Here is a 106934-nt window from a genome sequence, read left to right on the forward strand (position 1 = left end):
TTGAAGATAACTTCAGAATTAATTTACAAATATTGTATCAAAGTAAAATATTTTAAACTCTATTGCATTATTAAGCTCTATTAGCTTGGCGAAAATGTTAATCTAATATAATGAATTATTCCTTTCTAACCAACAATTTCGTGAAAAATATTAGTCTTGGTATGTGTATTGGTACCGGACTCACTGGTGATTGGTGAATTTTAGAAGTAGATGTTCACACGAGCTCCTCACGCCTGGAATTTAATGGGGTGATCAACCGAGGCGGAGAGAAAGAGTGGGGACAGAGCCGAGCAGTACCGATAAATCCCGAAAATTCCTGACAAACTCTGTACATGCGGCTGATAGCGACCTCAGTTCGGAACGGTTCTGATTTCTATTATCTTACGAATTAATGAGTCGTTTTATATCCGAATTAATGAGTCGTTTTATATCCGAACATATCTGCAAAACATAGAAATTATATCGAATTAATTATATTAATATAGAACTTTCTTTATAACTCCAAAGACACTTTACACGAACATATCTGCAAAATATAGAAATTATATCGAATTAATTATATTAATATTGAACTTTCTTTATAACTCCAAAGACACTTTACAAAATGTGTGAAATGGTGCACAACGAATAAAATGTCATAATCTTTTTGTGCTATTGGAATATATTCAAATTAATAGGGCAAAAGCAACATAATATTATAATGTGGAGTCCTTAATTGGTAGTAAATAAATTAATAATTACACTACAAAATCTGTAATAAGAGTTATGTAATAGCTGTAATAAACTAAGGGTATTAAAAAAGATTAAAAAAGAAACTTGTGTGTGTGTGTGTGTGTGTGTGTGTGTGTGTGTGTGTGTGTGTGTGTGTGTGTGTGTGTGTGTGTGTGTGTGTGTGTGTGTGTGTAGTACACACACCACACCACTGCTACTGTCCGATGAGACGTTCTGAAAATTATTGATTGTTAGTTCTGAGCTATTTATAATTTTGGAGGGAAGACCAGTCCAATTTGGGATGAAACGGAAGTGGCTGGATAGTTGATAAGTCAAGCCAGCGTTTCTACGCCAGGTGCAGGGTTGCAGTGTTGGTTGACTCATATCTCCTTTCTGTGGCATGTCCTTTGATATCTTATCGTATTTTCTTTTGAGAACTTTAGTATTTGAAACACTTTGTTAAGTATTCATATTTTAGTAACCTCAAATTATTACGATCAAATTTTAACTTATAGCAATAGCAATATATTTCTCTGTCTGTTTTATAGCTACGCCACTGAATGTAACGAGGTTATTTTGTTACATTAGACTTCCTTACGTCTTTTTGGGTCTTTCGATACTCCGTTGTATTGGTTTATTTGTATGTAGACAAGAGTAATTGCCTGCCATTAATTACGTTGTAAAATCAAGGTTTAATGAAATAAATTTAATTGCGCTGAGTCCTGCAGCATTCAGCTTTAAAAATGTTATATATATATATATATATATATATATATATATATATTATATATATATGTATATATATGTTGTTGTACCAAATTACTGAAATGTGTTTAGTTCAGAGTAGAAGCTAAAAACACAGTGGTACATTTTAAGAGGCTTGTCACATTGATTGCCTGCAATAATTAAATTGTGCTGCATCCTGCAACATCCAGCTTTGAAAATGTAATTTAAATATATGTATGTTGTACTAAACTACGGAAAGGGGTTTGAAAATACAGTGATACATTTTAATAGGTTTGCCAGGTGCTGAACTAAATTAAATTCAGATGAGTACAGAGCGAGAACGCGCGGACTGCCTATTCCACTATTCTAATACACGGGCTATCTGTAGTTGGCAGGAGGGACCCCCTCCATCCCCACTCTTTCTCTCCGCCTCGGTTGATCACCCCATTAAATTCCAGGCGTGAGGAGCTCGTGATGTTCACTTCCATATTGTGTCGTCTGCTACTATGCTTATGAATAATAATAAGTGTATGTAGTAGTGTCAAGTGTGTCTGCTTAACGCATTTGAGGTGATTTGTTCAGAATTTTGAATTGCCATAACTTTTAGCCTAAATATTGAGTTAAATGACTGCTAAATTAAATTCATCAATTTTTTACAGGTATATGTACTTTTGTTATAGTAAAGTATGTTGTGTTGTAATATGTTGAACTATGTAGGGTTGTTAACCTATAGATAAAAAAACTTAAAAGATAACAAATCTTAATAATATTAAAATAATAGTATGGGACAGATGTTCCATTGTGTTGACTTTAACGTTAGAACTGGCAATTGTATCACTCTATACTGTTGGTTCTATTTCAATATCAATGCAAATGCTTTTTTTATAACTATCCCATTTCATAATATTGTCAGTTCAAGAGTAAAAAATTATGTCAATTTATTCACAAATATTTGGAAAATATTACAATAACATTAATCTATTGTTAATTTCCATGTAAATAATTTGGCTTAACAAAATTAAAAAAAAATTATTTTTGTAAGTATTCTGTTGGTCAACTCCTTAGCAATAAGTTTGATATAAAAACTGTAAATGTATAACTTATTCTAATTTTTGTGCTAACTTAATTCCAAAAATATATAGGTATCCTAACTTTTACCTCAAAACTTATTTGTTACATGGCTTAGCTGCAGTATAATAAGCGGCCACCAACACAATCGGATTATGATTATTGAATGATTTGAATCATCGATATTCATGACTATCCAAACAACTGAAAGCAAATTGTTAAAATACTAAAAACAAAATGTCGGACCAAATAACGTAATAGATATTTCAAATAAAATACGGTTTTGCTTGTTTTCAATCTTAGAAATGAACATATAAATATTAATATAATTTACAAATTAAAATATAATGTATAATTACAACAAAATAATAACATTTAATTAACTTATGTGTTTTCAAGGATAAACGTGACTGCTTGTGAAACGAAGAAGACACACATCAATGTTCTTGCCGCCATTAATCAATAATAAAACACTTGATTTTAATTTTATATGTATTTCCAAACATGATTTTACTTTGAATTAATTTTGAGCGAACTGAATTAAGTTTTGTGCTTTTAAAATCGTATTATGGTAAAGCTGTATTTTTATACATAAAATAAATTTGTTTGTTTGAGATTGATGTTTGAGCGGCGTAGTACTTACGATTAGCCAATTTGAAATGGCATTTCTGCAGGTACTGATGCTGTCAAAAGTATATTCATTAATAATTAAAAGTCATTGGTTGTTTGATTTCAACTAAAATAATAGACAATTTTTCATTATGTTCATAATACCAAATTTAGAATGTTCAAAAAAAAAGTCTTCTCAAGATCGTTTTTAAATACATCTTTTTGTTCTTACTTTTCTTTTTATTTTCATTTCTTCAATACAAACTGGACAATTCGGATTTAAAGGAGCAAGGTATTATCTTGTAACCATTTAAAACATTGCTCAGTGTTTATAAAACTATTTTGAGCAAATATCTGCATATTCATCGCCATTGTGCATATCGTCACTAGCCTTCTCCTACATACACGAAATAATAACAACAGCTGGTAATGACGTCACTAGTCTAAATAAAGAAAGCTGGCAATGATTATTTATGAATATCTATAGGTCAAATGTTGTATTCGATAGTATCGATGTTGAAAATCGATAATCATGATCCGATTGTGTTGGTGGCCGCTTATTATACTGTAGCCCATGACTTTGTTTGAAAAAGTGCATGCAGTTACTGTTTTTATGAAAATGGGTTGATTTATAAAGAAATTGTATGTTTCATGAGTAAACATAATCTTATGACTGCATTATAATTATAAAAGTATGACAGTTAAAACAAAAATAAAATGAAGTACTAAATTTGAATCCTTTCTTATTTACATATGTATAATAGCCTTTACAAAGTTTCAACTTTCACTCAGAGTCACTGAATTCCATCCTGCATTTGCGGCCTCCCTCTCAAACTGGTTTGGCGTAGTGTTTGAGCAGATGGTAGGACTTAGGATGAACTCCACAATTACATCCAGGGCAAAAGAAATTGGTTTTCTTTTTTCAGTTTTTACCCTGACATACGGCTCACAACCGATAATTTGTGTTTAGGAGTTTTGCGAGTTCATTAGCAGGGCCAAGGACATCACCAGGTAGAAGAACATCTTCTCTGTCTCACTCTCACAATTGTAAGAGAACACTTACTAGGAAATCACACCTGCTACATGTCCTGTCAGAATAAACTTAAAGATAGTCATCACTAGAAATAGGATGATCCAAAACAAGATCTCTGAGATCACATGATTGGTCTAAAGATTTCATCCATAATGAACAACTAAAACTATAACTTAATAAAACTAAACCAAAGTAATAGCAACACTAAAACACTGTAAAATACATTATTCCACAAATACTACTGGATTCTTAACTCCATATACAAAACCCGGCACTTGTTTACAGTTTCACAACAATAACATGGCTGACGTGTATTACTTTCACATTCCAGCTGTCTGATTAGAACCATGTTCAATATTGTATGATAATCGAAGTAAGAACAATAAATCGATACTGTAGTCTTGCTCTGCCAGAATATATCAATTAAAAATCATTTATATGACCTTAAATGCCTAAAATGTAAATAACTATACATGTCTACTTAGGCGACGAATATTCGTCATTGCTAAATCAGTGGGACTATTGAGAACAAAAATTCTTTTCATGCCAGCTGTAGGGTTAATAAGTAGCCTACACTCGTTATTCGGTTGTTTTTATCTAATGTTTTGATTGTTTTTATAAAATGAAGATTAGATATCACAATTTATTAAAATTAACGATCTAGAGGGCACTATTTTTGGAAGAGCTTTTCATACTGGGGACCTAAAAAACAACTACATTATTTGAAAAACAGACTTCATTTGACTTATAGTAAAAATTATATGTTATTATGATGATCAACAATAAACCACAAGAACTAACTAATTTTTGGAGCATTTGTAAATGACAATGAATATAAAAAAATCTGCAAGATAAATTGATGAAACTTCTTGTCGAACGGTTAAGAGAAGTTGAGGAGTTACAAAGAGATTAAAAATTTTAATGTATTTTTTTTATCATCAATAAATTATAATGCTTGTTGCTTACGATTATTATACAGAATGTTCAGTAAAGGTTTCCCAATACTTTGGGATTTTGGTCTACACATAAAAATGAGCAAAAAAGTTCATATGAAGGTATGTCCTAAAACCTTTAGTTTTCCGTCTATCTATCAGTATGTTTTTTATAGGAAAATAATATCTTTTGAACCAGTTAAGATAAAGTTATGAAACTTAAGAATTGTATTAACCTCTGGTAGACCTTTTTGAAAATAAAATATTAACAAAATCCTTTAACCAGTTTCAACTCTCAACTGGGACATGTTCGGTGCTCTCGGATTGTGCAACCGTATCTTTAAAATGGCCACGTTCGCTTATGCATTGATGGATTTCGTTTGAAAAAGTACGATTGGAATTGTCATTAAATTTCAAAATAGATGCTATATTGTAAAATTTGTATAAACTATTTAAAACAGCTGATGCCTACCAAAAGGCAAAATCTTAGTTGCTCCTGGCTTGTGCAAGCAGCCCACTTATAAAGGGATCATGCTCACTTATGCGTTGACGAATTTCTTTGAAAAAGGTATCATTGAAATTGGTATAAAAATGATTAAATAGTTGATATCCTATGCAGTTTTTATAACTATCCCGGTTTTTTTATTATTTAATTTTAACAATTTTAAACAGATGCCATTTTGAAACGAGTAAAAGAATTTTGTTAATATTTTATTTTTAAAAAGGTCTACAAAAGGTTAATACGACTCTCAAGTTTCATAACTTTACCTTAACTGGTTCAAAAGATATAATAACAATTTATTTTATAAATATTATTTTATTAATATTTTATAAAAAACCCATGCAGACAGATAGACGGGAAACTAAAGGATTTAGAACAAACTTTCATATGAACTTATTTGCTTACTATTATGTGTAGAACAAAATCCTAAAGTATTAGAACACTTTTACTGAACACTCTGTATAATATTGAAGTAGAATATATATTGAATCATTCGATAATAACAATAAACTAACGAGTGTAGGCCGCTTATTAAAGTCTCCACGTTCATTTTATAGCTTATGCTTTTCCCTAAAAAATCATAAACGAATAATAGTTATAACTTGTATTTGGTTGACTTAGAATTTCATTGTGACTGTAATAAGCAGGACAATGGGATGTAGATGAGGCAGTAATTGATAAATATTATGAACCTTTTCCCTGCAAGTGGCGGTCATTTAATTTAGTAGTGTCAGTATGTTTTTTAATACATTAAGTATCAACATGACGATATATATATGTATATATATATATATATATATATATAAAATATATATATATATATATATATAATTTCAATAAACATTGAATCACAAAAAGTACTTGCTCCGCCGGGACTCGAACCCGGATCTCTGACTTGCCGGGAGAATGTGCTATCATTATGGTTATTTAAACATATATGTGACAGATACGGCCAAATACAAAATAATTTAATCGTAAAAAGTAAGGGCTCTGTGATGTAATGGTAGCAAATCCATCGAGTAAGTGAGAAATCCGGGTTCGAATCCCAGCGGAGCAAATACTTTTTGTGATTTGATGTTTATTGAAATTGAATTCAGCTATTGCCACTTATACAAATTTAAGTTATATATGTATATGTAAAACCGGGTGAGTTTTTTAAAGTGATCCAATAGCTGACTTTTTAATTACATGACTTAACACCACACTTTAAATTTGGAACTTGCTCAATTTTCACTCAGGAATACACTTTCAAATTTTTTGAAGATGGCCGCCATTTTCCACTATGGTGGCCAACTTTAAAATCTTTTATGGAACACCCTGTATTTTATGTTGTTTTTAGATTCTACTCTAAAAAATAAAACATTTTTGCAATTGAGAGTTTTTCAATATCTCTAATGGTTCAGAAGCTACATGGACTAGAAGTTTTCATCATCAGTTGCATGAATTCTTAAAGCACGTTTAATCAATGTTAGTTTTATGTGTTGTTAGTTTTATTATGTGTGTAGTTTGTATGTGTTTTGATATTAGACATATTTTACGTTGAACATTAATCATTTTGCTTTGATATTCATTTAACTTTCGACTAAATATTTGGTAAAAAAAGATTTCAGAAGCAGCGACTTAGATAGATCGCAGTTAAACAAACACATTTAAAGAATACATATTTTATTGAACACATTTTAAAATTATCTAAAAAATTATTATTGTAATAGCAATACCAAAACAAAGGACCAGTTCTAATAGCTTAGTAACTTTACAAGTTCAAATCAAATGTTCGAAGTGCCGCCCTTCTGTCTCAATACACTTTCTGAGTCGTTGCTCATGCACTCTTTGTACCCTGATTAAAACGTCTTCACCAATTGAGCTGCACTTGTTGCATATCCTTTCACGCATGTCTTCGGGAGTTGTAGGGGGCTTGCGGTACACCTTATCCTTTATGGCTCCCCACAGAAAAAATCCAAAGGAGAAAGGTCAGGTAATCAAGGAGGCCATGCTACCGGCCCACCTCTACCTATCCATTGCTCTTGAAATCTCTCATTCACCGCATTTCGGGCAGTTTGAGCGTAGGGGCGTCATCTTGCTGATACCACATGGTATTCAGGGTTTGAATAGGAATATTATCCAATAGGACAGGGAGAGTTTCTCTGATAAATTCAGCATACTGCGGACCGTTGAGGTTTCCATAAAAAAAGTGGGGACCAATAATCTTACTGCCTAGAATGCCACACCACACGTTAAGCGACCATCGCCTCTGATCTGCGGTGTGCATCCAGTGAGCATTAGTAACAGACCAATAGTGCATGTTGTGCATGTTTACCTCACCTGTACTCACAAATTTAATGTCGCTTCATCTGAGAAGAGAACCATTCCTAAAAACATGGGATTATTTTCAACTTCCAGTAGCAACCAACTGCACAATTGCAACCTACGGAGAAAGTCTGCATCCAATAACTCTTGATGTAAACTCATTTTAAAAGAAATTTGTGTTGATTTAATATGTTTACAATTGAAGTTTGACTTACTCCTAATCCATTACTTATTTCACGAGTTGAAATATGTGGACAGTCATACACTGATGCTAAAACATCAATTTCAGCTCCTTCTTTTGTAACTCGCTTTGCACGATGACGCTTTCGAGGAGCCAAAGACCCTGTAGATCGGGCTTGTTTTTCAAGATGAGCAAACGCACTACATGATGGATGTGGTCTATCAGGATACCTTGCAGCATACAAATTTGCAGCATCACGTTTGTTCTTGTGACACTCACCAAATATTAACAACATATCCACCTTTTCATCGAATGCCATAACTTTCAAGAATCAGGTTTGAATTTGATTAGAAATTGACAGCTGTGGATAGTCACAGAATGCAACAATTAGATTTGTAAACAATGTTGCCAACCCAAATACAGTATGGAACTAAAATACTCAGAGTCATATTTGTCAAAATATTACTTAATAATTAATCCACGTAGCTCCTCAACCATTAGAGATATTGAAAAACTCTCAATTGCAAAAATGTTTTATTTTTTAGAGTAGAATCTAAAAACAACATAAAATACAGGGTGTTCCATAAAAGATTTTAAAGTTGGCCACCATATAGGAAAATGGCACCCATCTTCAAAAATTTGAAAGTGTAATCCTGAGTAAAACTTAAAATTGAGCAAGTTCCAAATTTAAAGTGTGGTGTTAAGTCGTGTAATTAAAAAGTTAGCTATTGAATCACTTTAAATAAACTCACCCAGTATATAAATACACACACACACAAAAACATCTGGCAGCTTGTAACACAAATAACGTCATGTACATTACAATAGAAATGTTTTTATTTTCTTTGAAATAGTTTGGAGTGATATTGTTATTCTCAATATATTAAAAATAGGGAAATTATTAACTGTAATTCTTTAATTCTGAGAAAGAAAATATGATGCAGGAAATAAATATATTCTTATACAATTATATTAATAAAACCGTTGTATTAATTATAATATTAAATCAATTATACTCGCAACCGTTTCGTTGTTGTAACATTAGTATGTTCATTTTATATGCAATAAAAAATTTGTTTTTTATTTTCTAACCAGATGAAATTTACACAAAGTGGCCATCTCATATTACAATGTTCTCACAATTTTAATTCACAAGCATGATTTCCCAAAAAGTTTTCATATGATAAAAAAACTCAAATCAAATTCTGTATTACATATTTCAAATGAAAATATTGTATTGTGTTTGATTATGAAAAAGTGTTATACAACATCATATATATGTGATGTTATATATTGCTTTTTCAGAATGAAACATACAATACAATATTTTCATTTGAAATATGTAATACAAAAATTTGATTCGAGTTTATGAGTGTGTATATATATAAATAAAGTCAACCTAACACTTTCGTCATTTATGGCTTTTTGGGAAATCATACAATGTCAAATGAACATCTTCAACATTTTTACAATGAAGATTTTTTATAATGCCTGTGAAAGAGAACACAAGAAGCTTCTGAACTTTTTCCAACAAATTGAGATGGGGAGTGTTCTCGAAAAAACCTCAGGTTAGGATTTCCAGTAATTCCTTCGTTGGAGATCATGAGCTTCTGGATGTGAGAGAAGTGATAAATATTACTTTTTTGTTTTATTGCAAAACTAACAACTTTATCATTTCTAACTCTTATTTCTATTTGTTAGAACTAATACATTGTTAGTCACTTGAACAACTATACACCTATGTCAGGTAATACTAAACAGTGTGCGTTAAAGCTATGGATACACTCTGTTTAGTTTTTGATGGATAACGATAGAGGGATGGAAGTTATGAAACCTTTCTAGGAAGTAGAAGTGAACATTTAGTCACTGTTACAACTTTGCCCATTCTCCAAAATGGGGGGGAGGGAGCGCTCAAAATTTTGAAATGTAAAGACCCATTTCAAAAGTCTTGATAAAAGAAGAACAGTGGAAACTAGAGCTTTCTATCTCAACCCAGTACAAAGTGGCAGCTCATTGAAATTAATTAAAAATTAATTGAGGCAAAACATGGACATCCACATTCAGAAGTTAAATAACTTCAATAGACAACCACTTTCCTTACAAACTCAAACCTGTTCTATAGCTATTACCTGCTGCAGGGCAGGCCTCCCTTATCTTATCAGTTTTGAGGAAGCCCAGTATTATATTCAGTTTCTGGTTGGAATTAACGAAAGACTTTTTGTGTTTATATGATACTTTACCTTGAAATGGAGTGTTTAAGTGAACAAGAGTGTATTACGATCCTGATGATGCAAGGCTACGGAGAGCGATTAGATCTTACGATGAAGTAAGAAATTTATTTAATGATTTTGATTTAATCAAAACTCTGTATCTAAATCAGGAGATAAAAAAAACAATCCAATGTTTCCAGGAAATAGGCAGTGTTAAAAACTGCCCTTGCTGTCTCAGATGAAGCAACTTTCATGTTTGATGGTAATGTTAACAAGCACAATGTTCATTATTGGGCTGATATTAACCCTCATTGGATGAGAGAGCAAAATTCGTAGCACCCTGTAAAATTAAACGTTTAGCTTGGCATTGTGAGAGTTCAGTTTGTTGGGCCCTTTTTTATTGATGGAAACCTTAATGTCGAGGTATACCAGGAAATTTTACAAAATCGGTTTATCCAGCTATTCAAGTAGCAACCAACACCTGTAATGAAGCACCAGTAAGATGGAGCACCTCACACAATGACCTGCATGTCCACGAGTATTTAAACAGTATTTTTCCAAATCACTGAGTAGGCAGAAGATGAAGTATCGAGTGGCCACCAGATCACCAGATCTATCTCCACTTGGCTACTTCATGTGGGATTACATTTAAAAAAGTGTCTATAAAAAAAACCTTAGGGACAGAATAGTAATGAAAATTTAAAAAAAATCCCGCATGAATCAATACAGCGTGATGTTTTAAGTTTCTACAACAGGCTTGGACATTGTCAAACTAGTTTGTACATATACTGATATGAAAAACACAGGTTAGTAAGTTTTAGTTGTTTTATTGCTTAACGTAATTGTAATTACTAGTGCTACTGAAACGTTACATTTAAAAATTTTAAACTGACCTGCAAAAAGCCCATTTTGTGGAAATGATTTGCTTTTGTTTCCTAGAGGGTGTCCTGAGTTTTATTTTTCTATCTTTGTCCATTAAAGGTTGAGCAGGATTCATCCATGCTTTTAACTTAATTAACATTTCAATGAGCTACCATTTTACACAGGGTTGAGATAGAAAGCTCTAGTTTCCACTGTTCTTTTATCAAGACCTTTCAAATGGGGTGTCACTTAATAGCTCTTTACATTTAAAAATCTTGAGACACCTCCCCAAAATCCCATTTTGGAGAAATGGGCAGATTTTTAACAGTGACAAAAAGTTCACTTCTATTTCCTATAAAGGTGTCCTGAGTTCCATCCCTCCACCTTTATCCATCAAAAACTAAACAGAGTTTTTATTAATCCATACTTTTCACTCACACTGTATGTAAGGTGTGTATGAAACAAGTTCTAAACACGGATGATGGTACGTGGTATAATTATGATTACCTACACTGGTTCCATACGTATGTGTTGGAGTTACAAAATTGGAAAACTTCTAGTATGCCAATAAAAATAAAAAAACGGCATTGTCTGCAAGTTGATTGTCTCACTATGTGGATCCTCAGCAAAATTGATGAACTAGTCAATAAGTCTCTAAAAAGATTGATGAGTTTGACCCGGCTTGTGCCGGGTCAAGGCTTTCTGAAAGCTGAAAAGGATATTTAACTTCTATAATCCAACAAAGAAGATCTAGAAACCTTTCTTGTGGAATCCAACAAGGAGAGCAGGCATGTCTGAGTTTAGATCCTTACTAGAAGGCACACAATAATAACATAACCAATAAACTTCTATTTCTAATTGGCTTGGATATACCAGTGATGAACTTATGTTTTTTCACCTTGAAAAAGAAGACGATGTAAAAACAACACCACTGTTAGTTTGCTTGCCAAAAGAAGGTGATGCTATCTCAGTATTCAAGAATTTTAAAACTGAAAATGCCAATGAAGATTAAAAAAAAGCATATCTTGTTACATGATTGCATCCCTTGTGAGAGAGAGCATTTAAATCGGTTTCAAGGTACACTCAGGCGGCGTAAAGAAACGGATGAGCACAATCTAACCATATGACCTAGGAGTTCCACGAATTGGTATATCTGATAAACAACAGCAATATTGACTGTCCTTCAAATGAAATTGCAACACTCCTCACAACCTATTTTAGTCCACAGTCTCAGTAAGTGTGACATGCAAGCTGTATATAATAAACTCTAACAAACAAACTTGGACATAATCTCTTTGCCAGTGGACATTAATGAAAAGTTCGACTGGTTTATCACTCTCGTGGACAGTATAATTTAGGAATGCAGCCCAGTTATGCGATTTGGAAAAAGTGCATTCCCTAAATGGTTTTAAAAAGAGTTGATAAATCTTACTATCGAAAAGAACATTGAACACAAGAAATACAAACTCACATTTTGTATGGTTCACTACCATCGGTTTTCCCAGCTAAGATCTATTTGTAAATCTTTATCCAGAGAATGTTATAGAAACTACCTTTTAAATGCTGAGGAAGCCATTGAAACCAATCTACGAGTTTTTTGGATCTTTGCCTGATCCAAAAAGTCTCAAGTGACTCAGAAATATGCAATCTCTTTGCAACGCACCTTGGTTGTTGTTTCTCAGATTCATTTAATGCTCCAACCTTTAACTATTACGGAACTGATCCTTGCCAAACTCTAGTTTTTATAATTGTTTACTATATATTAATATTCTGTTTATTGTTATATTTAGAAACATTCTGGTTTTTAATTGCATAATTTGTGTATTGTAAATTGCCGTTGATGACAAATAAAAACAAAGTAGTGTTCACTCAATGACAATCCTTTCTGAATTCATGGATATTAAGGAATATTTATGGTAAGGATTTCTAATAATGCCTTTGGCGGTGATCACAAGCTTCTGGACAGGGTACAGCTAACAATATTTTCCTGAATCTCAATCAAGCATTTTAATGCCTTAAATACAAATTAATATTGTTAAACACTAGTTTTACAGACATCCAGGACCATGACTTGACTGATTTCGAGAAAGAAATAAAGCTTTTACTTAAATTCAAGCTAGTTTTTACTTAGATGCAAAATTTTAAAAATCGAAGTTCATATAAATTTAAGTTGAGTTCCTAAAGGTTTTGTATTAGGACCAGGAAATTTTATTGTTATTCTCCAGGATTATCTGATAAATGTTTGCTTTCAAGTTGTGTATTTGGATAGTAGTTGAGTAACTTAGAGTAATTTTCAGGCTTTTATATATTAACATTTATATAACATTTTTATTGAAGATTCATCTGACTTACTACTGCTATAGGTCATTAATTAAATCATGTCATATCAAACATTGCTTTTTGGGTTTATGCATAAAATATATATTAATCGGTTGTATACAATAATCTAAACCTTTTCTTGTATTAAAAATACTAATAGTAAACATATTTTGGCAGAACAATGGCACTGCACAGGATGCTCAAAACTAATTGTGTTGTGCATTTAAAATGTTGCAATAACAGTTCCGCCAACAGTAATTCAGAAAAGGCACAGAAAATGATATTATTTTGGGAAAATGAGATGGTTCACAAGACTAACTTGCAGTATGATGTGTTGAGTGAAGAAGAAAAAATTATTCACAATATGCATGACGAAGCAGTAAGAAAAGGACATTTCACCTATAATGATCCCATAACAAATGAGAGGATTTTGACAAGACTACGACACTATCTGCGGGGGAAATGTTGCGGTAACGCTTGCCGACATGTAAGTAAATACGCCTGTCTGTCATTTAGTTATTTAAGATACGTTTGTTGATATTGCATAAGGAGGTCGAAGCAACTCCTGAAACAGAATATTGACGTATAGGATCCGCACTCAATTGTGAAGGTGTATATGTAAAATGCTTTTGGTAATTTATTTCCCACGTGTAACCCATTGCTGTTGTTTATAAAAGGAACCATAATCAAGATCAACATATTGGTTTTATAGCTTAGTTTACAACTATTATTATCACTGTACTGTGTTATCATATTTTGTAAAGCTATATGTATATATTTTGGATGGAATGTGCATTGTATAACATCATTGGAGAAGTCCACGTAGAATGAATATTATTTTCATATGTCAAGTTATCATATTTGGTGCAGGGCTGCAGTTAGCATAAGGCGCACTATGGACCTGAGAGACATTTGCACCCCTACCAACTCAATGGCTACAGGCATTTTGACATATGCATTTGTAACATAAAAAAGCTTCAAGATTTCTGCTGAAGAATCCTGTGTACACTATTAAAGAATTCTTGGAGTCTATGGACAATACAGCTCCTTGATTTTACTAATTGGAATTTAACAAATTACTGTTAAAAAATAGTTTTTCCTTTCGCAAACTTGATAATTGGGTGTCAGTGGAGTATCCCTTAATTAGTTTGCTTGTTATTCAAATAAAATGGAGCAGTGTATGCAAGTAACCCACAACAATTGCAAAAAGTATTTCAGATTTTATTGAGGTCAGAGCAGGTATCTCCAGGGTTGATTTTGGGACCATTACCTTGTATCATATGTCATTAAAACTTGGAAATCATATTGAGGATCCTCTTCTTCAGTACGCTGACGATACTAGTGTTGTTTTGAACTCATTTTGTCTTCCAGGAATTGTAGGAAGTACCTTGAACTAAATCCATTGATAGTTTTTAACCAAATCAATTATCTCAAAATTTTGATAAAACTAAGATTTTAAAATGATTGTGATGCATAAGGTTTTATGAAGTATTTAACTATAATGGTGTTTCTCTTGAATTTTCAGATAACTGATCTGCAATATATTATAATTGATTCTGACCTAAGATGGTATTCACAAATCAATCATGTTTATATTAGGCTTGTTAGAGCACTCTATATTTCAGTTTTTTACACTATTAAACATTTAAATAATTGTTTATTTTGGACACATTTATCCTGATTTCAGCTATGGTGGCACATTATGGGAGACGGCCTCTGAATCCTCTTTGGAAGAGTTTTTGTAGTTCAGAAAAGGGCACATAGAATAAGCCCTCGGACGAAAAGAAAGTTATAGAGGATATTTCCAAGGAGAAGGAGTTTTGATTTTGATCTTGAGGTCTCTAATTGTGAAATCTATAGGTAGAGTACGATAAGCGGACCCGGTTTTTTATATCGAAGAATGTAATCATTGATACCTAATATTCACATCTCAAATCCTAGACTATCAATCGATATAAAGTATCTATAGTTCTCATTAACAATCATATGTTTTAAATTAAAATGTGAATCTAATATTTACAGTGATCAAACAAATTATTATAACCAAAATTAGGAAAACTGAAGACGACCATATTTGCTCCTCTCACAGTTACAAGTTGTTTCTTTCCCACAAATTTCACAAAATGGGTTTTTCAGTATGAATCCCACATGTTGAAGTCACAAAAACTTGTCTTATCATCTTTCAAAACAATGTCGTGTAGTTTTCTAAAATTGGCTGCCATTTTTAATAATCAAATGTTACTTATGTAAAATTGAAATATTACATTAAGAGTATTATTTGAAAGTGTTTACAGCTATTGATATAGATTATTTAATTAATCGTTAAAAATAATTAATCAGTATCGATTAATTATATCGATGGTTATGATTAAGTAATATCATTTGCCAATATCAATATAAAAAACCGGGTCCGCTTATCGTACTGTACCCAAATCTATTTCTGTTTTGGTTTTAAATCATCAAAATCCTTTTCCTCAAATTTCCCACTGCCATAATAAAAGAAATAAACCCAGTTGCATAATTCCTAAACATACATTATAGCTATTCCAAAAGTCATTACTACTATATTTATCAAAAGTTATTACTTTCACTTCATAAAACACTGCTGTCCATAAAATCGGTCATAGTTTTAAATTTGAATGGTGTTTTATGAAATAAATTTATTCTTTATCACTATGTCATTATTGTAATATGCCAATGAATAATAACTGTATTATATTCTTTACATGATACAGATACATGACACTTGCATTATGGATGAGGTTTAGAAAAGTTTCCACACCTTTATAAATATTTTTGGTAAACAAGTGTTGTGTGTCTTGTCCTGTAAACACAACCATCAACACACTGTTTATTTATTTAACTTCTAAGGGTAAAACAAAAAATTACAGATAATAATTACAGCAACATAACATAATTAACAATATAACAGTGTCCATGCAGCAGATTTAATGTAGTGGGAATTCAATAAAGTAGAAGAAGAAAAACTATCAAACAAAAACTCAAAAATAGTTACTCTATTATGTAATAACAATAAAGTAAAAAGAGAGAATAACAAGTTATAAATCTTACATTACAAAAAAAAGAACATAACTCAACAATCATAATAAATAAATGAAGACATGAACAAAACTTAACAATGACAAGCACTTTGAACCAGAAGCACGAAGAATAGCAGCGTAGCCCTTTAAAGGCACCACCATAGAAAACTTCACTTGCATAATAGAAAATGATAATCTGGAAAAGTGTGGGTCTTTAAAGGCAACTAGCAAAAACTTTGGACACCACATGATCACTACTGAGCTTCTTGAAAACTCAGAAGACGCCTCTTAAACGAGGATCTGTTGTAGCTCAGTAGGTCAATGTCATCAGGAACAGGCATTTCAGTGATTTTGGATCCTGAGCACGGGGCTGTCCATCATGTAGTTCAAGGAAACCACCACCCTGGCAGAGTCTCGGAATCTAGTGCCAGATGGAAGCTTGAAGTTTACTCTGTCGTAAAGTGTAAAATTACCAAGTTTTGTATATTACAAAATCATGGTTCAGGTTTATCTGACTAACTGCATTCTTTTATTTATAATTTAAGGTGTACCTTCAAATATAATCTCTTGCTTGAGCTCCAAAAATCCTTAAAACCTATTAATTGCATTCTGGGGCCATTTATAACAATCAATCAATCAATTCATTTTTTTTTTTTTTATTGCCAAAAAACATAACATGCATAGGCATTTGTCAAGAAAATTATAATATCCCAACTTAAAGTATACACTACTGACAGATCAAACACAACAAGACCAAATCAATATAACAGGAGTGATCTACAATTTATTATCCTCAACGTATTCCCGGACACTGTAATATTCTCTCGAAATAAGAAATTTTTTCAGACGATTTTGAAATTTTTGTTATGCCACTGAGTATGATATCTCCATATATATATTTAAATGAAGGACAATATAGGAATTTAAGTTGTATTATTTGTTTATTATTGACGGTGAAAGATGATAGGCTTTTCGACATTTGTCATCATTACATATTACAAAATGTATAACACTAAGTTTCGAGAATTGAAATCTACCCTCTCTTCTTCAGGTTAAACATTTAATATAAACTATGTACTTAAAATCTAAAACATACAGCAATGTTTTTGTCTCTTAATTTTTAGCGGGAGTCTATTGCCGCACATTGTAGGTTTTTAAGTACGTATTTATGTATTAAGTTTTTTTCACCTGAAAAAGAGGGTAGATTTCACTAAAAATGTAATGTTATATGTTTTGTGATATTAATGATGGGAGATGTCTGAAATCCTATTATCCTAAATTGCATATTTCTCACCAGGTTGTGCTTACTAACAGTAGACAAATAGTGTTAATAGTATAACGATTTGTTACCATTTTATTAATAAAATACATTATTTTTACAGTGTGTATACGACCATGAAAATGTAATTGATGAATACAAGTTACGAGTACGAACATTCAACACGTCATTTTGGACATATCCTCCTGTAGAGAAGGATGTTGAGTTTGATGACTCCTGTTACTTTGATGGAACCAATCTGAAAGTTCAAACGAACAGACGTTCCGCAAGCACAACTTTTGAATTTAGTGCAAGATAAGTTTAACTTTTAATTGTAGCATGTAAATTTTTGTAAATATAGGTTACAGAAAATCACTGTGTTTTTATTATTGAATAAACTGTGTTTTGGAAAAGTCTTAAGATACAACCATGTTTATCTGGACGTCATTTATCTGGATCATCATGTTATCTAGATTGGTCTTACAGAGTGGAGAGTGTCCCTTTTTATAAGCAACATTGTTTGGTGTATTTTACGAGTAATTTGTTTTTCTATTAACATGTTTGGCATTCAATGAAAACAAAACAGTGCAGATGACCTTCACCACCAGACGCAAGAACACAACCATATCACTAGCTGGACTACTTACACAAAACAGCACAAAATACTTATTTGGCACCATAATTGACTCAAAGCTCTCCTGGAAACCTCACGTAGACCAACTCTGCAAGAAGCTGTGCTCAGGCCTCTATGTCATCCGCAGAATCAAGCAAGTATGCAGCCCGGACTCAGCCAGAGTTGCCTACTTTGCCCTTTTCGAGTCCCACCTAAGCTACGGCATTGCAACATGGGGAGGAGCATCAAGAAACAACCTAGAAAGGGTGCTTCTAAAGCAGAAAAGAGCAATTAGATGGCTAGCAGATCTTAACTATCGGGACAGTTGCATAGAACCTTTTAAAGAGCTGAAAATTCTAACAGCAGTTTCACTTTACATCAGGGAAACAATTATGCACACCTTCTCAACAACGCAGCCGAGACATAGAGATCTTCACCAGTATAACACCAGACATGCAGCAAACTTCTCACTTCCCCAACACCACCTGAGTCTGTCGGAACAAAAACCCACCTACAAAGGTGCCCTCTTTTTCAATAACCTGCCAGAGCACCTAAGGAGGGAACACCCAAAGCGCCTCAAGAAACAGCTGACAGCTTGGCTTCTGGATCGACCGTTCTACTCGGAGGGAGAATTCCTGAATACCTCATTCAACATATAAATTGATACACTGAACCTTATCTAATATTGGCGCATGGCTGTTCTCTATGAATATGTCAAATAAAGAGTTATCTATTGTCTATTGTCAAAATAATACGTACAATATAACAACAAATTCACAATGTTGTTCTGTAATAGGCCTACGAGGTTTGATCATTCTAAATATAAAAGATGTACATGATTATCATCAGACTGACAACAACATTGGTGCAATGACTGACTTAGAAATTTTACCAGCAGCTTGTTCCTTAATAGTAACAATGGATAGTGGACACAATTCTGACAATGAAGAACCAGAATGTATCATGGACTCAATTTGATACTATGGTCCAGATAGACCAGCTGGTGGTTTATTTTAAGCGACAGTCTGACACTTCGTCTTTGAAAGTGATGTGATGAAACGTCTGCGTGTTATATTGTACTACTTGGAAGCAGAGGAAGTTAAATAAAAGCATCTGATCAAAACGTTTTTAGAAAACAATACTCTTCATTTCATTTCTATTTTATTTGTTATTTTATATATTTCTCTTTAGTTTAAATCTGTAAAGCGAAATAATAAATTGGCTGTACAGTAACTCCTTTACTTTTATATTTTGAACAAAAGATTTCTTACAACTGTAATCTATCATGTTTTTACTTTATTACCAATTTATCCAGATCATTTCTGGACACAATTGATAGGGATAAAGGAGGTTAAAATGTATTAATTCAAGGTCACAAAAAATTAATTTGAACAAATTTAAAATATTACTTTATTTTTGGCTGAATTGAAGTCTCAACCTGTTCACTCGAATTATATGGGATCGTTCTCCTTTAGGACCATTTAATTCTTAGTTAAAATGCCATATTTCACTTGTTTAGTCTAAAAATTTAATTTATTTCTTTAATGTAGGGAAAGAAGGGGATTGGTAGGTGTTACAGTACATCAAACATTTTAACTTTTAACACTTAAAGTGCTAAAAGTCAATGAGACCGGCTTCAACTTTCAGTGTAAAAATGTCCATGAGCTGATTTAATCAGCTGTTAAATTCAGAAAGTGGATGATTTTAAATACATTGTCAACCTTCGATGGTAACAACACAGAAGATACTAAAAATACAGCTAATGATAGCTGCAGCAGACAGTAGCTACTGAAGCTTGATAAAGCTACTCAAAAGTAACCACTAGAATGTATAAAGTAATGATCCAGCTTATTCTACTGTATAGGTCAGATTTGTGGACTCTTACAATTCAGAAATCTCAGAGAAAGTAAATTATTTTCAAAAACAAAATATGAAGAAGAAATCAGTCCTAGCCAAAAGGAACATGAATGGAGAATTAGAAAAACAGGAACTAAGAGACTTGTACCAGGAACCAGATGTGGTTACTCATATTAGAAGTGGAAGATTAAGATGGCTGGGCCATGTTAATAGAAGGGAGGAGGTATCAGTTATTCGAAAAGTGTGGGAAGGAAGACCAGAGAGAACAAGACCAAGAGATAGACCGAGAATGAGATGGAGAGATCAAACAAGAGCAAACCTGAGGAAGATGAGAAAAGATCTTGGAATAAGTTGAGATAGAGGTGCAATTTCGGTGAGGCCAAATCCCAACTGGGTTTCGAGTGACCACAGGAGTGCATTTACTAATATACCTAAAATAAAATAAATAAGTGGTTTGAAGAGGTCTCTCAGAATGGAATAGAAACAACTTACCTTAATGATACTTCTTCATTTTTCAGTATATAGTCTCTCTGTACATTAAAATACACATGGACTATAGATAAACTGCTTGCAAAGAAACCTGCGCAGAAAAAAATATAATTTCTAAAATTTAAATGTAAACAAATGTTTCCGCCTCTTTGGTGAACTTCAGCTAAAAGTGTCAACAGATGTTTAGTGTCAGTGTTAAGTTTTTAAAACACATCCCATTGGTGTCCAAGACTTGAAAAACAGGATCACTGCTGAGTGCAGATGCTTGACCAGGGAAACTTTTACAAAGGTTAGGCAAGAATTTGAAAATAGTTTTTTTTTTGCTTGAACAACAATGGCTACCAATTTAAACATTTGATTTGAAGTTTACAAAAGGTTTACAACAGTATTCAGTCAGTAATATTGTTGTTGTTAGCAGTAGTACAGTAGTTTGTAGACTAATAATTGTTGTGTAAGAAATTACATTATTGGCTGCTGATACCAAACGGCTTGGCCAATTTCAATTTTTTTACCAAAATACAGCATTTTTTATGAGCTTCAATTTGAGGTGTCACAAGGTATTAGTCACCATTTAAAAATTTTGGCTTTGGGTACGGGGAGTATGCGGGTGAGCATCCCCATTTTGAAAATATTTTTTTTGTTCTCCCAATTAGTACTATACACTTCCGTTCAAAATTTTGATACTTGGGCTATAAGTCTTTTAACTCTTCCCACGCGGAATTTATCTTTCAATTTTGACTCATAACGCGTAATTAACTTTAAAATTTTATTTTACATTTTACTAACTCTAATTTTTTTTTAGTTAGTGGTGGCTATTAGGAATAAAAAATAATACAGTATCACAAAATAATCAGACCCCTAAATTTTTTAACAAATTTTACAAAAAATTGAAAAAACAACCTCTTTACTTGAATTTCCAAAAATATTTTCAGTAAGGTAAAATTAATATTTTTTACAAAAAACTAATGCTAAATAAATAATGCTAAATACAACAGGAACACGAACAGTAAATAAGGAAATATGGCAAAACAGCGTTAAACACTAAAATATGCTGTGCCGGGATATATCCGTTTACCGCGTAATGGTTCGCCGCAGACTGAGGCTAAATCACGCCACGAGGGACAAAGCCACGCCCTCCTACCACTGCGACACGCGAATGAGGTTCAAACTGTAACATCTGCTTTTCGGAACAAGTATTCAACACTCCCTTGAACTCTAGCGGATTCCACGGCAAATACAATTTATTAAATAACAGAAAATAGACTTTGAAGGATATATGCGTTTACCACGTTTCGGTCAAAATCAGGCCTAACGGATATATCCGTTTGCCGCGTGGGAAGGGTTAATACAAGTTTGAAGTTTTCAAATGAACACCCTGTATAAACAACCAGTCATAGGACACAGTGTACAAGATGTGCTATCAGCTGATCAGCAGCGAAACAGACACAAAATTTTAAAAAATCAGGTTAGCCACAGTATGAAAACTAAATTATTTATTTGATTCTGGCATTTAAACACTTAGTAAGAGACATACTGATGATACCCAGTGGAAATACAGTGAATTACATGAACAGTGTAATGTCAAATTCTGACCACTTAAACAAATGTGACTTGGCGTTCGGTTCCAGCCGAGCACCACATAACCAGTGTGTGTGTCTACCTCAATGGGTTAATATCTTTCCAGTTCGAAGAAATTTTAAATTGTACAATTAATTGTTTTAAAACAAAACTAATACTCTTTATATTTAAACTACAGAGAGTAAATTTAGTACATCTCTTTTACATAAAAACTGGAAATATGTGTTTATAATTATTTTCCTATTTGAGTTAAATAAACTGATTATTAATTAACCATCTGCCACTAATTTAATAACCTCAAGAGGAATTAAAAAAGAAACAATTGTAATGAAAAATACTTTATTAGTAAATCCTATGTACTATGCTTGGTGAACTATACAAGTCGCCTCCTGGCTTATCTCACTTCTTAATTAACTCAAGTAATTGATCGCTTGCTACAGCAATAGGAGTATGTGTATATTACAAATGTTGAATGAAACATAAATGATGGAAATATTTGGATAAGAAAATAATATCAAACATAAAATGAAACAAAAGTACACTGTTTAGATAACTTATCATTGGTAAGAAGTAAACATGAGACAAATTAAATATCATCACTTCCATACACTGACAGATTATCTCGGTAGTAATTGAAGAAACAAGGATGGCCTGAAAAAGTTCTCTTGCAGTTTAGATATTCATCATACTAGTGAGTTTAAAAAATTCACTATAACTATTTGCATCAATCGTACAATTTCTACAGTTTATAAAAACTTATCACTATAAGAATTTAATCTTCTAATAAAGATATTTTATATCCTTAAATTGTACAGTAGCCATTTCATAAATACTGTTTCTTACACTATAAAGCTATTAATATTCCATTTGTGTGTAAGCTATTTAGTTTCTATCAGGTCCAGTCTCACTCAGAATTCACTTTTTACACACTCACTAGGTAACTCTGTACAGAAGCGATAAATAAGTGCAATGTTACACTCAATCTTTCCTGGGTATCAGGTGGTAGAGCCGTTTCTCAAAGTCAGGTATGGAGCATGGTGCCCCACAGAGGGGGTCCTTGCCATCCACACCCTTGGGGAACGCTATCACATCTCTGATAGACTCTGCTCCTACCATTATCGATAGTAGACGATCCATACCTGCACAACCACACAACTTTCATCAGTAATAACAATTGTTAATAATATATCAGAACATAACTAATTCGATTATGAATTATGAATGAAACGATAACAAGAGGCTTTAGTGATTCCACAGTTTAAATTTTAACAAAAACAACTACTACTTAATAGTAAAAAATATTTTGAAATGTACACAAAACAAGCAGTTCAACTTACCAAGAGCAATTCCTCCGTGGGGAGGAGCTCCTGAAGCCAAGGCCTCCAGGAGGTGTTCCAATGAGTTAATAGGAAGTTTCAGGATATCGTTGAGCACTCTGAACTGTACCTCTGGATTATGAATACGAATGGACCCACCCCCCACTTCAAATCCGTTCAGAACCAAGTCAAAGTGCAGACCCCTCACCTGAAATGGAACAAAAATGTTATATTTAATCAATATATATTCTTAAAATGACAATTAACATGTATGTGTTGCTCTTTATAGCAATAACAACCTTGAGAGGGTTTGTGTTCAGTAAGTGAACGTCCTGTGGGTGTGCTGAGGTAAAAGGATGATGAGCAGATTCCAAGCTGCCGTCCTCTCCCTCCAGGAACAAGGGAAAGTCAACAATCCAAGCAAAGTGAAAGTTTGATGTTGGATTCGAGAACACGTCTTGCCTCAGTTTTCCCATCAATGGCAACTAGAACAATAAATAAACAATGATTTTATAAATAACAAAGGATGTATATAATATAATATATATGTGTATATATATATATAACAAAACACATATATCTATAATATGATATATCTATATCTCAATCTTATCCCATGCAAGACTCTTGTATGACTTGTATTGGTGCATGCATCCACACCATCCAAATCCGATCCAAAACTTAACTCTGAATTCTCAGAACTGACACTATAGTAGAATTAAGTTAAGAATTCTCAAAATTGTTGGATTGCAGACAGGTTTAGGCTATAAATAGGGTGAGAAGGAGTTATATTACATTTTCAAACTAATAGAATGAAGGAAATAATGCAATCTGGTTTTTTTATTTCTCAATAATAAAATAGCCTCACTGACTTTCGTGAAATCCTCGTAGTGTGCCTCTGAAAACATGAACATGAACACAACACATCAAACATCTCTATCTTATCTCTATCTCTTAGACTGACACAGCCAATGTCACAACTAACATCAATGTCTTGTAGTTGACACCACGTCGAATTGCTTACACAATCTATTTCGGTCTTGCTGGGAGAGCAATCTCCGCTTAACAGATGTTTAACAGTAGTTTTAGCTCTGCAAAATGAGGCTGAAATATTTCAAAGAAGATAATTGTGTAAGCAATGTTTCGGCACATTGTAAACTGGAAGACAATGATGTTAGTTAATAAATCTCTATGTTAAATCAATTTTTCCTAATAGTTAACATCTTTAATGAATGTAGAGGGTCCACCGATGAAAATGAAAGATTTCAGAAATAATTTTATTGTTAAGGAATTTTTTATTTAACAATTTTAAATACATAAATAGGTAACTCGAGATTAGCCTTTAGATTTAAATTGTCACAAAAATTATTTTTTGAATACTACATCCGGCAGATGTCCTCCATTGACATTTATGCATTCTTGGACTTGAACTTGAAAGTTTTGCACGACACCTCGCAGCATATTGATAGGTATTGTTGCAATCTCATCAAGAATCTGTTGTTAGAGCACTGGGATTGTTTCAGGAGGATCAGTTGCACACACTTTAGTTCCCCAAAAAAGAAGTCGCAGACAGTTAAGTCGAGAGACCAAGAGGATCTATTGATATCCCCGTTTTGAGAAATTATACGCCCTGGGAACAAAGCATTTACAGCATTTATTGAAATTCTTGCAGTGTGGCTTGTTGCCCAGTCCTGTTAGAAAAGTGTGTTTTCATTCACTGGAAAGTGGTCTAGTTGGGGTGTGAAGGTCTGGATAACTGCAACGTATCACTAAGAATTTACGTTTCAGCGTGATCCTAAAAAAATATGGGCCGATGATTAACAAAACCGGAGAGGTGGAAATGTGCCTCATCAATCACTCATCCACAAGTTGTGACTTGATTGTAAATTTCTTCCAACCTGGCTAGCATAACCTCGAAAATCAGATACGCTGTTTTTAATCACCCGGATTAAGAGATTGAATAACCTGTATTTCGTAAAGGTGATATAGAAGATATTGATGGAGAATGCTTCTCACCGATGTGTCACTTAATCGAAGACGTGTTGCATGTTAAATGGCCGATAGATGAGGACTTCTCAACATTGCTTGTCAAACATGTTCAATATTTTCAGGAGTTGTAACTGTTTTGACACTACCACCTCTTTTATTAGACATTGATCCACTTTGCTCGAGGTTTACCCACATCTTAATCGCATTATCTGAGAGAACAGGTTGGCTGCGCGGTATTTTGAAATGCTGTTGAAAGTCACACGTTTGCACTAAATTATTGCCATTTTAAACAATAAAATTGTTGATTCTGATTTGTCACATTATCTTGTTTCGGTAAGTTAGGAAAACGGTTTGGTTATATTTAACTGTCACTAATTAGAAGCAGTGCCTGGTAGCCTAGGTTGACGCAACTAGGGAAACTCATTGTATTATAATATTAGTATTAATGGAACCAGAACACTACCAAAACAGTTTATACTTTAAATAAGTTTATGTACTTACAACTTCAGTGTCTTTGCCAATACCAACAACAACTGTGCAAGGCATTGAGAGGTCCAGCAGGTCTTTCAGCTGGTCAACATTCACAAATGTCAGAGAAGCTTCCATCGCTTGTCTCCAGTTGTTAGCTCCACACTTCACCATGAATAACTTTGCTTTACTCTTTGACTTCAGCAGTTCTTCGCACTCTTTGAATGATGAGTTAAGCTTACTTACCTAAAACATGATAACCGCACTTGTCTGAAAATCGTCATATGGCATAAGGATGAACCCGATATATAATTCATTGTGAAATTAATTTTGCTAAACAAAACTTTCTTGAAGCGCTTGTGGTAGTGGAGAGAACAACAGAACAGCTGGAAAGCACAAAATACCATTCTAACACAAACACATAACACTCTCTCTCTCTCGCATTTGTAAGCTTTCAATTCAAATTACTAAATTGCTATGACATAGGTATTACATTACACATTGTATAGAGTGTAGAAAATAAAAGTATAAGAAAAATTTAAAATACTGTAGTTCATTTATTACAAAAATTGTCTCCTTTTAATTTTTTCACCCCATCATCTGCATACTTGCCGCCCCCTATACACTTGCATGGTATGCATCCCTGGCCCTGTGAGTAGAACTGTTTAGGGCTTCACACTGTTATTATGTGACAAAAATGAAGACAACCACCAGTCAATTCTTAAAATGTTATAATGGTTATCAACACTGTCACAAAAACTTTATGGAAGTGACAATGTTTTTGTATTATATAGCCAAGTCAAATACGATTGTGATTCCAAACTGAACCTAATTTAAAATTAAAACATTGATTGTGGCAGATAAACCCTGTAGTACCACACAGGCTGCCCTAGAATTGGTAGTTGCAGTGAAGGTGCTAAAGTAATATATTGCAAGTCTAGTATAATAAATAACAATAATAACTGGAAAACTGCGATACTTGGAATATAGTTTAATAACATCATTATAAAAAATAGTCCCATTAGCCACAATTTTAAATGAAACAATCACTTACTATAATTGAAATGGACAAAAATGTCTAAGTACTACGCTCTGCAGTACATCATACTTTACATTTTTTTCTGAATTCTTATTGTTTATTTAAACAAGTCATTGCCTAATTTTCAAATATGATAGAAATATTTACAAGGCATTATATTTACGTCACAAAATTGTAATCCATAAAATATTAAATGAGATACAATAATGTTTCTTTCCTAAATAAGATAATAAAAGCAAAATTATATTTTCAAAAAATATGTTTTTTATAATGTTTTAGAAACACAAGAATCGTAGATTTGTTTTTCCTCGGATCAAGACCCTAGTTTTAAAACCTGACTCAACAAATTAGACTTTCAAAATAAAACCTATTGTATTTGTAAGAATTAAGAAGTTTCACTAGTTGGAATTATGTTTTGGATTATTGGGTTATTATTATCCAAAATACAACAGCGTTGTAAATTAAATTGGCACGAGGAAGTAGTACGTCAGGCCATGTGTCACATAACAGGCTCCACTGATGTTCAGTGCAAAATTTGAAGTCTATAGCTCGTTTCATTGTTGACAGATAAAACAACAAAAAAACAAATGTAAAAAAAAGTTTTATATTCCATGGCAAACAAAAAAAAATTGTGTCATCCTACTGAGTGGTTAACTTCAATGGCATCCAGCCAAATCCCATGGTTGTACATGCAACATCAAAGAAGTCATTCTTGTTTATATAAAAATGAAGCTTCATAAAAATGTTGTCTATAAATTAAATCTTCCTCTAGATATCTTGTTACATGATACGTTAAAATTTTTATTTATAAAATTGGGTCCCATAAAATTGTTGTTGTTCCATAAAATGTTGTACAGTACGTATTGGGATAGTTAGGGTGAATTTGTTAAAAAATGTTAAAATGTCTTATTTGTACATTGTAACTATTGTACAGAGTTTGTTTACAAACTGATTGAAACTACAATTTTCTTGTTGCCATCATAATGTTATCGATAAGACCAATGTAAAAATATTCACTAATGCTCAGCCAAATCCCATTGTGTGACATGCACTATCCAACTTAGTGTTCCTCATATAGAAATGAAGCTTCATGGATTATTTTAAGTCTATATATCATTTCTTTTTTGAGATATCGTGCGGACAGACAGACAAATGAAATTTTTCTAGCTGCTCCAGTGATAGGCTTCGCTACAGCTCAGCCAATAATATTAAGAAATTGAAATAAAAATGTTATAATTACAATTATTCATACAGTTTGTAATAAATATTGATTTAAGTAAAATAAATTGGCAAACTGTATCATAGCTTTACTACGAATTATTTGGACATTATATTATAGAAACAAAAGCATGTCCCTGATGGTGCATAATGCATTTTCCTATCGTAAAAAAAAAAAAAAAAAATAGAAACTAGATTATTGTTTAAACCATTTTTATAACATAAACAACAGAAATGATACAAACTATAGAATATTCTTATTGTTAAATGAATGGTAAATTTACTAATCCAATCTTGGGTATACAGATGATTTAAACTACATTAAGTGGTTACTACAAATGGTTGATTAACCCTTTGAATGCCACAAGGCAAAAAATTTAGTACAAAAGAAATGCACTAGCAACTATATTGAAAGTCATATGCGAAAAATGCCAGGGAATAATAAGAAGTATTACCGGGCTTCCGGAAAAAGAATATATTTTTTTTTATTTTTTATACTATTTTTATGAAACAGGTATCAAAATGTTTGTAAAAAACTGTATTACAATAAAATGTTACAAAACAAATGAAACAACATAAAATAATATTAGTTTTGGCATGTCAAAACCAAAAAATGTATAAAGCAATTTTTATTTTTTAGTTTTTATTTTTTTTGACAAATTAAAAAGAAACAATTTTACTATGGGAAGAATTTTTTAAATATTCTTTATAACATTGTTAATGTGAAAAAAATAATGGTTAACTTTTTTATATAATTACTATAGTTACATAACAATGCTTGAAATTATGTACATAATGAAAAAATCATTTTTCAGTACCGGTAACACAACACTAAAACAAAAATAATTAATGCATTACTTACATTTATCCTTTGGTTCTAAAGTATATCTAATATATGGTCTTCATATTTTCCCAAAAAATACACACACACACACACACACAGGCGCGAGCGCGCACACGCACGCACGCACGGGAGATATCAATTTAACAAAATCATTTTAGAGATCCTAACCTCAAAAACGATGTAAACACAACCATGTGACCGAACGTATTATTTTAGATATTACGCATACTATACGTAGCGAGTTGTTTACGCGCCAACGATGTTACGCGTCCGGTTGATCACCGCCAGCTGTTGTTGCTTCTATTATTCTGTGTTTTTTTTTATCTTCACTAATATAAAGTACTATGTGAACTATTATATATCTATTGCAGGATAGTTAACAAATAAAACAATATTGGTTGTGAAAAGAATTCATGAAAAATAAAGCGTTAAAAATTACGATAACAGACGGCGACGACGGATCGTCGCCTGGCACTTTTCGCACAGTAAGTCGGCGACGATAGATCGTCGCCGTGGCACTTTTCGCAAGGGTTTTTGGCGACGATGTATCGTCGCCGTGGCACGCAAAGGGTTTAAACAAAAGAAAAATTGTTATACAGTGCACCATAGCTTAAAATGTCTTCTAAACTATAATTTTTCTGATAGTGGAACTGGTTAAGCTAAGCTTTTGGAGCCACAGTTCAGCTTACTATTCAACAACAAAGCCACAACAAGTATTTTACGTAGAATATTTTATGTACAAATTCACAATATTATGAACATTTAATCCACTTTTATCACATTAATCATTTAAAATGTGATAAAACATTACTAAAAACTCAAAAAGTTTAACTTTAAACTATTACTGATGGTTAAGCAAATTTGATTTAAATAGGTGAATCACAAAAAACTATTAAATTTTTAGTATAATTTAAACTATGAACTAAAGAATGTTGCTACTAACCATCAACTTCTCAATACAATAATTAAAGTCTTTCATACCAATTAATTGCGACCTATTGTGTCCATTTGTCAAGGTTTCAACTGAAACAGTTCGGATTACTTTCCTTTCACTTCTCTGTAAGTTCATATCAGCTAAAAATGAATCAATTGTCTAAATTACTTACATTATCATTTGAGCCAATGACCAATGCTTTAGCGGTGAAATTTCCAACGTCCTGTGGGTTTTGTGGAAGTGGCATCTTCTTGTCGCCACTTATCAGTCCATTAATGTCAGTTAGCTAAAACAATTGTAAATTGATGATCAGGTCACATGTTCCGTGTCAGCTGTGCAATGAATGATGAGAATAATTGTAACATATGGGAGAGAGAGGGCGCTAAGGTTTACTTCTGAGAAGGGGTTATTTGCAGCAGCTTTCAGATGGGTTAGGGTCAAAGCCCCTGGTGTTTCCATTACAGGAGTGTTTTTTACAGTACATAAGCCAGTTGAACACAGATTCTTTTAAATTGTTTATTCATTATTCTAGGAGGTTTGCCAATTTTTCATTCTTCTAAGTATACTAACTTTAGTACGTTTATTACAATTTAAAGAAAGAAAATCTGAATGAGTATGTAGTGATAAATTACTATAAGAAAGCCCAGTAATTGAAACAATCCAAATCCATCCCCCTAGTAATATTTGGTTGTACAAAACAATTAGGAAGAAGTTTAAAAAGATAATCAGCCGGCTTAATAGAATAATTTGACAGACCCGGTTGAGGTTATTCACTGTCATAGAGTGCAACTGGTTATAAATCACAATGAAAATAAATGCACTTCTTGCCTACTCTGTGTTCCGGTCGGTAGTATAACACCGGGATTGAAATCAACACATTTAACATCCTGGTCTGCAGATTGAATGCATAGCTCAGACTTAAATACAAAACTAAATCGTTATCACATCAAAATTAGCATTATTACTATCATTTCATTTCTATAATTTTCACTTTTCTATGTATCAAGTTCTAATTTGTAAACAAAACCAACATTAGCTGTCATTAACAAACAAAACTGGGGTAGCAGAACAAAACATACTCATCTGAACTCATTCTACCAGATGTTTTTATACTACTGTGAAAATAACAAGACAGCAAACATAACTGAGAGCATTCAAATGCATTTTAGCTCAAATTGAAAGAAATACGACTTTTAGTGCTAAACGTAGAACTAAGGATGCAGCTTTTTGCCTCTTTCGACCTGTCCACCGAACATAAGGACATACACTGCGACTTACACCTGCAATGGGTTAAAAGCTGTGAGAATTGCTGCTTTTATCCATCCAACAAATCAGTATGAAGTATTAAAGAAATAGTAAAAATAATTATTGGGTAACCAGAAATATTGACTGGTTGGTTCATCACAATTATCACCATACCGCATGCCACTCCAAATAGCCCATCACCTCTGGAGACTTATAAATGTTCATTTGTATTGAAACAGTGAAATCATCAGACCTAAAGTAAGGCTCCGTCTTAGCTGGACGACAAGAGCCACACGACCGACAAGGGTGACTGACGCTGCTGTCGGTGACAAAATGTGTGTCCGCACTGGGCATTGCGACAAGGCGACACAGCACTCACGCACGGTTATTAGAAAGCTTGTTTATATAAACATTTCCTGTAGATTTATATATTTTTTTCCTTAAGTAATCACGTTAGAATCGAGTATGGTTTTGTTCAAAATCGGTCATCGTTATTCCATCCCTTTTTAATAGATCTACTTTAGGTAAGTAAAACAAATTGTACAACATATAACATTGTTTGTAAGCATGGGTTTGAAATTTACATTTCAAAATATAGCCAATGTTATTCAAAAAAGTTGGTTATTGTTAATTTTTAATTGGTTTCAGCAAACATAAATTTTCTTTAGCAGCGTTAAGGCACTTAAAAGTGCTATAATTTATAGTGAACATTAGAGTAAACAATGTGTTGTATTATTTTTAGGCTATAACAATCTTAGTTTTATTTACATCATACATTAAAGGGAAAAGATTTGTATTTTAAGATTAGAAACCAGTTAGTGTTTGGTAGCGCTTGTAGTGCGGACCCACAATAGCGATGGTCACTCTTGCTGCTCAGTTAGGATACTCACATTTCTTACTACGTGTTGGTATCTGTCGCGCTTGTCGGTTGCGTCGCTCTTGTCATCCAGCTAGGACCAATGTATTCTGTTGATGGTCAAAATCAAGCAATTTTTTACAATGTTTCAAAGTTATTTAATAAAAACAGTTTTAGAATTTAAAAAATCAAATAATGAGAAAGTCAATGGTTCTAATAAAAAAATCTAAAGCATTGGTACCTTTTTACTCGCTCGAATACGACAAATTAAAAATAAAATAGTTTTAGTGTGAATCTTTTGAATTCCATTATATTAGTCACTGACCATTATTCTATTGTGTTGAAGCATGTTCTGTTCACTGTCACATAATTATAGTTATTATAAAAATATACGTTGAGAACAAATATAAGTAGTATGAGATTTGCATAAATTAGGTATTAAATGAGAGCCTCTCATAATCGATAGAAAAGCCATAATCAAAAACCAACAGCTAGCTGAACAGTATCAAAATCTCTAATCTGAGGTATATAAAGACAAAAGCCATAGCTCCATAATCCTCAATGTATTGGAATATGGTCCAAGCTTTATGAACTCAAACATGGACGTTATTGACAACCATAAATGGACAATGTAGTTTCATTGCATTGGTGTGGCAGAGAAAATTGTTAGGGTAACTGTGCATTGCCTCTTCTTTATTGTCGCTCTTCAACCATTAAGAGTTTAACCTAACAAGAATTTGTCCTATTAAACTGATGAACACCAAAACCACATTTACAATAATTTTAACTTCTACAAACCACATTTTTTTCTCAAGTGACTGACATGCCACCCACCTTCTTGTCGAAGCTTAGGTCAGGTTTGTCTGAACCATAGGAGTGCATGGCATCATGGTACGTGAGCACAGGGAACGGAGTGTGCAAGGTCTTCAGCTCCTCAGGCCAACTTGCCTTCAGCAACTCTTCTACCAGAGAAAGAATGCTATCTCTGTCCGTGAATGACAACTCTATATCCATCTGAGAACACAACAAATATAACTTCACAACATATGGTCAGAACATCTTTATTCACAGCCTATATAGTTTATATACCAGTTTACAGACCAGTTAATGTGTCAAAGTGGTCTGAATGTGTGTCACGTACTAACTGGTAACCAACAAGAGATGACCTGGCAATACCAGCTATTGGTATTCCCATGACTTCCTAATGCGCTTTGGTCAGACAAAACAAAACTTAGTAAATGCTATATATTAATAATGGTTGTTGATGTTTATTGATTCTTGTAACAACCTGTTTTATGATTTTGTGTTGTAAGTTCTCAAAATAACTAGTGAGTGAAAGTTGTATCTGCCTTAAAATAACTTTAAATTTAATTTAACTGTAGGGATTTTATAAAACAATTAAAACATTAATTCGCCACCAAATTTGAGAGTAAATTTAGAGATCTTTAGTTTGCACCATTCTTTTCCTCACATCTTTAAAATGGGGTTTTACTTGCTAGGGGTTCATATTAAAAAATTTTGACTATTCCCAAATACCCCATTTTGGGGGAGGGAGTCAAAACTGTTCATACTTAAAAAAAATCCTCAGTTGGTCATATGAAAATTCTCCTTTCTAAGTAAATCAATCCATATCTCCATTCATAAGAAAGTTAATGGGGGGGGGGGAGAGACTTTTAAGACACCCAGTATATCTTATGGTATGATATCTATTGGTATTGGTATATGGGAAAACATCTAAGGAAAATTTAGATAATATTCTTAAAGTTCAAAAATAGGATTGAGTTTTATCTTTAAACTTAATGTATGAGATTCAGTAAAACAGCATTTTAAAGAATTGAATAATTTAACATTTTATACTTGGTTCATGTTTGACTGTTATTTATTAAGGTGTCACGGATATAACAAAAAGAACATAATACATTCATATAACACTAAAGGAAAAGGAAATTTCACTACAAAAAATATAATTTGGAATTGAAAAAAACATGTTGGAAGTAAGTTCTTTCAAAAGTTACCAAGTAGACTGAAAAATAAAAATAATTTCTAAAGGGATTTTGGTGAGTGGGCATAAACAATTGTATTTAATTTCTGGGCAATTACTGTTCATATAAATAATTAATTGCATCACAATAAATCCAATCAATTACATCATTCAGTGCTTAGATATTCCATTCTAATTTATATAAAATGTTACAATTGTGCAGTAACCAAACCATATAATCTGGAGGTTCGGCTAAGTGGCGATGTACTATATAGTGCCTGAAGGCTAAAACCTATGCTAGAAAAATTGAAGTTGGTTGACACAAGCAATCCTCAACACTTTCTGGATGAATCAAAGGCACTGCACGGCTGGCGTACTACATCTAATTTCACTGATGTATGATATTAGTTCGGTGGGTTCTACTGGTTCTGCATTGTGCTGCTACCTCTAGGGAATAGTTACAGCCCCATTTTTTGCAGTACATTTTCTGGTTTGTTGATGAGCAACAAAAAGTCCAACTGAGTGAACTGTCTGCCGATATAAAACAAACTTGTTGAGCCACTTGTCGGGTTCTTCGTACTTTTATTGTTGTTTTCGTCATAATACAAGTTTGTTTTAGTTTTTAATCTATTGTAAATATGAGGGTAAAGTGCAATGAAATAATGTTATCAGTTTTAGGCCTCATTTTCACGTGAAAATACGTAACTCTCAATACTTTACATTGAGTTACTAGGTTATAGTGATGAAACAATGTGTGAATTATTTATTTAGTACTATTTATTTTTCTAATGGCTACAAGTACAAGTGGATTACAAATTAATAACATTAGTAATATACTAGATGACGATTTAACATCCAGTGATGAAAACATTGATTTGCCTCCTCCAACTGATCTTTGCCTAGATATCCCTAACAATAGCAATTTAAATAAATTTGACTTTTTACAGTTCATTGGAGTAGAAATAATATTACAAAACAAAAGAAATAAGTTAAGATACAAATATGCAATAAAACAAATATAACTTGATTCACAAACAGCTTTAAAATATACATTAAACTTGGAATTTTGATTTAAAACAACAGAAAATTTTGTCCTGAAAACAAAAATGTATAATGTTGAACAGTTTATATTAATAATTGTTGTATATATTATTACTGAAAAGCGTACATTTAAAATCTTTTCCTACTTGCGGTACTTGATATAACAATGCAATGTTCTTACTTTTTATATTGTACTAAATATAGTAGCAATACAACATTTACAATAGCCTAATTGTAGCAACTTTTGCTGTGAACACAGAAATGTGCATAGGTGTAAGTTTTTTTAGGAATTCATAATATACACATATATACAGTATATAGTATATATATATATATATATATATATATATATATATATATATATATATATATATATATATAGGAAAGTCAAAATAGTAAATATCTTTTATGAAAAAAATAAACAATATTTACATGCGATAATATTATTTATAACAATAAGTAACAACATAACAACGAACTAAAAAGAAAACAAGTGCATAGTTGACTGTAAACAGCGAAATTCAGATGTTCGTATCTGAGCAACAATAAAAAAATGCATACACACTTTGCTGGAAACAAAACAGCTGATGAAACGATGTAGACTAATTTTCGGTACAGACTACAAAAACTCCAAAAACCACTAAACAAAAAAAAACACGCAGGCTTTTTGAACGGTATAGGTTATAATGCGATTTGATCGGTATTAGCATAAAATTAATTTTTGTTTATCATCAAAATATTTGATGATGACGTTTAGTGAAAGTCCGAGTCGCCATAAATATTGATGATGGACGCTCTGAGGGTTAACTGAACATTTTAATACAACCAGATAGAGAAATGAGCACTTTTAAATGAGTCCTGAAAGGGTTAAGAGTTAATTCAGACTGTTTATTTTCATGTTTTACAAAGTTAAAAATAATAAAAATACTCACCATAGTTTATTTCCTCACCATTAATTAACAGCAATCCAGAAAAACCACTACATCAGATGAATAAATGAGCAATTCATATGAATTAGTTGGTGGAGAGATACACTAAAATTATTGTACCTGAGTGAACTCTGGCTGTCTATCAGGTCTGGCACCTTCATCCCGGTAACACCTGGCTACCTGGAAGTAGCGGTCCATGGCACCCACCATTAACAACTGCTTCAGCTGCTGAGGACTTTGCACCAGAGAGTAGAATCTGTCCTCGGTCCTAGTGGGCACAATATACTCTTGGGCTCCCTGTTCACAGAACACACTCCATCAATTATTTAGCAACATTCTATCTGTATCCACCACAGTGCGAGGGTCATATTTTAATTAAGAACCGTTTTGTAATGGACCAAGGGAAACTTTATGTATGAACTTAAATTGTACCACAAATTAAATTATGAACATTTATTCACTTCTCTGCTTAGTCACCATGAACATTTGAACACTTTTCGAATCATAGAACCAGCTCTTTGATCCCATCATCAAAGAACTCTGCCTCTTGACCGTTAAACAAATTGTAGTAGAACCACCCCTAAAGAAGTGGAAGATATAATTGACTCCCTAAAATCCAAATCCTGAAGTGGTGTCGATGACTACTCATCAAAGATGGTGAAACACCTCAAACATGAATTGACAGCCCCCCTTGCAGGCATAATAAATAAATCCTTTCAAGATGGTCACTTTCCCTCAGACCTCAAAATAAGCAAAGTATACCCTCTGCACAAAACAGGAGAAACGACAGAAACTCAAAACTATAGACCGATCTCTTTGATATCGACATTCTCCAAAATAATCGAGAAAATAGCACTGAGAAGACTTATGAGCCACCTCAACCACCAACATCTTGTAACAGAGAGCCAACACGGATTTTTAAGAGGTAGGTCAACGACCTCTGCCATAGTGAGCCTGGTAGAGTTTCTTGTAGAACAAATTGACAAAGGAAATTTTGTCACAGCTGTATTTCTAGACTACAGCAAGGCCTTCGACTGCCTAGGGCATGAATTAATCTCAGAAAAACTAGAAGGCCTTGGAGTAAGACATTTGTCAAAAAGCTGGTTCATAAGCTACCTGAAAGGGCGAACGCAGGTCACAGAATTGCAACAAACCAAGAACCGTGTCACGAGCAAGCACCGCTCCAACCCATTGCCAGTGACACGTGGTGTGCCCCAAGGATCCGTCCTGGGACCAGTCTTATTCATACTGCTGACAAACGATTTTGCTAGCTATATTCAGAACCCGAATACAATGACAGTAATGTATGCAGATGATACAACGATACTGCTCAAAAACACCAGTGCAAATGATCTTTACACAGACACAGCAACCGCTCTGAATAAAGCATTTCAATACTGTAAAGCAAATGACCTAGCAGTAAACCCCTCCAAGACATCCCAGATGAATTTCAGCAGGAAGAGAGAAGAAATTCTTGAGACCCCAGGCGTACTGATGGAAAGACATATGAAATTTCTCGGGCTAACCTTGGATGATAAGCTTTCCTGGAATCACCACGTAGACAGCATGTGCACGAAGATCAGCTCAGGTATTTACGTTGTGCGAAGGATCAAACAAATTGGTGGCCCCCAAGCAGCAAAAACAGCATATTATGCACTAATAGAAGCCCATATCAGATATGGCCTCATTATATGGGGAGGAACATCAGCTGCTAATGTCAACCGAATACTTATCCTTCAAAAAAAAGCAATAAGGGCCCTTGCAGACCTTGGGCCGCGGGAGTCCTGCCGAAAAGCATTCAAAACACTAGGAATAATGACTGTGGTGGCTCTCTACATACAGGAAGCCATACTGCACGTCGACAGAACAAATGTCCCTACAGGAAGAGACCTCCACTCCTATGATACCCGGCATGCGTCACAATGCATCCTGCCAATACATCGCACATCCCTTAAGGAGAAAACACCAACATATGCTGGCCGAATACTGAAAAACCTGCTCCCGCCAACCCTGGGAAGCCTGACAGGACTGGAGCTGAAGAAGGAACTTAAGAGGTGGCTGCTTGAGAGACCTGTCTCCACTCTTCAAGAATTTATAGAAAACACCAACTGCATCAGGACAACATGAACATTTGAAGCAGAATATTAAGCCTTTAGTTTAAATCGCTAATTTTGTACCTTGACTCTATCACATGTCTTGATGATATTGTAATAAAGAATGATTGATTGATTGATTGATTGACTGATTGATTAAACCAGTTTAGTAACTGTTTCTTTCAACATGACATCATTTTCCAAGCGCTTCCCACCAAGTTTCTTGAGTTTTTGAAAAAGATGAAAGGCTGGTGGTCTTGTCAGGGCTGTATGGTGGATAATTCAGCAATTCCCAAAGAAACTTGCCCAGCTGCGTCTGTGTTCTTACCGTGATGTGAGGCTGAGCATTGTCGTGAAGAAGAACGACGCCGCTAGAGAGCAGGCCTCACCAGCTGTTTAGAATAGCACGTCTAAGCTTCAATAACACTTCACATTATCTCTCTCTCTTTGCATTTATTGTCATTTTTTGCAGCAGAAAGTCTATCAAAAGTATGCCTTTCCAGTCCCAAAAAACTGTGGCCATGATTTTCCTTGTTGAAAATTCTTGTTTGAATTTATGTGGATGCATTGGGGAGCTTAGGTGATGCCAGTCACTGAATTGACGTTTAGTCTTTGGAGTATAGAACGCAATCCAAGTCTCATCACGTCACAATGATGCTTTCGTAACATTTTTGGCACACATCTCGCACACCTTTTCTTGTAATGAAGGTTATCAGTAACAATATTACAAACAATAAACCTTGAAACTTGTGGAACTTTCTGATGAAGTTTAACAATAGTTGAGTGCCTGTTTTGGCAAATTTTCTCATCAGCTTTTTGTGTTAATCTTCATTTATGACAGTAGGCCAGCCAGGTAATTCTTCATCATGAACATTTGTCCTTCCTTCATAAAAAAGCCTACGGTACACAATTTTCGCACAATTCTATCGTTCATTACAAACTCACCATAAATTTCAAAAAGCTGCCAGTGAATTTCAGCAGGAAAACATTTTGTTGTATTTAAAAATCGAATTACTAAGTGCAATTCACAATCAGCGGGATTAATGATTGACTTGGAAACAAACACAGCAGTATAACGTGAAACATAATGGCGGCATAGTGGGTGACTGGCCAAGAGTGGCTAACCTTGAACGGATGTCACATGACAGGATGCATGGACACAATGCGCAATCGGTTCTTATTTTGAAAATGACCCTTATATATATATATATATATGATTCACTTGTCAGAGCAGCTGATGCCTATAACCAAATGCAGGTATGAAAGTAAATACATTAATTGTAAACCAACACTTGTTGTTTTTAAGGGCTATACTTAACTTAAAATAACAAAATCAGGTTATTATGTTATCACTTTTACTGCAAAAGAAAAAAAATCTATTTAATCTTTTTATAATATCTGATGTAACAATAACAGTGGATATTGTACCACAGTTACTCATGCTGATATATTTGTTAGCACTGCAATTGTTATTGTTTACACCATGTTACAATACTTACCACATTAGTTTGAGTATTTGTTTGTGATGATCTCTTAAATAGAAATAGAAGAGTTACACATTTTATGTAACTATTAGAGAGATCCTAAAAATTTAACTAAACATCATGCAAATCAAAACGATAAACCCTACATTAGAAAAATATGTACTCTAAGAAAGCCCAGATTAAATTTCACAGACTGAACCTCCATAGTTTAATTCAACATATGTATTAATTTGATTTGTTTATTGTATTTGTTATTATATTTTAAGGTTATTACTACTACTACTGGATTCAGTCCTGAAACTAGCCAGTAATAAAATATAAAACCTTTACAAGGCTACATATTTCATATGTATATACACTTAACGCAAAAAAATTAAATATATAAAAATAATTCCATCCAAAACATATCACAGGAAAAATCCTGTCTATGTACATTGAATTCACTCGGCTTGTAAGAAATACATACACCAGGAGTCCGACGGAACAGAGTTGGAGTCTCCACCTCAGTGAAGCCTCTTTGGTTGATCAGAAACTCTCTCATCTTCATCAGGACCCTAGACCTCAACCTCAGTCTGTACTGCATATCACTGAATCGCAAGTCAATGTAGCGATACTTCATTCGCAGGGGTTCTTTGGGCTAATTAACACAGAATAGAGGACATTAGTCAATGAAAAAATATACTAAATACTATATTTGTAATTATTAAGATTCTAAATATTTTTATATACATTTTGACAACAAACATTTTTTGTTACTTTATAATTAAATCTAACATACTTTACCAAAAGTATAAAAACGTTTTGTACATAAATAAAAATGTTCATGCATATATCTAAATTAATAGTCTTAAAAAAATCAGAAAAGTATTATGAGTAATGAATGGTTTTAATGATTTTGCTGGACAATTACTCACATATTTTGTTTCTTAGGAAATTCAAATCTTTTATTCACTGCACACAAAATTACTTTACAAATAATAAAATAATCCAATAAACCTTTATCTTGACTTTTAAATTCTTCATCCTCGCACAAACCGTGAATTGGCAAATTGTTTTTGAGCATGGGAAATAATTATGTCCTCCGCACTTTATAACTATCATTGATAACAAAATTGCACTCGTAATCACTGTCTAATAAACAAAGCAATAAATAATAGAATTTTTCAGTTTTTTACAACCATTACGATCAATCTCACAACTAAACAAAAACAAATTACACACTTAACCTCGCATAAAAACTATTTTGCAACTGAAAAACAGTTTTAAGTGGAAGAGGGCAGAAAATAATATGAAATTTCTAATATAAAAATCAGATATTCACAGTATGAGGTATGAGCTTAAATTATTTAAGGAAAATTCAAGATTTTGTGAAGCAAGTGATAACATGGTATGATGGATGAAACTTACTTTCATAGCTCTTCTGCAGTCTCTAAAACTTGGCTAAAAAGCTGATTAAAGGTTTAAAGAACCGAGAAAACAAAGGGCAATGAATGATTGTTCTTCACATCGGCGGTGAAGATGGGTTTGTCTTGAATGCCTTTGATACATTTAAACTCTGGAAAGAAGACAGTTGATCACCAAGACATGAATTTAAGAAGTAGGTCTGGATTATACAACTCAGAAATTATTTATTCCTAGTAGCATTTTGTTTTGTTAAAAGGAAATGTCTATTAACGGAGTGATGGAATGTTATCAGTGTACAATGAAAGCTTAGATGCGCATCAGCTCTATGTGTGCAATAATGCTAGTATCTACTGACTGCAGCCTGCTGTTCATCTCCTCTTACCCCACCCAACCACACTACTCCTCTAACTCCTCATCCCGCCATTTGCAGACCATTTCACATCTAAGTAATCAATCAGTACTATACCTATTACAGTAACCAGACAACTATAATTCAACTCACCCTGTTATGTTCACGAACAAGAAAGGGCATTTCTTTCTTGGCAGGATTCAGCAGAATAAAATCTTTCAATACAACTTCTACTTCTCCAGTAGCCAATTTCTGTAAATCAAGGTGAAAACTTTTCTAAATAACATAACCAAATGCACTTTAAAACATATTCTATAACATAACAAATAGTCTGCTTTAGTATATAATGACATAAGAAAAATACAAATACTTTTGGTTTTCAAACATTTGTGTAAAGATATGCAAAATACAATATAATTAAGGCCTTATACCTCAACAACACAGTCTAAATTTAATTCAAAGTCAAAGTCAAAATTAGAAACCTTCCGTTACAAGAAGGGGTATTTGTAAAAATACAAAATAACATTTATAATAAAAAATTACACACCTCTAAAATGATTCTGATATCTCAAAAATTTCACTGTTTTATTCTGTTTAATAATTAGTCACTTATTAAATTGTCATCATCTCTGTAAATTCAATCTGTCTGTTGTTGTAGATCATTAATAACACAACATAATGTTTCTGAGTCAGAAAAGAAGGCAAAAGAAAAATGTTCTTGCACTTAATCCCTTAAGAGTATGCGGAAAAGACTGCTTTTAGAAACCAAAACACTTTCAGACAAAGTCTCAGGAAAACTAAACCAAAAAAATTGCACACAGGATTAACACGTTAGCTGCCAACCCTGAAAATTACGTTTTAGCGCTAAAGTGCCAAATTTTTAAAAGATAAATTGTTGTAACCTTTTGTTATTTTTCTCTTCTTTGGTCACTAATAAACATGATTTTATGATTTATGTATATTTATTATGTTTATAAAGCATCGTGCACATTGGCCCGACAAGAGTTTTTTACAATGCGATATATTACATAAATCATTTGCCGTCGGGCCTATACGCCAGACGCCTGATTCAAGGATATTCAGTTTTGTTGATGTGCAGCCTCAATAATTCCCGCGCTTTAGTTCTCTGTCTGCAATTGCATCAGCTTACTTCTAACCTGCCTTTTCCACATAGCTGAGTGCTAATTGATGCGTTTTGTTACTCGAATCCTACATTGTGTTTTTTATAAGTAATGTTTCGATAGTTGTGCGTGTATACTAGTGATCAGTAAAAATGAGTGGCGATAATCTTCTTACGGATGAAATCGAACGTATGATTGAGAATCCGTCTTCCCCGGGTGATATATTTGCCGGTATAAGTGATGATGAACGTGCAGGAAGAGCCACACATTCCAAATGTGACCACTACAGGGCACCACTACCTGACGTCATCTGCTTTTGTTGGTGGAGGAGTACAAAAACTACAAAATTGTATCAGAGGAAAAAGGACGTAAGGTAGCAAGAAATTTGACACAAGTAACTACGTTTTGCAGTGAATGTCCTGAAAAACCATTTTTATGTGAAACATGTTTCAAAAATTATACACAAATAGTATATCTTCATTCATCTTTTGTATAGGGTAATTTTGTATTTACTTATTTTTCTTTACTTATAAGAATTGAATTATCTGAATAGTAAGGAAAGCAAAAAAAAATTAATATAAATAAGATACAACTTTTTATTTACTACATTTACTTTTTGTGAAACTTATGAAATAAATCTCTTTTTACAGTAAAATAACAAATCATATTTTTATTCCTTCCTGGTAGCAATAATAAGGCTAAAAACCTTATTTTTTATATTCTAACACTTATAAAAACACCCGTCGGGCAATGTGGCCCGACAAAAATGTCCAATGTAGCAATCTCATTCATATCACTAATAACGAAAATAAACACAACAAACAACGTTCTATTAATAGCAGAACTCTTCATAGTTCAATCAGTTTCAGTTAGAGTCGTCAGGGTGCAGCACAGGCACGAAGGTAATCAAAATGGCGGGTACCGTCATTGTTATGCTGTCTGGCCACTTTACGTGACATGGCAGCTAACGTGTTAAAAATCTGTGTTTACACTAAAACATGTTCTTGTGATTATTTACAACACTAATAGTAACATCAAACATATGATTAACATGCAACTTATCCCTGTTGACAACGCCCCACAGCAAGCTGACAGAGTCACAGAACACCTCCCTTCACTCCTGATACGTTCCTGACTGAACCTAAATGAATACACCACGCTTATCCTGCAAACCTTATCATTCTGACCTTTCCCTGACTTCTCTCTCTCTGTGCCTGTATCTCTCTCTCACACATCAACCGATCACCTGCCCCCTGTTCACTGGGTTACCTCGCCAACAGAAATAATATGTGGTGAGTATCACCACAGTTCGTCCGGACCTTGCACCCAGCAACTACCACTGAACATGACTTGCAACGCATCACTTTGATGACAACGTAGAACTGCAGGAGGGTGTGACTACCTGGTTGAAGTCTCACGTAGTAGAATTTTATAACAATTGAATTTAAAATTGGTTCATAATTTTATAAGGACTTTTGTGTAGTAAAAAATGTGGGCAATTTAAAATCTATTGTATATTTATAAGTTGAAAAATGGTATTTTAGTGTCACTTTTAAATGTATAATTACATTTTTTTCTAGTACTTTGTTTTTGGTTTATATCAAAACGTAATCTGGATTATTCCAAATCATTAACTAAATAATTTTTATTTGCAAACTGAAGCAATAAGTCATGTTTTGGTAAAAACATTTAATTGAGTTTCCTTATAGCAAATAAAGTTATTAATAATTTTAAAGGTGTCCAATAATATTTCTATTTTTAAAGTTAAATCGGCCATTAATAAATGCAATACACAAGTATGCCTATTAGTTTTGAAAATTACAAAACAAAATAGCCCTTTTTTAGATTTGCTGAACAAAACACCATACACTAAGAAAATTTTAATTATAAATACAAAGTGCGTATTTCTATTAACTTTAGTAAAAGTCTTTCTGCTTTCAAATATTTTGACAGATTATTTGTAAATGACAAATAACAATTTGACATATTGTGCACATCTTTTATGTCTCTTCCTTCTTCAATTAAGGAGTCACAATTATAAGAAATTAGAAAACCTTCTTTTATTTCTGAAGTTTTGGAATAAACATACCACCCACTCAATACATTCATCACTTAAAAAACCTACTCCGCAAATATACTGGGTACCCCAAAAGCCCACTCCCAACCTATGTTATAAATGGTTGAGATTTTTCAAATGTCATTTAGAAAATAGTAATAATATATCCTGTTAGTTTTTAATAAATTTTAGATTCTTTTTAAAAAGGTCACAGACGTAAATGACCTTGAGAAATAGATCACATTTACTAGCTAAACAAACAATAAGGTATTGTACTCAACTTACATCGGTCACTTGCTCCGGTGGCCTAGCACATACTGTGCCTGTCACTTTGATGACACTCTCCAAGGTCGTCTGTTCCAGAATCTTGCCTAGAGTTGGTTCCAGCTGAAATTATATCACCATTATTAGGCGAAATGGTGGTAAGCTAAAATAGACATTAAGTGCATGTACAGTAAACTTGTGATTATCTGAGGTGATTGGGACCATGACTAACTTGAAAATGAAAAACTCAAATAATACAGACGTTATGTGGTATTAGGCTAAAAGTAACTATAAGTAAAGTTACAGTGTAAACAATTTTTATTATAAGAAGCATTGTAAGAACGTGAATTGAACATTATTACATACCTTTAAAAATGTTTGCAAAAATTACAGTTTAAATTTTTGAACATAATATTTTCTGTACCTGTGCCCTGTCTTAGATTCTTTGTTTGAAGTTTATTTTTGACGATGGAAGGATTGTGAAGGAAACAGGATTTTTCCGGACATTTGCCATTGTTCAGTAACACTACCTTTTGCTATTGGCCTCTGGTCAGTCGTAGGTGGTTGGTTGGTTGGTGGTTGGAATGCTTGTGACCTGTATTCTGTCGTTGTTTAAATTATTAGTGTTGAGGATAGTTTTTTTATTAAGTGCATGTTTTAGAGTTAGTGAAGTTGACACACAACATGGTGGTTGTGATTTGTGACTTAGGCGTGCTACAATGCTTTGGTATGATTTGTTTTTTTTATCCTAGTTTGTAATTATGTATTAGGATAGTTAATTACCTGAAGAAGAGATCAGATTGCAGATCTCAAAATATAGTGTTACTGATTTTTTGTTTCACTGAACAATGGCAAATGTCCGGAAAAATCCTCTCTCTTAGATGATGCAATATTACGCCAACGCTGTACAGATATCAATCGTGTGGCATGCATTCTTCTTGTTCTAAGTAGGCAAGTGCGGGCATCAATAACTTTGAGCACATTGAAATTTCATATTTTTGGAATCAACTCATCTATACCCTCGTCCTCTTCACAATCTAAAGTACCATTACATAGATTAGATGAGCAATAATTTATAGAGACTACTCAAATTGTACCTGCATTGCTTCTTGATGTAGTGGGCCTGTTTTAAAAATATTGTCTAATGTTTTTATTTTAAATGATTAGGCTTGGTCAATATGGAGGCTCGGATAATCACAAGTCTACTGTAGTAGCAATTGCCTACGAGTTTATAAATATATGAATCTGAAAAATGTGTATCTTCTTGAATATGTGTTTGTGGAAAATGTTGATGTGTTTAAAATAGAGCACTGCCAATGAGACAGAACTGGAAAAGAAAATGTATGGCTTCTGAAAATAATTACACTCATTTTACAACTGTCACCATTAGTTTACAGTATGTAGTTATTACAAATTCAAGCCTCTTTCACATAGTTAATTAAATAAATTTTCATATTAACTGGTAAATTTGCCCCAGGACGACTAACTTTGGGTTTGTTTATACTATTGTCAGTAGAACCTACAATGGGTATAATAAAAACCATTGTGTCACTTAAATCTGGACAACATAATGAATACCCAAGAATGGTGTATCATTAACCACAACTGTTGAGATATTAGGGTAAAGAGTTGATCACTAGGTATAATTTATCATAGAGTATTATTGGACAGAGCTCCCTTAATGCTAAAAAGGTTTTTGCAAGGCTCAACACGAGGAATAAAGCCTTCCTGCTCGATTTCACTGGAAGAGACTAGTACTAATTTACTACTGTGAACAGACATCCCTTATGTTTCCAATAAAATGTTATTATATTTACCACAAAATTATAAGAAATATAAGAAAATTATGAAAATATTGTACATTTACAACAGAAATAAGATGTAAATAAAGCCATTCAAAAAATGAATAAACACTACAGTGAATGAAATGAGCCATAGATTTGAAAGTTTGTATACGAGCCTGTTACGCAAGACATGGTGTGTTGTAATCCTACCTTGTCTATATAATAATAAGTAATTTGTAATTAGCAATCGATGTAATGATGAAATTACAAAAGTACACAATGAAGGTAGCAATTCTATTTTTTGGTGATCCATATGTTATAAATTCATAATTGCTAGAGTACTCATTTAACTTTTTTTTTAACTGTGGTCATTTATAAATGACCATAAGTTTTTACTGATTTTCAGAACCATTTACTTATTATCATCCTGCCATTATAAATTCACCCACCACACTCTACAGTTAACAATGACAGCATCTTTGAATGACATGAAATCTTTCGTTTTATATCACAACAGCATTATAAACATCTATTTCGATTTATGTTATTATCAATAATGCTAAAATCTATAAATATTATGAATTATTAAACAATATTTAAAATATCAACAACAAAAGTGAAATGTAAACACAAAACAATTAACCTGGCTATGGTGGGAAGGGTTGATTCAATGTGAAAGTTGAGTTTAACTCCAGTTCACCTTCCTCTTAGTGCAGCGTCTGGAATCTGATGCTGACACAGACTTTACTCCTTGGATCTGGAGTCATGTTCATCAGAAGAGATAAAAAAAAATTGGCGCCAAAGAAGCTTTAAACGTTATGTGTAGAAATCTTGGTTGCTCCACTGTGCTTAGAGATCATGTCAGAAACATCATAGTCCGCTCAACTGTGCACCTGATGAGACAATGAGAATACCTCTTCACTTGGATTACACTATATGTTTATATTTTTCAGTCAATGTGTCTTTGATGTCAAAACAATGTAAAGAGTTCGTTTTGAGCTTCTTTGTCACCAACTTTTTTTTCTTCAGACAAACACGACTCCAAATTCCAGGAGTCAAGTCTATAGCAGTGTCACATTCCAAACACTGTACTGAGGGGAAGGTGAACTGGATTCAAACTTACAGTAATACACAACAATTATTACATCATGACTTGTATTATTAACTCATCACTCGTAAAACTAATTCACATAAAATATAACAACTGACCGTTGTGGGTATCAGTAACTGGGTAGTGCCATGACCATCCCTGATCGTCGCAAATCGGTTGGTCCGTTGAGAAGCCAGCCAACCACACAGCACTACGTCTTTCCCCACGTCACTGCCACGTAGCTGGCCACATGTGTGTGTGCGCTCACAGTAGCTGTTCACATCCCCTGCTCAACACATTAGCCACCACTTAATCTAACTCACATTTAAATAATGATAACGGGGTTGAATGCTGCACAGCGTTTTTTAGACATCATCTGCGCTCTTTGTTAAGTTTTGTTACTGATGATGATGATTTGAAAGAATAGATTTTGGACATTTGCAGTCATTATATGTTACAAAAAGTATATCACCAGAAGCAATTTCCCTGGAGGTAGGTTTTGGTGGTGAGCCACTTAAATACAGTTAAGTATATCAAATGGAAATGTCAATTTTATTATTTTTATCCAATAGTAGGAAAAAGCATATTTTTTACACAAAAGTTTAGTATTTTAATACCCACCATTTTAACAAGCTGGCTCCTTAACCCTAGAACTGTTAACCGTCAAAATTTTGTCGGTCAAACATTCCCTCGTATAATTACTTTTTACAATATACTCCGGTAACGTATCGATATAATTCATGCACCATTGGATTCGGGAAGAAAAATGCTAGGGAAAAGATGAGTTTTATTCCTCTTTGTATTATGGTTATGACGTAGCAAGCTTGTTATTTTGAACGTAAAAGAAAATGCGACGCCGTTTGTTGTGACCGCCATATTGCCGCTGCCGTTCTGTATCACTTTCGTGTCGAGCTGTGGATATTTGTAAGTTTTAATAGTTTTACGCGTGTTTTAGTGTCGTATTTAATGTGTAGTGTGTTGTTTGATGTCGTAGTAGTGTAAACATATATATTTTAGAATAAATCAATTTCTATTTACTGAAATATGTTTGAGAAATTACCGGCTTTGTGTAGGCTATGGCAAAATGACTTGGCTAAAATTCATTTCACATAGTTTGTTATTGTTTTCACTTACTAAACGTTATTTATAGCACTCTTTTAGCTCTGAAGTAACTATTTATTTTTGGTAAATAGATAGTTTTCACAATAAAATATATATATTTCCTGTAATTTATTTGGTTATATATAATAAACTGTTTGGGTTATTCTATATTTTTTCAATATATTTAGTTATATTTATAGTTTTCTAACTACATAATATTTCCTATTACTTATAAACCATAAATTTATAAATTTTGATATAGTACAAGCTTTAGAAACGATTTTATATTTTGCTGAATGAAAATTGTTTGCAAAATTTTTGAATAATGGCAAAATTTAACTTTTTTTTTACTTTTCAAAAAATAATTTATGGTAATTATTTCATTAGTACTGTATATTCTATTTTATTCTAAGTAATAAAATATGCAATATAACATGTATTCATAGATAAATGTATTAGCAAAACTTGTTTTACCAAAGTCTTACTTGTTCACCCGATTTTCAAAATTTATACGCATCGCTGCTTTTTGTTCTATAGCTTTATGTTGCTTTCATAAATGTGTATAATGTTTATGTTTTTATGAAACTAGATAAAATTTGACACAGAATGGCTATCTCACTTATAAATATTTCTCACTATAACTTCATTTGCTAGGTATGGTCCCCCCCAAATTTAAGAAATATTTTTCGTAAATTTTATATTTGATTAAAAAAAGTGTTTATTAGAAAATTTGTTATGGTTAATTTTACAATATAGTGCAATTCTACGTTTAATTCTGAACACAAAAATATATACTCTTATTTATATTGCTTTTATTTTATATTTTTAATAAGTTTTTTAAAACAACCTTGCGCGAAGCTCCAAAACAGCCCGACACTACAGGATGAAATGATTGCCAGTTCTAGGGTTAAAGCAGTTTGAGTGTAATCAGTCTGACTCGGTAAAGTCGCAGTGAAAGTTTTAAAACCAGCGGCATTCTCAGTTTGTGGAAATTGTATTCTTGAAAGATTAATAACATAAGAATTACTGTATTATAACTAATTGCTGTAACATAACTTAACTTCTGTATGTGTTATTAATTGTTAAGAGAAGACACAAAACACAGAGTAACACGTGCAAAACAAATCAAGGCACGGTGTACAAATATTTGTATTTATTATATTCTTTCTGATGTGTAAGGTATACGATTTGAACAGTGGTGTATATCTCTCTGTGGGATATGACTGAGCATTAGTGAAGCCTACCACATACAAGAATCTCTTGAAAACAAATTGGAAACTTCATTTCAACATAGGCGAGATCCAGTTGGAAAATGGTACATTTCTCAGTGAGGTTTCGTGAAGCCTATAACTTTATTAATTCTCATTCAACTTATGGAGTTTCAAGTAAAACATGTAAAAACTGTAAAAAAAAAAATGTAATATTTAGCTTAACCCATTGCAGATTGTATTGTTTTGGTTCGCGGGCACGAATTAATTTACGGTCAGCGGCCGAACGAACGAACAGCAATGGTGCGCCACAGTATCGCTTGCTATTGTATACTAGAAAATTCAGCTGTGAAGGTATTCGTTCAGATGGAACATGGGCCTGCTGGGGTATCCGTGATGTAGGAACGATAACACGCGAGCAAGGTTCCGGGGTGGCAGGGATGATGTCTGAATCATAGTCTAAATAAAGCGGCTCGGGCGAAGCGATTACAACATCCAGTCATTGTCTAGACTAAACCTGCTGACATGTACTTCTGCGTCGTTTAGTTCTGTGTCACTAACCTCAAAAGTAATTAAACAATTCTGACATTGTCAATACATGTTTATATATATATATATATATATATATATATATCTATATATATATATATATATATATATGTGTGCATGACAATAAAGTATTATTATTATTATTATTACTAGATAAACTGTTACTAAAAATCAAAACTGAACCCATAAAAAAACATTTTTCTGTTATTTTTATCATATTACTCAAGTGTTTTATCCAAACAATCTGCATAATACAGTAAAAGAAATCTATTCTCATTTTTCGATCAGTTTAATATCTCTGAGTAAAGGAAAAATATTAAATGGCAGTTCTCTAATAAAACAGGGTTGTCATGATCCATGATGACATAATAATCTTAGGACAGAAAGAATCTTATACAAAGAGAATCACACTGAAACCATAATTATATATGAATTACCAGATGACAGATTCGACTGAGGTTCTTGGAGCTCCATTTTATTGCTTGAAACATCGAGCATATCGTCTGTGACCGGTTCATTTGGATCAATTATTTCTACTGAAGAAACTTTAACTTCAATATTCCCTGTGGCCATTCTCTGTAAATAAATGTACTCAATAAACGTTAAATTACAATTACTGGTCAACCACTTCTGAAAGTAATGAAAGCCTCACAATTATTATGTTTTTATGTAGGAATACATTTGTAACAATTATTGGTGTTATGAACATTACTTTATAGAGTATAAGATTTCTAGAAGAGAATGATGAAAGAAATACCAAACATATGAGATAAATAAATTGCAGCTTTTTACAATCAGTCATGCCACTTCCCCTTGAAATCACAAAATTATACTTCCTTTCTAGACACTATCTGGTCACATGTATATAATCATAACAGGTATAAAAAATTTACTGCAAAATCAATATTAAAAAAGACAAATTACTGTTAGTAACTCATTCTTCTAGTAGTAGTTAAGATATCTGGTGTTTTAAAACTTTCAAGCAGAGAACCGACTGGCCCTCTAAAGCCTCGTTTCTCTTGAGACACAAAAATATTTGGTCTTGAGTCAACCTAAACCGATTATGAACTTTGTACTACACTAAACTCTTTGCAAGGTGTTAGTACACAATGAAAAGGTGGTTTTACTAACATCAATATGTATGATCACTTAGGGTGGAATTTGGCCAAATTAGATCTTAACCCATTGCGGATCGTGAAAACGGCGCGCGCGCGCGGGCCTTAGAGTACGAATTAATCCGTATTGCAACGCAGCACCCGCAGTGTTTGCACGCCTACCTGCCTGCTTAGCGCGCTCGCTAATTATACATGTTTTGTTTGTTTATGTTGTTATTTATGTTATATAAACATTATACAGATCATATTAGACAAGTATATTATACTAGAAGTATATTCATAAATATCCTCGGAAGCACTACTTTGAGCGTTTTTATTGATATTGAAATGATGTTGAAATAGAGTTTCCACATCCGGTGGTGTCCCAGGAACAATGTCTGAAATAGTCTGAACATCTGAATCATGGTCACTAGCCCGCTCGTCACTGTCAACATTAGTATCCGCGTAATTATGAAAACGTGGACAAATACGCGTGATAGAACCGTCTCCATCCTCAATAACACTATCGATATCACATTCATCACTTCCACTTTCTAATAATAGTCTATCTAATTCAGATGATCGTAAATTGTCACCCATTTTATTTACGTACACGCACACGAGGCAAAGGAAAATAGAACGCCACGACTGTACGCCTCAGACAAACAATTTGTCGCAAATAATAACGTTATTGACCGATAACGAGGGGAGTATTTGTGGACGAGTATCAGAGATAAGATAGGAAGCCAGTCCAGGAAAACTGACTATAAATATCTCCGAGGCTTATAACAGCAATAAGCGTTCAAAACAAATGAGTCATCCGTACCACGTCATCCGCGTGAGGGTCACGTCATTGTGCTTTTGGTCCACGCCTCGCTCCGCGTCACCCTAACGTCGTTGATCCGCAATGGGTTAATACGTTCTTTATGGTCATATTGTGATGATGTAAATGAAGAAAATGTTACAATTACTTCTTTTGGAGTTGTGTCATAATCAAAAAAAGTTCAGATAAAATCTTAGCCAGTGCTGTAGACAACAGGATGACATTTAATGCAGTCATTCATTCCTTGGCAGTTGTGTGAAAAAGTCTCATTTATGTGGCTATCAACACACCATTAATAATGGTGCCGATGATACAATTTTATCACAGTAAATCATATTCTAGGATGTGGTTATAATTTGACTCTGAGAGTTCAAAACAGAAAATTGTTCTGGTGAACATTTTCAATAATTATGAATAACTTATCAATAGATTATTTGAACCATAAACATTTTTAATCTTATCTTGTTAAGTTTGGATCACCATTAACGTTTAATGTATTTTATAATATTAAGATTTTTATTTTTACCTAGCTAGTGTATATATATATATATATATATATATATCCCGGCGGAGCAAGTACTTTTTGCGATTCAATATTTATTGAAATTATATATATATATATATATAATTTATATATATTATGTTATTAAATTTGTTTCTGTACTTTTACTGACCATATATATATTTTTTAATTACTTCATGATTTTCTGTGATTACTCTCTATTTATGTTAGATAGTAAATTAAATACTTAAGTTTTCACAAGAATTTTGTAAAACAGGACCCTAGAAGCTTTTAGCCTATATGATCTTCAATTTTATGAGAACCCCGACCTATGGAAAATTCTTCCTGTTGGCCAAATATCCAGGTATTCCCAACCTCTGGTACTAAAAGCCTCTGCAAAGTGCCTACTGGTTGAGTGGTTAGAGTTTATTATAAAAAAGTTAAATGAAAGGAATTGTCACTTTAGAATAGGTTTCAATATAAACTGGAATAAATTATTAAATCATTTTATTTACTTATTTTATACAATTTTGACATATAAATAATTGTTACCCAAAGTATTACTAAAAATGTATAAACCGTTTTAAATTCAAGGTTTAATATATTTAATTTAACCCTTTTACCACCACAGACGTATGCAACTTGGCGTGCGATCATTGCCAAGCATTAAGTCAGCTGAACGTTGCCAACCTGATGACTTATGCTACACCGACGGATAAATTCATTAATTTACTGACATCTTTTGAAACAATTATAAACCCATGTATACAATTTATTAATATAGACCCCGTAGCGGACTTTGAATCAACTCTGACAGCTGATTAAATCGGCCCATGGCAGTATAAGGGTTAAAGTAAAATAGTTTTAACAAAACATTTTACCAATTCAAACCTGCACTAATTACATTTGGCAAAATATTATAAATTGTTTTTTCACTCCAACACCATTAATATGTTTGTCATTACTCATAGACGGAGTTATGCCACTATTTGTGTTTGGACCCGTGGATCTCATAACAGCCTTGGATGCTATTACATCTTCATAATAGGCTTCCCTATGTAATAGAGAGTGTTTACAAATACAATCTGTAGTTATAACGCCAACTGAAAAAAGCTTGAGATTTTGTCTTGGACTGGTTAGTCAGGTCCACACACCAATATGCTATTGTAATGTAACAGTAATATCTCTTACAGTGTTCCTCTGGTGGGAGGGTCTCATGCTGACTCGGCCTCTGACTGTCAGAAGTGTGTTGGGTTCAGCATTCTGCACCACTCTTGACACCGCAAAGTCCTACAATACACAAAAAAGTTTGTTTACAAATTTAAACAATTGACCGCCATGTTGAAATTTTTAAACCTTATGGAAATTGGCGTACTCAGAGCATGTAAAACACCAATTGTAGTAAGGTCTTGTTGCAATCATGTAGTGACCATTACCAATTGCATTGCTGCTTTATTGTATAATTATCAAAACTTTGTATGGCTGCTATCTTGATGCCTTACATCATATCTTGATAACTTTTCATAACTTGAAAGAATAAAAGTTGTATGAATAACAAAACTGTTTTCAGCTTTGCTCTGATGCTAAATAGGTGAGATATATGTATAATTTTACTTTCTAAAAATTGTAACAGCTTGGATTCCTAAAAGGTAAAAAAATTATGTACAATTGTGCAAATTCAAAGAAAATGTTTTTTTAATGATAAAAGTTGATTTACTTTGCATATAGTTTCAAACAAATAATTTTTTTGTTATCTAGATTATTGTGTAATAACCAAAGTTTTGCACGAATGAGAATGTTGTACACCTCTTGACAATGTTTTGTTAAATGAGGCTAACTGACAAACTTATCCAAGATATGTGTTTGTAATATTAACTTTTACATGTTGTCACATAACACTGCATAACAGTAATCACCTTACGGTATATAACATGGCAATTTGTTAAAAATGCCTATACTAAATTATAATATAAATTAAATATAAAATATAAATTGAATGGTTAAACATGTAGTATTAAAATTTAAACATAAAACATTGAATGTAATCATTAAATGTAATAAACAAAGAATAAAATACCTAACATAACATATAATGATTAAAAACTTATTGTTATTCAGTTAGTTTAAACTCAGTCATAGAGAACTTAAGGCAGTTACAAGCTTTCATTATATTGCACAAGCTCATTTCAGTTTTTGGGGTCTGGAGGATGTGGAGTGATGAAGGTATTCAAACATTTTCTGGAAATTCTATCACATAACCATTGGAATAAAATAAATTACACATTAGCGTTTATATATACATATAATAAAAAAAAACACATTGTTTTAACCTTTTGAGGTCTATAGGTGAACTCAGTCCGACATCTATTGCAATGTGAATATCTAATGAAGAAAGTCATTCAGACTCATATTTCATCAATGTAACATCTCTGTAGATCTTTTGAAAGGGTTTTAAATAACTAGTCACAAGTTACCTTCCTCTATGAACTTACTTTCGTCATTATTACAATGCGTAGTTGAAAACCTGGGTAGTGTTTATTTTGCCGGCTGACCAACGGCTTGTAGTGTCTACTGCTTTTTGGTTCAACATCAGTTCTGAAGTCTTATTCAGGAATAGATACAGATTTATTATGATTATTTAGTTGTCAACAAATAAGCATGTAAAGTGAGTTTTCATTTACAACTGAAATGGTGTCAACAAGCCGAGGTGACTGTGACGCAAATGTTTTGCAAGTTGAAGACACTGAGGATACACTGTTTGATTTTGATAGTGACAATGTAGATATTGATCCTGATTATAATATTTCTGAAGATGAAAATGTAGTAAGTGATTGCGATTTAGATGGCAATGAGGCTGAACAACAACCTTCTGTAGGTTTAAGCCTAAGCTTAAGTATAACTATGGGATAATGTGTACATTTTGTAAATAGGTCAAGACAATAAATTTTCTTTATCTTCACTTTAATTTTATGTAAAGTAACCCTCTAAGTGGCGGTAATATGTTGCTGAAATGGCGGGCTATTTTTCAGAGTCAAGCAGGACTATCTTATAATTTAAAAATAAAATGCAAATTCTAATATAGCAATGCTTGTTATATATCAATTTTTTCGTTATAAACTACAGAATAACATAGTATAGTTTTTTTTGTACATACCTTAATATATTTTTTTATGATGTCCACATAAATGTTCAAAAAAAAACTTTTTTTTCTCCACCAAACTTTTCATTTTTACGTTCTGTAAACTTTTAAAATGTCATTCCTAGGAGATTATGTTAAATGTAAAATGTATTCATTCACCATTTAATTCTAAACAAAAAAAGCTTCAAAATAATATTTTTTCTATTTACAACACTGAAAAAGTTATTATGGGAAAAACTAAATCTAGAAAAAAAAAACACTGTTTCTAGTCAGAAATCGCTAGAAGTTGCTTGCCCTCTTCCTCCCTGTTGTGTAAGGCCTATAAAAGTGCTGGAGTTTAGGGTAACAAAGAGGGTGAATACCGCAGTTACACCCTGGACACCAATAAACGCTTCTTTTTTCTTTTCACATTAGGGTCTTCTTCGCACAAATGGATGCACACTCTTTGATTTTTTCCCATCTAAATGGGCAATTTCAATGGGCGCTTTGACTTTCATGAGCCACAGTAGGTGAAAGGAGTTGTATCATTGGAAACCAGTCCTTGTACTATACTATCAACAAAATCATCCCTTGCCATGGGTTTATCTGAATTTTTGGAGTATAGGATGTAAGCATTGAATACTGCAGTGTCAATTAGGTTGTACACTATTTTTTTCCAGTATTTTTTACTTTGTCTAGCACATGATAAATGGTAAATGCTTTTGTCACTACTGTCAACACCCCCCATTTTGTAAGTTATAATTATTTATTACAACTGGCTTCACTGCTTGTAAGCCACTTTTGCTCGTAAACCAATTCATCTTTCTGCGTGACAGCCAGTTGTCAACAGTATAACAGGGTTTTCTTGTTTTTTTTTTGTTTGTATTTTACCCAAAAGAATGTCATCCTGCCTGTAATAAATGCTCTCTTGTACCCCTAAATTGGCACTAACAATACTTTTAGCAAGTTCTTTGGAGTTTTTTATTAATTGTTCCTGTTATAAAAGTGTTTTTATTTAGCAACTCACGGGCCAATGGAATTTTTGTGTAATAATTGTCTGTAAAAATATTATACCCTTTATTGAGTAAGTCACAAGAAGTCAACTGTTCCAAAACTACCTTTTGAGTAAAAGGACCTGGTTCATTTGCTAAAAAGTCTTTTCCTGTGTACAGAGAAACATTCAAAACATAATTTGTCTCACTGTCACACATTTCAAATTTTTTTATCCCGTAACGGGCATGTTTTTTTATTAGGCATGTACTGAATAAATACACTTCTGTTTTCATTGCAATGAGAGACTCATCTATGGACAAGTTTTGTCCAGGAACAAAATGTTCTTTGAATTTCAAATTGATGTAATCATAAAAGCTTCTGATTTTATTCCAAGGAATCAAAAGTTGGATCATTGCGTGCGACGGTTGTTGAGCGGCTAACATGTAACATGGAGGTAATCAACTGAAATTTTCTCAAAGACATATTATTAGGGAAAAAAAGGAGTTTGTCTATTGCCTTTTCTGCTCCAATAATCAGTTATATTTTTTTGTCTAACTAATCCCATGTTCAATATCAAGGCCACATAAACTTTCATTTCATTTACCAAAATATTTACCCAATCTTTCAGCCTAGAAAACTGTCCGGATTTCACCAGAATTTCTTTTTTATCTCTTATCTTTTTAGCAGCATAAAAGTTGGTTTCATTGGTAATGAAGATTCCAAATGAAGTCAGTAAAAAAAAGATAAAAATAATCAATAGGCCTACCTAAGTTTCTAGGTGGACAATTTCTGACACCTGTATGTCTCACTCTGAATATCTTTATTTGGTTCTGGAGGAAACACTCGTACCCAATTACGTTGGTGTGGAATTCTTTGTATGAGGGTTACACTAGAATCAGATAAACTTGATTCGCCCATCACTTGATTCACTTTCACTTGATTCACTTACAATATCTGCTAAAATGAAATATTATCGGGTATCTCTTCGACAGCAAAATCACTTTTCTTTCATCTGAACTACAAAAACTTTCTTCACCTTGTAATATATCACGTATACTACTACTTCCTAGATTGACATCCATTGTAAAATATTGTAAAACACAACACCAAAACAACAAAAAACGACCATTACAAGACAAGAGAAACGAAACAGTCACGTAGGCCTACTCAGCTAGTTTTTGTCACGGGCCGCGGGAGAAAACTTAGGATTATTTTCAGTTAGTACTATTGATTATTTTCTGATTATTTCATCATGATGTTGATGATACTATATGAAATGTATTTGAAATTTAGTGGTGAACGCAACTGTGCAAAACTACGCGTAAAAATAATTATCGGTTGCCTAGCAATAAGCGGAAATGTGAAGCGACTTCTAAGACGTCGCTTGCCACGTCACGGCGGCGTAAATGGAACGTCTCAGACGTCGCTTGCCACTTAGAGGGTTTAAATGGCCATTTTTTTTTACAATGACTTATTTATTTTTAATACCTTTTTTACCATTTTACTGATCTAATCTTCAGTTTTAAAGTGAAAAATAACAAGTAATTTATTGTAGGCCTAACTATGTTTCAAGTAGTCTACTTTGTTCAAAAAGAGCACAATAACTAATCCACTTCTACAGTTTACCAATGTAATTAGTACTGCATACTTTCATAAGCTAAAATGTGGGCATTTTACTGAATCAAATACATTGTTTAACATGTTTCCTAAGCCCATGAACTTAACTATGTAGATATTTTGAACATGACTAATACTTATGATGGGCACTTCCTTACAGTTTTGACTCAGAAAGAAATAAAGTAAGTAAAAAGCCTGAACAAAAATGTATTTTAACTTTATTTTAAAAATAAAAAAAATAATGAATTAACTTAATACAAATTTTATTTTGCATTACTTAACTATTTACAACAATGGTATGAGGTTCTTCCTTGGAAAAAAATACCAAGAGTTTATTAAAATTTATTGGTTTATAGTGACACGTACATAAGGAATATTGAAATATGAGCATATTCACTTGAACTTAATTGGACCTTAAATTAAATTGGAACTTAATTGGGGTGGAGAACAAATATACCCCAAAAGTTTAATTGAGAAACATCCTTTTTTTGGCACTTTTATCATAATATAAGAAACCTTTTGCTGTTATCAACGTACTTACAATAGGATTGATGACCAGTTGAGCAGCACCATAGCCGTCTCGCAGAACGACAAATCGTTCGTTACGTTTGCTCTCGATCCAGCCACAGAGTGTTACATCCATGTTGACCTTGGACTCATTAAGCTCACCACAGTTGTGAGATCTCTGTAGGAACCTCCTCCGCACGGCTTCAGTGCCTGCCAACAAAAGAAATCAAATTAACAATGTAACCCAATCTCAGAAAAATCAACAACTCTCATTTTACGAATATTCTTTCATTACCAACATTGTAGTAATGGATACAGGATACATATACACGAGTATTCATAAAAACTCATTAAATCATACGGTTCAAAATGTTCACTGTGGTTTAGTTCACTGTTAACACATAGTACACTTTTAGTTCGGAACCCTACTGAATTTCATCAAATCTATTCTATTTTGTAAAAAATATACTATTGGTATTTTACTAATTTAATTGAGTAACGATAAGAATACATTATAATTGTTACAAAGAAGTGTGTTATTACATACAAGTCATAGGTGGCCTATAATACATATGACTTTTATGCTTACAGTTATTTCTCGTGTACGGCATAAGTCTCTTCCCATGACTTGGACATGCACAGTTGTACTTTGTTTTCAAGTACAACCCTTTTCAGATGTTGTATTGCCTGCTATGTTATTGCATCACCTCAAAGCTACAAAGCAGAACTTACGTTTGCCATGTTTTTTAGCTTTTATAAGTTTATTTTCGTACAACTTGTAATCACTGCTCTACAATCGCAGCCACCAAATAAGGCGGGTGGATGGATTCACGCTGCTGCCATATATGGAACCGGTGAAGTGGAGGACGGTCGAGAATTGCTCGATCTCAGTATGAAGAAAAATAATTTTACTGTAAACTATATGTGTTGTAGTTAACGTTTTGAATTTTCTCAAAGGCTAACTGATCTGGTGTTCTTGAAACGATAAACTTCAAGAGCTTACATCAAAAGTGTGTGGATTAAGTCTACATTCTGTTCAAAGATGTGCCCAGGATCAAAAATTGTCACCAACATGTGATTTTTCGTCACCAAGAAAACAATATTCATGAGAGAAACAACTGACTGTTTTGAGTGACTTTGATTGTTATGTGGTTTGAAGGAAAAAAATTAATACACACTGTTGGATTTAAGTTTAAGAAAGCAAACGATGGTCGTAGATTTCTTGTGGAAAGACAGAACATTGTGGTTGCACGTGCATAATGTTTAAGGAAAATTAAATCTGTAAGGAATAAAAATGTTAAATCACATTTGTCTAGACGAAACATGGGTAAACCAAAATCTCACTAAACATTTTATCTTGGGAAAGGTGGTTCAAGATTCAATGTGGTAGATTAATAATGTATCTTGCGGAAAATGGAAAAGGATTTAACCCATTTAAACAGCCGGTACAGACTATCACTCTGAAAAAGAATCATGAGTCATTTAAAAGATAGTTTAATCAAAATCTTCCACCAGGACTGGAAGAATCTACAGTCATTGTTATAGACAATGCACTCTACCAATCTGCACAAATTGAAAAAGTTCCTTCAATTAACGGGAAGAAAACAAAACATAAAGGAGTGGTTAAGCAGAAAATTATTGATATTCTTGACAAGGAAACTAAAGCGGAACAGGTATACCCTTTAGACAAAATAAACGAGTTTTACGAACTAGCTATGTCATGGAGCCATGAAGTGATGAGATTTCCTCCTTACCACTGGCACCGATTGAACTGATGTGGGAAGAAGTCTAGTGAGAATTTGCTACAAGAAATAATAATTTTAAATTAGCAGTGATGTTGAGAAACTAATTTCAGAAGCCATAGATAAGTACTGCCGATTGGGAAAGTTTTGTGAGGCGCAGTGAAAATCTGCATTCAGATGATTGGGATAAAGAAATTGTTAGAGATGACATAATGGAACCTTTTATTATACACCTCAGAGATGACTCATCAGACAGTGACTGTGACATTGAGAAAGTGAGTCAGAATCACCAAATGATCAAATCGCCCATGGACTGACAAATAATTACACTCTGTGTGTATGTAGTAAGTACTAACAATGTCACTTGTTTAAAAGTAATTTACTTAACAATTTTACTATATTATTACTTTTACTATATGTGTTTAATACACAGTACTATAGTAGATTAATAAAAAAAATAATAGAAAGTAAACTATTGAAAATTAAAAAAAAAGTGTTGAGCAGAAATTGTGTCTATACTTATAGCGCATGAACTTTTCCGCATGTTTGTGATTACAATGATAATTTAGGTTTGCACGCATTTTCCGGCTAAATAAGTAAACTCAGAAAAATGTTTGAAACAAAAAATAAAGTTTATACCTTCGGCTAAAATTCTGCAACAATCAAAATGTTACTAACCAAAATGTAATAAACATCCTTCTTTAATGAAATGTTAAATACATTGTGTTAATAAATTAAAATTGGTTTTTTATTTAGCATTTTGAAACTACATTTTTGGAACATAAAGAAAATATACTGTTATCATCAGCGGTCTTTCCTGAAGCCAATATTAAGATTTTGACCTTTGTAACATGTCATCAAAATGAATGACTTCAAGCTCTAAAATGGATATAATTCAGGGATTATTCTATTTCACTACGTTCACACAATCTGACAATGGCGCAATTCTACCCACCCGTCAAATTTGGTGGCACTGACTGTAGTTGAATATAAGAGTCACAGGAGAACTAAGGTCAGTTAAAAATATACAACATTAGGGTGGTGTTCCCAAACAGAATTTGTAGTTCTGCCAATTTCACCTAGAGTGCTCTAGCACAAACCTACACTAAACTATCAGACACCTGAGTCTGCCACCTTCATGATTCACTGGTGAATCATTTTGCACAGAACAATGCATTTTTATGACCCACCAGAGATTCATGTAGCAATATGAGAAAGATTACCAAATTTAACAATACAGCAAACATTTTAATCTTTTTCAGATGGTTTTAAGTCAGGGTTTAAGAAAACGTATGATTCTTAAATTTTGACAGTTACACCACTTTGTGTGAGAAAAACACAATATTAGACTGTTTTCAGGGATGTAGCAAAAATGTAATTCAACAATTTTAAATTAAAGAGCACAATCTAAAAACTATCAATTACTACTCAAAATACTTTAAAACAGTAAAATACTGTACTTATTAACATTAAAACATTGTATAGATATTATTTTTATTCTTAAGTCAAAACTGAATAAAGGGTAAACCACATTATGTATTAGATTTGTTCTATTATTACTGATTAGAATTTATTTTTCAGAACGCTTGTAGGGTAGTTCTTGCTTAAGTTTATTACTGTTGTATGAAGGTAGTCAACCCTTTTATTTTAATTTTATGAGAAACACAATCGAGTTATTCAAATTTTAGAAATGTAGCCTCGTAAAGGGTATATAAGTAACAAGAATACACCTTGGAACATTTTTGTTATTTTTTTTTTATTTATACAATGTACATTTCCTCAACCTGCAAGAACATGAAGATGGATTATTTGAATCCGAAATGCTAGATATCAAGAAAACAGTTTTTACTCAACATTGTACAATGTTCAAAATTTATATGTTTCTTACTGACACAAATAACAAACAGATTGTTGTTGATTAAAATAACACAAAACACTAACCCACGATAAAAGAGAAAATTTGTATTGTTGAGGAAATCATACTTGGGTCTAATACAAGTCCAAAATCATCCGTCGAATCTGTTCAATGAGTACACCCAAGTATTTAGAAGTTCACTCTTTTAACCCTTTGAGTGTCGCAGCGTCTACATAGTAGATGTTGTTAAATGTGCATAAATTGCCGGCATCTACCCAGTAGACGATTTGTATTTAATTAATATCACATATAATTCATTTTTGTTTTGACAATAATAACTTATTTCATGGCAATCTACAAGTTTCAAACAATCGATTGTGATTGATTTTTATTGTTCACCGCCCCCTTGTAGTTATTTGCCATCAGAAAAAAAAACAGATGACGCAATAGTTGGTCAGCTGCTACTTGTTGCCATTAACTACACAGTTTCGTTTGTTGTGTGTTTACATTGAGCTAGTTTCGTGTGTTTATGCTGAAAAACTGTTGTTATTACTATTCTGCAATTGTGTTCAGTAAAACTTACAATGCATTAATAAACTTCTTTTTTCGTGTTTAGTGACGTATATTTTATTGTTGGATTGGTGATGAAGTAAAACGCAAGTTTCAATCAAACTATAGATTTTAGGTGAAGTAAGGTTATAGAAGTAAGGTTATATTGTAGGCCTGTGTATATTTTTATATACTTTTTATATAATTAGTATTTTACAGTTGTCTTACTTCATTGAGTGAAATAGGATAGTTATAATATTGTTTCTAAACTTTTGACAAACTTGAATAAAAATTGCTTTTTGTTGTATTTTGTATATATTGCAGTATCTGGTTAAATATTACTGTAACACACCATATTATACATGATTTTTGTTCAGTTTTTCATGCTCTTTCATATGGTATAGCTAAAAAAAATTAAAAAAATATTGTATAAATAAAATTTTAGTTCAAACTTGAAATTTATTTTTTTTTCATTTTTTAGTTTTTTGTTATAACCTATATTCTTTTTGTGTAAATAATAATAAAATTATAATATTATATGGAAAAAATACCTTGTTTTATAACACACAAACTAAAAAAAAATTATTCAAATCGGTTGAATAGTTTTTTTTAATATAGTTTTTTCCACACACGCTTGCAAAACAGAAGGAAATGCTCCGGCAATTTATGCGTATGACTTGGAAAAATATGCCGTGGCACTCAAAGGGTTAAAATATTTAAAAATAAAATTAGAGGTATTTTTTGCGGAAACAAGCTGCCAATGCTCGATACCGGCAGCTCTTTTTACTCAATTTCAATAACATCTTCAAAATATGTTATGAGAAAAAATGAATAAAATGAATGAAGTGCTTACAACATGTCTGGCAAGTCAATGAATCTTCAAATAATGTACGGACAATAGCTGATCAACTAAAGTGCACATTATGCACATTACCTAAAAATAAAACATTACATTACATTTGCTAAAGTGTGTTATTATAACACTATAAAAAAATGTAAACAGATAAAATAATTATGATAGTTTTTCTTATAATATTTACTCAAAATTAATGGTCTCTAGCCCTAGAACTGTATAATTAACTAAAACATGCCACTGTGCCTTAACAAAACAGTTCCAAATAGTATTTTACTATACTAGGTTTATACAGTTTCTATCTAGTATTAGTAAACTAGGATAATTTTATTTCAATTAGGTTATCTATCTATAGGTTTTCATACTGAAACTATAACAAAAGTATGTGTTTGTGATCAGTAATTTGTGTAATGCCGTCAGTTGATAATTTTATTGACGCAGCGAGATTTGAGATTTTAAGATTCGGTTCTAACATATCACTAGTTATTGTCATTATACCATAAAAACTGATATTTTAAATAAAACATTTCTGTAACTTAGTCATAATCGGGTGAATTCTGTGACCCCTCATAAAAGTTCTTGACTTTTCCGGAACTTCCATGACCAGTAGAGTGTTTTGCGTGCCGCCCGTCTATCTCTGTGTACTGTGCACCGCAGTGGTACAGTAGACACCCTGATAGCGCTAAATTGTCTCTGAATACATCATGGTATGTTTAACTTTTCATTTATATTTTACCACCGACATGTAACTCAACATCTGTTTTATGCTCTTTATAAAATTTTTATTTTATTCTACACAATACAAAAAATGGTATTTTTTTTACAAACAACATAAAAATAATTATTATCTCTGACAGATCTCACATTTTTTTTTTTTTCAAAACTTTATTTATATAAAATATAATCTAAGTTCTCTACAATTTTTTAAGTTCTTTGTCAACAATTTGAAAATAAACATTATAAATATATATATACAGTTTTTAAATAGACAATGTATTTTACTATTACGAAATTCTCCCTTTATTTTTGGAAAGAAATGTTATTCCTATTTTTTAAAGTACACTTGTATGATGCTAAAAATTCTCTTCCAATAAGAAGTAAAATAACAGCAGGAGGATTACATTTATTTGTTAGAGATTGAGATAACAACAATGAAAATGTTAAAATAAGCTTATTAAAAAAAAAGCAATTTCCTACACACTTTTCAGATAAACAGAGTTTTAAACTGATGTTTTTAAAATTCAAAAATGTTCTAAACTCATTAAAAAAAGTCATTTTTATGGCATCTAATTTTTTTTAAAGAAACCTAAAACTTTACTCACATACCACTTTAAAAATAACAACTACATATTGTTTAATTAAAACTGTTGACATGAACATTTAAACATTTTATCTGAAATAAAAATAAATATGTGTACTTACCGCAATGAGCAATTTCTCCACTTGTAATTAGAATAGAGGAGCGAGCCTTCTTCCCTGTTCTCCCGGCCACTTCTTCCCCACTGGGCTAACAACCAGACAGACAGACGGACAGAACTATGAAATACATCCACATCTATAATTCTATTGGTGTTTCTATTTTTCATTTGATATTTAGCCATATTAAAACATACAAACAACATCTATATTAGATTTTTTAATTTCCAAAACTATCTTAGAACACCAACATTTACAATAAATAAAAATTTTACCAAACTTTAGGTAACCAAAATAATTTTTTTTTTTTTTAAGAAATAAACAATATACAAAACAAACTTTCCACTTCTATCTACTTCTACTGCTATTTGGAATATTTGTAAATGTTGACAAAGGAGCACAGTAAAAGTTAGGAATAGAAAAGAAAATTGAAACATCTAATTGCCTTCATTAAACAATTTAAATTAATCCTGGGATTAGCAGTAAAATTTTTCTCAGTGATGAAATATTATTGGCGTCTTGTACATTGCCTTAAATTAATTAATTTCATTTATGTGTTGAATAAAATAGGTATATAAATTAAAGTAATGATTATTACTATGAAATAACCCAATCATAGATAGATAATTTTATATTGAGTATGAAATCATATTTTTTACAAATTGTAAATTAAAACACAAATTTTAAAATCAAAACCTTTTATTTTAAAAATTCTAAAAAGCTTTAATTGGCCAAGCTTGCAACCAATAATTCATGTGAATTGTTAGGCTATAAAAATTGAACATTGATAGAGCTATCAAAACATTAAAATATCTATTTTACCCAAGTTCCCTTATGTTTTTATGTATAAACAGGCTTTAGTTTAAATGTTATCAAGGTTCACTTAAACAATCTCAAAAATTACAGTCCATTATATAACTCACTAAAACTTGTTATTGTTGTCAATATTCTAAATGACCAACATAAACAACTATATAATAAATCAATATTAGATACAAGAATTGTTAAACTGAAACTAACTATAGCAGTAAAAATCCAGTGTAAGTATTTTATAGAAGTAATAACAAGGCGTTAGACATGTTAATAAAACATATATCGGGTGGTGGAGTGCTGCCACTGAAATGACGAAATGCCTGATATCAGATGTTTGCCAGTTCCGTTATTAATTAATGTGCGATTCCAACATTTATTTAATTAATTAAATTTGTACTAGTGTTTTTTAGTAGATGTTGACAAATGGTTGGCAAATTTTTCATACCTTATTTCAGTAAAAACCTTTAAAATTTTAAAATTCAGAACCTCAGTTCTCTAGGTTGGGAAGATTTAATTTTTTAAAATGTTTGAGATTGTTACCATTATTATTGCTTAACCCTGGAACTGGCAAATTTGTAATTAAAGACACATTTTTTCCTGTCGTGAGTGTGAATTTTTGCATATTATATAGACATAGACATAGACATTTTCTTTATTTGCAGTTTCGTCAAGAAATACAATGGCGTCAAACATTTTAAAAATGAAAAGAAGAAGAGAATGGAGAGTTTTCAGTTTCTTCCATTGCAGGAACTCTTCCAGCGTGTAAAAAGGTTTGTCGATCACCATGCTGTCAGAGCAGTCTTCAGTCTTGTTCCCGTTAGGGTCCTGAGCTCATTTGGCAGGAGGTTGTGGAGTTTTCTTCCCATATACGCTGGTGTCTTCTCTATACAGTGTGAGGTGATGGCGAGGCATTGTGTAGTGTGGCATATTGGTGTTGTAGCTGTGGATATTTGAGCCTTGTGGGAGGGTTCCTGCATCAACATACAACACTACTTCTTTTATACAGGGTGTACATAAAGTCCTGCACTGGTATAATATTTTCTGAACGATAACAGATAAATAAACAAGATTTCGTACATCAATACTACACCTAAAAATCTACTTTTTGAGGGAACTATCAGTTTTCTGTAATATCATGGTGACGTCCCGCAAGGAGTCAGAAGGAAATCTTAAATAGGAGCATAGGTCAATATGGACATCATTTTTAAAGTGGCTTATCTAGCAGAGTTTAATACCGCAAACCGCACTCAAAAAGATTGATCCAGTACAAAATGGCGGCTGTTCAAAGATTTTACTTGGTTACATTTTATTAGTAGCCATAACCCCAGTAAAAGCAAAACTGCAACCAAACAAATACTGCAGCTAACTACTACATTATGCTTGTCAATTGTACAGAAGTGAATTATGACATTAGTTATCCTCAAGGGTTACAAATTTGGTCCTAATATATTGATAACGGGGAAAACCTGATAACAGTAACAATTAGAAATCTCAGCGACCTATGACGATCGGAAACACTTCCTGTTTTCATAAAGTGTTGATCGGTTCTTCCTACAGTTGTTCTAGAAATTGGCTGCCTCTCGTGAAAGCAGTCATTAAATAAATGGCATGCTTCCTCGTGTGATCGTCTGTTATTTCCCCAACCAACCATCATAAGAAATGTTATACGTTCACGTTCGTCAAGCGACATAGTGTAGTTGAAGAACTACAAGCAATACGACAAACTCTTTTGTACTAAGCGCACTGATAAAATGGATGGACAGCACCACTAAAACAAGAAAACTAGAATAGCCTACTATGAATAGACTGGGTAATAGGAAAGTCCTAACTGCGACCCAAAGATAAGAGATTTCTAATTGTTACTGTTATCAGGTTTTCCCCGTGTATCAATATATTAGGACCAAATTTGTAACCCTTGAGGATAACTAATGTCATAATTCACTTCTGTACAACTGACAAGCATAATGTAGTAGTTAGCTGCAGTATTTGTTTGGTTGCAGTTTTGCTTTACTGGGGTTATGGCTACTAATAAAATGTAACCAAGTAAAATCTTTGAACAGCCGCCATTTTGTACTGGATCAATCTTTTTGAGTGCGGTTTTGCGGCATTAAACTCTGCTAGATAAGCCCTTTAAAATGATGTCCATATTGACCTATGCTCCAATTTAAGATTTTCCTTCTGACTCCTTGCAGGACGTCCCCATGATATTACAGAAAAACTGATAGTTCCTTCAAAAAGTAGATTTTTAGGTGTAGTATTGATGTACCAAATCTTGTTTATTTTATCTGTTATCGTTCAGAAAATATTATACCCGTGCAGGACTTTATGTACACCCTGTATAAAGGGAGATGACAGTCATTATTTTTAATGTCGCAAAAACTTCTTTGCATGAGGCTGTAGAGTTTATACTGGCCAGTATTCTCACTGCTCTTTTCTGCAATACTAAGATGCGTTTTGTGTTTGTTGCTGTTGATGCTCTCCAAACAGCCAGCCCATATTGCAGGTGTGACTGAAAGAGCGCATAAATAGGCGATCATAGCAGTCTCTAGACTACCTGATTGTCTGATGCGCTTTAGGACATATATACAGGAGCTGAGTTTAGCTGTTAAGGCATCTATATGCCGAGACCAAGAGATTTGGTTGTCTATAATTACTCCAAGAAATGCAGAGTATTCTTCCAAAGACACACCAGGCACAGTTTGAACCAAGACCCCTCTTCTCCCGAAAGCCAGCTGCTTGGTTTTGGAAGCATTCACGGCAAGATCGTTCTCATGGCAGTATTGGTAAGCCTGTTTCCAGAGCAATATACGACTGTACGGCGAGTTCATCTGGTGAGTGTTCAGCAAGTAACAGCGTTGTGTCATCCGCATACATTACAGCTTCACAGTGTTCTCTCCCAAGTACCGCGGCATATCGTTTGTAAGGAGTATGAACAACACTGGCCCCAGTACCGAGCCCTGCGGCACACCCCTTTTTATGGGAAGAGGGTTTGATCTTATAGCCTGTGAGAGCCCTCTATTTATTTCTGTCAGCTCTTCCACCTGACTGCGGCCCTCCAGATAACTTTTGAACCACTTCATAGCAGTACCCCCCGACACCCAAACTTCCAAGCTTGCCAAGGATCAGACTGTGGCCCAGGCAGTCAAAAGCCTTACTAAAGTCCAACATAATGCCTGTAACCAACTTTCCTGATTCCAAGTTTTCAACAATGAATTCAGCTAGAGCAATGATGGCTGATGTTGTAGAGCGGGCCTTTAAGAAATCCATGCTGTTTTACCTGTCAAGAGGTGGTTAGTCTCACAGTGATTCATGAGTCTTCTGAGAACCACTTTCTCCATTACCTTGGAGAATGTTGGGAGCAAGGAGATAGGCCTGTAGTTACTGGCTTCCAGTGCACTTCCTTTCTTTAGCTTAGGTAGACCTTATCTTGCTTAAGTGCTGAGGGGAAAAGTCCTTGTGTCAGGGACATATTTACAACATGTGTCAGGGTGGTATTAATTCAGTACTGCAGTGTTTTTTAACAGTTTCGCTGGTATATCATCAATACCAGAGGATGTTTTAGGTTTTAATTTGTTTATAATATCACTGATTTCTTTCTCATTTGTGAGAGGTAAATGTAGAAAATCATGATTGGTTTTCTGCTATTGTAAGATTTTCCCTGTCAAAGTAGGGTTGTTTCTAATTGTCTGATCAGCAATGTTAGTAAAAAAACAGATTTAGATGGTCAGATATTTCTCTAATATTTTCTGTTGTTTTGCCATTAATACTAAGTTGAAATTGTTTGCTTGTAGGTGCTTGTATTTTACGTTGTCCGTTTATTACTTGCCAGATAGCCTTTGACTTATTGCCTGATTGTTCAATATAGTTTGTGGACCTTGCTGCTGTTTAAGAAATCTGAGTCTGAGGTCATATTCTTTTTAAATTTTATGTGCTTCAGTCTTATAGTGGTGCTGCCCTGTAGTTTCATAGTTTGTAAGACAGTTTAGGTAATCTTTTTTTAAGTCTGAAAGCTTCCTCATCCGCAATATACAGCCTTTTTTCCCTTTCCGAATTCGGATTTTTTTTTTTGGGCAGGCATAGTCCATTGATGTAGTGATGGTATTAATTAGAAAGGTGTAATGCTTCGTTGGTTGGTTGTTTGAGCTCCATAGTACATTTTCCCAATTTTCATTACGTAGCAATGCCTTCAGTGTATTTAAGTTTTTTTCATTCATGATTCTGGTCATTTTGCTGAGAATAGTAGGCTTGGGTATTTTGATGTTAATTGTGCTCATTTGTGCAGTATGGTCTGAGATGCCTGTCATGATGATTGTTGTAGTCATGTCAGTTGCAGAGAGATTCGAGCATACACCAGTCTATCGATGTTTGACTAGTAGGAGTAATTCTAGTTGGGGGGAGGTTCATTCTCATGATATTATGAGTGTTTAGCATCTCACTTAGCATTCTACTATCTCTGTCCTGTATCATGCTGTTTACATTTATGTCTCCCCAGTATGACTGTAGGGTACTTCTCTGCATCCACCTCATCCAGTATCAATGACAGTGTTTCCAGTCCTGTTTCCAAGTTTTCGCTGGGTGATCTGTAGACACCAATGATGTTGAGATGTCGTTTACCTAGGCTAGTTTCTTATTACAGCTGCCTCACAAATGAGCTCTTTACAACATTGTGAGATGTCACAGGAATTTGTTGTGTCAGTCATAGTATTATCAACAAATATTGCCACACCTCCCTTCCTATGTTTTCTATTCTGCTAAAGTGAGCTGCAAGAGAGTATCCAGGGATTCTTGTATTTTCCAATTGTTCAGTTTGAAGGCCATGTTCAGACAGGATGAGGATATGTGGATGTATTTCATCTAGTAGGTGAGATACTCTGTTTATCTTACTTCCCAGGCCATCCACATTTTGATGGAGGATGGATATATTCGTTACAGAGACTGTTTCTTTAATTTGACCTCTTTCATTTGTCTGAGCTCTAAAAAAGTATTTAGGGTAGATGTGGTATCCTCAGATGCAGTTCCAGATGTAAGATGCTGCTTGGTGGGGGGTGAAAAATAGTTTCATGTTAGTGAAAAAATAGTACAATTAGGGTTTTATTGTGAGTTTTGAACACTTAAAAGCTATTATCATGGTAATGACTCAATAGAACATGCCTCATAGAACATAAAACAAACATAAATCAAGTGGTTTTATTTTAGTAGTAAAGACAAAAAAATACTAAAGGGGTGTTTTGGGTCTGGTACACTTTTACAAGCAAATCACTGATTCTCTGTCAACTTCCACCCAAGCCAACCACCGTTAATTTAAGGTGAGCCATCCTACTGGCATTACCACAGACCAGTAACTCTCATAAGTGTACACCCGATAGCAAAAATTCCTAACATAAGGTGCGGGAGGCTAACCCGCGACTCCAAGGCTAACTCCCGAGAGTAGCACCTTAGACCACACAGCCATCCTGATTTGATGTCTTGAATGTGCATGTATCTCACTTAGGATGCCCGCTGTTAGTGTTAGAGTCAACTGTTCGTTAGTTCTAGGGTTAAGGTTTGTTAAGTATCGTTATTATTTTCATAATATATATTATTTTATATTAAAATGCTTTCTAAAACATTACCATTTTTCTACAATTTAGAGCTATTCTCTTTTGTTATAGTAAATAATAATTTACAGAAAAAAATTACAAAAAAATCAATTTTTTTTAATAAATAAATAAATATACTATATTATGCTAAATAAACAAAGTTTTCACTTAAAACAAAAATGACATAGTACAATTTATTTAAACCATTAAAAATGTGGATAGAATTTAGGAGTTAAAAAAAATTAAAAACCAAACAGATGTTAATTCATTCCATCCGTCTGGGAAACACAACCTGTCTGCTGAGAAGGAAACAATTTAACCCTTCGCATGCCATTAATGAATTTCATAATTTTCCTTAACGCCAAGACACCTATAAAATGTATTTTTTTTAAGTTCATAGCTAATTTGTATTATAAATATGCTATAATACGTAAACAAAAAAAAATATTTATTGATAAAAATCTTAAAATAACTATTATTTACCATATTGTTAATTTTATCTAAATTCAAATTAATTGTATAATCTAATAAAACTGAAAAATTATAGATAAAGTTTCATAGATAAGGTCTATCTTCTTATATTATCATCTGGGCAGACAAGGGATATATTTTGTTATGGGTCTGTAGGAGACCCAAAGCAGCCGAGCAGAATGCAGAACAGGTGGACCATAGCTAGACAAAGGATGGCCCCCCTCTCTCTGCCGCAAAATGTAGGTTGTCTAAAAATACTCCCTAATAAACTTCGATAAGCACAAGTGTGCGCCTGCTATTCCAAAGGCTATTTATGAACTAAAAAACTCTCCAAGAAACACAATGTATAATTTAGGATATAATCATATATAGCTTCAAAGTCTCATTCAAATATATCTGTCTATGGTGTGGGAAGGATTAATTCTGCTGAACTCTAAGGGTTAAAAGTTACAGTCCTGCATAGAATATAAAACTCAATCTACACAATGTTCATTTATAACAGCTTTGATTTTTCCTCAAAAAAGTTTCTTACAACACCAAATTTTTTTATGTGAAAATGGAAAAAAATGAACAAGAAACTAATAATTTTAAAAGGCACTATTCCAACAAGTAAAATTAAGAAATTGTAATAAATAATGATCCAATATACAGTGTCATCGAAAAATAATGCCTAGATTTAATAAAATTATAACATCAAAACCTTTCATGTTAAATGAGTAATTCTTTCACTGGACGATAACTGGTGAACGCAAGTTTTGTTTTTAGTTCGTCTGATTGTGTTTCCCTGTCTTTGTGATGCGCAGACAAGCTGCGCAATCGTCAAGGTCAGCCGGCCACAGACGCGCCGCCGCTCAGTACGATGTTGACCGTGCAACAAAAAGCACAGTGCGTGATTTGGTACGCGGAGTCAAAGTCAATTGTCAGTGTACAGCGGCTCTTTCGGAGAACATATCCAGGTCAAACAGCACCTGATAACAAAGCTATCATTCGATGGTTTAACCAGTTTAGGGAAACAGGGACCGTCGGCAAAAAATCTAGACCAGGCCGACCAAGAACATCAGAAGAGAATGTTGAGCGTATCCGGCAATCTTGTGTTAGGAGCCCAAAAAAATCCATTGCTCGACGAAGTCTTCAACTAAACATTCCAAAAACAACAATACAAAATGTACTGCACAAATGGCTAAGACTTCATGCGTATAAAATTCAGATAAAACAGCAAAAAAACCTACCGACCGCCCTAAACGAACTGAATTTGCAAGTTTTATGTTAAATGAAATTGATGATAATCCAAATTTTCTGATAATCCATAATAATGATAATAATTATAATGATAATAATGATTATAATCCAAATAATGATAATCCATTTATGTGAAACGAAGCTACGTTTCACATAAATGGATGTGTAAAATCGTCACAATTGCCGTGTATGGGGATCGCAACAGCCAAACGAAATCCACGAGTATGTGCGTGATTCTCCCAAACTCAATGTGTGGTGCGCGTTATTTCATGACAAAGTTATTGGACCTTTCTTTTTTGTAGAAAAAAACCATTACAGGCCTAGTTTACCTGGACATGCTTGAACTGTTTGTGTTACCCCAATTAGACGATATCGAACAACAGACTGGACAGCGAATCATTTTTATGCAAGATGGGGCTCCACCTCACTACCATCGCGAAGTACGCGCTGCACTAAACGCACGCTTCCCAAACGGTTGGATTGGTAGAGCAGCCCCCATTTCATGGCCTCCTAGAAGTCCTGATCTTACCCCTTTGGATTCCTTTTTCTGGGGGTACATAAAAAATATAGTTTACGCAGAAAAGATTCGGGATTTGGACCATCTTCGGGAGCGAATGTCTTCCGCAATCTTAACTGTTACGCCAGATATGATTGGACGCACGTGTCAGGAAGTTGACTACAGACTTGATATCTGCAGGGCAACGAACGGTGCTCACATTGAAACATACTAAGGTATGAAAAAAAAAAATTTATTTATTTCCGCACATTTTAAGACTACAACTTTTAAATTACCTTTAATAGTTTTTTTATGGCAGTTATTTAAAATCTAGGCATTATTTTTCGATGACCCTGTATTCCAATAAACCGTAGTTTTTTTCAAAATTGTACAAGGTAATTTCCTGAACTTCTCTACAAATATATAGTACAACATTACTACTAATTTGTTACATAATGACACTAATTAATAGTTTTGTGATTTAGATGTAATATAATTAGATTTAATACATTACATAATAATATAATTAGATTTAATATATTACATAATAATATAATTAGATGTAATATATTAGATGTAAATATTAATTTAATAAAACAAAAATATGTAATATAAATTTAAGTTTACCTCATAAAGTTTGCGCTTGGGAGCTGCAACGTCCAATATTTCATTTATTATAACTTCTATTTCACCAGTTGCCATTGTCTGAAAATAAAACATTAAGAATAATACTATGACATTGCTAATCAATAACATTACCGATACTTAGGTAAAGTGCCTCTGTTCAAGTGTATGGGCTTGAAATTTAAATTATATACTAAGAAATTCTTCAAAACAAAATAAGTTTCAGACTAGATTATATTTATAGTTAACGACAACTTGCTACAGACTTACTGTGTTGATAGTGTTGGCTGGCCTTCTTTCTACCAGCCCGATAATCTCAATGTGAGAGTCTAGCGGAATGTTGCGAATACGTTTAATTAAGTCCAATCTCTGAAAAAATGTACACAAAATTACAAAAGGAACAAGAAAGGGGTGTATTCATCCAGAATTTAAAAGGGTAAAAATATTAAATGATATATTTTTTGTAGATCATAACTTCTACTTAGCTTTACAAACTCAAAACCTAAGACATGTGAATAAATGTTAAATCAGCATCAGCTAACTATATATAAAGTCTTAAAGTGGTAACTTTCAGTCTCCTTATCTAAGTTGTCAGACAACGATGCAACTAATATTCATGAGTCTGATGGTTGATTTTAAGTGCATAAAGGTAGAAAAAATGTATAATCCTAGAAAAAATTACAATATTATATTTTAACCCTTTGAGTGCCGCGGCGTTTTTGCTATATGGTACGCATGAAAATGCCGAGCCAAAATGCCTAATTTTGCAAGGGTCTGGTTAAAAATTCATAAAAAAATTATTTATTGGTACAGGGTGGTGCAGAGGAAACGCATGTTTTTCAACATTGAATTACTGGAACACAATGGGTTGAAAATAATAAAAACAAGTATTAAATGATAGGTTTTTTAATGCAGTTTTTGAAATTACATACCATATTTAGGTTCGGAAAATAATGTCTTTGAGATGACGTCCTTCTTGCTGGATACAAATATTGATCCTCTTCTGAAAATTACGGACGGCTCTCTCCAACATTTCATTCGGCACGGCTTCAATTTCCTGACGAATGGAATTCTTAAGGTCATCGAGTGTGCGAGGCTTGTTCATGTACACTTTTGATTTCAAATATCCCCACAAAAAGAAGTCACATATCGACAGGTCGGGTGAGCGAGGGGGCCAGTGAACATCACCAAATCTCGAAATCACATGTCCTGGGAACATTTGTCGAACCACTTCCATGGATGCTCTCGCCGTGTGAGCTGTGGCACCATCCTGCTGAAACCAAATGTCTCTCATGTTCACTTGACGCCTTGCAAGTTCTGGATGAAGGAAGTTGTTTAACATTTCAACGTAGTGAGCTGATGTCACAGTAACTGCAATTCCTTCCTCTTCAAAAAAATAGGGTCCAACAATACCCAACTTTGAAATGCAGCACCACACTGTTACCTTTAAACTGTGCAGAGGTCTTTGGTGTAATTCTTGTGGGTTCTCCGATGCCCAATACCGACAGTTTTGAACATTGACGTAACCGTCAAGATGAAAATGTGCTTCTCATCACTCATGAAGACTGTAGCATCGGGATCTTCCGTAAACATTTCATCCATTATGCGACAAAACTCTCTGCGCTGTAAAAAATCCCCTTCATTAACACGTTTGCTACCAGGCGGCGCATATTTGCGCCGCCCGGGTCACTGTAACAGACCAACGTTACAAAATGTGGTTGTTCTACACAGACCGAGAATAATTGGTGTGAGACTAACCACAGACCAAGGATAAAATATTGTTGAATTGAGCTATAATTCAACAAAATAACCTAAAATGTACGTCTGTACTCTTCTTATTTCATATATTGCTGATTTGCGTAATTTTTACGGCGGCGCATATGTGGGACGCTCGGTCCATAGCATCAAAATCTTAACATAGACCAAGCGACCCATATATGAGCCACTATTTATTTGCTGCTAGTTACTGTAGGTTTTAGGGTAAGTTTCAATCAAACATGCATATCTTATTATGAGAGTATTTTAATTAATGGTACAAAAGCTCAAACAACAGACTCATAAATACAAGTTCATTGAATGTATTATTATACATATCTTATTAGGCTATAGGCCTACAAGAATTTTAATTTTAGAAATTAAAAAAGTAGAATATAAGAAAATAAAGTAGAAATAAAGTTTATTTTATTTCCAGGTACCAAAACACAAATGGGATTCTTTTTACTCTACAAGACATAATACACGACTGTTAACCCATATCTCATAACTATTTTACAAAATAAGTGAACAATTATATAAGTTATTAAATTTACACAAATATTCAGAATGTTCCACGTTACATTATATTTAAGTGCTCACACATTCATAGTCTAATTATTGTGCCACTGGTTATAACAAGTTGGCATGCATAGGCCAAACGGTTTGTTATTTGAGTCTCTGCAGACGGAGAAGGTATAAAACGTTTGCTTCCTCTTCTGGTTTCTCTCTCTGCAAACATGGCATCTCAGACGCTTTTCCAGCTTCACGGGAGTATGGGCAGACTGTGAAGAGTGGCTGGAGCGAGGATTCCTTGGCATGGGCTCTATCTGAATGTAATTTCTTATTACGATGTCCCTGAACTTCAGGTACCTAGGTTGTTTTGGTGGCAAGCCTTGAGAAAATGTAGACACCGTTCCACAAGGAGACGTCTAGCAGGTGGAAAAAAATTTTGACGTACCATCGCAGAGACTTTCTGGGAGTGAAATAATATGAGACCATTTGGTCACTGCGATCGATCCCACTCATGCCTTTATTGTAACGGACAACCATGCTAGGCTTCATTGTTTGTTCCCCTCTTTTGTTTGTTACCAACTCCATTTCAGGGCCATTCGACGTTGAAATGGTTAACACATTTCTTTTGTCACGCCACTCCATAACTGTAACATCTCCCTTTTGGCGACTGATATACTCCCCTTTTCTCAACTTTGTTTGAACCACAACCTCCGGATTACCAGCTCTAGTTGACCTCAAAGTACCACTCATGTTGGTCTTGTTGTTCATGAGATACTCCGCTAACTCGACGCTATTGTAAAAGTTGTCAAGAAAAAGTAAGTGGCCTTTGCCAATGTGGTCCTTCATTAACTTTTTGACCACTTCAAAGGAGTGGCCTTTATCTGTGTCCATCAGAGTCCCCTTTCCTTGATAAATTATAATATTTAAAATGTATCCTACTGATGTAGTAAGCTCGTAAAGTTTTATCCCATATTTTGTTGCTTTATTTTTTATATACTGTCGAAACGACAGTCTTCCTCTAAAGAGGACCATAGCTTCATCCAATGAAAGCGACTTACCAGGGCTGTAAACTCTAGCACAGTTTGCTAAGATATGGTTTACTAAGTTTTCAATTTTATGCATTCTGTTGTTTGTGTTGTCGGTGTCTGGATCATAAAACCGTAAGCATCTTAAAATGCACTCAAAACGGTTACGGGACATTGTCCGCCCAAAAGTAGGATGTTCGTATAGGCTATCTTTGGACCAATAGTGCTTTATTGACGGTAAGTTTACATTACCCATCAACATGCACAAACCCAAAAACTTTTTAAGTTCTTCTATATTGACATCCTCCCAAACGTTCAATGATGCATGCTTAGGAAGAGGATTTCCTCGAATGATTGATGCTCTCTTATTTGTCCAAGTGACTATTTTGTCTAGGAGAACGTTGTCAAATATAGCACCAAAAACTTCAACGGGATCTGTTGTTTGTAAGTGTATTTCTTCTTTACCTGTAAACTCGTGAACTAGTGGAACATTGTTTGTGTTGGTCCAACAAGCAACTGAACTAACGTAGGCATTGTGAACTTCATTTGTTACGAACTGCACGTTAGAGTCATCTGCCAAACTATTTTTGAGACTGTTCAGTTTCATCAGTGACAATGTTGGAGTTATTTCATTAGCCTCAATGTCAAACAATTCATTTTGTTCTACTACACTACTATCATCACTACTATTAGAGCTCGGAACGTACTCACTCTGTCCATCCGATGAAAACAAAGAACTTGAGTCAGATTCACAGTCACTATTACTCAGCTCACGATCTATTTCACTGTCAGTACACACAAGTTTACGTTTCTTATTTCGTTCCATTTTGTTCTACAATAGTTTCTAAACACTAACAAAACATAACCTCAACCTTAGTTCAGAAGAAAGAAGCCCGTGGTGTGAGGTTTACAACAAGAACAGTGTAGGCGGCAATGAACAAGTTTACCAACTGTGCGGGACGTAATTTTTAAAATATCCAGAGACCAAGCGTCCCACATGTTCAATACAAATTCCAACAGTATTTGCCTTATATATTACTGCCACAATCTTAACTGCAAGAATGTATTGAAATATCAGATTATCCTACTCAAAAATACAATACCAGGAATTCCAGATATAGAATAATTGGGCATCATAATCTTGAGTTCTATAAAAAAAGCCCAACCTACGCGGGACTAAAATTTCTTCAAAGATTACCTTGCCACATTAGATCGGAACAAACCTTGCCAAAATTTAAGAAAAAATTAACAAGTTACCTGACAGCAAAGGCACTTTACTCAATAGAGGAATTTTATGAATCAGATGGCCCATTAGTTAGTTAATTAATTTGAAGCTTATTTTTAATAATTTAAAGTTCTCTTTAATTTATAATATGAACTTGCAGAAATATAATGTTTATAGATTAACCATTATATATTATGTATGGCTATTTTAAATTGGAAAATATACCCAGAATTCTAATCTGTTAATGTAAAGATTAGTCAATTATATTGTATATACAATGCTGACACTATTCATGTATAAAATGTATACAACTATGAATAAAGAGATTCTTATCTTATCTTATCTTATGTGAGCCAGACATCCCCATAGACCAATACAAATGTATCAAGCCTCTAAAATAGACCAGTGATTTTTCATGGCGATAATAGTGGCATGCAAACAGCGGCGCAAATATGGGACGTCAGTCTATTTGAGGTGCCCCGAGCGGCGCATATTTGGGACGCCGGTGCACGGGAAGAAACCGTGCGGCTCATATTTGAGCCGGCTGGTCTATGGGTATACGACTTTTCTTAACATGGCGGTAGCGAACGTGTTAAGCTGCTGGACGATCATTAATTTGTACGGATGGAACTTGAGGTCATCATGTAAGATGCGGTGAAGCGAACGACGTGACATACCCAGCGCTACAGCATGTCGTCTAGTCGATCGTCTAGGACTAGTAACAACTGCCGTTCTGACTCGTTCAACATTTTCCGGAGTACGAACTGAACGGGGAAGACCAGGTGGTTTCTTTTTCATCACAGAACCAGTACTTCTAAACGCTGCAACCCATCGGAGTACGGTATTTCGATCAGGCACTGCACTTTGACGTCCAACTCTAAAATATTGACGGAAAAGACGTTGCACTGTGACTACAGAATCATTGTTTCTAAAAAACTGCTCGACAACGAACACACGATGTTGCACGCTCCAATGCTCCATAGCGACTGAAACGGCATTGTATGGGCCGTCTGCCAACATTCGTTCAAGGTCAATACCCACTCCCGTCGCTGCGTACTAGCGGTTCGAAAAACATGCGTTTCCTCTGCACCACCCTGTATAATGTCCTGGGTTTTTGTTTGTTTTGTAGATAAATATATTGTCTTTATAAATATAATATATTTATTAGTAATTTAACGTTTTTATACCAATCAAAAAAAACTTAACAAAAACTTTATGAGCAAAAACATTTTGTTTTTTATTTTGACACAACGTAGTATTATTGAAATATTTTATTTTTTCATTTTCAGTTATGCTATCTTATACTCCATTTGATTCTTTACAAAAAGACATATAACACCTTTTTTTTATACTTATAATTAAAGTTTGGAAAATAAATATGAAAATATGATCCGCTACATAATTAGAAAGTTTCTAACCTAACCTGACACTCTGTGTCTTGTCTACACTGCTAATGCTTGAATCTAATGCCTGCAATACTAGGTCTTCATATACAGCAATGTTTTTACGACTCATTGTTTATAAAAATCACTGAACAAACACAAAAAACATAAACACTACACAAATGTATTTAGTAAAGTACAAGCTGCTTACGATCACCGTAACTCACGGTCAAGTCATTGTTCTACTTACACACAGACTAGAACATAAACAAACAAAATAATATGAAGATACTAACAATACAAACCCATTAAAACTTAAAAACTTTCAATATTTATAATAATTTGTGAAATAAACACCAGCGCAAACAAAACATGTGACGGCTCGTCCGTGTCGCTCTCGATTCTAAACTCGACTAGGACGCGCTCTCTTTACAACCGCTGTAAAAATCAGAATCCACCCAAAACCTTCATCAAAAGTTACGTTGAAGCCTTTGGAATATGTATGTATAGTCATTAAGCCAATTTAGATAAATACTATATAAAATATAAGCGTTACTGCAGAAGTCGCTAACAGCGATTCTGGCATTTCTTGCATATAATGCAGGATCGCAAATAGCGATGCTCCGGCACTCAAAGGGTTAATACCCTGCCATTTCAACCTCTACCAAAATTAAGTTGATGATCATTTTTTTTCTTAAACATAATCCCTCTATCAATAATAAAACAAGGTTGTGTGCTTATAAAGTACGAGTTGGCCCTCAGATCTTACACTACTGCTTTACTGAGGATACAGTGAATTTCCTTCACTATTGACTTTTTATAGCCAAATAGGGATTAACCAATAAAACTTCAAGGGGTTGATTAGTTATTATGAGTGAAGTTATGCTATAACAGACAGTAGAATACAAATCAAGATTTAGTTTATCTTGCTTTTCCTTGATAACTAATCATTAATGACTAACAACTAATGACCTGACCGTAATGCAATAATTTTACAATCCCAATTCTTGACCCCTCTTTAAGATGCAAAAACAGTATCAAATGTACCGACCTCTTCCAATGCAACCAACTGTGTGGTGCCATGGGAGTCTCTGAGACAGATGAACCGATTGAGGCGTTGGTACTGAACACGGCCAGTCATGTGAACAGTGATACCTCTATCCCTCAATCTCAGCTCTCCGCAGTTAGCATCTACCGGTTTCTCCACATCAATGTTCATGGCAGGATGGACAGGACCCTGCTACACAATACACAAACTATATGAGAGTGCAGCAGAAGAGACAGTTGAGGATATGGCTACTACGGCCTCATCAAGCCAGATTTATGCTGTGTTACCAGAACTGTCCTCCCATCTGACAGATATATAACTTGACTCAGTGACATTCTCAACCTTTAATATTAGCACTCCGAAAAGGCCCAAAATTAAGGTGATTGTATAAATATTTTGATATTAACTCTATACTACTACTCTACATTTATAATAGACTAGAGTTGTAAACAAAATTAAAATAACATGTCCATACTTGTTATTAATTCACAATTTTATATTACGGCATCTGATACAAACATAACGCAAAAATCCATCAGATATATACCAATGCCTATAAGTCTTGAAATATTATTATATAATGTACTTAAATAGTCATGCCCACAGTTGATTTTACGTAGTTAGTAAATAAATGAAAAGCAAAATTATATATATACAAGGTGTTTGAAAAGTCTGGGTACGGCTTAATATTTCACAAACCATAGCAGATAACATCTATAAACTTTGCACAGTGTCATATGGCTATGTAAACTATTTTTCCTTGCTATTACCATGACATGCCAACCATGGGGGGACGGCCCACAGAGGAAAACATGGAAATCATAAATTAAAGCATAGGTCGAGTGATACCTCATTTGAAAGAGCTTGGTTATTAGAGTTGAATGCCGCAAACCGCATCTCAAAAGGTTTATCCAATCAGAAATGGCGAGTTGTTTTAGGTACACATTGTGAATTACATTATGCGCTGCCATTTCTGACTGGATTGTCGTATTCTGATGCGGTAGGCGGCGTTGTTATTTATTATATATATATAATAAATATTGAACATTTTAATATTGAAAGATAAGTGTCATGATGTTGAAACTATATGATTTGCTCATGTTTCATTGGCTGTACATGTCACACTACTTTTGAATCATGAAGTATTAAAAAAAACTTTTTGCCCGCTATAATCACTCAGTCCAGAACTTTTTCTTTGAACATGTCATAAGTTTACTCTCCCATTTTGCCAGTGTTGTGCAGAGTTTCCCAGTGTTGTGCCGTACCCCGCTTTCAATTATTCTCATTGGTTGTGACAATTTCAAATATTGCCTCTAAAAAGAGTTCTTCCCTTCCCTTCAGCAGAAGAACTGTCTGTGGTTCAAGTGGTGGATCTACAGACTTTCTAAGGTTTTCTGACTGAGCTGTGTTCAAGATCTATTCTACAAAATTGGTGAAATTGGTGGCCTGTAAAATAGCAGCCGTCCTCCCTTGGAACCGGCAAGTCAACATAGTGTAAGTCACAGTCAAAATATTAAAGTTTGCTTAGCACCTATTCTGTACAGTTGCAGTCATAGCTATAGTCATCTGTTTTCACCTATTCATGGAGAATAGAAAGGAGAGCATAATCAAAATGTTTTGATCTACTACAATGTTCAAAATAATGTAATTTCCATACAATTAATTTAAATTTTCAAAGTTTAAAATTCATAGCCTTTTCCAGACTGCAGTATGGCCAGTTCAGCAACCACTGGTCTACCTCAATTAGTGATTGGAGTGATGAGATTGCAGTAAATAGCAACTTCCTTTTAGATGCTGTTTCTCAGAAAATCAGCAACAAGTCTATAGCCTTTAATAATAGTATTTTTCAAATTAGTTTAGGTTAAGATGAAAATGTTAAAATTAAGTTCTAGAGGCACTTAACAACCTCTCTGATGTATCCCATAGATACCCTTTTTCTCTCCTAACCCTTATTTGGTTATTTTGATATAGCCTAGTCCCGCCAGTTTGCCCTTCATATATTTTGTTCCTTCTGAAGAGCATAGTTTATTTGTTTACCTACATACATAATATTTAGCTCTGTCCAAGCCCTATGTTATTTTGTTTGGTGTTACACAACCTCAACAAACCTATGTCTTTAGTAACGTGTTTTTTGATTATTTATTAGACAGTTTCTATTGCAAATAATGATCTGTTCAAATAATTGTTCCATATTTCATGAGTTCCACATTTGATTCTATTTTGTAAAAACTCTCAATTGAAAACCAGTCTTTAGAAAACTATTCAGTTTCCAAATATAAAACTATAATGCTGAACATTATAGTTAAAATAGGTTAAAATACAAAACCTATCTGAACAAACAAAACATACTTTTGATACAAACAATTTTGTCTTACTTAAAAAATAATACTTTTTAGCATTAATTTAACCCTCCAAGTGCTATCTTCATTATTTTACAGTGCTAGCCTATTTTCAAGCATATGACATGGTTTAAAAAAAAATACATTTGAAATGCAAAAGTGCATGCAGTAGCGTAGCCAGAAATTTGGTTCGGGGGGGGGGGGGGTCCGAAACCGGGGGATCCGGGGGACGTTTTGTGTGTTATTTGCCAATGAGTTCACTGATAAAAGGTAAATACTGGAGCTTTAGTAAGTACGCCTTATAGAAAGTGGAAAGATGTAATAGGCAAATTCAACTCTCACAGCAACTCTAGTACCACAAAATTTTCCTGTATAGCTACAGAAACTTTACGAAGTTTGATTCTGGCCGAGTAGTAGAAGCCACCAAAGTGATGTTGGATTCACTGGATAAGAAAGAAAAAGAACAAACAGAGCTTCACTCAAGTGTTCAACTACATTCTATGGAGAAAAATGAAATACCCCTTCGGGGACATTGGGCCACTGACGGCCGAAAACCCTTTAGAAAAGGAGGGCTCTTTTCAAGCGTTGCTCGGTTTACAGATCAAACTAACGGTCGGAAAATGCACCGGAAAAACTCTACTGATTAGAAGTTCGGCTACTTTGGATTTCACTGATTGAGGTATTTATGAATGAGTTATAATAACGATTTTTTGTATCATTACACTGTAGACGAGTATATAGGCCTAATTATCAGAAAAAAATCAAAAAATCACTTTTCGGTCGGAAACAAAATACACCTGAAAAACTCTAATGATTAGAACCACTACTACTTCGGACTTCAGTTATTGAGGTAAACATGGTATTGAGTTAGGACGACGATTTTTTGTTATCATTAAACTGTACTCGACTACCTATATAATTATCGAGAAAAAAATCACTTCCGGTCGGTAAATTACCGAAGAAAAGCTCTCTTCAGATTTTCAGCAACCGGAAGTGTTTTTTATTGTTTTTTTCTCAATAGTTATATATGTATTAGTCGGCGTTGAATTAATATCTAAAATCAACGTCCTAACATAATTCTAAGTACCACTTTTATCTCAACGACTCAACCAGTGAAATCCAAAATCGTCAAAACTTGAATCTATAGAGAGCTTTTTCCTCGGTATTTTCCGACCGGAAGTGTGTTTTATTGTTTTTTTCTCGATAATTATATATATATATTAGACGGCGTTGAATTAATATCTAAAACAAACGTCCTAACATAATTCTAAGTACCACTTTTACCTCAATCACTCAACCAGTGAAATCCAAAATCGTCAATACTTGAATCTGTAGAGAGCTTTTCTTCGGTATTTACCGACCGGAGTTTTTATTGTTTTTTTTTCTCAATAGTTATATATGTATTAGTCGGCGTTGAATTAATATCTAAAAATCAACGTCCTAACATAATTCTAAGTACCACTTTTTACCTCAACCACTCAACCAGTGAAATCCAAAATCGTCAATACTTGAATCTGTAGAGAGCTTTTCTTCGGTATTTACCGACCGGAAGTGATTTTTTTCTCGATAATTATATAGGTACAGTGTACAGTTTAATGATAACAAAAATCGTCGTTCTAACTCAATCGAAAAACACCACGTTTACCTCAATCACTGAAGTCCAAATAAGTTGCAAGTTCTGATCATTAGAGTTTTTTAAGTGTATTTTCCGACCGAAATTGATTTTTTATATTTTTTCATAATTATATACACGTCTACAGTTTAATCACACCTAAAATCAACGTCGTAACTTAATTCTAAGCAGTCATTAAACGTCCCCAAGACGAATTTGAACGAAGAGGTCGCTAATTTAAACTGTTCGCCGTGTTACGGTTCAGGTTACTTTGCGACGTCACGTGACCGCGCCCTATAGAAATAACGTGATTACACTACACTATCCGAAAGGCCGATCCCAAAAGTATCGTTTGATACTTTGATTTAAACGAAAAGGACAATTATATTTTTAACAACGGTCACTTTAATCAATTAAATCAATCAATTTAATGTTTGTAGACAAGAGTAATGATAATTCTCCCTTTTTATCCAGTTCCATGCTTTATTTTTTAATATGTCTTAAAATTTTGGGGGGGGGTCCGGACCCCCTGGACCCCCCCTTCGCTACGCCACTGAGTGCATGTATTATACAATTGTTTTTCAAAAACACATGCTCTAAAAGGTAAAGATAAACCAAATACTTGCCATTTTTCATTTAGAAAGATTGTCATGTTGACTGGCAGAGTAAAAAAGATATCAAAGTGCAATGCTAGCTCTTTAAAATGGTACAAGCACATCGCACAGTGTGACGATAGCACTTTAAGGTTCAAACTTAGAAGTAAAAAAATACATTTACATGAGAAACATTTCATTAATATTCTAGGATATTACAAAGTTAATGAATTTTAATTTAACTAAATGTGTCTAAAAATCTGATATTATTGATACAATATTGTTAACATTTTTCTGCTTTGATATTTTAAGATATCATGACAATTACGTCTACTGCTTAAAAAAAATACATCACTTCTATTTATTTTTGAGTTCTGGGATAAAAACGCAAGTGAAGTTGGTAAACAAAACAAATGCTAGCCTATTGTTAACTATTTTGCATAGTCATGAAAACCTACCGGCCACCTCCCGGGCATGAAAGGTTGTTGCATAGGACCTCTCTGACAGTCATATTCATAGTTGTAATCTGAAAAGTCAAAACTTGTTTTATATTTAACCATCTTATCTTTTTATATAAAATATAAATAAACATGTTAAATAACAAGATTTCAGTTGATTAATGAATGCATTAAAGGTTTTCTTCAAATCACATCTATTTTATGTGTTATACTTTTATTATTGCTGAATCTTGGACACATATTTAGTGGATAGAAGGAGGAAAGAGGAAGAAGACCAAGAGGAAGACCGAGAGGAAGATGGGAGGACCAAGTGTGGAAAGACATAGAGAGAAGGGGACTACAGAAAATGCAGGTGGAGGAAGAGGAGACCTGGAATGACAGACAAAAGTGGAGGAGGCTGTGTACGACGACCCGTGATAACGGAAACGTCAGATGATGATGATGATGATGTACTCAATCGTCTGTACAAACACAACAGAAAATAGTTTTTGGAATTTCAGTTTTACATAGTGAAACAATAGCAGTTTTCTGTCACTAAATGCTAGAATATAGTAAATGCCATTACATTAGATTTAAAAAATAACTATTTCATGATCAAATTTTTTCACATTTGTAATCTAAAACCTCAATCACTAAATAAAATATCTTCCAATCAGACAGCTCTTAACACAGGCTTAAAAGAAGATAAGGATTTCATACTTTAGAAATTTGAATGAAGTTATTTGAAAGTTTAGACACAAAATAACTTAGAATTGTTTTAACGTACTACTTAAAATGTCTATTCGGATTTTTTATGTTACAATGTTGACTTTATTAAAGTAATCAGATTTTGAATAATAATAGTGATGAATTGTGTATTGGAATATAATTCAATATTTAGTATCATATCATTTATATTGAAAAAGCTACATTTATGTTATAAAAATAGACTGACTTATGTATTTCATACACACCAGTTTATAACCCTTAGCGAGCCACAAATAAATAACCAAAACTACTCCTAAGAGCCATACACCTTAAAAATTAAAAAAATTCCCACATACCAAAACCAATTTTTTTTTATAATTCTTATAACATAAGAGGTAAAAAAATGACAAAATATTTTTTTTCACTCTTTATTGTTAATTTACAGCGAAAAAATGGTAAAATCATAATTTCACTGAAAAAATATAATTTTGACATTCTATGTGTTCATATATAAAATTAACAATAGTTGAACACAATTATTCTTATACTTTACAAAAAACAAGCATATAGTAATTTGTATTTAGAGAAAATATAAAGAATAATATAGTAAAAATTTATATATATATATATACAAATTAAATAAAAGCAATGAACTAAAAAAAAAAACTTGACAATAAAGCCCTACATCACGATAATAATACATAAACTACACTGCACATTGATCAAAAATATTGATTAACATCAAAATTGAAAAGATAAATACGCGGATCGAAAATGGAAGGGCGAATAAACATCTAACCTCACGGAAGACTACAGGCAGACTGAGCGCGCGCGTCAGTAGACGTCGTTGGCTCTGCGGGAGACTATGAACGTCCGGCCCGCCCGCTATTTTGTCGATCGAACAAGAGCCGTGACCTTCAAAATAGACACAAACGGTTGTCTCACAATATTGTACATTTCAATTTTAAGAGCGATGCAATCCTCCAGTTCATCCAGATCTTTAAAAGAAGTAATATATTAAATAAATAAAATCAATTAAAACAAATTGATTAATTAAAAACTAATTACAACACAGATAAAAGAATTTCCTAATACAGTACAACCCCGATAAGTCGGCCCCCGTTAACCCGGAAGCCCGGCTAACCCGGACCGATTTTCAATAAAAAAAATAAAAAATCAGACAAACATTTCAATAATAAAAACGTAATATTTTTGAGTGGTATAGTATCCGTGAATCGATGTTGTATCAGCATTTGATGGGACTGTACGACAGTGAGTGTGTGACTCATGGCACACGGCGGCCGAGTGGCGGTCATTGTCCCGGATTCTCGGAAACAATAACAGACGCGTATTTCCCTAAATCCTCTCCCACGCTACCGCCACACCTGGCCCCTCAGTACCTTTCCTACTTCGCTCCGCTCGCTTGTGCCCGTGTTGTGTGTGTAGTGTACTGTATTGTTTGCTTCTGTTCTGCAATCGTGCTTCAGATAGTGTGCTTCATTTGTGTTGTGCGTTTGTTTTTATCTACGCGATGGCAACAAAACGTAAAAATGTTGTAGTGACAATGGAAAAGAGACTAGAGGTATTAGGTAGGATTGATAAAGGCGAATCTTTAAAAACAATTGCAGCATCTTATGGTGACGGTACATCTACAGTATCGGATGGAAAAAAAATAGGACAAAAATCGAAGAATTTTGTTTCAAGATGATAACAAAAGACAGTTTGGGCAATCGGTGCAAAGCTAAGAAAGCTAAAAACGAGACTCTTGAGGACGCTTTGTATGTTTGGTTTTGTGCGGAAAGGGAACGTGGTTTGCCAGGGTCTGGGCCTATCATTCAAGAAAAGGCAATCAAGCTGAGATAAACAGTTGCCTGATTGTGAACCAAATTTTACTGCGAGTCAAGGATGGTTGGATAGGTGGAAAAAACGGTATGGTATTCGCCAACTATCTATCACAGGAGAAAGTCTATCTGGGGACAACAGCACTGCTGATGACTATAAAAACAAGATTTTGGATTTTGTTAAAGAAGAAAATTTAACGGCAAATCAAATATATAACGCCGATGAGACAGGTCTGTTTTACAGAATGTTGCCGAGCAAAACTTTGGCCTCAAAACTGAAAAAGACGCAAAGGGATACAACAAAAGCAAAGACCGATTGACAATAATGGCCTGCAGCAATGTTGTAATTATTTAATTCATGACTAACCCCAAAAAACTCATCCACTTCATAAAATGGGTGTTCCAAAAGGAAAAATCCAATTTGTCTTTTGAAAATACCAAATGGCAGTGATATTAATCCATTTGGCAGTGTGTTCCATAATTTTGGTCTAAGAGATAATGTTGCTAATGAATATTGTTTGGAAATCAGTTTTTTTGTTACAATATTGTTTGCGCCCCTTGCATTCATTATATTGGTGGATGTTTTTATATGTTAGGTTGTTTGACGTAGCCATATAAAACAACAGTTTATACACATCTAAACAAGGGACTGTCATAATATGAAGTTCTTGAAATTTTTGTTTACATGAATCCTTATAGCCAATACCAGAAATATAACGTACTGCTTTTTTTTATTAATACAATTTTATTAATGTTCTTTTTAAATGTATTTCCCCATATTTCAATACCATAAACTAATTGAGAGTAAAAAAATGCATAATATACCATTTTAAGAGCTTTTTTGTTGCAAAAATCAGACAGTTTTCTCATCATAAATATTGCTTTCTATAACTTTAAACAGAGAGTAGTTATATGGTCATTCCAATTTAAATTTTTGTCGATGATCAATCCAAGAAATTTTGTAGAATCATATATTGGTATTACTAAAACGTCAAATGGTATTTGAATTTCAAAGGAAGATATTTTATTTGAAGTAAAATTTACAGCTGTTGATTTATTTGCATTTACTGTTAAAAAGTTTTCATTAAAGTATTGCACTATATTATTAATTTGTATATTTGCTATGATTTCTAAATCCTCCAAATTTTTGTGTTTATATAGTATATATATATATAGATCTGTCATCTGCATTAAAAATAAACTCACACTAAATAAATTGAGAGTATTCAGGTCACAGTTACTTATAAGTAACTACTATCTCCAAGAAATATAGTTACTGTGACAATGCTAATAATAACACATAAATTGTCGTGGGCTTTACAATGAACTAACTAACAACAACAAACATTTAGTCATTTTTTAAATTTATTTATTCAAAAATAGTAATTATGATGATTGTTAGGTTGCATTTTGTAATATAGTTTTAATAACATTTTTAACCTGATTCACACTCACCATCATGATATGATCTTCTTGTTGGAGGCCCTCCAGGTCCTCTAGGGTATGCCATCATTGTTACAATACGGGTATTATCAAAGACTGAAACAAATATTAGTAAAAATATTTATTTAATATTTAAAATTAGAACACCTAAAAAAGTAAAATAACTGACAAAGAACAAAAATAGAACCAATAAAATGGTGAAGTAGCTGTAGGTAAAGAACATATGTTAGTCTACTTATCACATTTTGCAAAGAACAGCTGAAAGAAAGATATCATTGTTTTTGTACTGTATGAATTTGTACAAAATATATTTAATGGAACAACAACTATAAACATTACATCTAGATATAATAAGCTTTTAAATATTGGTTTATATTAACTACATATTAGTTTATTTATATAAATTCATTTGTATTGTTATACAATTTGCATTTATAGTGGCAATAAAATAAAAGTAAATAGTGTCCGTCTACTAATATTACAGTAAATGACTTATGTTGCATATATTTATGTAAACATATATTCTCATAAAAAGACAAAGGCTGTCACGATATTGCTTCCTTTGACAAAAAGAAGAATAAATGAGCAAGATAAGCAACTCTTTTACCAAATGCAGAGAACTCCTCATAATTTTGAAGATCAAAATTTTAACTTTAGTTCAATAAGTAGAATATATGAAAGTTATTTGGGATATTTTGAATTAATTCCTAATAGAAAACAATACAGTACATAACAAAGACAATACAGTAGTGTCTTTTAAGGTAGGTGGACTGAGCCTACCTAGAATGATCAAAAACTCAAAATTACATAGAGCATCAGGAGAAATGGGGTTTTTAATTAAAATCAATTTTTTTTGTTAGGTAAAGAACAATTACATTTTATTAAAGTAAAATTAAAGTATAAAACAGAAAATACAATCTAATTTTATGAACAGCAGACAAGTTTTACTTAAAAAACAAACTGCTAATAGTGTTTTCTTTCACCACATTACAACACTTGCGAGCAGCGATATCCCGCCAACATCAAAGAAAAATAGTGTCAGTTGCAGTTGCTTCTGCTTGTTGTTCTATGTAGAGTACAGCAGTATCAGCAGTATCTAGTGCCGCGTAGACTTCACTGTGAGACATTGCCGAAACAGTCTCTTGTACAATTTCTTTGTTACTATTGTCGACTGTCATAGCAGTGACCATCTGAACAATTGCATTGTCTGTCAACTCAAACTGTTCACCATTATTCATCCACTCTGTAATATCAGTTTGGTTTCCTTTCTTACAACCAGGAAGATTCTTTATAACATGTTAATTAAAGTTAATCACCTGTTTAAACATTACTTGAAGAAAGTTGTGAAATTAATGAATTAATTTTAAATGAGTGTTATCTGAATTTGATTAAGTGTTGAAATTGGCAAGTCACAGAATGAATATTATATTTAAATACTATCAAGTGAGTTAAGTATTGTATTATAAATGTGCAGACTACTGTAACATCAGTGTGATCATTTGGAGGTTGAGTTGTAATCAAGATTGAAGTATAAATATCAACTTTTTGATTACGATGGACAAATACTTGTAAAAATCATTATTATATATTACATTGGTATCCAAACAATGCATTATGAATAGAGGGTCGCAAAAGTTTCATTGGACATTTTCGTAAAACATTCACACAACAAATATTGGAATTACTACCTCCAATTTTACTAGGCTAGATTTGTTATATGCTTCAATCTCAAATTGTTTATACATATCTGAAATACTCCATAGAAACATTTACTTAATGTATAAAGGCATAAGATTATAATACATCCCAAATAACATAAATTTGAGTGTGCCAAATCTATATGGTGTAAGCTTCAAAGAGGTTAAAGATTAGCAACATGAAGTCCAAGGTGACATTGACTGTAAAAGGTGGTTTCACAAAGACTGTGCAAAGATCTCCAAGTTGAATATGATCACCTTTCCGGTGATGTAAACATTAAATGGTTTTGCCCACGTGGTGACTGTGTTAACCAATATATCCATGCTACAAGTCTTTCTCAACTGAAAACTCTTACAGACAAGATGTGTGAGTTAACTGCCAAGTTTATCAGTTTTGGCAGTTAACTCAGAAAGTTTGATAAACTAATCACCCAGATGACTTCATTCGAAAATTGAATCACTGTCACAGATAATTGTGTTGAAATAATTGAGTCAAAGAAGGCAAACAGCATTGCGATGAATCAAGAAAACCTGATCGGGAAAATAAATTATTGCTCTTGCAGATCCCAATTTTATTATCATTTTTAATCTTAGAATACTTTTGCTGTTCATTAATTAATTTATTACACTTATTTTAACTAGTTTTTGCATTAAGTACTTTTGACTAAATTATATCATCTCAATACCTACATGTTTGTTATTTAAAATTTTTATTGCTGTTAATAAATATATGCACTTTAGCTGCTCTTTTGGTTATTATGGATTACTTTGTTGCACATGAATTCAATTTATTGTTGTTAAGTTTGAACCTGTTCTATTTTTATATACTGCATACTTTATATATAGTTTATATATTGCACAATATTGTATCAAGTTTATGTAATGGAAAACGGTTGAAAGAAATAAAAGTAATCAAAGGTATCTCATCTTTTTCATCGTAGTTCTCAGTCTCACTCAATCCAATTTTATTCCATGAATATTTTATTGTCTTAAGATTTTATTTCATCCCATGCTTGAGCGATCCAATAAATGACATATTGCACTGGAACTTTCCTTAATAAAATCTCTAACAGTTCTTTCACCTTTGATTGTTTAACAAATAAACTGTAACAGTCATTGCCTGTATTTTCTTCAAACGCTCCAGTACGCTTTGATCCATTAGCTGAATCAGGCTGGTAACACTTGGTGGTAAAAAATTGCTCATATTTCATCACACTACAGTTCCTCTTCACCCGGGTGCGAGCACGCATTATCTAAGATTGAGATTACTTTACAAGGCAAATTGTTTCTCTCTATAAAACCTTTTAGTTTCAGGGAGCACGAAGCTTAGCAGCCTTCTCTATCACAACCAGCTTCAATTTATGGTTTCCCGTTGCATATGAAGCAGCAAGAAGTCAGTCTTTTATATTTTTTTTATGTCCTGGAGCAGATGTTTCCTCCTGTGAAGAAAGTGTTTTGATGGTTAAGGTTTAAAATTGAAACCCGTTTCATCACAATTGTAGATCAGATCAGGTGTTAATTTTTTATTTTATAAAATATTTGATTTTTTACTAAATTGTACAACTTGTATCTGAATTAGCCAAAAGTTTCTCTCCACAAATTTGAATTTATCTCACACAATACCGTTTTTTCTAGCGATCTAACCATCTCACACTTGCTGTGAAATCTTCGCCTTCCTTCAGTTAATTGCGAAAATACATATATGGCCTGTTGCTAATTATGGCCTGATATTGGAACACCTCTGCTTCTTAATACACAAAATCATAAAAACAGGGCATCACTAATTTGTACAAATTGTGATTTTTCATTGATTTTCTTTCATTAGAAAACTTATTTGAGACTAACTTTTCAATTTTACCACGGTTCCTGTGGCACTCACCTACTGTTATTTCACCGACGCCATATTAAGTGGATAACTTTTTCAACGTTTTGTCTTCATCTAATCTTCCCAAAAGCTTCCAACATTTGTTTTTAACGGAACAAACATCTCTCTTACTTTTAGAACTCATAACTGTATTGTATATTAAAAACTAGGAAATAAAAACAAAAACAAATCACTTCTATTGCATGAATTGAACCTTAAACGATAAACAAAAACGCTCGTAAAACGCTCTGTAACTGTAAGATTGTAGTGCCATCTCACAGTAATACTTCTCAAATTGACATTTTGTTATTTTATGACACGGTCAGAATTCATCAGTCTTGACCGGCCTTGGTGGAGCGAGAGAGGGAATGAGGGACGGAAATAGTCACGTAATGAATATGCGCCCTACTAAACAGCCTGCCCAATCCTCACAATTTTTACACAGCGTTAGTAAGTTGAAGGAGCTGTTTACTAGTGTTAAGTACTCTATATTTTTTTACCACATAGTACCTCGAATTACATTGAAGCTCGAACTATCAATACACAAATTACCAACACTCTACTGTATTATATTTAAGTAGAAGAAAAATTACATTAAATTAATATACTTTACAGATAGACAGAAGGACATTAGGATTGTAGAGGATTATTCATATCTTGAATGAAATTGTATGATAGTAATATCTTGAGGAAGGTTTTCTTTTTTTCTCCAGGACTATGTAGCAAATTTTGTATGGCCAAACATAACCAAATAATTAAAATTTATAAATATTCCAAGATATGTAATAATACAAAAATTGAACAAGTAATTCTTTCTACATTTGGATAGTCATTTTTCACATATCTGGACGATTTTTCCTCCCATATTTTCACAAAAAGAAACAGAGAACACTTTACACAAATAATTATACATGAATAAAGGAAGAATTATTTATTTTTTTCACAATAACAACCATTTAGAAAATACTATATGCCATTTCCCAAAAATAACGTAGACTTAAACAATTCATGCACTTGTATTTGTAAATAGTGATGTATATAAATATTGTTCTGCATTGCCTGTCAATGATAAAGTGGAGGGTATCAAGAAATAATTTATGGAATGTATGCTGAAATAATCAATTCCAACAACACAAGAAGACAAATAATATACAATAAATATTATTGTTATTGCTAGTATCTGTATTTTTTGTTAATTTGTTAAACTCTGTAAAAAGTGGCTTTACCATTGAAATAATGAAATTAAATATATATACCAACTAATCACTGTGTTAAATAGAAGAACACAAAAGAACGATTTCTCACTTCTATATTTCAGGCGATTTAATAGCCCCGTCTTCAGGAAGTTTTAAATATAAATTAATACAAAACTATAAAACGTAAACAACAATCAAGAAAACAAATGTAAAAAATGTGCATAACATTTGATAAAGACCAGCAGACATGAAATTTTTCTAATTTAAACCTTGTGGAACAGTTTTTTTTTTTTTTTAACGATGGAATAAAACTTTGTAATTTTTGACAAATTTTGAATCTATAAAAATTATTTAAAAGTTATCTTAAATTTAGACCAGATGGATTTTTAGTCTTCAACATGATTTGATGAGCTTGCTCCATTTGCTTTATATATAATTGAGACCACAGAAGCAAAATTACAGACAATTTAACAAATTCTGTTTTTAAAAGAAAGTTTGATTCTTTCTTATTCTAATTACGTTAATTGAAGCTAAATTGGACACAACTTACTCCTTCAAAAATTACATAGCGTGAAATATGGTACAAGTTATAGAGGTTTTGCCACTTGACGATAAACTAATTCTCTTTAAATTAAATTCATGCCACTGTCACAGATTAGGTGATTATTTACTATCTATTTATAATAACTACACCTACTGTTGATAGAACTAACAGTAAAAAGTCATATTTTACTAAATTGAACAAATACAGAGAGCAAGCACTTGAAGTAAGGATGAAACTCAGCTGGAGTATAGTAAGCATCCACCACCACAATCGAATCAGGGTACATGCCAAATTATTGATTTTAAATTTCTTAAACTAACTGATTTTATGCTGTTTTGTTTGTTATATTGGAAATTAAAACGTTAAGGGCCGACCTGGCAAATTGCGAATTTGACGTTATCAACGTATTCTGCTCATCCTCCTGAACAAAAATATATATGGTTTTAGGGGTGCAAATGATAAATAACATGGTTTTAGGGGGTATATTCATAAATAGTTGTTTTTAATGTCCTGTTTGTATGTTGTGTCTGGATATCTGTAAATATTATCTGCGGCTGGGACTGATAGCGTATCTGTTATCTTAGCGCTCCAGGGCAGAAGTCAGTGCTTCACAAGATGTCGTGTACTGAAGGTTGGATCGAGTGAGTGCGTGACAATCATGGATCAACCATCCACTAGTTCGACGAATCGTAGTGAATTGTGTGTGTCGGAATGTTTTCTCGGGCATGTTAAGAGTTTACGTTTTGACCGACTGATTATTTCCTTTATAATACAACATGAAATTTTTAATAATGAGTGAATTTGTTCGTTGTGCGGTCGCATATTGTTTTTAAACTGGGAGACTTTGACGTTTCGTTGTGACAAAAATTTGTAAAAGTAGTAAAAAAAGTTTTGAATGTTGTAATATAAAAAAATCAGCCCGGGCAGGTTCCTTTTTGAAAAACGCGCTTAGACATAGAGACATATTTTGGTTTGGTGACCATGTTGTTGCATTTAAAGCCAGTGAGACAATGCTATATTTCGTTGGAGTTTGGCATTCTGCACATTCTGTGAAACACACTAAAGGTAAGTGTTCTCTATTAATGTCCATTTATATTAGGGGTATTCATGATTTATTAAGTTTTTTACACTGTACATAATTGCCTATGCATTACACCTCAATTTATATTTCTGATCAACCCCTTTAGAATTTGATATTTTACTGATAGGTACTATCTCGAGGGATGTTTTTCTTCTGTTGACATCAGCGCGGGCTGCAGCAGCACCAAAAGTGTTCTCTATTAATGTCCATTTATATATACAGGGTGTCCAAAAAGTCCCGGGTCGGTTAAATATTTTTCAAAATATTTCAAATAGAGCTACAAAACCTTACACATAAAAATCTATCTTTGAACGGCTGTCATTTTTGACTCGGTTACCCGTTTGAGGTCGGGTTTGCGGCTATGTGCTCTACTAATAAAGACCTTTTATTTGATATGCATATCAACCTATGCTTACGTTTAAGATTTTCTTCTGACTCCTAGCGGGCCGCCCCCCTGAGGAAGTAGCGGATCACTGAATATGTGATAAAATAGATTTTTATGTCCAGTAACTTTATGTAAGGTTTTGTAGCTCTATTTGAAATATTTTGAAAAATATTTAACCGACCCGGGACTTTTGGACACCCTGTATATATATATATATATATATATATATATATATATATATATATATATATATATACTAGCTGTTACCCGCGGCTTTGCACACAATCTTTAGAACTGAAGTCCTTATATTACTTAGTAAAAGCAATTATGATGTAATATGGTGGGAGTCCTATAAAAATTATAAAGCGTAAGTAGGCATACATCAGTTTAGATATTATTTAAGTTTATGGTACCATAATAAAACCAATGGTCACATATGCTGCCTTAGTGTGGTGGCCGAAATTAGAACAAACAATAGCTGCTAAAAGACTACAGATTCATCAAAGGCTAGCTTGCTTAAGCATCACGGGAGCGATGAGCTCCTGCCCAACACTAGCAATTGAAGCGGTCCTGGGTTAAGCTCCTCTGGGGCAGGAGGTGATGAGAACAGCCGCTATAAGTGCAATGAAGCTTCTAGGAACAAAGGTAATAAATGCTACCTCCTTAGAAGGCCATATGAAAATATTGCAAACATTTCCTGAGGCTGAAATGCTAACCAAAGTGTCAGATGCAATGGTTAAGAAATACTCCTTTGACAAACCATATATGGTCTCTATCGGAAGTAGGGAGAAATGGATTAAAAAGGAGGCCTACCCTACAAAACGAGTCCTGAAGTTTTACACTGATGGTTCACGCCTTGACTCTAGGGCAGGATACGGAATACACGGACCTGGAGTTGACATGGCTGTGCCCCTAGGAAGACATGCCACGGTTTTACAGGCGGAGGTCATGGCAATAGACTCATGTTCCAGAAGACTCATAAAAATGAGGACAAAAGGATTATCATACCTAATACTTTCTGATAGTCAGGCTGCACTGAAGGCACTTGATACCTGTTCGTTTGATTCGAAAGCGGTCTGGGAATGCAGGAATGCTCTAGCAGAGCTGGCAATGAATAACAGAGTAACACTCGGTTGGGTACCGTGTCATGAAGGTATTCATGGGAATGAAAAAGCAGACATCCTCGCCAAAAAGGGAGCAGAATCCACAATGGTAGGGCCTCAGCCAGGTTGTGGGATAGCTTTCTCCAACATTAAAGCTCTGGTCAAAGATTAGAAAAAGAGGACAAGACACAATAATTGGAGTAGAGCCTCAGGATTAAGACTATCCAAATTTTTTATCTCTCCTTACGTTAAAGGGTGGACAGCTCTCCTAGACCAGAATAAGGAGGATATAAGACTGATATTAGGAATGTTGACAGGACATGGCCCTCTAAGGAAGCACCTTATGAAGGTAGGCTGCCTTAGTCAGAGTAACGAATGTAGACTCTGTGGAGAGGAGGAGGACTCAGCGGAGCACATTTGGTTAGATTATCCTGCCATCGTAGAGACTCGGAAAAGATACCTGGGAGCATATCTCCTCAGCCCCAAGGACATTAGAGAACAGGAGCCCTTAAATCTGATTGGTTTTTGCAAAAACCTCGGTCTTTGAGGGCACAAAATTAAAGTAAGGGAGGTGCAAAGGTCCTTTTAGGACTAAGCGTGGGGGCAAACTGTCCTTTTCCCTTAGGAAGAAGAAAAAAAAAATGGTAAATAGCATCAGAGTTATATTATATCATGTTTGGCACGTGTAGGAGCATTTATGGTTCTAATTAATTATATACATAACGTCACAGCTGAATCTGCCTTGTCATCCTGATCAAGAAAACACAAATCTCTGATCACACAGGTTTCGGAAACTTACTTCAGTCAAAAAGCGTATATTTCCAGTCCTTGTCATATATTTCAGGTCTAAGATATTTCCAGTACCAGTAGAGTTTGCCTTGTTGTGCTGATGAAGAAAAAATATATATACTTACGTAGGACCGAGATGCCTACTTCAGTTAAAAAGTACCTACTTAAGACCGTTTAAATTCACTTACCTATTATGTCACAGTTTAGCTTGCCGTATTGCCTTGATCAAAATACTATATACGTTCGATTATCTAGTTCTTGGAAATCTATTTTGGTCAAAATCGACATAGTTGAGTTCGCCTTGTCCTGATGAAGAAAATAGACACGTAAGTAGGACTGAAAAGCCTATTACAACCTAGGAGGAAGTCCTACCTACTTCTTATGTACTTTCGTTATACGGGGGAAATCCTTATTAAGTTCATGAAACATTACAAAATAATCGTAATTAAAGTTTTGCGTTACACCTGTTTTTTGGACTGTAGCCAGGGAAAGAATGAATCGTTGAGGCATGTTAGTATTCATTTCACTGTTTTTCCATAAGCCATTGTTAAAATGTAATATCATAATGTCAAGGAAGCACACCAGTTTAAAGTAACTCATGTGAAAACATTTATAACTTTGTTCATTAAGGTTAGTTTTATAACAGTATTTAATACATTAGATGATTTTAATTTGTCACTGGCGCAATCTGGAGTAAAATTTATATATTAATTTATATATTATTTTATTTACTATACCGATCAAGCACTGTTTAATTATTATTGATAAAATTTAAATATAAACAGATATTTCAGAAAGTTTGTCGAACTATAGCTGTCAACAGCTATTTAGTGCCAGTTTAATTTGATTAATGAAACGTAAAAACTAAAATTTGTTCTGAATTCCAAAATATTCCAGGTAACTTTTCTTAACTTTTTCTTCATAAAAACCTTCCTTGGATTTCAATGGACATTTTACAAAATGAATTAACCGAATTGGTCTAGCTGTTATCGAGATTAGCGCTTACCAACACATTTCCCCATTCATTTTTATTTATAAGATTACGGGTTTTCATGATTTAAGTTTTTTACTGGCCGGAGGCACTTGTCTCAACCCGATAACAACTCATTTATTTGTAGCTCGAAATTAAGAAAAACATTGTTCAGTTGGGTCAAAATTCTGCTCATTTCAGTATTATTTTTAATTTACGTTTGCAAAGATGGTGCCACATCCGAAAACGTCATTACGAGGTTGAATCGCGGTCACAGGTCACGTGACGCATGACGTGGCTGTACAACATAGAAATATTGCTCCGCGTGTGAACAGTTGTTCCATTTTTTATGTTTTACAACTTCGTTCTCATTTACACTCCATCAAACCTTATATTGTTCTGTTCTGTAGGACAATTCCAATAAGTTAATAACGCAAAACTTGTATTTTGCCGCTCCGGCCGTTATTCTAACAATTACCATTATAAATACATATCCTAGATTGGTTTTTATTCACCCTAACGTTAGGCCTATTACTTTTTATAGTGTAATTTGAAATACAACTTAATTTGGTATAAGCAGTTGAACCAAGTATTCTTTGCTCCTGAATACTGATGATTCGATACTATCAATAACTCAAGAGTTGGATGCTTATTATACTGCAACCATTAAGGGTTCTAATAGCCAATAGCCACAGTTTAGGTTAGTTTATTCTTACATTCTACACAATAAAATAAACAAAGAATGGTTAGTATTATCCACATTCATTTGAATACCTGGTTTTAAGGCAGTTCCAAATTTTTTAAGGTATTGTGAATACCCAGTAAATTTCCAAAGAAATGTTAACATTACCAAACAGTAATCCTCAATAAGTACCTTTTTATTCACTCCTTAGGGAAATCTGGTACAACCTAACTAGAGTAAAAAAGACTATCCAATGAGTAAAAACCAACTAACAGCATACATGTAATAATGAATTATACAAATCAATGTTCTTAGCATTAATAATAACAGTAATATAACCAAAACGAATATTTAAGGTTATGAGGATAAAACTAACACTTATCAGTGATACTGGTAGAGAAAACAGAGAGAACGCTGAACGGCTAAACAAGGATGCTGCACTGGATAAATTGTAAATCTAACTATATAAAAAGGAGATATCCTGTCCTAAAGAAGTGAATCATTAACACCCAGCTAAAACTAAAGAAAATAGTGGCATTAATTTTTGTTCATAAGTTTACGTTGTACCCTAGAGGCACACTAAGGACTTTTCTCTCCGGCTTAAGGCTCCTCCCCAAGTTGAAAAATTACCATATAAAATACATTGGTACATACTATACTATTTCCTGCCAAGGACAGGCAAACTGCAGGGGCGGATTTCAGTGTCGAATCGTTGTGCGGCTATCGTGTAGAGTAGGCCGGGTGTCAGGGTATGTAGATCGCAAAGCCCAAGTTTATAATTAGGAAACTTTCTGAATCATATCTAAATTATGAGTTAAAAATATTCGCATCAAAGCTGGTTAGGTCTGGATTAGGAAAATCTTGTAACGGATCCCCAGTAAGTAATTGATCATCTGGAGAGATGCTCTCTTTCGGTCGCGACGAGACAAGTTTGCAAGATTTATTACAGAAAACCATTTACTTTATTAAAACAATATTATACAAGAATAGCCGTTAGCCCAAACTGTAAAAGAATACAATCTTTCTTTGCTTTGATGATGCTTGGCCCAAGACCAATAACACCCAAAGTATAGGGCTTGTGTTTTTACAGTATAGACCTGTGAATATGTACACATCCAATAAAAACAGGTATTATTATTGAAAGTTAAAATGTTTGACAGATAAACTGAAGTTCTTTGAGAATAGCACGTGATTGACACACGTAATAGTTATGGAACACCTTCAATATAATATAAAAAGTTAATTATTCACCTTAATACCTTTTAACTAGTTAAAATATCTAGTGGTTAGTTTTTAAGAACTTGCCGATTCAAATCATGGTGAAGTCACATAGTTTACAGTTCATAAAATACACAATGGTACAATACGACGAATTGATAAAATATACATCTAAAACATGTAAAAAAAACTAAAAGCTTCCAAGCCCAACACGGATACAACGTAGGAGGGCATGATGGACCCCTTCCCTCGTGCCTGGGAACTTTAGGCACTGGACGAACTTTATTAAAAATGGAACTTTTTAATAATAATAATCTTTTATCTGGTCATTGAATATGTATGTACAGCGTGAACATGTCAACAATAGTTTTGTATAATAATTAATAATTCAATAATTCGTGTAACTTTAAATTAATGTCAGAAATCAGAACCAATCAAACGTAAAACTAAATAATAATACATTTATAAAGATAGCATTATATTTAACATATTTACATAATAGAAACATTACTTTATAAAATTGTACCTTAATCTTTTTTGAAGGCTGGTGCTTCAAATATAACTCTTAGTTTGTTTGGAAATTTAGCTAAAATTTCGAGATATAATAGACTTTTTTGTAACTATGTGTGTGGTGAAACGGCACTGCAAACTGTCCCATCCCACGTTTATCAAATCCGGCAATCACATATCCATTTTTAATGAGTCTTAAAGGCGTTTCAAAAGGGAAGTGATTCCGTCTTCCGTAAGGATGATTCCCCTCTACCAATACCTTTCTTTTATTACGGTATTCTCAAATATTTCGCCATGTGATCTTCATTGGGCTAAAAATGGCAACGTCAAGTGGCTGTGCTAGGTGAATTGAGTTTCCCGGTAAGAACACAAAATTAATGTTATTTTCCTTGCACCGTTTGATAACATCAATGGATAAGTAAGACGCCAAGTTATCTCCAATAAGGTACCTTTCGCCTTCTTTTTTTTGCTAAAATAGGGAATCACTATTGTTTCGATTCTATCAGCAAAACAGGAATTGAACCACCCAGATTTTGTTCTGTTGTACCGTGGATTTGGAGGACCACCAATTCTCCAACTATTGTACAAATGTACAGCTTTAGACACTGTGTAAAGAGGTTTTATATCACCATCTATTAGTGCAGCAAACATTACCGACATCGAGAACTTGCTAAAGTTTATTATGCGCTCTGGGTATTTACAACCTCTTCGGTTTACAACGAGGCGTCGTCTGGGATCGTCACATAGGTTTCTTTCATCATAATTTATTATGTTAGAAGATGAAATATCCTTATAACTTTTTCAAGTCGACATAATACTCATTATTGCCTCTTTTGAAACAGCGGCTCTACACCGCTCAATATTTTTACACATTCAAGAGAATAGATCTTTCCGATGTCTGTTTAAAAAAAAAACTGTATAGAAAATCACGTCCTGGAAGATTGTCATTAAATTTCTTAACTGTTTTGCCTTAACGATCCAGATAATCTTTGATTAATAGTCTCAGTGTTATGACAAACTAGGTAACCCCAATCACCACCTTTTTTCTGCCTGAAACAATGCACGTACTTAACAAGTACTATTAAGTATTTATTATGCTGGCACCGTGCAATTATACATACATATATAAACTAATATGAAGTACACAAGTGCTGTCAACGTATGAAAACTGATTTTTTTGTATCATTGATATTGTGACCAACCAGCCGAAAGTAAAATTAGCTGCTACTTAATTGAAGATAGCTTACATATTTGATATTAAACTGATACTGAAGTTTTCCCCATTTACACCACAGTTCCTATTCACTCCATTTTAAAGCATTTGTGATCTATTTGTGCATTAAAGTAAACAAACTGTATTTATTTGTAGTTTAAAACATACAGTATTAACGCAGCAGTGAGGCTCCTGCCGGCGCACCGAATTCGTTAACTTTACCGAGTAAAACTGGCGAGGCAATAAGCCATGAAAAACTATCAACATTGAAAACCCCTGAATACCACTTGTTGTGCTCAGGGATATGGCGATGCCTCAAATATGTGGGGCCACATTAGTGATACGAGTATTATTTCAATAATTATTAAGAAAAATACAAGTTTGTTAGTTTTTTTCTGTTGAGCATATTTTATTGGGTATAATAATTTATAGCAATGAAATGAAATGAAAAAAAAATGAAATGAAAAATGTCTTTATTGAATACAACGTAAAACATATTCAATTGGCGAGGTTAGGACTATTAAGTCCTCTCTTACACCTAACCATAAATTAATAAACTCTACTATTACTGTAAAACAAGAGCCACAAATACAGTTTACATTACTATTTTACAATCAAAAATTATAATCTCTATTTATATAAAGTAATAAAATGAAATAAAGGTTCTCTATGAAACTAAAAATAAATAAATAGAATAAAACGTACAAGGAAATTAACAGACATTCATCCATCACCATTCATACAAAGCCGTCGTCCCATACCCTATGCCACGATATCGTCAACCCGACGAGGCCCAAAACAGATGATCCCTAAGCACCCCCCGAAACCGTTCCCGACTACGAATATCTCTGATATGATCCGGGAGATTATTCCAGAGTCGACAAGCAGAGACTGTGAGTGATTTACTGTAAATAGAGGATCTATGAACAGGAATAGATAACAGAGAGGCTCCACGTCGAGTATTCCAATTGCTTGTTTCAGAAATGAAAGAAAAGCGTTCAGACAGATAGGAAGGGGAATAATCGTTATACAAAATAGAATGTAACATGCTGAGAATGTGGAACTGACGGAGTAGATTCAACTTTAACAGATGTAACTGATTGATGAAGGGTGTTATATGGTCATATCACCCAATGCGACTAAACTGAAATACCTTTTTATAATATTTTTGAAACATTGGAAGTTTCGTTCTCTAGCAGCTCTGGCCGTTGGAAATTGTTTAAACGTGTTACTTTGTATTTACAAATCCTTTTTAAAACTTGTAGGTCTGAAAGAATATAAGCTGGGTGCCTAATTATGAAACATTCTCCTTTAATTCTTAATGTTTTAAACATTATCTTAGAAGCAAGGTATCCACGAAAACTCAAATTAGTAAAAGATGCTACTTTTCGAACAAACGAAGTACGGATTATTCAAAGGTCTCTTGATGTTATTATTTCAGGGCAAGCTTTCGAATCTTTACTATATCTCTATGAGTATTAATTAATTGACAGACAATAATTACCAACATATTTAATTATTATCTCAGTTATGACTATTTGCTATTCTTGGCGCATCTTTTATTTATTTAATAATATTACAGTACCGTACTAACAATTTATTTACATAATGTGAATTTTTCATACATTATTTAAAAGAGGACTATAAATATGTTTTATTGCTTATTATTTTAACTACTTTAAATTGTTCTATTTCAATTCAAAAGTGTTGGATGAAATCAGGTTTACAAATTTTATTAATGAGTTATATTATTAACTCCATAATATATTGTTATCTTTATAATTAATATCAAACAATTCTTTATAAGAAAAAAAATTATGGTTGCCTGTAAAGTCGGTTTTACGGGCGAAGATTTTACGTGACAACGTCTTTTTCTCGGTAGAATATTTATTGATATGAATATTATTAAATTGCACAATAGGAACAAGGAATTGAATGAATATAAGAATTGCACAAATTTTAACTATAGAAATATATTTTGTTTACTAAAACATTGTACATAATTTGAAATTAATTAAAATTTGTTATTGTAAATGGTAAAGTTGAATAAAACATTTACTAAAATTGGAATTTGAAATTCTTGCTAAACACAGTTAAATTCTAACTCCGCGCGTGGTGATTGGTCGGTTTAGTTCGTTTTGTTTGGTCGCACTGTTATGACAGGTTAGACGTTATAATTTGTTATTTTAAATGTTTGACTAGCAATACGCGCTGTTTCTTCTCAATCGACTGAATTACGATTGATTGCAGAGTGATTTAAACTAATAATTTACTTAACACTATCAACATTTGTCAATAGTATGACATAACCTATAAACTCAGTTTCTCAACTTTTGTGTCAATCTAACAATTAATCAATCAATCATAGTTTACGATAATGAAATATCAGTGTACAATTATTTACCTTTATTGTTGTAGTTGATGTAAATGACGAATCTAAGCACTCCACATTTTCACGAATAAACATAGTTATCTGCTTTATCCCGTGCGGCGGACCCACGTTATCTGCTTTATCCCGTGCGGATCCCGTGCGACGGACCCACTGGACGGGCATCGTAACGTTACCGGGCGTTACACTTTTTCATGAGTGACTCCGAGCCGCAACCTAATTTAAGACGTTGTCACGTCAAAAATTCCTATTTATTAGGAGACTGCAACCCTTTTTAAATATTTTAATTTACAGACACGAGTTTTGGAACTAAGCCTGCTTAAGTGTACATTTGAATAGCCCCTGAAACAAATAAATAAACAAATAGGTAAACAAAATACACAAACACATAATTTACCGCAGTTTATATCTGTAAAATAAAAC

General features: G+C 33.4%; 2 protein-coding genes across 5 annotated transcripts; one reads left to right on the forward strand and one right to left on the reverse strand.

Annotated features, from left to right (window-relative positions):
- The first annotated feature begins 1904 nt into the window (after positions 1 to 1904).
- Positions 1905 to 18133, forward strand: LOC124365016. The gene is made up of 3 exons (XM_046820896.1): positions 1905 to 2096; positions 13637 to 13946; positions 17883 to 18133. The coding sequence occupies exons 1-3, from the start codon at positions 2062 to 2064 to the stop codon at positions 18075 to 18077; spliced, it is 540 nt and encodes a 179-aa protein (XP_046676852.1). The 5' UTR covers positions 1905 to 2061; the 3' UTR covers positions 18078 to 18133.
- Positions 18134 to 22617: 4484 nt separating this feature from the next.
- LOC124365017 (aspartate--tRNA ligase, mitochondrial) lies at positions 22618 to 101679 on the reverse strand. 4 transcript variants are annotated; one of them, XM_046820901.1, is made up of 21 exons: positions 101558 to 101679; positions 90883 to 90966; positions 86900 to 86967; positions 81901 to 82089; positions 75220 to 75318; positions 74953 to 75030; positions 65734 to 65818; positions 59347 to 59522; positions 54269 to 54367; positions 51096 to 51234; positions 47920 to 48086; positions 44948 to 45049; positions 41639 to 41737; positions 40199 to 40369; positions 36276 to 36452; positions 33039 to 33218; positions 30276 to 30389; positions 26102 to 26314; positions 23911 to 24096; positions 23633 to 23819; positions 22618 to 23434 (listed from the first exon to the last, which is right to left on the reverse strand). In XM_046820901.1, the coding sequence occupies exons 2-21, from the start codon at positions 90938 to 90940 to the stop codon at positions 23274 to 23276; spliced, it is 2748 nt and encodes a 915-aa protein (XP_046676857.1). In that variant the 5' UTR covers positions 90941 to 90966; positions 101558 to 101679; the 3' UTR covers positions 22618 to 23273. The 4 variants fall into 4 exon arrangements, with proteins under 4 accessions (XP_046676857.1, XP_046676856.1, XP_046676854.1 ...); XM_046820900.1 differs by lacking the exon at positions 101558 to 101679 and adding an exon at positions 101374 to 101551; XM_046820898.1 differs by lacking the exon at positions 101558 to 101679 and adding an exon at positions 101274 to 101551 and having other exon boundaries at positions 81901 to 82086.
- Positions 101680 to 106934: the final 5255 nt, after the last annotated feature.

Source organism: Homalodisca vitripennis, chromosome 6 (assembly GCF_021130785.1).
Source record: "Homalodisca vitripennis isolate AUS2020 chromosome 6, UT_GWSS_2.1, whole genome shotgun sequence".
Lineage (NCBI taxonomy): Eukaryota > Metazoa > Arthropoda > Insecta > Hemiptera > Cicadellidae > Homalodisca > Homalodisca vitripennis.

What these genes read in the sequence shown, in the direction of transcription:
- LOC124365016 (XM_046820896.1), top strand. Translation starts at nt 2,062, where the DNA reads ATGACTGCTAAATTAAATTCATCAATTTTTTACAG. An exon ending in AATTCATCAATTTTTTACAG is followed by an intron (nt 2,097 to 13,636) that starts GTATATGTACTT and finishes ATATTTTGGCAG; the next exon opens with AACAATGGCACTGCACAGGA. An exon ending in GCGGTAACGCTTGCCGACAT is followed by an intron (nt 13,947 to 17,882) that starts GTAAGTAAATAC and finishes TTATTTTTACAG; the next exon opens with TGTGTATACGACCATGAAAA.
- LOC124365017 (XM_046820897.1), bottom strand. Translation starts at nt 101,346, where the DNA reads ATGTTAACATTTCTTTGGAAATTTACTGGGTATTCACAATACCTTAAA. An exon ending in AGTTACTGATACCCACAACG is followed by an intron (nt 45,050 to 47,919) that starts GTCAGTTGTTAT and finishes ATATAATTTCAG; the next exon opens with CTGGAACCAACTCTAGGCAA. An exon ending in TGAACACAAACCCTCTCAAG is followed by an intron (nt 23,820 to 23,910) that starts GTTGTTATTGCT and finishes GTTCCATTTCAG; the next exon opens with GTGAGGGGTCTGCACTTTGA.